A 144179-nucleotide genomic window follows, 5' to 3' on the forward strand; every position below is an offset into this window, starting at 1 on the left:
GAAGCTTATAGGCAAGGGAGGGTCCTGCCAATGAGGTTTATGGTGTACTAGCACAATTTACAAGGCAACAGGTTAGTTGGCCAAAATGAGCTATGTTTGTAGAAATTATTTCAGGCAACAGATTAGTCAGCGAAATAAATTTGTGATTTTGCATATTATTTAAGGTTACTTGTAGGTCAACCAACTGATTAATGGAGATTGAAGTGTGGGGCAATGTGGTTTCCACCACAGATTAATGAAATGTTAGGGAGCAGATACATACATCTGATAAGTGTGAGATACAGAATTGGCAATACAAAGGATGCAAATGAGACAAGAACCTGTACATACAAAATACTGAGAATAATGCCACAATATGCAATGAATATACAAGAGTGTTGCGCACTTAACAAAACTCATGTTTACCTTACACAAACGATTAAGCCAGTGGCAGAATATCAGCATAACCTCATGAGATGCTATACACTTTTCACAATAAAACATCTTATTCCAACTGAGAGATTAACACAGAGAGGACAATTATTTTGAGACGCTGATCTACATGTACACATTAACACACATGACTCACAAAAACTTTGGTTGGTTTGAGAATGGGCATAGCCCACAACTACTCACTGACTAAACAAACATACATTTTTGTTGTAACTCTGGCTTCTCTTTCTGCATCACAGATAGTTAATAGGTTTCTGAGAATGATAAGAGATCACAGGTAAGATTACAGCAACAGAAACGAACATCTAACTGTCAAATGATAGTATATTGTCAGAAATTATTTGACCTACAGGCTACAGTGTTCTCTCAAACCAAATATGAAACACTTGTGTCTGTCTATGCAATTCATAAGGCAAACTGCTGTTGTCCAAGCAAAATATATACATATTATGTGTAAGAAACTGTGTAAAACAAACACATACCTGAATGTGACATTATAAGGTTTATGTAACATGGTACAAATATTAACGTATGAAATGACTGGAGCAGGCAAGTGAAATTGTGTAATGTAAGGCAAGCCATATGGTGGCAGTCATAAGATGAATTTAACACACAGACAATGTGAAGGTAGACTAGTGGACCCACATGACTCATAAGAGGTGTAGGGCATTAGTGTCAGCTGTTTGCTGTCACAGTGACAATCTCACATGAAGCCACATGCTTTAATTCCACAAGTATCACAAACCATTAAACACTATGAATTCAGACTGTACTTTTGAACTAAATAATTTAAAGAGATTATATGGATAACATTACATATTAATGTAAATGTTAAAGAGCAAAGAGCGTTGTTAGGATTTATTGTGATATATTTCAGTTCTGGCTTCAGCTATGTAAATTAAGTTATTAACCAATGCTATTTTTCATGTCTTGCTTGTACATGTTTAAGAGTCCTGTACGCTGATGTTGGAGGTGAAAGAGAACCAGAATAATCACTCTGGCTGCAGCATGGGACAAACTGATGTCACACAATGCAAGATCATGCTACAGATGGCACACCAGACCACAGTAGTTGTTTGAACTAAGGGAATCCTTCTATGTCTACATCTATACTCTGCAAACCACAATGAGGTGCATGGCAAAGGATATGTCCCATTGTACCAGTTATTTGGGTTTATTCCCGTTCCACTCACATATGGAGGGTGGAAAGAATGATTGTTTGAATGTCTCTGTGCATGTAGTTATCTTCATAATCCCAATGTGTGTGATACATAGGGGGTTCTAGTATATTCCTAGAATAATCAGTTAAAGCTGGTTCTTGAAACTTTGTTAATAGACTGTCTTGGGAAAGTTTACATTTACCTTCAAGCATCTTCCAGTTCAGTTCATCCAGTATCTCGCTGACACTCTTCCATGCATTAAACAAACTGTGGCTATTTGTGCTGCCCTTCTCTGTATACATTCAATATTACTTGTTAGTCCTTTCTGGTATGGGTCCCACACACTTGAGCAGCATTCTATAGCTGGTCATATGAGTGATTTGTAAGCAATGTCCTTCGCAGATTGATTGCACTTCCTTAGTATTCTACCAATAAACCAAAGTATAGCACTTGCTTTACCTATGACTGAACTATGCGATCATTCCATTTCTTGTCTGTACAAAGTGTTACACCCAGGTATTTGTATCAGTTGGCCAATTCCAATAGTGACTCATTGATATTATAGTCGTAGGATACTATTTTTTTTCATTTTGTGAAGTGCACAATTTTACATTTCTGTACATTTACAGCAGGATTCCATTTCTGCAACACTTTGAAATCCCATCGGGATCTGACTGAACATTTATGCAGCTTCTTTCAGATTATAGACAACTACATCATTCATAAAAATACTGATGTTACTAATAATATTGTCTGTAAGGTATTCATATACAGCATGAACAGCAAGGGTCCCAATACCCTTACCTGGGGTACATCCGAAGTTACGTCTACAGCTGACAGTCTCTCCATCCAAGATAATATGCTGCATTCTCGCTACCAAAAAGTACTCAGTCCAGTCACAAATTTCTCTTGAACCCCTTGTGATCATACATACTTTTGACAATAGGCATAGGTGTGGTACTGAGTCAAATGCCTTTGGGAAATCAAGAAATACAGCATCTACCTGTCTTGATCCAAAGCTTTCAGTATGTAATGTGAGAAAACTGCCAGCTGGGTTTCATATGGTTGATGTTTTTGAAATCCATGCTGGTTGGCATTGAGGAGGTCATTCTATTCAAGATATTTCATTTTGTTTGAGCTCAGAAATGTCAAGGATATTGCATGGTAGTTTTCTACTTTTCTTGTAGACAGATGTGACCTGTTCCTTTTTCTGAGAATTGGCCACAATTTTTTGTTCGAGGGATCTACAATAAATTATAGTTAGAAAAGGGGTTAACTCAGCTGCAAATTCAGTATAGAATCTGGCAGGTACTCCACTGGGCCCTGGAGCTCTGTTCGGTTTTAATGATATCAGCTGTTTCTCAATATCACTAACACTAGCACTTATTTCATTCACCTTTTCAGTGGTATGAGAATTAAATTGGTGCAATTCTCCTGTGTTTCGCTTTGTAAAGGAACATCTGAAAACAGAGTAAAGCATTTCAGATTTTGCTTTGCTACATTCAATTTCAGTTCCTGTGTCATTCACTAGGGACTGAACACCAACATTGGTGCCACTAACAGCCTTTACACATGGCCAGAATTTTTTGAGTTCTGTCAAAGATCACTTGACAATATTGTGCTACGATAGTCACTGAAGGCATCACACATTGTTCTCTTCACAGACATATGCACTTCATTCATCATCTCTCTATCTACAACCCTACACGTTGTTTTACACTTATTATGCAGTAATCTCTGCTTCTTTAGAAGTCTCTTTACAATGTACCATGGATATTACCTCTCATTATGAACTGTTCAACTGGGCACATATATCTCCAGTTTATGGTAAACTATTCTTTTAAACTTGAGCCAGAGCTACATGCTCCTGCCCTGTGGTGAAAGTTTCAAGTCCCTCATTGAGATATGGCACTACTGATTTTTTGTCTAGTTTACTGAACATATATATCTTTCTGCATGTTTTAGTTGTCCTTTGTATTTTAGTAATCATTATTGCCACACTTGTGTCATGGTCACTGATACCAGTTACGATATAGATATCCTCAAAGAGGTCAGGTCTACTTGTTGCCATTAGATCCAACATATCTTCATCATGAGTGGGGTTCCTAACAGTTACTTCTGTATAGTTTCCAGGGAAGGCATTTAGTAAAGTTTCACAGGATGTTTTTATCGTACCCACCGCTAACAAAACTGTAATTTTCCCTATTCCCTATTCATTTTTGGATGATTAAAGTCTCCACTGACAATTAAAGTATGGTTAGGGAATTTGCGTACTGGTGAACTGAGATTTTCTCTGAGGTTTTCAGTTACATCAGAATCAGAAGATGAGTCTGGGGATTTATAGATGGATCCAATTATCATTTTACGCCCAGCACTGATGCTGAATCTTGCCCAAACAATCTCACAAGCAGCTTCAATGTCTACCTCAGTGGATTTGAGTTTCTTGTCTATTGCAACAAATACACCACCTCAATTTCCCATCTGCCTATCCTTTTGATATAAACTTAAATGTTCCCCAAAAGTCTCACTGCTATCAATTTTGGGTTTCAACCAGGTTTCTGCACCTAGTGTTACATCAACTTCACTGCTTTTCAGGAGCACTCAAACTCTGGCACTTTGTTGTGAATGCTTTAGGATTTTAATACTCTCGTCTGTGGGAGGCATTTCTTCTGATCTTGCACTGATACTTCTAGGTTTCCTTCATCTTCAAGTATATGAAAAGTGCTTGTTTGTTGAAAAAATTACATCAAAGAAATATGTGGAAAGTCCTTATAAATTGTTTAAGTGTAGTGTTTTATAGGAAGAGAATGTATGTCAATGATATTAATTTACAAAATTGTGAAAGATTACACATCTGTGCAGATAAAAAAAGATTACACATAACAAATACATGTGTTACAGTTAAATTTATCAGTGTGATCATAGGACTACTCATGCGCAATTCCATCAGGAAAATGTTAAATAAAATCTTAGTGTTAAGATTTTGTAGTGTATATAAACTAGTTACTGATGTATTATGGTGCTGAAGGTTATTTTTCTGTTTAAAACTAGTGTGTTGAGTTACAAAAATAGACTTAATGAAATGATCACTAAATGATTTACTTCGGTTGTGATAAAATCTCTAATTGTTTATTGTATACTAATTAAATATTTGGTTAGTATTTCCTAATATTGTTCATTGAACTCAAGAACTGTGCAAATTAATATTGGGTTCCTGATAGAAACAGAACCTCAATGTGGTAAAACTGCTACTGAGAGATCCTTGTTTTTTTTCAGTTTTGTTCATAGTTCTGTAAGCACAACTTTTTTCAAAATTGTCTGTTGTTTGTGAGAATATTCCAGATTTCGAACTCTCACAATGCAAGGGGTGTGTGACATGCCTGATTTTAGGAGCCATAATATCCTACCCCAAGTTTCACTTCATATTTTAGATGAGACTGCATTAGCCGATGTGTGCTTTAAAAACTGCAGTGAGCTGCAGACAACAGATGGTACAGTGGGTACCTACTCTGTGAGAAACTGTTCCACAACAGGAGCCAGTGTGCCACATCTTAAAGTATCATTTATTAATATTTTAAAAGTATAACAAAGATTTAATTTCCTATCATGCTATCAGCCCTCACTAGTAAGCTGTCATCCACTTGCTTCAGATGAAACAATTTTCAGTATAATTAGAATAATGATGTTCAGGTGAAGCTCTTCATCATCGACTTCCACCAACAATCATCACTGAGTCAAGTAGTTCATGCTAAATCAGTCAAGTATGAGCAGTCTGATATGGCAGTCTGATAGGAGCAGATCAGTACAGAAGAACTGCACAATTAAGACCTGAGTTACGTGCCATTGATAATGATCTTAAATAATCACTGATCTGTGAGCAATGCAGATAAAAGCAGAGTACAGAACCTACAGACTGATTTGTGAATGTAATTCAACAATGTATTTAGTATACCATGATTACTAGTGTTATATACATGAACTACAATGAGTGTGACTTTGTAGGTGTGTGTTGGTAATTATTGCTGGTAGTTTATGGTTTTATATGTTTCATGTGTTATAAATAAAATAAAAAGCCATTGGCATCCCAGTTAACTTTGGATACTCATTTAATAATGTACAGAGCCTTAACCAACTTAATAGTAAGTTTCTTACAGCCTCACCTCAAAAACAGAGAGCTTGAGACCTAAGTGGTACATCTGCACAGGGACAAGGATGTCTTTGTGAGACACAAGGTTGGTGGACAATCACAGCATCTCAGTATTCCATCTTGTTGCAGCAGAGTACAATCCACTACAAAAGGAAACAGCTACATGTTATCTTTTCTAACACAAACAGTGGAATGAATCAATACGCAGAGTGCATACTGCATTGGACACTAAATGCAGTCATCACATTCAGTTGCTATAAAAGTAGGCTTTCTAACAGCAGTATCTTTCCATTCACTTCACTGCCTTGCCCATCTCACTATCTTCTCAACTGATGCTTTCTGCTCGTATCTTCCATCTCTTATAAGTACAATCTGATTTCTGTACAAGCTGCACATAACCTATTGATCCCTGTATTTTATCCTGCTACATTAAGAATTACAAAGAGGGTATTCCAGCCAACATTGTCAAAGGTTTTCTCTAAGTCTACAAACACTACAAATGTTGGTTTGCCTTTCTTTAACCTATGCTCTAATCTAAGTCGTAGGGTCAGTGTCGCCTTCTGTGTTCCTACATTTCTCCAAAACCCAAACTGATCTTCCCTAAGGTCATCTTCTATCAGTTTTTCCATTCTTCTGCAAATAATCCATTTCTGTTACACATTGTAACAAAATAAAAAAAAAAGATCTGAGATTAAATAAACTGAGAAAGGCACTCCAACTCTCCAGTCCACCTTAAACAAAGGAAACCATGTGTAAATAAAAGATAGGGGGACAGGAAACTGTTCACAAAGAGTTTTAACAAGAAAGACTGTTTTTTGCCAGTTATATTATCATGTATCAAGTAAGAAGCTAAAATTCTTAAGGAGAGACCAACAGTTCCTGTGTTTTCATCACGGTCTACAGTAGAATTACATAGCATGAGTTGATAGTCATTTGTTTGTTTGTTTTGAAAGCTAGTGACTGCTTGTTGGCGTTAGTCGACTAGTCAGGCAGCAGCAGCCTACTCAGACAGATGCAGCAACAGGGAAGTAACCAATTTTATGAGTTTTATGAGTTCTTAACCAGGAGGAAATTGTATAATTTCATCTTTGTGCTTTGATAGTACAGTTTCTTGAGTTTCTGTGTGTTAATTCAAAATCTAATAGCCACAATCACATTTTTGTTTGCATTGGAAAGTAAACTGATTTTGTGACGTATTACAAGCTCCTAAACAGAGGTGAATTATTTAGTTTCACGTGAGTGTTTTGGTAGTTAGGTTTTTGAATCTCTATGTATTAATCTAATTTATTAGATACAGTTCCTGCATTTCTGCCAGTGTCTACAGTAGAGTTCCTCAGCATGTGGTGATAGTCCGTTTATCTGGGTAGTTTAGTTCTCCACGGTCTTTTGTATGGATAGGTACTGTGATTTTGAGCAGATGCGAGCCAAGTTGGTGACACTTCACTCTCACATCTAGGATGTCCAAGTCCTCCGATCGGTCCTCACCAGTGGTAAGCCCTGTTACTGCTCACACTGAGATTGACTCCTCACCTGTGGTCAAGTGGGAGGTCACCCGGGGGCATAGCAGGTGGCAAAAGACTTCCATGGTCAGACTGACAAACAGGTTCCAGGTACTGTCTGTGGTTGAAACTGTTGTTCAGCCAGATGCCATTGCCTGTCCCGTTTCAAAGGAACTGTCTCAGCCTGCAAGATCCGGGCAATCACAGAGGGTGGGATTATTGATAGTTAAGAGCTCCAACATTAGGTGGATTATGGGGCTCCTTAGAGAAATGGCTACCAAGAAGGGAAAGACAGCCAATGTGCAGTTTGTGTGCATACAGGGTGGAGTCATTCCAGATGTGGAATGGGTCCTTCCAGATGCCACGAAGAGCACAGGGTGCAGCCAACTGCAGGTGGTGGCTCAAGTTGGTACAAATGAAGTGTGCCACTTTGGACTGGAAGAGATTCTCACTGGTTTTGAGTGGCTAAAAGATGTGGTAAAGGCTGCCAGTCTTGCTTGCTGGTACAGAGCTGAGTGGAGGGTCTGAATCAGAAGCTCAGATGATTCTGCGCGACCGTGTAGGCTGCAGATTCCTCAACTCGTGCCACAGGGTGGTTGGGTAGCAGGAGCAGTGTGGCATGGACTGGGCAGTTTTTTAGGTAAGAGGGTCTCAGGAAAACACAAAAAGGGCTTCAGTCACAAAGGGTGCAGGCCAAATACAAGAAGAACGTAGACACAGGAACCATCAGTATAACAGTAGTAAATTGTTGTAGTTGTGTTGGGAATGTACCAGGGCTCCAATTGCTGATAGAAAACACTGATGCTCAAATTGTTATAGGCACTGAAAGCTGGTTGAAGCCACAGATAAGCTCAGCTGAATTTTTTGCGAAGAACCTAACGGTGTTCCAAAAGCATAGGCTAAATACAGTTGTCGGTGGCATGTTTGTTACTGATAGAAATAGTTTATCTTGTCCCGAAATTGAAGTAGATAGTTCCTGTGAATTAGTATGGGCAGAGGTCATTGTTGGCAACCAGAATAAAATAATAATTGGATTCTTTTACTGACCTCCCAATTCAGATGGTGCAATTGCTGAAAGGTTCAAAGAAAACTTGAGTTTGATTTCAAACACTTACTTGACTCATACAGTTATAGTTGGTGATGACTTTAATTTACCCTCAATAAGTTGGTGAAAAATGCAGTAAATGAAGCAGGCAGAAAGGAATACAAACGTCTCAAAAATAAGATCGACAAGAAGTGCAAAGTGGCTAATCAGGGATGGCTAGAGGACAAAAGTGAGGATGTAGTGGCATATATTGCTAGGGGTAGGATAGATATTGCCTACAGAAAATTTAGAGAGACCTTTGGAGAAAGGAGAACCACTTGTATGAATATCAAGAGCTCAGATGTAAAACAAGTTCTGAGCAAAGAAGGGAAAGTAGAAAGGTGGAAGGAGTATATAGAGGGTCTATACAAGGGTGATGTTCTTGAGGACAATATTATGAAAATGGAAGAGGATGTAGATGAAGATGAAAAGGGAGATATGGTACTGTGTGAAGAGTTTGAGAGAGCACTGAAAGACCTAAGCTGAAACAAGACTCTGGGAGTATACAACATTCCATTAGAACTACTGATAACCTTGGGAGAGCCAGCCAACACAAAACTTGACCATCTGGTGAGCAAGATGTATGAGACAGGCGAAAAACACTCAGACTTCAAGAAGAGTAGAATAATTCCAATCCCAAAGAAAGTAGGGGTTCACAGGTATGAAAATTACTGAACTATCAGTTTAATAAGTCATGGCTGCAAAATACTAACAAGAACTCTTTGCAGACGAATAGGAAAACTTATAGAAGCCAAACTTGGGGAAGATCAGTTTTGATTCTGTAGAAATGTTAGAACACGTGAGGCAATACTGACCCTACAACTTATCTCAGAAGATAGATTAAGGAAAGGCTAATCTGCATTTCTAGCATTTGTAGACTTGGAGAAAGCTTTTGACAATGTTGACTGGAATACTCTGTTTAAAATGCTGAAGGTAACAGGGGTAAAATACAGGGAGCAAAAGGCTATTTACAATTTGTACAAAAACCAGATGGCAGTTATAAGAGTCGAGGAGCATGAAAGGGAAGCAGTGGTTGAGAAGGGTGTGAGATAGGGTTTTAACCTAACCCCAATTTTATTCAATCTATATATTCAGCAAGTAGTAAAGGAAACAAAAGAAAAATTTGGAGTAAAAATTAAAATTCATGGAGAAGAAATAAAAACTTTGAGGTTTGCCGATGACATTGTAATTCTGTCAAAGACAGCAAAAGACCTGGAAGAGCAGTTGAACAGAATGGAGTGTCTTGCGAGGAGGATATAAGGTGAATATCAACAAAAGCAAAACGAGGATAATGGAATGTAGTCTAATTAAATCAGGTGATGGCGAGGGAATTACATTAGTAAATGAGACACTTAAAGTAGTAAATGAGTTTTGCAATTTAGGAAGCAAAATGACTGACTGACGATGGTCAAAGTAGAGAGGATATAAAATATAGACTGGCAGTGGCAGGGAAAGCATTTCTGAAGAAGAGAAATTTGTTGACATCGAGTATAGATTTGAGTGTAAGGAAATCTTTTCTGAATGTATTTGTATGGAGTGTAGCCATGTATGGAAGTGAAACATGGACCATAAATAGTTTAGACAAGAAGAGAATATAAGCTTTTGAAATGTAGTGCTACAGAAGAATGCTGAAGATTAGATGGGTAGATGAGGAGGTACTGAATATAATTAGGGAGAGCAGGAATTTGTGGCACAACTTCATGAGAAGAAGGGATCGGTTGGTAGAATATGTTCTGAGGCATCAAGGGATCACTAATTTAGTATTGAAGGGCAACATGGAGGGTAAAAATTGTAGAGGGAGAGAAGAGATGAATACACTAAGCAGATTTAGAAGGATGTAGGTTTGCAGTAGTTACTTGGATATGAAGAAGCTTGCACGGGATAGAGTAGCATAGAGAGCTGCATCAAACCAGTCTCTGGACTGAAGACCATAACAAAAACAACATATTGCTGAAAATACATGTTTATTCTGGAGGTACGCATAAAACATCATCCAAAATTGTGCTAAATGCATTCTGTGAAAATTATTTCAAGTAGTTAGTTCATGAGCCCACACGGATAGTAAACAATTGTGAAAACACACTTAACCTCTTAGCAACAGCTAATCCTGAGTTAATAATGAGCATCAAAATTAGCACCAGGATTAGTGAACACAGGGTTGTCATAGCGAGACTAAATATTGTAACCCCCAAATCCTCCAAAAATAAATGAAAAACATAACTATTCAAAAAATCAGATAAAAATTCTCTTGGTGCCTTCCTGAGAGACAATCTCCACTCCTTCCAAATTAAGAATATAAATGTAGACTAGACATAGCTTGAATTCAAAGACATGATATCAACAGCAGTTGAGAGATTTATACCAAATAAATTAACAAATGACGAAGCTGGTCCTCCTTGGTACACAAAATGGGTCAGAACACTGTTATAGAAACAACAAAAAGAACATGCCAAATCTAAACAGATGCAAATTTCCAAAATTGGCAATCTTTCATAGAAGCTCAAAATTTAGTGCAGACTTCAATGTGAAATGCTTATCATAGTTTCCACAATGAAACTTTGTCTTGAAACCTGGCAGAAAATCCAAAGAGATTCTGGTCGTATGTGAAGTATGTTAGTGGCAAGACACAATCAATGCCTTCTCTGCACGACAGCAATGGAGATGTTATGGAAGACAGAGTTACTGAACACAGCCTTCTGAAATGCCTTCACAAAAGAAGATGAAGTAAAATATTCCAGAATTTGAATCAAGAACAGCTGCCAATATGAGTAATGTAGAAGTAGATATCCTTGGAGTAGTGAAGCAACTTAAATCATGTAATAAAAGCAAGTCTCCTGGTCCAGACTGTATACTACTTAGGTTCCTTTCAGAGTATGCTGATGCAATAGCTCCATACTTAACAATCATATACAACAGTTCACTCAATGAAAGATCCGTACACAAAGACTGGGAAGTTGCACAGGTCACACCAATATTCAAGAAAGGTACTAGGAGTAATTCACTGAATTACAGACCCATATCATTAATGTTGATATACAGCATGATTTTGGAACATAAATCGTGTTCGAACATTATGAATTACCTTGAAGAAAATGGTCTATTGACACACAGGGATTGACTTAGAAAACATCATTCTTGTGAAACACAGCTAGCCCTTTAGTCACATGAAGTGCTGAGTGCTATTGGCAAGCAATTTCAGATTGGTTCCGTATTTCTGGATTTCCAGAAGGCTTTTGACACTGTGCCACACAAGCAGCTTGTAGTGAAATTGCATGCTTATGGAATATCATCTCAGTTATGTGACTAGATTTGTGATTTCCTGTCAGAGAGGTCACAGTTCGTAGCAACTGACAAAAAGTCATCCAGTAAAACAGAAGAGATGTCTGACGTTCCACAAGGTAGATTATAAGCCCTTTGCTGTTCCTTATCTACACCAACAATTTGGGAGACAATCTGAGCAGCCATCTTAGGATGTTTGCAGATGCTGCTGTTGTTTATTGACTAGTAAAGTCATCAGAAGATCAAAACAAATTGTAAAATGATTTGCAAAAGATATCTGTATAGTGCAAAAATTGGTCAATTGACCCGAAATAGTGAAAAGTGTGAGGTCATCCACATGAGTGCTTAAAGGAATCCGTTAAACTTCCATTACATGATAAATCATTCAAATCTAGAGGCTGTAAATTCAACAAAACACATACAAATTACAATTACAAACAACTTAAATTGGAAGGAACACTTAGAAAATGTTGTGGCAGGACACTTAGAAAACGTAATAGATCTACTAAGGAGACTGCCTACACTACATTTGTCCATCCTCTTTTAGAATACTGCTGCACAATGTGTGATCCTTTTCAGGTAGGACTGACAGAGTACATCGAAAAAGTTCAAAGAAGAGCAGCACATTTTGTTTTATCGTGAAATAGGGGAGAAGGCGTAACTGGAATGATGCAGGATTTGGGATGGACATCATTTTTCATTGTGGAAATTCCAGTCACTAACTTTCTCCTACAAATGCAAAAATATTTTGACGATTCTGACCTACATAGGGAAAAATTATCACCATGATAAAATAAGGGAAATCAGAGCTCATATGGAAAGATATAGGTGTTCATTCTTTCTGCGCACTACATGAGATTTGAATAATGGAGAATTGTGATGGTGGTTCAATGAACCCTCTGCCAGGCACTTATATGTGATTTGAAGAGTATCCATGCAGATGTAGATGTAGATGTGGGAAATTGGACTGATTATAACAATGTGGTACACAGCACTAATACAAAATGTAATAATTAGTTACGCTAGTTCACCTTCCCAAAAACGAAGGCATGACAAATTTTAAAAAGTACCACAAGCAATGTTATTTGGCACTATATACAGCAATCTTGCTGGTTGGGGTAGAGTTTGGCATGCTCAAAGAGAAGCAGTAGAAATTCTCGCTATGTGCAGGCGGGCATTACCTTGTAGAAATGTAACGCCAGGATGGCTTGATGTGGAAGTCAACAAAATGGGGTGTAGAATTCCGTCGTAAAGTCTCTATGCTGTAAAGGTGCTGCAGATGACAACCAAATGGGTCCTGCTATTAAATAAAATGGTGCCCAAGACCACTGAGTCTGGTTGTCAGGCCGTATGGCAGGTGACAGTCAGGTTTGTATCCCACCACTGTCCGGGGCTTCTCATGATCTTCAGACATGTCTTCACTGGTTATTGGATCTAAGTACAAAGTGGGACTCATTACTGAAGAGAATCCTACTCCAGTCAATGAAACTCCAGGTCAAATGTGCACATTGTACAGAAATGGGCATGTTGGTGCACAGAGGTCAATGGTAGTCAGTGTAAGGGGTTTCATCAGCTCAGCCCCCTTTCTGTAAGCTGCCTATTAATGGCCCTTGTGGTCACGGAAGTACCAAATACATGTCAGTTCAATGATAATGATGAATCCAGGGCTCTGAGTGCCTCTTCAATGATTGCTCAGTCCTCTCATTCTGTCATCTCTCTAGGTCAACCACTTCCTTCTTGACCCTGTGTTTCGCGATGGGTCACCCATTCTTGCCAATGCTGTCAAATAGTAGCATTCCTCCTATTCAAACAATGAGTGACTTGCTGATTACTCCAACTGGCTTCTTTGAGCCCAGTTACACATCCTCTCTCAAACACTGACTTCTGCATATCTTGTTTATGTGACTGTCTATGTGGCATACTTACTGTCCAGCTGAGTACATTAGAATGAAATTCACAAAGATTTTATGCCCTGATACTGATGTGTCCTGTTTACTATCATTGCCAGCTGCACAGTGAAATTGCGCTGCTGCATCACATATTCTCCAATCAGCCACCAATGTTTACAATTTTGCATTCTCTGTTGATACCTGTGTGCATATAAATCTGTAACCACTCCTTCCCAGTTTTTTTTTCCTCCCTCTAAGAGTATAACTTGCACAAAATCACCAAATGGCTTTGTTCAATAAAAGTAATGAGACCCTGTTTTGGTGTAGTGCACAGCCCTTTTAAGGAGAAAGAAACTAAAATAAAAATTTTGTGTACACTTATCTGGACTATCAATAAGCCAGAAATACAGGAAAATATTATGTCATAAACAACACATTATATTTGTTTTCATGTAAATACATAAAATGTGCATTATATTCACATGTTAACAGATACTGAAGAAAAGAAAGTAATCAGTATGTTTCTTTTCATCCAACTTCATATTTTTTTTAATGTGCAGCAGGATCAGGTAGGCATTTCACCAGCATTATTGTGGTTGAACCAGTTTCCAAGAGGCATTCCAAGTACACCAATATTTTCTTGGCCCTTACATGTCATAGTGTCTTCAAGATTGACCACCAGCTTCGTTTTCTAATCTACCATCACTATCTCATTTATCTGTAGATGAACTAACACCAGCAACTGCATCATCAGAAATCACACTATTATTAATACCTCAGTTGCCTGAGACTGCAGTCATGTGTGTGAGTTGCATTTGAGCATGTGTGTGTGTGTGTGTGTGTGTGTGTGTGTGTGTGTGTGTGTGAGCGCACGCACATATTCACGTGCGCATATGTCCGTTCTTATTGACGAAGGCCCTAATGGCCAAAAGCTCTAATTGTGAGAGTCTTTTTGTTGTGCCTATCTGTGACTCAGCAGCTCCACTACATGGTGATTAGCAACTTTTCTTCTCATAATATTAATACCTATGCTTGAGCACCATAGAATGTTTGCAAATGTTTTAACAAATTCCAGTGGGTAAACATTATCACCAGTACTTCCTCCACCCTCTTCTTCCAATGTGCAAACGGTGCCAGTTGACTAACAAATTGCTGGCCATAGTGCCTTTAGGTTCAAGTCAGAAGATAATGAGTGGGTAAGTTGATAGCAACATTGTGGCATACAGCATTTGCCTATCGAGAACTGGCAGTAGATAAACAATGAGCTCTGGTGATTTCATACACGCAGAAAAATGCTCACCAGGGACTAAATATACTGGGACACTGCTATTGTCCTTTTCTCTGATATAATTTTAAACTTGCGACTAATGAGGGATACAGTACTCTATAACTCAATGTTGACTTGTTAACTGACATCAAACCAGGATGAATTTCTGTATAACTTGTATGGCTGATTGTCACTGGTGATCCATTTTCACACATGGCACCTGTCTGCTGTGAGAGACAGGCTTGCACCAAACAGACAACATATCAACTAGCACACACAGCATCACAAACCACACATGTAACATCAAGCAGTAGTATACAAGCTTCTTGCACTTGCCCCTTTGCCAAGCATTGGGTCTTTTGCAAAACACAATAAGGCAGCAGACTTTCTTTTTAGTGGCACTTCCTGCGGTGAAGCCTAGCAACATGCACGATGGAACATGCTCTCCTGAGTTTTGTTAATGATTGTAAACATAAGTTCATCTGTGTGAGATCAGATATTTAACAGTTTGCTGAGTGATTAATTTAGGTTTGAGCTAGAAGATAATGAGTGGGTAAGTTGATAGCAACATTGCAGCACACAGCATTTGCCTATCGAGAACTGGCAGTAGATAAACAATGAGCTCTGGTGATTTCATACATGCAGAAAAATGCTCACCAGGGACTAAATATTATATGCATGGAGCATTTGATTGGTGGAGTCTGCTGAACTGAACTGATGGCTCAAATTGCATTCTAGATCTTGTAACAATTGGCCATTCAATTCTGTCCATTCCTGTATAACATTTTTTTGGAGTAGATTAGTTGGTGGAACATACAAATGTTTCCATATGTGTAACCCTGCCAGGCCACAGAACAGACACCTTACAAATTTAGCATCACAAGCCAAACTGGAAATGAGTCTGAAGCTGGCCAATCACTCCCTTCGAGCTTGGCCCCGGCCGGCACCCTGATCTCCCCAACTTGCCCAAAATAACAGAGCCGGCAGCTGCATTGCACCCATTCCTCAGCCAAAGTGCCTAGCTCACTCAAAATGGTATCACCACTGTACACATCCTGCCTTCCCCTACCCAGGCAGCTCATGTGGCAATCCACCTGCCACCTTTTAATTCTCGGAACCCACAACTGTGGTCTGCCTCTTCAGAAGATACTGTCACAGGCTCTTTGGTGACTAACGAACCTATACAGTTCACAGCTGGAGCCCTTGGTCAAGATACTGTCACAGGCTCTTTGGTGACTAACGAACCTATGCAGTTCATAGCTGGAGCCCTAGGTCAATGTGGAAGTGCTCAATCCCACCTGAATTGGGCAAATTCAGTGTGCTCCAAGACCAACTGACAGACTTGTTGATGTCATCTAAGATGAAGTACACATGCATGTTATTTTCAATAGAGTAATGCACCAATATGCAGCACTCACAGCTCCTGTGACATATATGTGCTCTGGTTGAACCCATGACTATTCCATACAACCTGCTGCTCGCAAATTGGCTTGCATTTATCATAGATTGCTTGAGCAACAAAAGGTATCTAATGACTGGAAAAAAGCACAGGTCATTCTCATTTTTAAGAAAGGTTGTAAAACAGATGCACACACTTATAGACCTATATCATTGATGTCAATCTGTTGTAGAATTATGGAACATGTTTTATGCTCAAGAATTATGGTGTTTTTGGAAAATGAACATCTTCTCTACAAAAATCAACTTGGATTCTGCAAACAGAGATCCTGCAAAACTCAGCTTGCTCTGTTCCTCTATGAGATTCACAGCGCAGTGGACAACTGCGCTCAGTTTGATGCCGTGTTCCTAGATTTCAGTAAGGCATTTGACACCGTTCCACATTGCCATTTAATGAAAAAAGTATGAGCTTATGGAGTATCAGAGCAGACCTGTGATTGGATTCAAGACTTTCTTGCAGATAGAACTCAACACACCACTCTTAACAGAACTAAATCAACAGATGTAAAGGTAATATCCAGATGGAAGTGTGATAGGACCGTTGCTGTTTACAATATATATAAATGATCTAGTAGAAAGCATCAGATGCTCTTTAAGGCTATTCGCAGATGATGCAGTTGTCTATACCAAAGCAGCAACGTGAGAAGATAGTAAGAATTTGCAGAACGACCTGTAGAGAATTGATGACTGGTGCAGACTCTGGCAGTTGACCCTGAATGTAAATAAACATAACATATTGCACATACATAGGAAAAGGAATCCACTATTGTACAGCTACACTATTGATGGCAAACAGCTAGAGACAGCATCTGCCATGAAATGTCAAGGCATAACTATCCGGAGCGACCTCAAGTGGGATGACCACATAAAACAGATAGTGGGAAAGGCAGACACCAGACTCAAATTCATTGGAAGAATCTTAAGGATATGTAACTCATCCACGAAAGAAGTGGCTTACAAGCCGCTTGTTCGTCCTATTCTTGAGTATTGTTCATCTGTCTGGGATCCCTATTAGGAAGGACTGATAGAGGAGACAGAGAAGATCCAATGAAGAGTGGCGCATTTTGTCATGGGGTCATTTAGCTGGCAAGAGTGTGTTACAGAGATGCTAAACAAACTACGCTGGCAGACGTTACAACAGAGGCATTGTGCATTATGGAGAGATTTACTATTAAAATTTCGGGACAGCACTTTTCAGGAAGAGTTGGACAACATAACACTTCCCCCCCCCCCCCCCCCCCCACACACACACACACACACAAACATCTCGAATATTGACCACAAGGAGAAAATTCGAAAAATTAGAGCCAATATAGAGGCTTACCAACAATCATTCTTCCCACGCGCTGTTCACAAGTGTAACAGGGCTGGAGGGATCAGATAATGGTACAAAAGCACCCTCTGTCATACACCATTAGGTGGCCTGTGGAGTATGATGTAGACATAGACGTAGATGCCAACCCCCTGTTGTCTGAATGGTACTGGCCACACGTGAATATATGAACATTGATGCTGCAGCCGTCACTGCCAAGAAGGTATTTGAATCATTCAACACCCGCACTGTGATCACTGCCAACACAGTGGCGCAAACCACCTCTGCAAAGCTGTCCCCACCCACACACAGTACTGGTTTCCTCACCCCCTACCTCCTCTGATGCCCCACACACTTGGTACAGCTCATGAACCACATGATCTTGGAGGTGAACAGCCTCACCTCCACCATGGCAAGCATGCACAAATCCAATCCCACACTGTGCTAACAGCACAAGCATCTGTGTTGTCACATGCCCTCCTGGCAAGATGCACCCCTCCCTCCTCCCAACCCGCAACCACCAGAATGCCTGCCTGCTCACCCTCCCATTGCATCCCCTACCCTCCAACCAACTAGAAGTGACTGGGGTGACCTGGGTGAAAGTGGGTTGTACTGGTATAATAAGTGCTTCAGCGACAATGCTACCAATTATGGGACACCCTGGGCATGGCAGACAAACTTTAACAACAGCCACCAGTAGGTGTGCCTGGCTGCTCTGCAGTGTCGCAACGCCTATCCATGCACTATCATGGTAGCCCACTCATTTCAACTCCATACTTCCTTGAAATTGGCTCAGACATCTCCTTCTACCTCCACTGGTTATTGGCGCCTGCTGGCCACTGTCCACCCTCTCCCCTTCTCCTTCCCACAGCAAACTGTTCACCAATTGTCACTTACTGTTCACACACCCATTCCATCGACCTCAGCATCGGCAGAGATTGCACATGGACCTTTAACATTGCCACCCTTATAGACCCTATCCTTGCTGCAGATTTCATCCCTATTATGGCCTTCTGCTCAATCTGGCAAACTGCATGTCATGAACAGCACTTCCTGCTGGTCCATGCCCTGTGACTCCCATACCACCATCCATTTCACCGTTAGACAGTTATCCTATTCTGACCCCTTTGCTGACCTCCTCTCTGAATTGCCACTCCACACCTACGCTTCCAGTGCTCCCATGAGGTATGCCACGATACGCTGCACTAAAATGCAACAATCCTGGGTCTACCAGTTTTCTGCCACCCCTACCATCTCCCACCTACCAAACACAGGGCCGTGCAGCCCAGAATTGAGGCAGCCATCACCACAGGGATGTTATGTCCATCAAAATGCCCCTGTCTTGCACTTTGTCCCCAAAACTGAAGGGAATTGGCCCCCATGCAGTTACTTCCATGCCCTTAACAAAAAAACAGTTTGTGACCATCACCTAGTCCCACTATTGTCCAGCAACAGGGCTAACCTGTTGTGTGCTACTGTGTTTGGCAAATTATCGTGTGAAAAAGCTGTTATGCAAATTCTGGTTGTCCTGGAATAGATGGAGAAGACAGCAATAACCACACCTTTTGGTCTATTTGAAAGTGTCTTTATGACCTTTTGGCTTCACTGCACCACCCAGACTTGGCAGCATTTCCTCGATAACATACTGCAAAGCACCTCAGGTTGCTTTGCATAGTTGGGTGATGTCCTCATTTATTTGTGCAGTTCAGCAAAGCAAACCTCCAGGAGGTTTTCTCCTGCCTCCAAACGGCAGGAGTGATAATCAAACTGGAAAAGTGTGTTTTCAGTGTCTCAGTGATTGATTTGTTGCGGAATAAAATATCACCTACCAGCTCTCTCCCATTACATGAGAAGCCTCTCACCGTCGCTGAGATCCCACACCTCAAAACATTTAAGGAACTCCACAGATTTCTTGGGATGTTGAATTTTTATTGACACTGCCTAAATAATGCAGCTAGTATCCACACACCACTCATTCCCATACCAAAGACAATAGGCCCAATCCTGATAGTTTTGACCTCACAAAGTAAAGTCGTTCTGATACCATTGTATTAGCTCAGCCACACCCATCTGCCTCTGCAGAGACCAGGCAATCCACCATCGGCACAGTTCCATAGCAACATGTCGAAAGTGCTTAGCAACTGCTGGTATTTTTTTCCATGAAATTGTCTCAGCTGAAATAGTGGTGGGCCACATAAGATTGTGAACTTACTTCCATGTATGAGGCAATAAAGTATTCCCAGCCTTCTGTAGACGGGTGCCTCTTTACAGTATTCACTAACCACTACTCCTCTCCACAGGTTTCTGGCAAAAATACAGCAGCCAACTTTCTGCTGGACAGTTCCGCCAATGAGCAAACATTGCACAATTTGCAACTGACATACAACACATGACAGGCATTGATAATATTGTCATCAACTGTCTTAGTTTCTTCTACCTCACTAAAACCTCTCTCCATTACACTGGCCTGGCAGCCACTTAGGCAGCAGACTCTGAATTACAAAGACTGCACAGCTATCCGGACACTGGACTCAACCTTCATCTGTATGTGATCCCAGGTATGGCATTGTACATTTGGTACAATTTCCATATGAATTCTGACCATATAGACAGTCCTAATGAATGCATACACCCCTACCTACTCTTATGACTCCTGCTGGTTGACTTCAGAACACCTCCGCAGTTTGTCTCTTCCTGCTTTTCAAGCGTCTGTGAATTTTATGCAAGAAAACTTCATACGGCCTAGTGTACTACAGGACTGCACCATCTTGGCGCACTCTTGCCTTCTTTGTCAGCATGCCACATGTTCACACTCCAGTTACCCTTTTTCCTCTGGTTGACCATCATTTCTCCCAAGTCCATACTGACCCTGTTGGGCTCCTCCCATCATCAAATGGCCACAGGTGTATACTCACTGTCATTGATAGGTTCACCCAGTGGCTGGAGACCATACCACTACCAAAAATTATGGCGAATATGTTGGCTACAGCTCTCGTGGAGATTTGGGTCTCACATTTGGTGTGCCCCCAACATGTAGCGGCAAACTGCAGATGACAGTTCACATCAAGCCTATTTAAAACATTAGCCACAACATGTGGCACACTCCTATATTCCATGACCAGTTACCACCCTGCCACAAACGGCATGGTGGAGAGGTTCCACAGATCATTGAAAGCTGCCCTTAGATGCCATAATACAACCTGATCAACTGCTCTGGTGCTAGTTCTCCTATGTTTGCTTGTGGCCCAATAAGCCAATCTGGATGTATCCACCACCAATATCATCTATGGGCAACCAGTCATTCCAGGACGCTTCATCAAGTGCCAGCCAATACCAGCCACCAGATGAGTTCAAGCCTTCTTTCAACAGCTCCATGACTGCTTGGTGTGCCTTTGTCTGGTACTCATGTAGCACCATGGTGAGCAAGAGTCCTTCATGCACAAAGACCTCTGCACGTGCATGTGGTTAGGCTCTGAGTGGATGCAAATCAGGTACCCCTCCACCAAGAGTATTCCAGCCTGCTCTTGGTGCTCAATAGAGGAGAAAAGATTTTTTCCCATGCGCCTCCATGGTAAACCCACTACAGTCTTCATCAACCATCTAAAGCTGGTGCATACACTGGACCTTCCCAGCCCATGCACACTATCCAACACTCAGATCAAGCTACCATTGGTTGCTGCAAGCAATACCCTGGCTGTTCAAATAACTTACGGGTTTGCTGCCGGGTGACGTCGTCGAACACCGGCAGCAAACCCGTAAGTTATTTGAACAGTCACATTGCCGGGAAAAGTTAAGGTCTCACAATACCCTGGCTGCCACCAGCGACCCAGCAGCCAACGTATAGGACTCTGACCTGGGGACTGTGCTGCTGCCCTTATCACCTACTCCTGCAGAGCTACCCACAACATCTACTGCTGCCATGTACCAGACACCAAACCTGCTCACCTCTAACCTACATGACTTGTGGGATGCCTGCACTACACAATCATCACCAAGTGATGGTTCACCAACCCTGTGAGGCCCACACACATGTCAGGGCATGACCTGCACTTTTGCCAGCCTGTGGCAGCGGTACATGACAGCATGTGGTATACCACCCACATGGGATGCATAGTGCATCACCACGTTGTATGACATGCTGAGGCATGCACTCTGGACCATCATGCACTCTGTTGCCCATCTGACATTGCCAGTGGGCTGTGAAACTTCAGTGCCCATCTCCCTGACTGGTAGTTTGACATGTGGCTGCTCCCACACCCAGCACCAGATGATCTTCTGAAGGCTGCCGCATACAATATCACTTGCACCCACTATCGCTCACCTCAAAGTGCTGATCAACACCGGCTGTGTTCACCTTGTTTGTCAGCTGACCATCACCTCTCACAAGGGGGGAACTTTGTGGTGATGACAGATCCATCTTTGTATGCATCACCCATCTTCTGAGAGAGATGGGCGATCACCAAGCAGATGACACATCAACTGGTGCTCACAGCATTGTAGACCATGTGTAGTATCAAGCAGTCATATATCTTGCATTCACCTCTCTGCCAAGAATGGGGTTTCTCCCAAAATGCCATGCTGCAGCAGGCATTCTTCTTGGCAGTGCTTTCAGTGGAGATGCCTAGCAATGCGCATGATGGACGACGCTCTCTAGAGTTTTGTTAGTGATTGTAAAAATAAGTTCATTCATGTGGAACTCAGACATTTAATGGCTTTCTGAGTGATTAGTTCAGGTTCAACCCAGAAGACAATGAGTGGTTAAGTTGGCTTGGTATTGTATGGCAATATAGTGCTGCACATTATTTGCCTGTGGAGAGCTGGCAGTAGATACACAGAGGACTCTAGATGATGTCATGCATGCAGGAATGCTTTCCAGGAACAAAAGATTACACGCGGATCATCTGATTATCAGAGTCTCTGAACTGAACCAATGGCAAAATTGCATTTTAAACCTTGTATCAGATGTCAAAGACGTGCCACGATAACACATGTGCACTTTCTGTAATAAGTAGGGCCTTCTATGAGCATACTGAACAATGATGATATTAGCGACTTATGGACTAGGAATAATCAATAACCAAGTGATCTGATGAACACAATCCACTGAACAATATTATTCTGTGAACAATTTTTAGTAATTTGCACGCTAAGGTCATTTAACTTTATTGATCCTGGAGACAAAGAGATCAGTTACTACAGACATTGTAAGGAATTATTGTCTGACACATTTTGTCCAGAGAAGTATTAATATTTTTTGGTTTAATGTGAGATGTAGCTTTTCCACACCAGTGTTGATTTCAGATCTGATAGGATTTTCATGTTAAGTACTGCTCCATATATGTCATCAAACATTGGCTTATTGAAAATTGGATGCAAATTGTTTTTGTCACCATCAAAATGACCACCGTAACTTGTCAACCTGATTCTTTTAACTGAGAATATTTTCTTGCAATACTTAGTGTTACATACGACATATGTCCTGGATCATTCCTATGTAACATTTATTTGGAGCAGATTAGTTGGTGTACAACCATTCCCAAATTGCTATTACTTCTGGACTACTGCACTTGTGTGTGTGTGTGTGTGTGTGTGTGTGTGTGTGAACATAATGAAGTAAGTGGATAGTTTAACAGATGATACTGTATGATGAAAATGCTAACTTAATGCAAATACAACAGTGTAGTTGCTGACCAGACAGGTCATTCCAACCCGTCTCCAGTTTCCTTGAGGTTTGAAAGTAGTACTTATAACACCAAACAAACATTCTGCCACCGTTAGTCTACTACTCCTCATGTTGCACTGTCTTTCCTTTCTCAACTCACTGCACTAAATATTTCTGAGCCTTGATTATATCTCATTTTTGAATTTACAACTATCTTATAGACATGTGCCTCGTGTATTTTCACTGTTTTCTATTATTTTCTTCTTAATTTGTAGTCTACCTGTGAATGTTTCTTTGGTTCATTGTCATTCACTCTATGCTTAAGCCTGGTCCTCTCATTTCTTCTTGCAATTATCAATGTGTATTTTGTCAGGTGCCTCAAACATGGACACCAAAAAGATAGTCTACCACTGCTGCTCTGAATCAAAAGTTATGGCATAATTTTCCCAGGAAATTCAGCAAATGTCATGAGACTTCTTATATCACAAAAGACAATTATCAGGAACACGCACTATAACATGGATTATCTGTGAGAATGACCTATGTTCCACTGAGGATGCTCACACTGGTGAAAGATGGTCATGTTTCTTACATACATTTCACACAGTGTGAAAAATATACTTTGCACACTCCAATCTGTGATCTGTGCAGACGGGATATGTGCAGTGACATAGCACACCAGAGGCAAGGTGCGGCTTGATGAGTGCACTAGCACTTGCTAGACATGGACATTTATGCATTAATAACACACCTTGAAGGTCTCATGAACACCTCAGAGAAAACAGACATACTACAATGTAAATGCTCAAGACAAATGAAGATTGTAAATCTTAGATCTTAAGTTTGGTGTAGTCCGACATATTTATTGATGTATTAAACAATGGAAAACCCAGGATGGAATGTAACAGTATTATGAGAAGGAAAGTTGCTAATCACCATATAGTGGAGATGCTGAGTCACAGATAAGCACAACAAAAAGACTCTCACAATTATAGCTTTCATCCGTTAAGGCCTTCATCAGCAATAGACACACTGCAGTGTGGTTTCTGTTGCCTGAAACTGCAGTCATGTGTGTGAGTTTCATTTGCATTTTGTGTGTGTGTGTGTGTGTGTGTGTGTGTGTTGTAATTGTGAGTCTTTTTGTTGTGCTTATCTGCGACTCGGCATCTCTGCTTTATTGATGTATCTTGGATCCGCCTTCACAATTGATGTAAATGATTGAAACAATATTGAAGATTATCACTGAAGATGTGTTTGTCATTCAGTAGCTAGAAGTACGAGACATTCTGTCACCCTGGCTCGAACAAAGTCAAGAGGAATGAATTTGCCCTCGACTGTGGTACAGAGTAGCTACACCACAAAAGCAAAATAAAAAGGCAGCCATATTGGAAGAAGAAACTAAGCATATGCTGTGAAATGCCCCAAAAAGGTATTTAACTTGAACAAGCTAATATATTCCAGATAACAAGAAGAAAAGAAGAAATTTTGACAGCCAGAAATTAAATAATCACAGCTGTTCACACTAATTGAGGCCACTGTTGGGCATGTTTATAAAACATTCAAATGACACTCACATATATGTCAGTTATGACTTGGAAGAGTTGCAGTGGGTTTGGTGAGGAAGAGTAATGACAGGATAGGAGCAGGTGGACTGGATGAATGCAGTTCAGCTCGACGCACCGACTACGGCAGTGCACGTCTTCGTGGTACATCATGTCAGCAGCTCATTGACAGCATAGCAGCTGCCCACTGGAGCTCCTCACCACAATGCACAAGCTTTGCCTGCACAGGTGATGGCAGTATCCCCAGCTCACTGCTCTACACATCGGGTGAGCTATGATTTTATCAGTTTAGTATTTTTTTTTATTCTATTGTGTGTGTTAGTTACTGATGTCTGTGACAGAAGAAACTCAGTGAACTCCCAGTTTAACTAATTAGTTGAGAACTTAATTAGTAGTGAATGCCTGAGTGGACTAGACAAATGGCAGCTGGTTTAAGTCATTTGTAGAATAGAACACTAAAGCTATAGAGGAAAACAGTAGAGCATTTAACAAGAAATTAGAAGACGTATTAAGAAACTCACAGGAAGCCATTAAAAACCAAATTGGTAGCTACCATTAACGATCAAGGGGATGCTACTCTTAAGAAGTTAGAAGAAAGTATCAACCAAAAGTTAGAGGCTACCTGTACCGAGTTGACAGCTCAAAAAAAAAAAAAAAAATAAAAAAAAAATCAAGAATTTTGGTCCTGCTACAATGCTTTGGTTACTGGAGTTTATGAACAACTGTATTCAAGAATGCAAGATCGGCTAAAGTATGGTGAAAAGCAAGGGTAATTGCCATACCGAAACCAGGAAAGGATAGGAAAGATCCCAAAAATTATAGACCTATCTCCTTACTCTGTCACCTCTACAAAATACTGGAAAGGCTCATTCTTCAGAGAATGATTAGGAAGGTGGAGCCTTTTCTAATACTACAGCAAGAAGGTTTCAGAGAAGGGAAAAGTTGCACGTCTCAGATATTAAACTTAACACAACATATCGAAGATGGATATGAGAAATGGCTCATTACAGGTGCTGTCTTTATCGATCTATTTGCGGCTTACGATACAATCAACCATCGGCTCCTTCTGAATAAAGTTTATGATATAACTAAAGACTTCACACTCGTGTGCAATATTAGAAACCTTTTCCAGAACTACAGATTTTTTATGGAATTTCAGCGTAAGAAAAGTAGATGGAGAACTCAGAAAAGTGGGCTACCGCAAGGCAGCGTGCTCGCACTGCTATTATTCAACATCTGTACCAACGATCAACCTATCCCTGAAGGAACTCGAAGCTTTATTTATGCTAATGACTGCGCTATCACTACTCAGGCTGACTGTTTTGAAACTGTAGAAGATACGCTGTCAAGATCCTTGGAAGAATTCACTGTTTACTATCATGGGAATTACTTGAAACCTAATCCTGCTAAGACTCAGATCTGTGCTTTCCACCTGAAAAATAAACACGCAAATAGATCCTTAAATATATCCTGGGGAGGCATCATACTCGAACATAATCCTACTCCCAAACATCTTGGAGTAACTCTGGATCGCACGCTAACATATAAAAAGCATTGCCTAAACACCAAACAGAAAGTGGCCGCCAGAAATAACACAGTGCAAAAATTGACATGTACATCATGGGGTGCTAATCCATGCACTGTGCACTCAACTGCGCTTGTTCTATGTTATTCCATTGCTGAATATGCATGTTTGGTATGGTACAAGTCCAGTCATGCCAGGAACGTAGATGTGTCTCTAAATGAGTCTTGCCAGATTATCATGGGTTGCTTAAGACCTACTCCTGTGGACAAACTCCACTGCCTTGCTGGCATAGCTCCTCCTGACATCAGATGTGAGGAAGCTGCAAGGTATGAGAAAAGTAAGGCCACAATGAAGGAAGCCCATCTACTATATGGTTGGCAGCCCACACATCCTAGGCTGAAACCAAGAAAGAGTTTCTTGACAACTACTGAGGCTCTCATTGAGAATCCACGAACGACAAGGATCTCACAATGGCGGGAGAAATGTTGATATTTGGGAGAATGGACAGCTCCAAAGGAAGAACTTCTCCCTGGACATTCGGAGAAGTGGTCAATATGGAGGTCTCTCAATAGATTACGATCAAACACAATGAGATGCAAGACCAATCTGCGGACTTGGGGTTTCTCTGTGGACTCAGCTCTTTGCCAGTGTGGCGTTGAGCAGACTAACAGCCATTTCCTTCAGTGTTCCTCATAACCAACTACCTGCACCATGCAAGACCTTATGAGAGCTACACCAAATGCACTTGAAGCGTCCAATTTTTGGTCTTCTTTTGTGTAAAATTATTAGTTATTTTAGATATTTTTATTAAAATTATTAGTTATTTTATATATTTCTGTACTTATGACACAATAAATAAATAAATCACTTGGAGGATCACAACCGAACTTCAGCCAGAATGCACGTTCACAGTAACTACAGATTCGGTCTTTGCAAACTGCAAAACACAAAATGCTTTCTGTTCACTAGTCACCATCCTCACTACTACCGCTGTCTAGCAGATTGCGGCAGAAACATTGCACTCTGCCCATGCACACTGGTGCCAAACACAACTGTTTGAGTTGCTATTTAATTTGACGTATCATTTATAAGTTTAATGTAATAAATATTATAAAGTGTTAAAACCATGATATTCCAGAACCACTATCTAATAAAAAAGGAACCTTTTCATTAAAAATCATCACTTCAATTATAGGCTGTCCTGTAGTTTTTTCTCTAAATTCAGAATCAGGTTCATCAAACAAATCTTGCACCACATCACATCTATTGAAACCTACGCTGTCTGAGGAAATTACATGCATATCCACTGAGTCCTCTTCCTCTTTAATTGTGGCAGCTTTCATTAGTCTGCCCACTACTGACAACTCGAAGCACTTCTCCAAATATTTCCCTTCTTTAATAATATCACCAGATTCTGCAACCCTTCCCATGGTGTTGTCAGAATTTTCAAAATTACCCCCCTGCTCTCTCCTCTTCTGTTTCTTCTTCCTCACTATTCAAAACTACTCCATTTAATCTATACAAAACTTCCTCTGCCCTATTATACTCTTCCTCCGGTACCTCCAGAACCATTTCCTCTATTATTGTGCTAATTCCACAATTCACTGTAAGCCCCTCAACTGCTTTGCAGTGCTCATTCACCCTCACATCCTGTTCTGAATCGCTACTTTCTACTAATTGTTCCTCATTAACATGGTTCCTGTAAACACTGTTTTTACTGAAACTTCCTGGCAGATTAAAACTGTGTGCCCGACCGAGACTCGAAGGTACTGGCAGAAGTAAAGCTGTGAGTACCGGGCGTGAGTCGTGCTTCGGTAGCTCAGTTGGTAGAGCACTTGCCCGCGTAAGGCAAAGGTCCCGAGTTCGAGTCTCGGTCGGGCACACAGTTTTAATCTGCCAGGAAGTTTCATATCAGCGCACACTCCACTGCAGAGTGAAAATCTAATTCTGGAAACTGTTTTTACTTTTTCTCTCGCAAAATTCCACTACATTTCCCTGCAAAACACAATTTTTTAGTGTCTCTCTCCTCTGCAATATTTATCACAACCACATCACCCACAAGAAGTTCAGCTGGTGTTTTTCTAACAAAAGGTTTTGATAGCAGGTTTAAATTACACTGCTTTAGTCTGCACACATTAGCGCCATTACAGACTGCCATTAGTTTTCCTCCTCTCCTGGTCATTGCTCCTGGCATTCTTTCAACTGGCAGCCTTCGCCCCTCCGCCCCGTCAGGTGCTTGCTTTGTCTCTGTATTAATTGGATCTTTTAACTCTTATTCTCTTTACATTTACTTCAGCTCTGTTTTCACTTTGCCTAACGTGAGTCCTATAATCCCTTCTTGCACCTTTCTCCTCTTTTAAAATATTTTCTACTATCTCCAGATTATGAATAAATTTGGCGATATCATCCCTAGGTGCCAAAATTATTTTATTCTGCCAGTATAAGGGCAACTTATTCTTTATTCCCATAATAATCTGTCCTGTTTCCACTTTTGAGTTCAAATACGATAAAGTTGTTCCCCATTTTTGCACAAATCTTTTAATACTTTCTTTCTTTGGATCATATTTTTCCCCTGACCAAAATTTGTTCAAAATTTCCATCTGCTTTCATTTGCCCCAATATTCCTTGAAAAAGGCCTCCTTAAACTCCTCTAATTTGTCATATTTATCTGATACCCAATTTCCCCAAATTCTAGCTTCCCCATTCAAATTTGATTTAATGAAACCAATTTTCTGTTTGTCTTCCAAGACTTGGGCAAGAGGTCCTCATAATCACTCCAAAATTCCTTTGGATGTACATTTTTACTCAGATTAAACTGTAAAAATTGCCGGTGAGTCACATACACAATTTCGGATGATTCTACTACACCATTAGATATTACACTACCACTACTGTTATTAACACTTTGCTCTACTCTGGTTAGTCTACCTTCATGGTTACACTGTTGTTTATCTACATCTGTACTAAACTGATTGATGTTACTTTCCAGGTTAGTAATTTTAGTAGCCACTTGCACTCCAAATTTCACACAGACATCTTTTCCTTCCTTAATTTGATTTTGCATTACAGTGTGATTATCCTCACATTGTTTTCCCACATTATTGACTTGTTCCTGCATTTTATCTAACTCTGAATTTACTTGTTCTTTTAACTAATTGTTGTCATCAGCAAAGCGCTTAATTTGAGATGTCAATTCACTTTTTACTGTTACAACAGCATGATTACATTCTTGTTTTACCTAACCAATCTCACCACTTATACTATCACTAAATAAAGTCATACCATTTTTCCATTAATCTCTTAATTTTGAAATTTTATTTTCCATTCTGCATTCCATTTTTACTGACAAGTTAGTAAACCCTTTGGAACCCACTCATTCTAGTGTTCATCTCAGCACCCAATCCATTATCTTCAAAAAATGTTCTGCTCATTATCTGTCCCATAATAAACATAGTCTGAATCTGGCAAACCACTATCATTTGCTTGTGATACATCAAAACTAAATTCACCAGTCACTGAATCATCTTCATATTTTACTCTATCTAAATCCACCCCCACTCTCTCGTTTACTATCTCAGGGTTATTATTTTCCGACATCTTCACTAGTTTCTTTGCACACACACACACACACACACACACACACACACACACACCAAATGAAGTAGAGTACTACTTAGCTTTTCTCTGTCGTCATCAGCATGGAGAGATGTTACAGCAGGTCCATTCATCAAGCTCTGCCCCCACAGGTGTAATTTCTGGGTCCACACTCTGGCCACTGCTGCCAACTGCTGCAGACTCCCGGCTGCTGTTGCTCCTTGCCACATGATGTTCAGCTGTTCCCGACGTTGTGAGCCGCTTTCTACACCGGTCATTCTCACCGCTATATTCTCCACTTTGCTACTGCTGTCCTATTAAAGTTCCTTTATGCGCGTGTGGGTCTTTCATTTATCGGATTAGTTACACTGCTGCTTTTGAAGCTCATATACGCTTGAACTTATCATTTCCCAGACACTCATTTTCATTGAACAGTTCACATACCTCTAGGCTGCGTAACTCAAGTTGCAAATCAGTTCCTGCAAGTTAATTTTCACAAATTTTGGACAGTAGGAGAATGCAGTTTATTTGCAGTAAACATTTGAAAATTCTATTAACATCTTCTTATTCATAAGGAAGCACAAGAAAATGGCTATCATATCCATATCTAATGATGCAAATCCTTTATCATTCCAAGTTCACTGTTTATCCAACATATTTCACACATAAAAGCAGATAGGATTCCTGCATGTCCGCCCCAATGAATTTTTGCGATCTAACAGTCATTGACCCACCACTATTAGCGAGTCTAACTTTTGGTCATTTCAATGTCAAAAGTGCTCGCCAAAGTATTCCATCACGAACACAGAATATGCCACAAGGAAGTGTCTATACGACCAAAAGATCACATGTTTATAAAACTTCAACTAATTAGTTCCGAAACATCACACTTTCCTAAAAATGTTTGTAACTTAAACCGCTTTAGTCACGACACATTCTATCTGAAATGATCGCACTAGCTCTTCATTTTACATACTATTTTCGCTGAGACATCTAGCATGGTGTTACTCAGAAGCAGGTTAGTGAGTGACTCTCTCGATGCTCCTCTCCTCTCTGCCTATCTATCTATCCGCATGTGGGAACCGCTTAATTCTGATTGAATATTGATCTGAATGACCAATCAGAATGGTCCTTCCAGACCATTCTCGCGGCAAAACTTGCTTTAGCCAACCACTAATCTGATAGTCCTTGACGTCATTACAATTTCAATTTCTAATATATTGTTTAATAAAATAGAACGAAATGCAAAATATTCTTTAAAGTAATATAGAAACTTTTTCCACTTCAGACTTTTATTCTGGCTGCTCTCTTACAAAAGCAAGCACACATCGACATATGTCATCAGCATTGTGGTTGCAAAACAATTTTCCCACAGTTCAATTTTATAAGGTTTTACATAATATGATGTTAAGTTATAACATATGTCCTGCATACACTCTCTCATTCATTTCCATGTATTCACACCCAAAAATAATAAGCAAATAATAATTTTGAATGATTTTTATACTACAAAACGTAGAGTAACTAGAGTTTTGAAAATAAAGTTCCAATTACAGTATGTGATTTTATATACACTCCTGGAAATTGAAATAAGAACACCGTGAATTCATTGTCCCAGGAAGGGGAAACTTTATTGACACATTTCTGGGGTCAGATACATCACATGATCACACTGACAGAACCACAGGCACATAGACACAGGCAACAGAGCATGCACAATGTCGGCACTAGTACGGTGTATATCCACCTTTCGCAGCAATGCAGGCTGCTATTCTCCCATGGAGACGATCGTAGAGATGCTGGATGTAGTCCTGTGGAACGGCTTGCCATGCCATTTCCACCTGGCACCTCAGTTGGACCAGCGTTCGTGCTGGACGTGCAGACCGCGTGAGACGACGCTTCATCCAGTCCCAAACATGCTCAATGGGGGACAGATCCGGAGATCTTGCTGGCCAGGGCAGTTGACTTACACCTTCTAGAGCACGTTGGGTGGCACGGGATACATGCGGACGTGCATTGTCCTGTTGGAACAGCAAGTTCCCTTGCTGGTCTAGGAATGGTAGAACGATGGGTTCGATGACGGTTTGGATGTACTGTGCACTATTCAGTGTCCCCTCGACGATCACCAGTGGTGTACGGCCAGTGTAGGAGATCGCTCCCCACACCATGATGCCGGGTGTTGGCCCTGTGTGCCTCGGTCGTATGCAGTCCTGATTGTGGCGCTCACCTGCACGGCGCCAAACACGCATACGACCATCATTGGCACCAAGGCAGAAGGGACTCTCATCGCTGAAGACGACACGTCTCCATTCGTCCCTCCATTCACGCCTGTCGCGACACCACTGGAGGCGGGCTGCACGATGTTGGGGCGTGAGCGGAAGACGGCCTAACGGTGTGCGGGACCGTAGCCCAGCTTCATGGAGACGGTTGCGAATGGTCCTCGCCGATACCCCAGGAGCAACAGTGTCCCTAATTTGCTGGGAAGTGGCGGTGCGGTCCCCTACGGCACTGTGTAGGATCCTACGGTCTTGGCGTGCATCCGTGCGTCGCTGCGGTCCGGTCCCAGGTCGACGGGCACGTGCACCTTCCGCCGACCACTGGCGACAACATCGATGTACTGTGGAGACCTCACGCCCCACGTGTAGAGCAATTCGGCGGTACGTCCACCCGGCCTCCCGCATGCCCACTATACGCCCTTGCTCAAAGTCCGTCAACTGCACATACGGTTCACGTCCACGCTGTCGCGGCATGCTACCAGTGTTAAAGACTGCGATGGAGCTCCGTATGCCACGGCAAACTGGCTGACACTGACGGCGGCAGTGCACAAATGCTGCGCAGCTAGCGCCATTCGACGGCCAACACCACGGTTCCTGGTGTGTCCGCTGTGCCGTGCGTGTGATCATTGCTTGTACAGCCCTCTCGCAGTGTCCGGAGCAAGTATGGTGGGTCTGACACACCGGTGTCAATGTGTTCTTTTTTCCATTTCCAGGAGTGTACTTTGAGCTTTGTTATGACTTCAGATGATATGACTTTAGATGATAATAAAAGACATTTGGTTATTGTTCCTGACTGAGTTTTGAAACATAAGTGTCAGTTTTAGGATATTTAAGTAATTTTCTCTGTCTCCATAACTATAATAGATAAAAAATATGAAATTTGGACATGATCCCTTCCTTAGTAACAAAAGATTGTGTACAAAATCAGATGATAATTACTATGGTTTATTTAGATTCGTAGGGGGTATGAATTTGCATATCAACTGAATGTTATTTGAGATCATTCTCACAGCTGGAAACATCAGCTGAACTGTGAGTCAGAGCGAAGAAAAAACATAGCCATCCTGAAGCCACTGTGCTATATGGCTGCATGCCTTATTGCATCGAATGTTATTTCATAATAACTCGCTATGTTACAAACTGCACGTGACCCACACCATTACAGTGCCTCCACCAACTTGAACAGTCCCCTACTGACATGCAGGGTTCATGGATTTATGAAGCTGTTTCCATACTCATCCACTCGATACAATTTGAAACCGGACTCGTCCGACCAGGCAACATGCTTCCAGTCATCGAAAGTCCAATCTTGGTGTTGATAGGACCAACCAAGGCATAAAACATTGTGTGATGTAGTCATCAAAGGTACATGAGTGGGCCTTCGGCTCCAAAAGCCCATATCGATGATGTTGTGTTGAATGGTTCGCACGCTGACACTTGTTGATGGCCTAGCACTGGAATCTGCAGTAATTTGTGGAAGGTTTGCACTTCAGCCACATTGAACAATTTTCTTCATTCATCGTTGGACCCATTCCTGCAGGATCTTTTTCTGGCCGCAGCAACGTCAGAGATTTGATGTTTTACCAGATTCCTGATATTCACAGTACACTCGTGAAATGGTTGTACAGGAAAATCCCCACTTCATCGCTACCTCAGAGATGCTGAGTCCCGTTGTTTATGCATCAACTACAACACCACGTTCAAACTCACTTACATCTTGATAACCTGCCATTGTGGCAACAGTAACCAATCTAACAACTGCGCCAGACACTTGTTGTCTTATATAGGTGTTGCCGACCACAACACCTTATTCTGTGTGTTTACATATCTCTGTATTTGAATACGCATGCCTATACCAGTTTCTTTGGCACTTCAGTGTATGTTACCGTGCATTTAATTGTGAAGAGTGTGTTAAAGGAGTTTTGCATGACGTCTTTTGTCCCAGTGAGGGAATCTGTAGTGTAACATAGGTTATTCGTGGAAATGACTTGTGTTCTAATAAGGATGCTCACACTGGTGAAATATGGTTACATCTCTTATAAATATTTTATGTAGTGTGGAACACTGTGCATGCACCAGTCCTTGACCTGTGCAGGTGGTGCATATGTGGTGACATACACAATAGGGGCAGGATGCAGTGTAGTGAGCATCGTAGGACTTGCTGGACATGGACATTTATGCCTTGGTGATGCCCCTTGGAGGTGTCATGAACACCTCAGAGAAAATGGACATAATACAATATAAACACTCATTACAAATGAAAATTGTAAAGCTTAGGTCTTAAGTTCTGTGTGGTTCAGCATAACTCTTTCCGTTTTAGCTACAACTACAGCAGTCATCACAGAGAGAATTTTAAACTCCCAACAAACCATTTAAAACTATGCTTCCTAACACCAGTGTATGTTGATTTGAAATCTTATGTTAAAATAAAATCCTTAACATGGAGCTTAGCTCACTGAAAAGATAACTCTATACTCCTCTGGTGGAAAAGTGATACTATTCTATAGAAGAATTCATTGAAGACAGTTTCACAGTCTGAGCAAGGTAATCATACATTTTAATGTTTATATTCTGGCAACTGTAGTATTTGCATTGCAGTATCTCATAAATGTATATAAAACAATGTAAACTTTTGTATTTCCTTTAAAAATGTTACTTATTGTATATCTTGGCATGTCTCCTTTACACCAAATCAAAGGATCTGAAAATTGTGTGTTGCAAGATGATTAAATACCATTTCACATTTCCCATCTCCACTTTATTGGCCACTCTGATGCTTTTAGATAATTGAGACTACCATTATCTTCCATTTACCATGACCAGGCTGTTTATATGAATCATTTTTGTTTGTGTTTAAGCCGATGTTGACATTCTGACCACATTTAACACGTACGTCCAACATTTGCAGCCACTGCACCTTCGTCAGTGTCATATTTTCTGCTCTCACTGCTTCTCACTCAAACCCAATGTATCATTTGTAGGTATGAAAACTGAGTATGTTTGTTATGAGTTAGTCTCAACTTTAAATTTTAGTTTGCATACTGATAAATCTTATATTCATCAATGTGAAGCTTTCTTCATTCTTAATTGAATGGTTATTGTGATTTCACATAGCTGTTTTCTTTTCAAAAATTTTTACCTACCTTTAGCCGACTTCACATAAATCACTGTTCTCAGTATTCACTACAGAATAAAGCTATATGGTTGACTGTTAGGTAAGGTTTCATAATTACTGCCTTGCGTAATGTACATTCAATTTCTCATATTTCTAAAGTGCAAAACCACCTCTGACAGCCCTCTTAAACCTGTTTCAAATAAAAGATTTCAGTTAAATTTTCTGTACAAATAAGACCCAGCTTGGCAGTGAAACTTAACCCCATCATGTAACAAAACATGAAGTTAACTACCAATGTAATTCTACTCTGGATAATTACTTGTACATCTAATTGGAGAACATGAACTTATAGAGGAAATTAAGTGACACAGTACTAATGAAAAGTGCGACAGGGCAATGACATATGACTCAATTCTTGACTTCTGCCCACAACTAATTTTTAATCTGTAAAACATAGAAGCTTTTGGTATCATACTTCTTTAGAATGAATGAACCTGTACCAGAAGCCATGTAGTGTAAAAAAATGTTGCTATTACTGAACTCACTTTTTGTAAACAAACCATTTAACTATTGATTCATTGTGTTACATGCTAGACTAATTAATACCATTATTGCCGAATTTTGTAGAACCAATGTTTTTTGTCATGTAAACACTGTTATACTCCTAGTCTTTCCGTAGTTCCAAATACAATGAAACATATGACATAACTCAAAACAATGTCAAGTACAGAACAAATGTCGGTAAAATGATAAAGGAATTATATGTGTAACAAAAATGTGATTGTTAAAAGCAGTTAAAATCTAAAATTTGAAGCTGAGAGAAAGTAAATTACTTAATTATAATTTTTTTCAAGTACTTCATAATGCATTTCAATAACTCTAATAATTTTTTGTGATCATAATTAAGTTAAAATATTACTGTCATAATAGATGTTGTTGTTGTTGTTGTTGTCTTCAGTCCTGAGACTGGTTTGATGCAGCTCTCCATGCTACTCTATCCTGTGCAAGCTTCTTCATCTCCCAGTACCTACAGCAACCTACATCCTTCTGAATCTGTTTAGTGCATTCATCTCTTGGCCTCCCTCTACGATTTTTACCCTCCACGCTTACCTCCAATACTAAACTGGTGATCCCTTGATGCCTCGGAACATGTCCTACCAACCAATCCCTTCTTCTAGTCAAGTTGTGCCACAAACTTCTCTTCTCCCCAATCCTATTCAATACCTCCTCATTAGTTATATGAGCTACCCATCTAATCTTCAACATTCTTCTGTAGCACCACATTTCAAAAGCTTCTATTCTCTTCTTGTCCAAACTAGTTATCGTCCATGTTTCACTTCCACACATGGCTATGCTCCATACAAATACTTTCAGAAACGTCTTCCTGACACTTAAATCTATACTCGATGTTAACAAATTTCTCTTCTTCAGAAACGCTTTCCTTGCCATTGCCAGTCTACATTTTATATCCTCTCTACTTCGACCATCCCCAAATAGCAAAACTCCTTTACTACTTTAAGTGTCTCATTTCCTAGTCTAATTCTCTCAACATCACCCTACTTAATTCGACTACATTCCATTATCCTCATTTTGGTTTTGTTGATGTTCATCTTATACCCTCCTTTCACGACACTGTCCATTCCATTCAACTGCTCTTCTAAGTCCTTTGCTGTCTCTGACAGAACCTCAAAGTTTTTATTTCTTCTCCATGGATTTTAATACCTACTCCGAAATTTTCTTTTGTTTCCTTTACTGCTTGCTCAATATACAGATTGAATAACATCGGGGAGAGGCTACAACCTTGTCTCACTCCCTTCCCAACCACTGTTTCCCTTTCATGTCCCTCGACTCTTATAACTGCCATCTGGTTTCTGTCCAAATTGTAAATAGCCTTTTGCTCCCTGTATTTTACCCCTGCCACCTTCAGAAATTGAAAGAGAGTATTCCAGTCAACATTGTCAAAAGCTTTCTCCAAGTCTACAAATGCTATAAACATAGGTTTGCCTTTCCTTAATCTAGCTTCTAAGTCATAGGGTCAGCATTGCTTCATGTGTTCCAATATTTCTACGGAATACAAACTAATCTTCCTCGAGGTCGGCTTCTACCAGTTTTTCCATTCGTCTGTAAGGAATTCGTGTCCGTATTTTGCAGCCGTGACTTATTAAGCTGATTGTTCGGTAATTTTCACATCTGTCAGCACCTGCTTTCTTTGGGATTGGAATTATTATATTCTTCTTGAAGTCTGAGGGTATTTCGCCTGTCTCATACATCTTGCTCACCAGATGGTAGTTTTGTCAGGACTGGCTCTCCCAAGGCCGTCAGTAGTTCTAATGGAATGTTGTCTATTCCCGGGGGCTTGTTTCGACTAAGGTCTTTCAGTGCTCTGTCAAACTCTTCACGCAGTATCGTATCTCCCATTTCATCTTGATCTACATCCTCTTCCATTTCCATAATATTGTCCTCAAGTACGTCGCCCTTGTATAGACCCTCTATATACTCCTTCCACCTTTCTGCTTTCCCTTCTTTGCTTAGAACTGGGTTTCCATCTGAGCTCTTGATATTCATACAAGTGGTTGTCTTTTCTCCAAAGGTCTCTTTAATTTTCCTGTAGGCAGTATCTATCTTACCCCTAGTGAGATAAGCCTCTACAACTTTACATTTGTCCTCTAGCCATCCCTGCTTAGCCATTTTGCACTTCCTGTCAATCTCATTTTTGAGACGTTTGTACTCCTTTTTGCCTGCTTCATTTACTGCATTTTTATATTTTCTCCTTTCATCAATTAAATTCAATATTTCTTCTGTTACCCAAGGATTTCTACTAGCCCTCGTCTTTTTACCTACTTGATCCTCTGCTGCCTTCACTACTTCATCTCTCAAAGCTACCCATTCTTCTTCTACTGTATTTCTTTCCCCCATTCCTGTCAATTGTTCCCTTATGCTCTCCCTGAAACTCTGTACAACCTCTGAATTAGTCAGTTTATCCAGGTCCCATCTCCTTAAATTCCCACCTTTTTGCAGTTTCTTCAGTTTTAATCTACAGTTCATAACCAATAGATTGTGGTCAGAGTCCACATCTGCCCCTGGAAATGTCTTACAATTTAAAACCTGGTTCCTAAATCTCTGTCTTACCATTATATAATCTATCTGATACCTTTTAGTATCTCTAGGCTTCTTCCATGTATACAACCTTCTTTCATGATTCTTGAACCAAGTGTTAGCTATGATTAAGTTGTGCTCTGTGCAAAATTCTACCAGGAGGCTTCCTCTTTCATTTCTTAGCCCCAATCCATATTCACCTACTATGTTTCCTTCTCTCCCTTTTCCTACTACCGAATTCCAGTCTACATCTACATCTACATCCATACTCCGCAAGCCACCTGACGTTGTGTGGCAGAGGGTACCTTGAGTACCTTTATCGGTTCTCCCTTCTATTCCAGTCTCGTATTGTTCGTGGAAAGAAGGATTGTCGGTATGCCTCTGTGTGGGCTCTAATTTCTCTGATTTTATCCTCATGGTCTCTTCGCGAGATATACGTAGGAGGGAGCAATATACTGCTTGACTCCTCGGTGAAGGTATGTTCCTGAAACTTCAACAAAAGCCCGTACCGAGCTACTGAGTGTCTCTCCTGCAGAGTCTTCCACTGGAGTTTATCTATCATCTCTGTAACGCTTTCGCAATTACTAAATGATCCTGTAACAAAGCGCGCTGCTCTCCGTTGGATCTTCTCTATCTCTTCTATCAACCCTATCTGGTACGGATCCCACACTGCTGAGCAGTATTCAAGCAGTGGTGCTCTGAAAGTAGGTCAAATATTTCCATTTTGATGCATTTCTGATCTTGTCTTAAGAGTTGCTGCACTAATCTTGCAGATAATTTTCTCGTATCCAATTCCACTGTTAAAATGTGATATGCCTGGGCAGATAATATCCCTGCAGCTTCAGAAATTTCTCGTAGTTTCAGTTGGCAATCCTTAATGACCATTTAATACATTTTTACTGTAATTTCTGGCACTGTGACACATATTAGTTGACTACGATGTGGATCATCATCTCAGCTGTCTTGGCAACCAAATTTAAACTTGGTTGTCTATTTGGCAACAGCTGATTGCAACGGAGCAGAGCTGCTAGTGTGTTCCGAAAAGCAATATGAATCATACAATGCTACTGAATTTTGTCCATTGATGATTAACATTGGCAGTGCTGGAGATGCAATTTTCATGTTGAGTTGTAAGGTAATCTGAAATTGTTTCTGGTTGCTCTTGCTAAACAGAAAGATCATCCTACCTTCCTTTGTATTCCTATTTACAGCAGTATTCAGTGACTCTCTAAAGGTCTTATGATTGCCGACTCCCTCTTCGGAGTCGAAAAGTCTGGATGTGTCTGTCACCAGGAGACCTAAGATGCTATTCTCATGAGTCTGTCCTGATTAACTGCTGAATGTAATTTTCATGTAAGACATCGCTATCCCTACCACCTGCTCAAACCATTTGTCTCCCATTCTATAGCTGGCAAGTCAAAATCTCCACCTAAAGCTATAATATTACCAGCAAATTTATGTGAAATATTCTCAAAGTTTCCTGCCATCTGATCCACCACTGCTACTGCTGCTAAGGCAGGGGTCAATACAAAAGTAAACTATTGTTATGTTTGATCCACCTTTAATACTTATCATATAAATTATTTCACATTCCACACCTGTACTAATCTCACTTGATATTACTATATTTTTTAAAGCTATAAACATGCCTCCATCACCAGCAGTTCACCTATCTTTGCAATATACATCCCAGGTGAGTTTAGAATTTCATTGGTATTAATAAAGTTTTCGTCCAGCTTTTTGCTCCTATTATCGGGGCATTGTTACCATTTATACGTGAGATTAGTTCTGGGATCTTTCCATTGATGTTCCTGCCTTCAACTAATACTATATTAACATTTTCTTTCTCTGATCTGCTGTGATGAATGTTACCCTGTCTGAACTCAGAACGTATCTTTTCAGGCCTGCGGAGGGATTTCTCTTTTCTAATAAACCCGCATTGTGCAAGCCACATGTACTCCACTACCCTAGGTTTTAGGGGTCCTAAATTTCTCAGTCCAATAGCAGAGGTTCAGAAATCAGCAAGCAAGACTGTCTCAGAATCGTCTCAACGTATGATTTAAACCTTCCACTCAGCACCAAACTGCCATCAGTTCCGGAAACTATGATACAAAACTGTAGCTCTGCTTCCACCCCATATGCCAAGCTAGCTGTCCCCACCAAATCAGTCAACTGCCTGTACGATTTGAGGATGGCAGCATCTGAACTCAGGCACAGGTATCACTTGTGCTGCCTTGAAACACAATTTACAGCAAAGTGCACCCAGTGCATTCAACTGCTGCTGGAAGATCCTCTCCATATCTCTGGCAAGACCCCAACATGTAAACAGAATACACATGGCAGTCTTTCCCAACTTGCACACTATTTATCTAGGGGGTTCAATCACCTGTTTAACATTGGAGCTCCCAATAACAAGAAATCTCACCCTCTGCACTTGTCTGGACATATCAAGAAGATTGGCCTCTGCCCCAACAGGCAAGGCATCCGATGCTGGCTCAGACATACTTTATGGGCAATACCTGACACCTACTTTTGAGGCATAAGGGGACAGCCGTGCAACTGGTAGCCACTTCCACCTGGAGATTTGCAACCCTGCCATTGGTTCCCAATCCCAGTCAGGTATAAGTTGATCGATCGGTAACACAATTTTGAAGGTGCAAGGGTATCAGGAATTGCAGAGGTGCCAAAGCTTTAGTCTCAGGTACCCAAATGCCATTGCAGCCCTGGGCAGCAGCCTGAAGCCTGTCAACTGTGGCCTACACAGCTTCCATATGTTTACAGACAGTGGCCAATTCTACATCTGCACACAACAGGTGCAGTCCCTATCCATCTTTAATCAGTTTTTGTCTATGCAACAAGTAATGTAACACAAATATGAAAAAGGCACTGGGTGCAGTCTAAATTTTACTGGACACTACCTCTGGTTTCTATTACACTAAAAAAGTTGACTCGCACAAAGATAATGAACTAGAATTTGAGCAAAAATCTTGGAATAAGTTATCAAACATGACCACATACTGAAATACACAGTTATAATTCACATCTTCACAGAAGTAAGTGAAAACAAAAACTAAACTAAATTATTGTGTTGCAGCACAGACTGCTAGTGTTCCAGGCACATTTGTCTGGCAACCTGGCAGATGCCACACTATGAGAGCACTCTGTCCAATGGTCACAAGATTCTAACTGATCAGGTGACTGTAGCACTTATTTTGAGCAGTATTTGTGATAATGATTCAAAGCTAATTTGATGTCATATGTTGTACATAGTAACACTAAGTTGTTACCTGTAGGATAATCAAAGTGTGAAATTGTTTTGCAATAATCATGTATCTCTTCCAGCACTGCTATTATTACTGAAGTGGTTACTTATTAAGTACAACTGTGATATAATTTTTGCAGGAATTTATAATGCTTTGCAGATGATGTATGTAATTTTCTTTGATACTTGCTCATAATTCTTTATACCATAAATGCTACCCACAGTTAACATAATGCGTGTAACTAGTGCATACATTAAGTAATCATCTATTTAAACTAGGATTGCACTAATCAAAAATACAAGATTTATTTTCTTCTATCTAGTACTTGAGTATATTGATAAGTAAATATATAATGTTAAGTGCAAAAACTGATTTTAAAACCAATTTTGTATTTACTAGTGTGAAGCTCTCGTGAGATTCACTGTTTACATTTTATACTGTTTATGATATGTGAGAACTCATCAACTCGTACAATTTTGTACCAAAAAATGAGGAGACTAAATGAACCTGGAGGCTATCAAGAGCTTGAGTGAAGTAGGTGATGACGGGTGAATGATCAAGAGCAAAGAGACAAGAGACAAAAAAGATGATTGGAAAAAATAATTAATGATATTTTTTAAGTTCGCATCATATGTATTATACACAACACAAATTTGAGAAGACAACTCATACAGTGGAAGAATCTCATCTACGCAATAAATTCTGGTGTGTGTGTGTGTGTGTGTGTGTAAAATGTACAGACTGAGACGAACTAATTGTAGAATACAATAAACCCTTTCAGTAAACAAGTTGATGCACCTTGTACTTTGTTCATAAATGATTTTGCAATTTTTACCTTCTTCACATTGTAACTACTGATTCATTATGTTATATGTAAGCATAATTAAAATCATTATCATCAGATTTCGTAGACCCAGTGTTTGTCTGTCACATAAACACTGATATATTCTTAGTCTTTTCATATTCCACATAGAGTTAAAGATACAACATGACTCAATACAATGCACTTTCAGACTCAAATGTTAGTAAAATTATAGGTAAAGTAATTGTGTACTTAGTTAAAATCTGATAATATGACTGTTAAAAACACTCACAACTGAAATTTGGAGCTGAAAGAATGTAAATTACTTAATTCTAGCAACAAAATCCATATATTTCTTGAAGTAGTCCGTGGTGCATTCAGTAACTCGGTAACCATTTTCTGTAATTATAGTTAAAATACTCCTGCAAACAATGGGTGAACTGATCCTGACTGTTAAAAATTTACTTATACTTGGGTGGCTGTGCCTGCCGAACCAGGTAAGTTCATTTTAGCAAATGCTGAAGGCATGGGATCATGCCAAAGTTGACTTTTTTTTTTACTGAAAATTCTGTCAGAAAAGTTTAAGAGTATGAAGATATATCTGACGTGTACATGTTTCAATCTGATATACCAACAATATCAAATAATACGAGTCAGCACTACATCATCACTGCATCAAGCAGGGGTTCATCTGGTCATCTTCAACAACTGGACTTACGATACAGGTAATTCAAACAATGCTGTAAATAACTTAGTACTAAAGGAGTCCATTCAAAAAAAAAACACACACACACACACACACACACACACACACGTTAGCTGGACACACAATGCACTGTCAAAGGACTCCTTCTGAATGCTACCAAAGTTTTCATTCTCTTTTTATGTGTGCCTGTTGATGACTCAGTGTTTCTGCTGGTCAGTGGGCGGTCTCCTTTACTCCTAAATTATTTACAATATTCAGAAAGTACTGTTTCCTTTTCAAGCTGCAATATACTATCACAAGTCACACTCCATAGTTTTGCAGAGGCACATGCACATATTTTATCTGAATTAAGAGTAAAAGGATGTTAAAATTGAAATCTACAGTAGAAAAAAATTATATCGCTCACAGAAGAATTTTATTAGTACATTAAACTAAAATACAATAAATGAAACAGCCAAGATTGTGCTTGTATTAATACAAATTCTGCAGAAAAAGTTAACAATTTATCAAGACAAAACTAGCACACAAAACTGTGTATAATGCATACCACCAGGTGGATTCTCACAAATAACTTACTTTATGTGACTTCTAGGATGAAATACTTTTGGATATGAATACTGTTTTTGCCCGCAAACAAAATTTTGTGTTTTATTTGTATCTTCAACTTGCTTTGGAAGCAAACATTAAAATACACTTTTCTCAATTGCTGACTAGTTTTTATTTGTTATAGAGACCAAAAATAGAGTGCAACACAGCACAATACTCATGAGCACATTAATAACACTATTTTTTTATTTTAATTTGGTAAACTTCTACAATTCATGTGCTCAATGCTATGTGAGTAAAACAATGCAACAGGAAGAGATTTTTGCAATACTTTTTTCTACAACTATGCAATGTGTCTGGTGGATTTATCAAAGTCTGCCTCTTCAGTTCACTTGTGTAAGTGAGCATTGACTGTGCCTTGGAGAAAATAGTTATGAAGCCTAGTCTACTTCACGCACAGTAACATTTTCATTGCATAATTAATGGAAGTACATGAGCTTTCATAAAAAACAATAATCCTTGACAGAAACTCTTTTTAATTAATGCTGAACAGTATTCAAATTTTAGACACCTTATGAATAATATGCATATGTTTCTTGATTAAATATCAGTAAATATTTTTTTCATTCAAGTGATATTTTAAAGAAAAAAGTCATAATTGTTAACAAGACAAGAAACTTCAGATAATACAGAATGATTATATATATGGAACAGTGTAAAGAACTTAAATAACATTTATATTCACCAAAACTGCTGCACCGATTTTAAATAAAACAATATATGTCCATCTGCTATCAACTTCTGTCCACTACTGGAATGGGGCATAAATTTCATATTTACTCTACTAACATTGTAACCTTACTAACTTCAGAAATTTATTTTTCTGTAGTGTTGATAACACTGTATTTTGGACAGTGAACTTAAAAATGTTATCAACTTCTGAAATTTTAGGAGCTTAAGAAGGTTAACAAAAGATCATTATGGTTAATGAACAAAGATATTTACATAAAGGTAATCAGTACAAATACTAGCTGCTTATACAAGAAAAAGTGATATCATTCAGTCAACAACACCGAAGGACAATCATTATGAAGACAATACATTAAGTTTTAAGTTTTCTCCTAGTCTTCCCTATTACTTGGCTCACAAGTTACACAATATTTTCTTATATTTATTCAATCTACATGATTATTTCACAATTGTCATGTAAACTCCAGTCATAGTAAAAAACCCAACATAAATGTTGGACTGTAAGAGAATGAGCTGAGCAAACTCTAGAGAACTACAATAAAATACTCAAGAATAAGCACCAAAAATAATACAGAAGTGCCTTCTGAATGAAGTTTGGTTGCCCCTTTAGTGAACCGAACACCTACAAAACAAATGTAGAAACTAGAATTTCATTGGTGTGTATACTATTATTAACAAGGAAATTAATCAAACTGCAATCATTTTTAAGGAAAAGAAAACATTGTAAATGTTTATTCTGAACATCTGACACAATTACATATGGATGAAAGAAAACCATACCAAGTCTTGCTAGTCATCCATGTGCAACAAGACTCTGACAAGAGAAAGGAATACTCAATGCTCTAGCCATATTTTAATATGCTAGTGACCAACAGTTACATTCTGTTCACACATAAGACACTTATATTGCTAATACCTAATATATACAAAATAGCAAAACAAAATTCCTTGTTATTAGCTATGGAATGGTATTCTAGCAGCAGGTTGCCCACCAGAGATAAACATTTCAACTGATTTTTTGACCTGTATTGGCCATTGGCCAATGATTCAAATTACTTTGTGCAACATATCACTGCAAATCATTATTACACTTACTTCTTACAGAAGGACAGCCGTAAAAAGGGAACTGATAGTGAAATCACTGATATATATAATGTTTAGGTATAAGTAAGCAATCTGCATGACAGTATTTTGCACGATGTGGTAAGTGCGCAGAAGAAATGAGACACCATCATCCAAAATGGTATACACACCTGGTTGCATACCAAGCACAAGGAGCTGGAATGCAAAAATTAACTATGCCACCAGGTTAATTATTCCCAGCAATTATTTCATTGGCAGTCATGTAATTCATTGTTTGTGGGAGCATACATGAGTAATAAACCTGCTGCAAGTATACCTACATACAAACATGTATCAGAGATAAAAATTTAACATCTAACTTGGGAACTGAATACCACTTCTTGTGGCAATAACACAATCAAAATCTGCCACTACTGTTTTGACATATTACTGCTTCTTCAGGAAACAAAACTCGTTCAAGTAAACATCAATGGACACAAATCAGTTCCCACAGTTTTTAAAAATGAAGAAAGGATTTTTTAAGCAAAGGATGTCAGTATCATGCTACACATTAAACCACTCTCTGCAGTTAAGTAAACGCAAACAACATTGGTAGTAAGACAGTCATGAGCAGTGTGGGGATTTGCCAATGGGGCTGCACCGCCATGCCGCTCCCCGCATGTCCCTGCCCGCCGGCGCCCAACTGGGCACTGCTGCCACCATCCTTGGACCTGGGTGACCAAATTTGTGGGGTCACGCACGCATCATCACAGCTCTTTTCTGGAATAACAATGGATGGGGGTGATGGAAGGGGTATGGAGGAGTCATAAAACAAACGAAAAAATGAGGACAGGAATAGTCTTGAAGGAAATTTTGTAATAACCTAACATACACGGCGCTGACTCATGGTAGCAAATCTTAGTGTCAAATATTCCTTTCGAAACTGCATTTCCCTTGCACACTTTCATCAAAATACAATGTGCAGCACCTTTACAATGTCAATAAAGAGTTTGTTGTGATCGCTACATGCAGGAACTTCCGCTGTGTACTCGTGTACGATTTGTTGCATTTTATATGATGATGCTTCACAGTTTTAAGCATACACTACTGAAACAGTCAAGTAGTATGGAAACTGGAATAATACCTGTTTCATTATTAAAATCTATGCACATGCTGTAACAGTCAACTGCAGAAACATCAATCTGATAGTAAGGAATTCAATAAACTTCTTTTAATTAATTGATTATCCTACAGCTCTGTTAAATACTTATATAGTCCAATCAGATGCTGAACAGTAAGCAGTTCTTTGAGACATATCTTCTCAAACAAATCTGGAAGAATAAAACCTTCATTACATATGTTTCTTAGGGACTATATAACTTAAAACAAAACTTGTGCCTGAGAATTTATCTTTTCTTGTTGCAAGTAAACAGCAAAATGATGCAGATAAATGCTCTGGTACTAGCATTTTCTACAACTACAATTCTGATACCAGTATATTTTTATTTAGGTTCCACTCATGAAGAGCTACGCAGTACCTTATGTAACTGAACATGGAAACTAAAATCCTCAACACATACGACATATTACAAGTTTATATTAGGAACCACAAACTAAACAACAGCACATGAAAAATTAATACAAAGGAATTGGTGGAAAAATTAAAGCATTTCTACAAAATTTATTAGGAGTAAAAACAAATACAAAATGTTCACGAATAATACAGAGAATAATTACAAAATTAACGTAAAGAACTCCACAGTAGATGCATCTTCCTCACAGCCTAAGAATTGAAGAACAAAAGAAAATAATATGGGGCGAGCGAGGAGGAGAAGGAAGGAAAGAGGAAAGAGGGAGGGAGGGAGGGAGGGAGGGAGGGAGAGAGAGAGAGAGAGAGAGAGAGAGAGAGAGAGAGAATGAATGCTGTGCTGGCATATATCAACTGGCCTCGGATTGTACATATTGCAAGTCATGTATCAAAACCCTGTCGCATTATTCTCAATATCACGACCTCTGCTTCCTATCTTCACTTATTTTTCAGTTTTTACTTAGGAGAGAACATTCCTTTTGAAATATCCAGTTAGACAAACTTTCTGTATTCCGACCATAACGCTGATCACTGTAAATTACATTTATCTCTGTGATCAATGCATTTATTCTTCAGCTTATATGATTTTAGGAATGAGAAACTATCGTGACAAGCCTTTCTTCTTCAGTTCTACTGGTGCAATACAAAACAAGACAGATGGCTTATTTCACATAAGTCTTCAACAAAATAACTTACTTGAATATTAACTAATAAATAAATCTTGAGCCTAACATTTGATACTGATGTGGCATAATATAGCAGCATTTAAAAGTTGTTCTGTTGCTATCACATACAAAATTTATTTTCGTAACTCAGAAAATTTTTGCAACGAGTCACGCCAGCCATCAAAGATTTCTGTGTTACTATGTTGAAAACGGCAAACAACAGAAAAAAAACTTGAAATTAACATGGCAATATTCTTACGAAAATTACTGCCATTTAGTGATACTTAAAAAATATATAGCATTGTTTACAGACATATAAATTAAATGACAGGTAACAAAGCTTCCAAGCTACTAAAACGTTCACTACTGAATTTTCAAAAGAAAAAAATCAGATCTTCACAGATTTTTAAAAATTTACTACAACACAACATAATTATGGATGATGGTCAGATGCAAACAGTGCAACTAATGCAGACTTATATTAACGGGAGGACAATTAAAGATTACAATGGCTCCGTTTTTGGCACTTGCTGCCAATATTAACTTTGAGTCCTGTTTCAACACTGATCTTTCCACTATCACATTATCTGGGAAGTGACACATAATGAAGAACCAAAACTTCTGTAAATAAAATGCAAAGCTAAAAGCAATCACATATTTTAACAACAAACATTCCCCATAACTTTACGGTTTTCAAAATCAGAAACTGAATGAAATACAATGGTGCCCATCACACACAAATTATGAATAACCATAGTTTTTTGGTATTATGAACATGCAACAGCGCAATGTTACGTTGTCAAGATCACACGGAAAACTTATGTAAACACCAACATACAACAACTGCAACCACACTATAACCTGCTGTTAGAAATGTAACACATAAAGCACTTTCGGTGAATAACTGACTTATCATACGCTTACACTGTGAGTAGAACCGTCTATATGAAATCTCCAAAAAAGAACAGTAGGTCATACTGAAAGAAAAGAGCACACCATTACAGTACTTTCTTTAGACAGGAGTCAGTTGTGTGCTTATGAAATTTTGTCTTTAATTTAGTTAAGCAAAACACAGTATTACGATTTATTACTCTGAAAGTTATTTATTCAAATAAACTCCAAAACAGTGGCCTATCATGAGAATAATGAACACACATTTCCAACACCAGTAAACAAGAGATGTGCATCAAGTGCAGATAAATGTCACTAGCTACTAATTCCACTTCATGAGAAATTGCACTTTTGGAAAATTTTTATCAAAATAGGAATATTAACTTTCCAGGCTTAGCAACACTTGCAAACAGGTATTGATCAATGGATGACATTAGATTAACACTTGAAATGAGATAATGAAAGCGGTATTCTTGGGATTAATCCTGTCAACATTGCTTCATCATCAACTGATAGTTTTTGTCTATGGATTTGTACTGAAGTACAACATGTCTTAGAAAAGGAAACACATTTTTACTGTAGTTCCTAACTGGTAAAAACACCAGCAGGGAAGAAAAGAGAGGAAAATGTACCATTATCTACATACATATTAGTTCACATTTCACACCATCCACATTTTTCACAATACAACAGCAATGAAAACTGGCACGCATGAAAGCCATGTTCCCTTTGTCTGACAGCACTGATAACTGCACATGCAATGCTACACACAGCAAGGAAGCAATGTTAAGTGCGGCTTTGTTAGAATGAATTCCAAGTGGAGAACAGCATAGATTCCTACACAACTCTCAGAATAAGACTAGATGATCATATGCGTGTAGTACTCAGTCATCAGCCCTTTTCTGTCGGCTGGAATGTAGGAGCATTTCTGCTATGACCTATGTAGAAATGAAAATGAAATTAATATTGTGGAAACTATAACAAACATGATTATTGCAAATTAAAATACTAAGTACACAAACCAATAAGATCCTATGTTTTGAACAGTAAATTATGTCTAAGAAGTTTATGTTTTTCCTTTTCTAGTCTTTCTTTCCTGTTTTGTTACAAACTACATAAACATTTTTAACACGAAAAACAGGTATTTCACAAACAAATTTTGAACTGAATGAAGGTGCAGCTAATGAACCCCTGTCTCAAATAAGAACACCGAATATTGACTTTCACTAAGCACAGTATACACTAAATTAGCATACAGCTCAACTGTAAAATAGAAATCCAAAGAAGTGTGCAGAAACTGAAACAATTCTCCAATATGCTTTGGAAAAAATTACTGTCTCTATGCAATACAATGACAAATCTATTTATTCCAATTCACAAAAGTTTCTGAAAGTAATCAGAATAAATTTCAAGTAGTACAACAGAATACTGAATCAACATTTTTAATTTAGTCATCTACTAAACACAGTATCCCTACGTGTAAATCTTATTCTTACCAGATAACCTCTGTCTCATTATTGCCTATTATGGAGGGCTAGACCAGTGCTGACACAAAATTGCATAAATACATGCAAGAAAACGCAAAGCGAGAATAACATCTACTAAATTTCCAGAACATTAACAATTGGAATTGAAGCAACTGGTACTTCAACATGAAATATAAAAGTAAACATTTGCCCCCTATATTCCTGAGCCTTTTCAGATATGGGACCAGTGCTGTAAGAGCACAAGAGAATGTGAACACCCTAACTTTCGACAACTTGCAGATTTAGTGGTTATTTTTCTTTGAATGCTGTTAAACGTGACATAGATGCTGCAATCTGAAAGATACAGCACTTAAATCTACCGTGCTACTGCTTCTCTAGATCCCATGAAACTTGGCAACAAGGTTGTGAGCACACCTTCAGTTTTGCACATTTTAAGGAAGTTTTGCTCATGCCTAACTTGCATGACATAATTGCCTTATGGGCCAAATATATACAGATTTGATAAACAAAGTGCATGGTTCACGATGTGCCACCAGGTGGTAGCACACTGTGGAAAACTTATCCCTGTTCGCTCAACATAAATCCTGCTAGATGATGGCACACTCCTCAGATATGCTAATTCACTCACTATATAGTGAGAAGGCAAGTCCCATCCCGGGATGTAGTGCCAATGGAAGACAACAACACTCTATATAGTATAGTAAAATTAGATCAGACGCCAGTATATGTTAAAGGTGTATTGACAGTAAACCAATTTTGTAGGTTTCTGAGTGAGTTATAGTGCATTAAGTTATGAATTTTATCACACAGTAACCCATTTGAGACACTGAGAATCATAAGGTCCAAACACACATCACCGTCTATTGTGAGATTGTTGAAGTTACTCATGCTTCTGGAATCGGTTGATCTTAAAGTGAATCAGGTTTTCTGTGCTGTAGGCCACATTGTACACATGAACATTGGTGAAAAGTTTTAACACTGGTTTCTCTGATATTCCCTTGAATGTGGGATCGACAGTGGTGTGCTTTAGGCCCTTATGAATCTCAGTGCCACAGTTGTATTCTACTCAAGTGACCTTGTTGGTTGACATTACTATTTCGACAACTTGCAGATTTAGTGGTATATAAATAACCATAATCTTCTCCTCGTACTACGGCTACAGTCAACCATGAATTACCAGTTACAACCTCATTGTTGAGCAACTTCATTAGGAGTGAAACTGAAGCTGTCTACGGTTTTATAAACTGGCATCCTACTTCTCCTACTATATCTCCTGCGACGGTAAGGCAAGGCTGTGTGTCGTGCGGCTGCTTCGAGTCGAATGAACATGCTGTTGCCTCACGAGCGAGACTGGGCCCCCAGCGCATGTGGCCCCTGATAAGCGCGCGCCGTCAGGCGCGTGCACGAGCAACCGGATGGGCGTCACCAGGAGTACGCTTTTTAGCAGTGGATTGCGCTCTGTTAAAACTAGACCGCGATCCTGCGCGGCTCTGGTGGCGGCGAGCGAAAACTCATTCAAGGTCACCCGCCTTACGTAGCCTTGCGCAACACTAACACACAGCCATTATAAAAGTTATGGAACCTGTGTTGTTATTTATATACCACTAACTCTGCAAGTTGTCGAAATAGTAATGTCAACCAACAAGGTCACTTGAGTAGAATACAACTGTGGCACTGAGATCCATAAGGGCCTAAAGCACGCCACTGTCGATCCCACATTCAAGGGAATATCAGAGAAACCAGTGTTAAAACTTTTCATCAATTTTCATGTGTACAATGTGGCCTACAGCACATTACTATTAATCACTTCCACAAATGGCACTTTGTCTTTGGAGTTGCTTGTTTACTAAGTGGGAATTGGCTTTCGTGTGCAGTGTTAACATAACTATGTTGAATCTCTTTTAAATGCTAACAGAAAAGTAAAGCTGTGAGAATGAGTCTTAAGACATGCTTGGATAGCTCAGTCAGTAGAGCACTTGCCCACAAAAGGCAAAGGTCCCGAGTTCGAGTTTCAGTCTGGCACAAAGCTTTAATCTATCAGGAAGTTTCATATCAGTGCACACTCTGCTACAGGGCGAAAATCTCATTCTGGTTGGTTGGTTGATTTGGGGGAGAGAACAGAAAAGTAAATTACCAGGAAAAGATAGCCACAAAGGAACTAGGGCCTCCGACAACAGATTCTTGGACCGGGAGAGTGACGAAATCAAATAAGCGTGACTACAAGCACACATTTAACAAGGAAGTCTACAGTTAGCACAAGTTGCTGTTTGAGTGCAGTGTAAAAAATATCTGATTTTCAATGAACATAAATTTGTGAACTAATACATCTGTTGGGGATCTCTTACACTTGTCCAAAAAAATGGAAAAGCACGAAAACTCCCACTTAAACAAAAATGAGAAATGGAGAGTTTTGAAAGCTTACATATCATTTCATTATTTCCCTGAACTGTATATAATTATTCACAAAACAACAAAATTCCAGAAAACAATTCTTTATTTTGTCAGATAAGTTACGCACCTTATTACTACTATTATTATTATTGGTAGTGGCTGCAGTTGTATAAACTTGTTGTAAGCATTACTGCTATACAGCAGACGCTATTAATCCACACTCTCACATTTATCTGAACCTAAAGATTTGGGAACACCCAGAATGTACGCTCACGACATGCCACTGTACAAGATTCCAATGGCACACTTAGCCTACATCTCCCCCCCCCCCCCCCCCCTCCATCCCATACACACAAGCACGTTTTAGGAAAAGTGCCAAGTGTAATAACAATTTTTTACAAGCTGTCACAAAACAATTTCACTGATGCCGGTGGCAAGTAACAGTTTCTTTAAACCAATTATAGCATTGATATTTTTTTGGAAACAGGCCTTTTTGTTAGGACATGAGCTAATCATGCTAACTGAATTGTACCATTATTTGTGAGTGAGCACATATACACTACTTGAACACTCAAACAAACAAAGCATATGTCAAATAACCTGAGGTGGTATATGCAACTTATATGTAAAGATTTCAGGAAGTAAATTACACATGCTGTCCCATGTTATGAACACTGCACAACAAAAAACCATATGTTCTGTGTGTCCTGCAGACGCAGTTCTGCTGCAGTACCGGCAACAGATGCATCAAAGTGTGGAAGTGAAATGGTGTGGCAATTGGATATGTGCATCTAAGCTGAAGTGCGTGAGGCAGTAAAATCCTTGTGAGTGAAAATCTAATTTACACACAGATTCATCGTTGAATTCTGATGATATACTGACTAAATGCAATGTCATGTCCAGCCATAGTGAAATTGTGCTGACAATTTGACCAAGGATACACAGACACGGGTGATGCTGATCAGTAAGTCCAGTTCTGCACTATGTGATTTTCATTTTTTTCGGCAAGCTGAAGGAACATCTGGCAGGAAAGTGAGTCCAACAATGAGGACGCCGATACAGCAGTTCTCGAATGGCTCCATGACCAAGAAATGGGTACCTATCATGAGGAAGTGATGTGGTAGAACGTTCTGACTGTTGTTTATGGAGACTTTGTGACTACAATGAAAAATAGATCATGTATCTGTGTCACTTTGAAATGTAATGCAACATTCAATAAAAGTTACTTGGCCTGCCACAGTAATGTGTAACTTACTTTTTGAAGTCCCCATACATGTGGCTTCTCGATCATTGTGGACACCTCCAATATTAGCCACATGACATATCCAAAAAATTGTTCACTGTTACACATACAACTGCTTGAGATGTGGGCGTAATGCTGCCTCGAAGATGCAACCAGTGATACAAAATTGCCTTGCAAATACATAGGTGAGACTGCACCCTCAAAAGAATTAATAGCTACTTTATAAGCATCACAACAGCTACTGACAGAAATTTCACATGAATAGGCAACTGAAACTAGGAACACAAATCCAAACTTTGACAGAAACACAACTGCAGACTGGAACTGCCAGCACGTCCCAAACAGGTAAAAACTGTTTCACTATGAAGCAGTATGTCACAGCTGATCCTTACTGCGTAATTCCCAAATAGCCAGTCTTCCTGAACCATTCCTGAGTTGGTGCTTTGAAGGAAAAAATATTGTGAGGCCATTTAGAGTGAAGTTCCACAGAAGAGGAGGAGGAGGAGGAGGAAGAGGAAGGTATTAGTATTTCAGATCATGTCGACATAAACATCATTAGAGATGGATTAGGGACGGATGGGAAGGAGATCGGCCATGCCCTTGTCAAGAGAACCACCATTTGCCTTAACTCAATTCAGGGAAATCATGGAAAACTTAAATCGGGATGGCTAGATGCTGATGTGAGCTGTCATCCTCCCAAATGAGAGTCCAGTGTGCTACCAGCTGTGTTACCTCACTTAGTGAGTTCCACAGAAGAGACTATCATTTACTTCCACAAAGCTGCCTCATTACAAATGACAAGAAACACTAACAGTAGGGCATGAAAGGATGGAAGTGAGTTACTAGCATTGCCCAGAAAGTAATGTACCACATTTTTTTCCTTCAACAATTCTTTATTGAACAAAATGAGAATTACACACATGAAAGAATGGTGTTTTATCTATACACCCAATTTTTCCACGTTATCTCCATCCCTTTCTATGGCCTTTCTCCAGCGTGAAACAAGGGCGTGTGCAACCTGTCGGTACCAATCCTTGTCCTGGTGGCGAAGCCAGTGCTTCACTGTGCGAATCAACTCCTTATTGTCTTGAAAATGTCTTCTATGAATTGCATCCTTTAATGGTGAATGACAACATCAGCTCACTGCAACATGTCAGGTGTGACAGCCACGAATGGTCTCCCCAGCCATTGCAAATTGTGGAGCTCCGCTGAACCGCCTTCTGATGACCTTGCCCTCTGTGCCCAGTGACTGACTGTACTTCTGTCAACAGCAGATGCTGCATAGACTTTGCAGAATCGTTTATGAATATTCCCCAGTTTCTTTCTCTGCAGTGAGAAATTCAATGTTGGCATGTTGCTTGTAACGTACATCACCTACAGACACCATTTTGAAACTGTCCTGCAGCTACACTATCTGTCAGAAGTGATGGAAACTTGGCGAGTTCACTCTGGAGACTTCCAGTAATACATATACAATGTTTCATATTCGTAGCATTGTTTTCAGCTGAGAAAAAAAGAATGTAGAGCATTACTTTCTGGACAACCTTCATACATACTTGACAAGTCACATTTTGCTTGAACATGAATAATACAAGGTGGTTATAATTAAACGTTCGCTACATGAGAGATCCTGTTGTAGTACAATGAAACTATGTTGAAACATATGTAGCAACTTGCTGTAGAGAAATAACGAATAAACCATTGACAGAAACACATCTTAATTTCCACCTGAGAGAGTAACATATGTTAACTGTGCACCATTTTTATCTTCCATGTTACAAACAGTGCGCAATGTGAGGACTATCTGCATCCACGACAGCCTGGAACCACGCTCCAGACTGCTTTATTGCTACCTAAAACATCTCAGGTGGGATGCTGGCTGTCACGACAAAGCTTGTGTACTGCTTGAAGACCGCACATTGTGTCCAACAATCTCAGCCATGGCAACAGTAACTTTTACAGCAGTCTGTACTGCAATTGGTCTTCAGCCTCTCCAGAGAGCAATTCCCAAATAACAATTTAATTCCAACTTCCGAATCGTATTCTTCAACCCCAGTATGGAAAGAGGAACTCTCCGTATTCCTTTAATGTGTTGATACTCATAAAGAGCAGCAGCACTATTATCATTATTACTATTGTTTTAACACAACAGCTTTACGAGTAAAGCCCTGCTCACCTTGCCCAGACCCACGTTAACTGTCAGCAGCTGTAATGTGGACCGATGCTTGTGTTTCAAACCTACATCGCCATACCAGTACTGGTACCAAATGGCAAGTCATGACACTTAACACTATAACAACGCAAATCCTGCAGCCCACAGGCTGAATATCATTCCTATAAGTTGGGTACCTACGTTGTAAATAGTTTTTCATCTACACTGGATCGAGTAGCAAAAGTTTACTTATAATCATCCTGTAGACTGGCAGATGTTCATCACAGCAAAATGCTTTGAAGGTCTGGGGCATGCTATAGATGGCTCTGTGAAGTTATGGGTATATTTCAATCCCTGGAACAGTGTTACAAATGTATACAGAATTCAAGTATACAGCCAGCATGTATCGCATTTTGTGGCAGTAGTAGTCGAAACGTCCTAGACTTTCATTTGGATGCTGTCCTGCTCATGCCATAGCAAACCAAAGTTTTACCAAGGGTCATTCCTGTATTAATGTGTTCCCCACAATTCAAATCAGGGAGAAAACTTTTTATCCACTGAAATTACTTCAGCATATACAGTACTACATCAGTTTCATGAAAAAAGGTCACAGCTGCCTCTATCAATGAGTGTAGACAGAATCCCTGACAGGACACATCATTAATGATGATTAACAACTATGCTACAAGCTACATTAACAAATTCCACTTTGTCCTTTTGCCACATAATAAGCTACAGATTAGGCCCACAACATATCCCACATCACTGACAGAGCGACTTCCTTATGTTAAAAATAGCCACATGATGTGTTTAACATGCTCCTTCCGACAGCCACTAGATTCACCCATATGTGGAATTTGGATACCGTGTGGTGTGACACGAGACTGGACAGAATAGGTCACCTGTGTCTACTCTGTATCATGCAAAGCAGCTAAGTGTAGAGTTCTCTGAAGTCATACTAACCATCTGTCAGCATTCAGGATACCAACTCTCTGACAGGACCTTTGAGATGGATCAGAAGTGGTACTGGGGGCATAGTCCGTATAAATTCAAGCAGGCTAGGAAAAAAACTTACCTTCATAGTCTCGGATGTTATTGAATTTAGCATATGTTAAAATGAAGGAACACTTATTTTTTTGTTTTCTCCAAAATAATTTCTGCTCTGAGATACAGTCCTCCAAAGATGACACTGTACATGCCATTTGAAGATGTGAATTTTGGGAAAAAATTTAAAGTGCTGTATCTCTGGAACAGTTCTAGATATTTTGTTGTTCTTTTCTTTATTTGGAAGATAATTGCTTTATGATTACAAAGAAATCCTCCATTTGGGCTTATCTGTCAAAGTTCTTTTACTAAAGCATTCTGAACTTTTTTTTTAATTTATGAAAATTTTTTTTTTTTCAAAAATGCTAATCTATAAAATTTTGACTTTTTTCTGTTGATTAGTAACATATAGTTCTACATTTTCTAAAAAGGAGAGCTTCCCCTTTTAAGTCAAACAGGTTTTATAAACAATTGAAATTTATGCCATACACAAAACCTGTTTTATTACCACATTATTGCAAAACAGGCTCATAAAAATCAAAACCTAGCTTTTTTCAACATAATTTTAGTTTTAAAAGATGAGTAAGAGACTCATTTTTCAAGCATTTTAAATGGTTCCAAAATGTATATGAAAGGTCCAAAGACTTAAACGTTTCAATGTATACAACTTCTGCGCACTCTGTTTTGTACTGAAATTAACCAGACAATGAACTAAAAATGTGCTCCACTGCTTCAGTATCTTCCTTTGATGTAGAGTGATGCCTCCCTGTTGAAACAATAGGAACTGGAGCACTTACAATCTTCAAAACATATTGAACAGGAAGTGAGCACTGACGGCATTGTTGCTGTCCTTCAGCTGAAAACCTATATCCAGCAACTGGTCCACGTGGTAGCATAAAGTTCACTACAATTTTGTTTAACTCATAACTGGTGTCTATAATCTCTGCAATCCACCAGTCACGGTCATACACACACGCCACAAACATACCCCTTCTCAGGTTGTGAATCTGAATGTTATCCTGCTGTTTTTGAGGTGTTGGCCGAACGAACAAAATTTCTTCTTTCTTACTCTTTAAAGTCTTACAATATGAGTTCACCCATCACTTTGACTCCAAAAATGTGTCTTCTGAATTCCTTTCACAGGAGTTTTTTGTTTGGACCATTCTCCTTTTCCTGCTCATGGAATTATTCTATTTCCTCTTTGGACAAAAGAATGAGAGTTGTGGATGTGTAAGATTTCATGACTCGTGTAAAATCCTCAGCATTCTGAATCGCAGCTGCTTTTGGTCTGGAAAGATTATGTTTTGTAGCATGGTGCTTCAGCAGGCCATCTACACCATCACAAGGCCCCTCCCCATGACCAGTAGCACTGTATACCTACTCAGTGGGCACAAGCAACTTACTCAATTCAAACAGCTGGTAACAATTTTTTAAATGACTAGAAGAACCACCAGAAATAATGAAGATTTCTCTGCCCCTGTTTGCAGTTAAAGAATTTTGTACATTGCTAGCAAAGCACATGCTGAGTCATGTCCTGTGTCATCACTTGTGGTCTTGTTTTGAAAATATGTCACTCCTGTAAAAATTGACACATGGTCATTATTCCAATGATACCCTTGTACTTCTTGTGGGAGAATCAACAGACCAGTTCTCAGCTAAATCACAGTGAAGTACTAAACACAGTTCTTCAGTCTGTACACACCCTTTCACTTCTGCAATGTGTAGTTGCAATTTCTTCAGATGCTGGTGAGTTACTGCTTTCACTGACCATTTACCAAGTTCATCAATGAAATTGTCAATGGCAACAATCTTATTAATTCGTTTATTTTCCTCCAACATTGCATATGTTATTTCTGCAGAGTCTTCCAGGCCATGTGTCTGTAAAGACAGTCCTGCCTTTCTACGGCAGTCACCACATTCTTGAAACAAACAAGTCTCTCGCTTTACGTCACAGACCACTAATGACTTCACACACCCAACCAAGGTGTCATATGTCATGTGCTCCAGTAAGTTCTTCAAAGTTACCACACAAAGTTCAAAATTCGCACAGTACACACACAAATGGTTTCTTAACAGGACTAACACCCACCTCTGTAGGTGACTGATTCAGGGTACTTAATTCTTCCTCTATTGATGTAAAATCTGCATCACCTGCATTGTAGGAGGCTTCACCTTGTTCAGATACTATCATTGTTATTCTGTCAAACATTTAGAACACAAAAAGTCATCACTGGAAACATCTTCACTTTGAAACAGTTTTCAAATGAGAAAACTTATTCCCAACCTGAACAAAGCCTGTTTTTTTTTTTGTTTGTCTTATATATCATTCTTTTATGAATATGCAAATAGTCAGCACACTTCACTCTCCTGTACCCCAGCCAGAAGACATTTCAAACAGTCCTTTTCACAAAACACACTGTAACTGTGTCAACTGGCAAATTCCTCACGAAAACATAGAACTCACTGGATGCTCTCAGATTTCTTAGAAGCCTCTTCAGTAAACAAATTAGCACTGAACAACTACAATACAGAAACCTGCAATGAACAACCACAACAAAGAAACTGACAAGAAACTACAACAAAGTGTAAGAAATATATGCAACAATGAAAGTGAAAAGAAATAACTGCAACAAAGAAAGTGATAAGAAATAACTGCAACAAAGACAATAGAAATAAACATTGTAACAAAGAAATTAGTAAGAAACAACTTTAGTGAAGACATACATTGCCCTTTGAAGCTAAACAAAAAAATATTTTTTTAAATAAAACCTGTCCAACTTACAAGTGGAAGTTCTCTTTTTCAGGGAACGTATATTAATATGGTACCATCCCACAGAAAAAAATCAAAATTGTATGGACTGGTATTTTTGGAAAAATAAAATGCATAAATTATAAAAAAAAAGTTCAGAATGCTATAGTAAAAGGGCTTTGACAGATAAGCCCAAGTGGAGGATCTCTCTGTAATCATAAAGCAATTATCTTTCAAATAATAATAATAATAATAATAAAACAACAAAATATCTAGAACTGTTCCAGAGATACAGCATTTTTAAATTTTTTCCAAAATTCACATCTTCGAAATGGTGTTCGCAGTGTCATCTTAGGAGGCCAGTATCTCAGGGCAGGAATTTTTTTGGAGAAAACAAAGGAATACGTGTTTCTTACTTACTCCTGAATTGTAACATATGCTATATTCAATAACATCCGGGACTATGAAGGTAACCCCCCTGCCTGAAGTGATGTGGATCATGCCTGGACAAAGCCTGAGGAAGGACAAGCTGGAAGCTTCTTGGGGGAACTATTCATACATTTGTCCAGAATGGTTCATAAAAATGATGGCCAAAAGTGAAATGCGCTTCTCCTAAAATCCTTCCAAGGTGTTAACAACATTTAAATGCTTGATGGTAACTACTGGAATCCAGGAAATGCCATCATAACGTGATTTTACTCTTCTGAAGAATGTTAATTATGACCGTGTGTGTGTGTGTGGGGGGGGGGGGGGGGGGCGGCAGCACACTTGATGGGGTCGCCCCCCCCCCCCCCCCCCTCCCTGGTGGTTTGAACACAAGTGCTCGAGATTATAACCACACTCTTCATTTAAAAAATGCCGAATGTTACTTTTAATAAGTTGACCAGAAGACTTGCAAACAATTCTTTTATCTGGTATTGTGAATCATCACACAAAGTGCACTTTTAATTTTTTATTTATTTTTTTAAATAACTCCAGTTTCAAATAATGTTCTGCCTGAAAAATCTGAAAATCGACAAAAGTATGGCCACACATTGTTACTCTCGACACGAAAGAAAACAGGGAGGAATGGGGGAGGAGGAGGAATTCATGTTTCGGTGTAGAAATATGTCATCTATCCTGCGTTTAGAAGTTGGGTTCTTTCAATATCCAAGATTTCTAAATATTGCACACTGAGAGATGGAAAAGTGTTGCTCTATGGTGCACAGACCATGCCACAAGATATTCCAGTCAGAACTATTAACAAATTATGAAACAGATCGAACACAATAGCAATGTAAGTGCATCACAATCTGAACAGGACATAAGTCGGGGAGTAATGAAATCCCTAACATAGGTAATGATGTTTATGATTTGTGAGATGTATATCACTTGTGTAATTTACTTGATCTGAAGACTAACCACTGGCTCATACTCTGGTGCTGTGTGTCACGACCCTACCCCCTACAGGCCAGGTGACATCTCGTATACTCCACTGTCACTTCTCTTTCTAGCTCACCTTAACCCCACATTTCCTGAAAGTCTGATATTCATTTCATACTGTTCCAAGATCTGATCCTTTGCTAAAATTGAAGCCTGACAATCAACATAAGGGAAATTTTATCCTACAATTCACGCACAAGTTATTCATCAGCTGTGTTTCCGAAAATTTAACTGTTTAATGCACAATATATTGCAGTTATTGAGTCAAATTAAAGCTCTTCGTATTGTTATGATTACAATACTGCCCTTTTGTTCACATATATACCCGTATCTGAATTTGATCAGTCACCTAAAGACTTCATTGGTTATTTCACACCTGTAAATAGGAACAAGTACGATGTTTTCGGATCTATATGGATCAAAATTTCTTTCCCTGGATTCCACTTTTTACAGAAACTGGTGGGCAGTGCAGATGCAACACTACAATGTGATTCTCATCCAACAGTTGCTACGACATAGCCTGTCAGATTTTCTGTTACTGGGTGTAGTGACAGCATTAAGCACACTGATTTTGTGCACCTAATGTTTTACTGTTCTGCGCATTCCAGTTTGTTTGAATGCAGTATAGGTCAAATGTGGCCTAAACTCATTCCTCTCTGAGAACTCACCAACTGTGTTGCAGTTTTTAGCCTTATGTCAAAACTAGTTACTGAAGAGTAATCTCCTCAGGTAGGTACGCCTACTGTATTCTGCGCAAATATGACTGATAAGAAACTGAAGTATTTAACTAAGTATTTGAACTGAATATAACCCCCATCCATAATAAAATCAGTACAAGGCACTAAACCAAAAGTATTGTAAAAGTTCATTACATAAAGGCAAAAACAGAACATCTCAATAATGGATCGCTAAAGTTTAATGATAAATTTACTTTGGAATATCATAATCATTGAAACATTTAATATTTGATGTGAGTGTTAATTTCAATACTATTCGTGAGTGTAGTGTTCTGTTCTTGTTTTGTACTAAAAAAGCTTATGTATGCAAAGATAAATCAATTTTAGATTTCTGACTGATTTCACGAACACCAACTGAGAATAAAAACACACACACACCCAAATATGCTCACCAGTGCTTTTTCCAGCCTGACACGTCCTGCAGTAACTGGACGTCTGCTTGTGGCCAGTAATTTTGAGCCCAAAAGCAAAAGAAAGAGTGCTTGTGTTAAATACTTACACAGCTAAAATAAGCACAGTATGTACAGATAACAAGGATTAAAGAGATGGAACACAGATAGAATCGAATCACAGGAGACTAAATCTTCAACAGTGTGTGTGAGTGTGTGTGTGTGTGTGTGTGTGTGTGTGTGTAAGCACGTGCGTGCGCTGTGTGCAGAAAAATGCAGATTAATTTCTTCTACTCTCTTAATAATTTTTTGTACACCATTTTCTACCGTTCACAGTTCGTTACACATGTTCTACCACTCACAGTTCACTATAACAAAATTAACACCAATTGCAGGTTTGATGAGAACAAGGTGAAGAAGGAACATTAATTATCACAGCTCTGATGATTTTGTTAAGACATCATTATGACTGGAATGTGTTACAGAAATAAGCCATTATGAGGGTGGTGGAGGAACAGAAAGGGTTATTGCAATATATTTTACACAAAAACTGGAGAAACAGCAATGACATGTTTCACACTCAAGGATATACGCATATATGAGATAAGTCTTTCCTACCTGCCAGGCCACTGATGGTCCTTGTCCGTGAGTGGCACATAGACAACACCCATGAGTGGTGTCCTCCGTACTGATCCATCTGGCAGCTTGTCAACCTGCTCCAACTGTTGGTTTCCTCCTTCTGGCCCAACAGGAACTACCAGTCGACCACCTGGCTTCAGCTGGTCTATTAGCTGCCAAACAAATTTCTTTTACACAATGTCAACATGCCAGTGAATTCTATGTGTCACATGCTAGCATCTCTAATTAAAAATTTTATCTGTAGCATCACGAGTAGTTCTCTGGGGGTATAAAAATTTGTATTTTTCCTGTTTAGTCAAATTTTATATTGCTGCATAAATGAGCCCTTTTTGTGTCCACATAATGCAATCATTACCGAGTTACAAACAACTCTAACAAAGAGTAATACTATATTTATGAATATCACTTATTTCCAAATTGCGATGGAAGTTTTATGTTATATTTCAATAGTTAACAAATGAGATATGAAGCTGTTGTTTCAATGTCCCCCATTATTTCCAGCGAAGTTAAGGGAGAACTTATTTGCATTTACTTCCTTTTAAGGAAGGTGAAACCAGGTATCTGCAGCATTATCTATCCCAAGTAATTTATGAATATAATAGAGGGAAACATTCCACGTGGGAAAAATATATCCAAAAACAAAAATGATGTGACTTACCAAACGAAAGTGCTGGCAGGTCGATAGACACACAAACATACACACAAAATTCAAGCTTCCGCAACCAACGGTTGCTTCATCAGGAAAGAGGGAAGGAGAGGGAAAGACGAAAGGATGTGGGTTTTAAGGGAAAGGGTAAGGAGTCATTCCAATCCCGGGAGCGAAAGACTTACCTTAGGGGGAAAAAAGGACAGGTATACACTCGCGAACACACACACACACACACACACACACACACACACACACACACACACACACACACACATATCCATCCGCACATACACAGACACAAGCAGACATTTTGTGTATGTTTGTGTGTCTATCGACCTGCCAGCACTCTCGTTTGGTAAGTCACATCATCTTTGTTTTTAGATACATTCTTCCCAAGCAATTTATGATTTTATAAAAGAATGCAATGATTTGAAGAACAAAAGCTTTTGCACAGACTACAATAAACAAGTCATACCATCAAAAAACAAACATAAATAAAAAAATACAAGGGCCATAAGAAATAATAGTCTTTTATCTTATTTGGTGTACAGAAAAGCTTCTAATTTAAAGAATAGGAAACCACATATTACCATAATGTAAAATCTAGGTTGAAGATAAGAAAAACAACTCACTTCACAATTGTGAATTATGCATAACAGGGTGGCTACTCAAACTTGGGCAAAAATTTCCTGAGAAATCCAGGCGTTGATGAGGAAGAATGTGTCAAGAAGCTTCTGATAAAATAATGGAAATCAATGGCGAGTAGGGGAATGGGCAGCATACCACAATAATGACTTCTCTTTCCTCTCAACTGAGCTATATATCAGCCATAAGCAGCAGTTTAACTGTAGTTTTTGAACATCGGTAATTTATATGGAATAATATTCATATAATGAAAACACGCTGAAATATTAAGTACTTTAAAATGTGTGTTTTATAAAATTCAATTTCAATGCTAGGTTAAAAATACAGAAGTCCCTCAGTTTTTACGAAATTCCTAAAATTCCCCCCCCCCCTTTTTTTTTTTTTACAGGTAAAATGTTATTCCCTGAGAATTCCTGCATAAGCACACTTGCACCTATGCGCCATCCACTGAAAAGAAAGAAAGAGAGGAAAAAAGCTTCTTTTCAAATAGCACCACTGCTGATCGACAGCAAACTAGGGGAGTACTTGGGTATTTAGCTACACTTGACAACTAAAAAACAAGTTGTTCCAGAACTGTCACATCTTATTTCATGGATAACATTTTTCTTAATAGAACTATTAGGGCCATATTTATATAGACTAGGCACCCATGAAGCTTATGTCCTGGTTTGCTTACCCTCTAATGGTAAAATACAGAGCTGCTTTTGTTCAAATAGCTCTGAGCACTATGGGACTCAACTGCTGAGGTTATTAGTCCCCTAGAACTTAGAACTAGTTAAACCTAACTAACCTAAGGACATCACAAACATCCATGCCCGAGGCAGGATTCGAACCTGCGACCGTAGTGGTCTTGCGGTTCCAGACTGCAGCGCCTTTAACCGCACGGCAGCTGCTTTTGTATTCTCGTGGAGTCTTACAGTAATGTCTCCAAGAATTATAGGCCACAAGTACATTGACATTTAGATGAAAAAGTACACCACCCTATGCACCCCGGTCAGCTCAAACAACAACACTGCCTTTTTAAGTGACAGACGCACAGATTTGTTCAGCTGTATTTTAAAAACATGAAGGCTAAATTTAGAACTTGCCTTTTACCTGGTGTGAGCGTCAGTGAGCATCTATAGCTAGCGAGAAAACAATTTGCTGCAGGGTTTGTCCCCTATTATTACTTACACAATTAACTGACATACTTCCTCTTAAAGCACATTTTTGTATTGTTTGTGGTATCAGACTAGGGCACTTTGCTGAAGTAGGCAAGAATACTCATTAGCAGACAAACAACATATCTTCTGTGCAGTTCCTCTTTCTCCCTTTCTTCTGTTATCTCATGCAGGCAGCTGGTTTACCACTGGATCATGCCCACACGCTAATTCACACAAATAGACCAATGAAGGGGTTGCTATGTGCCACAGGAAACATTAAAACCTACACACACACACACACACACACACACACACACAATGCTTTATACACTCTGATACCACTTTATCTAAGTGCTAAATTTATACTGAGTCAATGTACACTTCACCAACATACGAGGAAATAATGCACTTATAGGATATATGATAGCTCCAAACATAACAGAGACAAAAATAAGGAAAATCCAAACTTACAGCCTGTGGCAATGTTGCAGCAGCAGCACCAACATGGATAGCATTGTATGGAGCATCCTCCGGCCATCCCAAACGCCCATCACCAACTGTAATATTAAGATACATTCATATCAAAGACAAACTTCAGAATACAGTTAAAAAGTAGAAATGCTTCCTGCAGCAAAAATAATTCCCAGTACATCTGTTTCACAGAATTCTGAACAATGAATAGTGCAGGATAAATTTTTACTACGCAACTTCCACAAGTATAACTTTTTAAATGCGATACAGACAACATACAAAATATATTATCTACATGCCTACCATATGATATTTCAGATGCCATTAATGAGCAAATTTATGTCTCCATTTTAATTTTGCCGATAAGATATATTGAAACAACATAACCTCTCATAAAAAGTGGTGTTCATGGGGACCGAATGGTTTCTTACATATACAATGATAGCCAACCTTTTATGTCTATGTGCAAGGTACATTTAAAACAACTTGATTTAGAAGTCTATCAGTGGAGCCAAACTGTCATCAGATCACAGCTCTTTGCCAATGTTTGAGTGCTTGCTGTTCTGGTAACACAGAGCAATAAAAAAAATTTTTTCTGTAGCATAAGTTTACGGAGTCTATTTAGATACATATGATGATGAAGTACTTAGCCTATAAATTACTTTGTTTGAATAGACTCTGGTTCTCATGATAAACTGTTCTATAAAAAATACATGTTGTTTACTAATCTACCCTCATTAATGTGCCTTTTTTGAAGTAAGGTAACTGAACTCAAGTGGCCTAGTGCCTTTGTCTTGGTGACTATGATAGGAATCCATCAGATGGCACGCATTTGACAAACTACGTTAACTATTTCTGCTTCTCACAGATAATGCCGCGACAATCAGCCATTTCACAGGTGAGCTTTTGTTGTTTGCCATTCAGTTGTTATTTTGTGCAGGTAAGCTTCTCACATTAGTCGTTCTTTACAATTTTTCTTCAAACATGATACTGTGTCAGTTACTTCATGCAACTGTCCTGTTTGGGCGTTTTTGTTACAGAAAGTATGAGTTATTCACAGAGGTCATGTGTTAATAATCCTGACCATTTCTGCTACGTATGTGGTAAATATTGTCAAGAAAAGCAACAACAGAATATAAATGAATTTTGTAAAACAATTTTGACAACAAGATAAATGTTGGGTCCCACACAACATTTGTAAAACTTAAGTGAAGTCACTTTGATATTGAAGATAGAGGATGAAAAGGGCTTCTGTTTGGAATACCAATGACATGGACAGAGCCAAGAAACCACCTTGACGATTGCCACTTTTGTGGTATGAATGTAAAAGGTATAAATTGATAAAAAAAAAAAAAAGCACTCTTGGATTTACCCAAACGTACAATCCGCTAAGCCACCAATCTTGCAAAGTAAAGATTTGAAACTTCCGGGCAGGTTAAAACTACGTACCGGACCGAGACCCGAACTCGGGATCTTTGCCTTTCGTGGGCAAGTGCTCTACCACCTGAGCTACCAAAGCACGACTCACGCCCTGTCCCGAGTTCAAGTCTCGGTCCGGCACATAGTTTTAATCTGCCAGGAAGTTTCATATCAGCGCACACTCCGCTGCAGAGTGAAAATCTCATTCTGGATAGTAAAGATTTGCCAATACTGGTATTTACTTCCTTATCAGACAATTACTGTGATGATGTTGGAATGTTAAACAGTCAGAGTAAACATAATGGTTAAAGGGAATTTGAAGAATGCAGTCCTACACTGCAAGGCTTTACTCAGGGCAAACTAAACAACTTTATTCGAGTTTTAAATTTATGTAAGAAATTAGCTGAGCTTCTGGCATCAAGACTAAAAGAAAAACATTGCCATCAGCCTGGCATATCAATAACAGCCTATCAAACTAGAGATCGTGATATTCTTCCATATTCTAATGAGACGAATGATATCGTATAATGTAGTGATATTTCTGGACTTTTAAATTAAATGTGTCTTATAATATACCAACCAAAGACTGGTCACTTTTCCTAGATAGCTTTAAAAAAGGTTTATATGTATGTTACTGCATAATGAAAATAAATTAGCTTCGATCCCGATAGCTCGGCCAACTAATTTTAAGGAAGAATATCAAAATGTTAATCTTGTTTTAGTAACAATTTCATTTTACCAACAGCAGTGGTCAGTGTGTATAGATTTAAAAATGGTGAATTTTTTATTGGCTCAGTAATGTGGATACACTAGATAACCCCATTTTATTTGTCTGTGGGACAGTCGTGCAAAAAATGAACATTGGAGCACTACAGATTGGCAGCCAGGAACCTGACTATAGGAAAAGGTAACACTTCACGAACTGTTGATCAGTCGAGGGAGAAATCATTCTTTCACCATTACATATTAAACTTGGGCTTATAAAACAGTTTGTTATAGCTTTAGACAGGAATGGCGATTGCTTCAAATATATTTGTCAATCATTTCCTGGTCTCAGTGTAGAAAAGTAAAAATCAGGATTTTATTGTGGGCCACAAGTCTGTACTTTTATAAACAATGATGATTTCACAAACTACATGATTCACGGTGGATTGGAAGCATGGACAAACTTTATAACAGTTCTAAAATTTTTTTTGGGGAATTACAAATCGAAGAATACTCTGAAATGTAAACAAAACACTCCAGAATTTCCAAAAACTAGGAGCTAATGAGTATAAAATTGCATTTTTTGCACAGTCACTTAGATAAATATCCTGACAACTTGGGCGATTACAGCCATGAACAAAGGGTATGGTTCAACAAGGACATCAAGATAATGGAGAAAAGATCATTGGGATCGCCTTATGATGGCAGACTACTCCTGGAACTTGCACAGAGACTGCCCAGACCAAAAACGCCGAAAAAAAAAATCCCATAGAAAATGGTTTTCTTACTTCTTATTGATTTGTTTCTTGTTATGATTAATTTTATTATTCTTTGTATCATTTATAGCACTTCGCTTCTTTGAAATCATTTGATAACTTTTATTTTAAAGTTTTAAAAAGTCTTCTCTTTCCAGTATAAATCTATGCCTTTACCTCACGAATTAGAGTCAATTCAACAAAAAAATTATTATTTTCATATTCAGCAGACCAAATTTCCTGGCATGGATTAATAAATTCCATGTCACAGAATCAGTATTACCCTGCGTAATCCCATTATGACACGAAGTGAAAATGTTGCACCAACAGCTCAATTCACAAAATCTTCATAAAGGCTGAAGTCATATATTTTGGTCCAGAAAGTTGTCAGCTTATAGGAATACACACTTTCAGTAGCTTCACCAGCAACCATAAAAGGTTTAGCTACTAGTAAAATACAGTTTACAGGAGCCTAAGTGATTTACTGGAGGCCAATTTGTTCTACTCCAATGAGAATGTTTCAGTAGAACCTATTGATACACTTACTATATCACATGGATTCTATACTGACTTAGGCACAGCTACACAGCAATGTGATGTGTGTAAATCAGCTTTTCATACTATAGTTGTTTTGTGATGCTTGGTTAAATTAGCATAAGAATTAGCACATGCACATTGTATGTATAGATTTAAGTGTTTGAGGCCAGAACTTTAACTAATGTGTAAATGACAAAGTGAACTTTCGTTTTGTTTTAGTTTTTCCACACTCTTTAAGACCATCTCACTTAGCTCTGTGGAAGGAATACATTATTCACATGAGTACGTATTGCGTGTTTCTGTTTTTCTGTCATCTTCCACCTCCTTGGCCATCATCACCTCACTATGGGTCTTTAGAACAAACAGTTTACGTCATCTAATCAACAGCACTGGCATACAGTACATCATCTGTTTACTGTTACTGATCTGCATTCCCATTCTTCCATATTAAAATTGTTTAATTTGAATAATGGTCACAGTTTGGTGGGGGCCAACCAATCTCTTGGACAGTTGGTTGGTGTCCTACAGTTATTCCACTCCGGGGTCATACTGGGTGACAAAGGAAGCACTCATTTGTAGCTGGCTCTGATGGCTGGTGGCAGAATTGAGGGTGTGTGGAGAAATGGCATGGGAAATCTTTTTGCACATTAAGTCCAGGGGACGGTACATGACCGTGAAGATCTTGGTGAGACCTTCAGGATCCTGGGTAAAGGGGCAAGGCAGTATGAGAGGAATTTTTTGATGCAGAAGGATGGCAGCTGTCAAAATTTGGGTACTGTTAGTTGGTGGGTTTTGTGTACAGAAGTGAGGATGACGCCATCAGAGAGGAGGAGGTCAACATCTAGGAAGGTGGCACAATGGATTGAGGAGGACAAGGTGAAGCGGATGGGAGAGAATGTGTTGAGGTTGTGAAGGAGTAAGGATAAAATGTCTTTGACTTGAGCCCAGATCATGAAGATATCATCAATTAACCTGAACCAGACCAGAGGTCTGGGGTTTTGGGAGGCTAGGACGGTTTCCTCTTGGAGACTCATAAACAGGCTGTCACAAGAGGGTGCCTTAAGGGTGCCGACTGCTATACCACAGCTTTGTTTGTATACTTTCTCTTCAATGGAATTGTAGTTACATGTTAGGATAAAGTTTGTTAGGTGAATGAGGACTGAGGTAGTGGGTTTGGAGTCTGAAGGATGTCTGCAAGGCCACGGGCATGAGGGATGTTGGCATATAGAGAACTGGCATCAACAGTGACCAGTACGGGAACAGGAGGTAAAGGGGTGGGGATGATGGAGAGTTGGTGAAGGACATGGTTGGTATCTTTGACATGGGAGGTTAGATTATGTGCAACTGGTGGGAGGTGTTGGTCAATGAGAGCTGAAATCCTTTCAGTGAGAGCACAGTAACAAGCTACAATGGGGCATCCAAGATTGTTGGGTTTGTGAATTTTGGGGAGCATGTGGAAGGTGGGTCTGCAGGGCAGTGCAGGATTGAAGATGGAAATGGATTCAGTGGACAGATTCTGGGAAGATCCTATGGCTTTAAACATAGACTGGAAGTTATGTTGGACTTCTGGGATGGGATCACTCTGGCAGAGTTTGTAAGTGGACAAGTCAGACAATTGGAAGATGCCTTCTGCTTGGTAGTCACTGCAACTTATTCCAACAGTGGTGGAGCCTTTGCCTGCAGGGAGGTTGAATAGGTCAGTATATGTTTTGAGACTGTGTGGCTGTCCTTTACTTTGCTGAAGGTTGGTGTTACTAGGAAGGGAACTGGGGAAGGATGGTGAGGCCAAATTGGAGGCAAGGAATTCTTGGAAAGTGACCAGGGGGTTGGTTAGGTGGGAGTGGGGGAGGATTACAGTTGGATTGTGGTATGAGCTGGGAAAGGAAGGTTTCAGTGCTGGAATTGGGTTGGCTTTGGTTGGAGGGATGGTAGCAAAGAAGTGTTTCAATTGAGGAATTGGGAGGAGGAGAGTAGGTCTTTGACAAGTCCAGAATGGCTGAAACTGGGTGTAGGATTAAAGGTGAGGCCTTTGGATGGAACTGAAACTTCTGTGGGGCTGAGAATTTTGGTGCAAAGGTTAGGAACAGTGTTGCGGGATTGTTTGTGCTCTGGATTTGGAGTGTTGGCAAAGAGTTTTGGGGGATGTGGCAAGTTGAAAAGGTCCATTACGCAGAGTCTGGTGCTATGAGGGGTTCGACAAGGAGGTACACTGCAGGTAGGATACCAGCCATGTTGTATATCAGTAATACTGCACCCATTTCACAGATTTTTGTATTGGTGTGACTACCACCAATTGGCTGTCCACCAGGACGCACTGCCACCATTAAACTGTGGCAAAGAGCAAAGCAGATCAACCTGTGGGACAACATGCAGCTTTTAATATGCTTGATTCCAATGGCCACTACGCAACCTGTGCCATCTGGATCCTTCCCTCCACCATCAGCTTTTCTGAAATGCACAGATGAGAGTTCCAACACGTTCTCTGCTCCTGAAACTATCCCGGCCACAACCTATGGTAACCAACTGCCCCCACACCCTTTACCGAATAGTTTCCACGCCCTCATGCTATCACCTCCTCCCTTTTCACATTCCCTTGCCCTCTGTGTGTGCTGCCCTCTGACAATGCACCTGCCCATTCTTTCCCCTTCTGTGCCCCTCTCCTTTTCTGTTCCCCATTTTTTCTGCCACACTCCACTTCCCAACTGTGCACCTGGCAGTTTCTAGTTCCTGCACACCCCACCAGAAGGCAGTACTCTCTCACACCCCCAGCCCCCTCTCCCCCACACCCGCACCTTGCTATCCCTCCCCCTTCCTCGTTCAACTCCAAATGGCCATTTACGCGAGAGCTGTATTCCGGTTGGAGCTTCCAGTGGTAATGGTCGTGTGTGCATGAGGTGTCCTTGTTTGTGTGAAAGTGTATGTGTTTCCTTTGGTGAAGAAGACACTGACCACAAGCTGTAATGTGCAACAGTCATTTCGTTGTGTCTGACTTTATGGTGAGTAGCAATCTAGCCTCCCATCCTTTTCATTCATGAAGTATGAATGATTGGACAAAGGAAAGTATCATGCTGCAATTCATGTGCCACTTACAGTAACAAATACTCATAGCTCAGAAATCACCTTCTCAGAATTCACGTTGGGCTATTTACTTATTTTCTGACTGAATCCCATTCATGTCTATTTGACATTTCCTTTATTTCTCCTTGTCCTGTTTTCGTTACCCTGTGAAAGCCCTTTCAAGCCAAATGGTGCTCTAGCTACTGTAAATCTCTCTTATATATTTTATTGCCTTATGACTAAGCAATTCACTTCACACTTTCTTGGGGAGGGGGAAGGGGGGAGAAAGAAAAACGCAGCCCCCTCTCAAATTCAAATAATTTCCTAGTCTCATAAATTTTGTTCTTTCTCTCATGCACCAATCATACATCAAAGTAGGAACTGCATTTCAGCAGACCTACACAATTTATCATGTGTGTCCATTCACTATCCAGATTTTCACATAGAGAAAAGTACAAATCATCTACACTACACTAAAAAACAGACTGCTAATAAGGAATTGCCAGTTGCCCCATTTTCCCAGTTCAACAGTGATTCAACACTGTCAGATCGGCCTCACTGAACCAGAATTTTATAAGAACAACAGCACTTTCAGATCAAACATTTCATTAAGTGATACTTATGAGGGTCAAATATTAATAGTTAGAGTATACCCGAAGGGCCAACAAATGAAAGGAAAATATGAGAAACTTACCAACCAGTTTGACTCTTCCAGAATCTAACAGCTCTGGCTTGTCAGAGCGAACATTATTTCGTGAAAATTCAACTAACTCCGGGATGTGATCTATGCCAACAGCTCGTCCTGTTTCACCCACCATGAGTGCCATGCAGACAGTAAGATAACCACTGCCTGATCCAACATCCAATGCTCTCTCACCTTCTTTCAGGTGATCTTTCAAGAGTTCCAGGGCATGAGCATGCTAAATTAAAGAAATATTGTAAGATAATGCACACTTTTGTTACATTCTTGCATAGATAAATAACTACTACAAATTTATTATTTCCTTTATTTACAGTAGGTGTTTCCAAGTGAATTAGTCTCATTTCAATGATAATAGTACAAAACAAGTAATATGAAACAAAAGTTACTATCACATAACAATATATCATAATTTTAAACAAATAATTATCATAATCATGTTAATTTTTATCACAGCACAAAGTACAATTTCATGTTCCAACCGACTTTGTAAGGTGGGTGAAAAAAGAAACACGTTTCTAGGATATTTCCAACCTTTCAGTTCTGTACAACACACTTCATAGTTATAATAACATAGACACAACCTTTCAGCTGAGAGCACAAACACCATTTGCGTAGCATAGCCAGTGTAGACCCTGTTACAATTCTTTCAACATGAAGCAAAGATGAATGAATCAACTGGGTGTAGTATTTGTCATTATTCTGGGAGAGATGTCCTAAAACTTTACAAGTCAAAAGCATTCATACAAAGCTTCTCCCCAGCCCAGATCGGTAAGCTTCAGGTCCTGAGTCTCTTAACTAACAGCCGCACCTATATCCACATGTACTGACAGCAGTTATGGAATATTGGTAACAAAGCTTCTTGTCTTTTAAGTAGGCAAAGCAATATAGCTGACAGTTGGTACGTTAGAGGTACTGGAAGGTGGACTGTAGCTGACAGTTCAGTCAGATGTGAAGTCTCTAGTATATTTAAGTGCTTTTTAGCCATTGATAACTCAGCTATGATATACATAAGAGTTAAAGGCTGACTGTGTCAGGGTGTTGCTTGAAGGCTCGGGTATTACCCAAAGTAACACTTACAATATTTTAGGAGAGTGTTGTGTGTAGGCAAGCTATTGTTAAAACACATTTTCAATTGGTGGTTGATCTGTGTTGTTATGATGAAAGCAGGTTCACACAAGTTGAATGTTGGTCTACATTTAAAATAATGCATCCCTGGAGTTCTACTTTCACTAATTATAATGTGTTCCATTGCTGCTACAGAAGTTCCTCTCATTACTAGGACCACAATGTCAGCAGAAGTTTAAAAAATACGGATTCTAGCATTCTGTTGGCTCAAATCTTAAATATGTTACACAAGACTGTGACTAGGATGGTCTTGAGGCAGTTTCTTTTGTAGATGCCCCATGTTACTGATCTGGTCACCCATGACCAATTGAAATAGCCTGGTTCTTAGCATATTTTTCAGGAACTAGATCAATTTTTGATTAGATGAAACACTTAAAAATCAGCAGACTAATCCATGCATTACCTGTGCTATATACAGTCACCATGTCTATGAATGCTGCTAATATTTTGAGGCCTGCTTGGAAATCTACTCCTGTGAAGTTGTAGGAGGTGTAGCTCAGTATTTGTTCAGGGCAATTGGGCAGTAGCTGTTTGGTTGGTCAAACCAGGTAAACCGAATGACCAACCAAACAGCTACCGCCCAATTGCCCTTCTTAGCATGATCTACAAACTACTGGAGAGACTTACAGGGTGTTTCAAAAATGACCGGTATATTTGAAACGGCAATACAAACTAAACGAGCAGCGATAGAAATACACCGTTTGTTGCAATATGCTTGGGACAACAGTACATTTTCAGGCAGACAAACTTTCGAAATTACAGTAGTTACAATTGTCAACAACAGATGGCGCTGCTGTCTGGGAAACTCTATAGTACGATATTTTCCACATATCCACCATGCGTAGCAATAATATGGCGTAGTCTCTGAATGAAATTACCCGAAACCTTCGACAACGTGTCTGGCGGAATGGCTTCACATGCAGATGAGATGTACTGCTTCAGCTGTTCAATTGTTTCTGGATTCTGGGGGTACACCTGGTCTTTCAAGTGTCCCCACAGAAAGAAGTCACAGGGGTTCATGTCTGGCGAATAGGGAGGCCAATCCACGCCGCCTCCTGTATGTTTCGGATAGCTCAAAGCAATCACACGATCATTGAAATATTCATTCAGGAAATTAAAGACGTCGGCCGTGCGATGTGGCCGGGCACCATCTTGCATAAGCCACGAGGTGTTCGCAGTGTCGTCTAAGGCAGTTTGTACCGCCACAAATTCACAAAGAATGTCCAGATAGCGTGATGCAGTAATCGTTTCGGATCTGAAAAATGGGCCAATGATTCCTTTGGAAGAAATGGCGGCCCAGACCAGTACTTTTTGAGGATGCAGGGACGATGGGACTGCAACATGGGGCTTTTCGGTTCCCCATATGCGCCAGTTCTGTTTATTGACGAAGCCGTCCAGGTAAAAATAAGCTTCGTCAGTAAACCAAATGCTGCCCACATGCATATCGCCGTCATCAATCCTGTGCACTATATCGTTAGCGAATATCTCTCGTGCAGCAATGGTAGCGGCGCTGAGGGGTTGCCGCGTTTGAATTTTGTATGGATAGAGGTGTAAACTCTGGCGCATGAGACGATACGTGGACGTTGGCGTCATTTGGACTGCAGTTGCAACACGGCGAACGGAAACCCGTGGCCGCTGTTGGATCACCTGCTGCACTAGCTGCGCGTTGCCCTCTGTGGTTGCCGTAACCGGTCGCCCTACCTTTCCAGCACGTTCATCCGTCACGTTCCCAGTCCGTTGAAATTTTTCAAACAGATCCTTAATTGTATCGCTTTTCGGTCCTTTGGTTACATTAAACCTCCGTTGAAAACTTTGTCTTGTTGCAACAACACTGTGTTCTAGGCGGTGGAATTCCAACACCAGAAAAATCCTCTGTTCTAAGGAATAAACCATGTTGTCCACAGCACACTTGCACGTTGTGAACAGCACACGCTTACAGCAGAAAGACGACGTACAGAATGGCGCACCCACAGACTGCGTTGTCTTCTATATCTTTCACATCACTTGCAGCGCCATCTGTTGTTGAAAATTGTAACTACTGTAATTTCGAAAGTTTGTCCGCCTGAAAATGTACTGTTGTCCCAAGCATATTGCAACAAACGGTGTATTTCTATCGCTGCTCGTTTAGTTTTTATTGCCGTTTCAAATATACCGGTCATTTTTGAAACACCCTGTATATGTAACAGAATAAATCCAGATATCCTAAAGTGTATCCCTGTGGAACAAACAGGCTTCCGGCCAAACAGGAGCAGCACAGATCAAGTCCTCTCACTAACTTCCTACATCGAGGCAGGCTTCCAAAGACAAGAAAAAACATCTGTGGTATTTATAGACCTGACAGCGGCTTATGATACTGTTTGGAGGCAAGACCTGATTTACAAACTACTCCGCATCGTGCCATGTTTGAAAATGGCTAACCTTACCAACGAGATGCTCTGCAACAGACCATTCCAGGTGATACTTGGAAATTATAGGAGCAAAACAATGAAGCTCAATAATCGCTTGCCCCAAGAATCAGTCCTGGCACTGTTACTTTTCAGCATGTATATAGCCGATATGTCAAATACTAAATCTGAAAAGTTGGGATATGCAGATGACTGGGCCATAGCTACACAACATCGAGATATGGAGCATACTGAGACTGTCCTGACAAGCGACTTGTCCTTGCTGGGAACGTACTTTCGTGAATGGAGACTACAACCTAGTCCAACTAAAACTGAGGCTATGTGTTTCCACCTGAATAATAAATTGGCTAACAGATGCCTTAAGATATATTTTGATAACAATATCCTGCCTTATAATAAAAATCCAAAATACCTGGGAGTGACATCAGATAGAACCCTGAGCTACAAACAACACCTCATCAACACTGCTGCAAAAATCCGTACTAGGAACAATATCATTCAGAAACTATGTGGTACCAGCTGGGGCTCCTCTGCCTCTACCTTGCGATGCTCTGCTTTGGGACTTGTCTACTCTGCGGCAGAGTACTGTTCCCCTATTTGGCTAAAGAGCGCTCACACCAAGATGGTGGACACAGTACTGAACCAAACTATGAGGATTATTTCAGGTACAATAAAATCATCCCCCATTCACTGGCTACCTGTACTGAGCCACATACCGCCACCTCACTCACGAAGAGAACTTGCGCTTCTCAGAGAATTTAAAAAAAATACAAGACAACCCGCAACTTCCGATTCACGCTTTGAGCAATGGCATTGACAGAGATAGATTGCGCTGTAGACATCCACCTCTTATAAGGGCCAAAGATCTGGAGGAAAATGGTTTCTGTCTTGAAGAACGCTGGAAAGTGGAATAGGAAGAATCAGCACCACCACAGGTAGGCACCTTACTGAAACTGTCGAACAGACCTCCAGGCTTTGGCTTACCACGTAAAACCTGGACCATCCTCAACAGGATCAGGACAGGCCATGGTCGATGTGCGGACTCTCTACACAAATGGGAAAGAGCACCACCCCCAAAGTGCGACTGCGGCACTGAGAAACAGACGATCCGGCACATCATTGCAGAGTGCCCTCTGAGAGCCTACTCAGGTCAAACAACGGACTTCCTGGATGCAACTCAAAGTGCACTTCAATACATTAAAAACCTAAATGTTAATTTGTAATTATATATATGTTGTTCATGACATAACTGTATTTAATTCTTGAGGTCTTGTTTTTTTAGTGCCAAAGTTATAAAGTTATTGTAGCAGCTTATTTCTCTATAAAGGTGATTTGTACTTGCCATACGCTAAATAAATAAATGTTCAGTGCAGCAACATCTAACAAGGAAACTGGCTTGATATGAAGGGATGTATCCACTGATCTTGCCCTTAATTCTTTCTAGAATTATTCTTCCCAAGATCAGGCCCCAAGAGGTACACAGAAACAGGAAGAGAACACAGAGGCAAGAGAAATTGAAAGAGATGAGACACAACCCAACAATGCTGGAAGTGGAAACTGTGATAAATAAACTAAAAAATAAGCATGCACTCAGTGAAAATGGGATCATGTCACAACCAATAAAATTGGTTGGTGGTGTGTGTGTGTGTGTGTGTGTGTGTGTGTGTGTGTGTGTGTGAGGGGGGGGGCCTTTAAGACGTGAAATATTTAAACTAATAACGAACATATGAGTAAATGAAAGCATGCCGGAGGAGTGGAATACTGGAATAATATGCCCAATATATAAGAAAGGAGGAAAGCTCAATTGTGAGAACCATAGAGGCATAACACTACTGAGTGCAGTATATAAGACTTTCTCTGGACTGCCCAATGAAAGAATAAAGAAGTGCACCAAAAAGATACTCTGAGAATACCAATGTGGGTTCTGGCCAAACAGAGGTAAATCTGACCAGCTGTTTGTTGTTAGACATATAATGGAAAAATTTGATGAATATGATATAGATCTCCACTTCCTGTTCATTGACTTTAAACAAGCTTTCGATAGTATTAATAGACCTTATGAATGTGATATAGATCTCCACTTCCTGTTCATTGACTTTAAACAAGCTTTCAATAGTATTAATAGACCAGGACTGAAAGAACTGGGTATCTGTGATAAACTAAGAAGGTTAATCGAGCTAACAATGAAGGACACAAAAGTAAAAGTGAATAACAGAATGACCACGCAGTTTGACTTTGAGGACAGAGTGAAACAGGGTGATAGCCTCTCTGCAGTCCTGTTTAACTTAGCACTGCATAGTATCATACAAAAAGTAGATAAAAAAGGAACAATAATGATAAAGTCCAGCCAGATAGGTGCATATGTAGATGACACTGTCATAGTGGCAAGGGATGTAACATCGCTTAAAGAAATATATGGAGAAATGGAAGCAGAAGGAACAAGAATTCGACTTACTGTAAATGACAAAATACATGGTTTTGTCCAATTCTGAAGCTAGAAGAACACCACAGGACCTGAAGATCTCTGATAAATGTTTCAAAGCTGTTAGATGCTTCCATTATTTAACAAGCAGGAAACAAAGCCTATTATGCAAACCTAAAGATATTCTAGAACACTAATTAAAAGAACAACTAAATTGAGAGTATATTATTCCCTTGTGTGACCTGTTGCCACATATGGATCAGAAATGTGGACAATGACAGAAGCAGACAGTAACAGCCTAAGGGCATTTGAAAGGAAAATCTTACAAAAACAATCTATGGGTCTGTGAGAGGCAGAAGGTTGGAGAGTGAGATACAACCATGAAATACAAGAGCTTATACAAGGGAAAGATACGGTGAAATTTATCAAATCTCAAAGAATACGTTGGTTAGGACATATGGAAAGGATGACAGAGAACAGGATACCCAAACGAATAATGAATGCCATACTGTATTCCACCACAAAGAAGGGCAGACCAAGAGCTAGATGGATGGACAACATGCTGGCTGACCTTGCCAAGATGGAGATCCTTGAACGGAAGAAAAAGGCTGAGAACAGAGATATATATGTAGGAAGATTGTTGAGGATACCAAGGCCCACCAAGGGCTGTAGTGGCAAAGAAGAAGAAGAAGAAGAAGAACAAGAACAAGAAGAAGTGAGAAGGACAGGAATAAGACAGCCTAGGATGAAGTGTATTTCGAAGACACTGAGAAAGGATAAGATCAGACAATAAAAGGGAACTAAAAAAACAGCCAATGACAGACGAGAGTCATTGCATTGACGAAGAATTAGCCTTTAGAATATGTATGTATGTAAAAAGATTTGACTAAAGGCATTATCTGTTCGCTGCTCTCTCATTGGCTGTGTGGACCCAGCAGCTGTCCCACCCTCTTTCCTTCTCACCATATCTCACAGAAAGTATTGATAGGATTCCCGCACAAACACAGTAAGTACAAAACTAGCCCTGACCTAGACCTTTATTCTAGAGTACACTCCGTAAATTTCATTGTACAATCAAAATGTCATGCTTTAATGCATCAAACAGCTGAATTAATAAATAAATTAATTAATTATAAAAGCAGATTACATTTAATGTAAATAAATGTTACTTATGTAAACAAGCTATGTATTTCTTCTCTTGCAAAATCAGTTGTCTCCCATAACAGTGAAATATCCAAAACACAGTCTATGAAAATGAAATAACTACGATGAATTTCAAGGACTACTGAACTACATAGCATATCTGAAATGAATACATATGGCAGGGAAAAATAAATATTATATGTTTCATGCCTGCCAGTTGCTTACTGTAAATTACAGTTGTGCACTATGATACGTTCAATAGGTTATGGACCTAGAGCGTATCAGATAAGATGGCTTGCTGATTTATGAGGTAAAATCTAACCTGCATGACAAACCAGCACATCACTGTGTTTGTCTTGGAGACGTAAATATGCCCTTTATTAACTACTGGCCACTTAACAGTGCAAAAGCTTTAATCATCCTATACACAACTGATAATCTTACTTTTACACAGATGTTCTTTCAATTTAATTCCATTTCTTTCTCTGATGAAGACTGTGGTGGAAAGCTTATTTGTAAGTGTCTTAATTGTGCCTATATGCAACTTAACGTGTCATCTTTATGGTAAGTATCAATCTATCATTTACAAAGGAGTTCATTAGAATAAAACCACTTCACTGCTAGTTTTAATTTTTCTTTAATTGCCTGCTGCAATTTTATGGTGGCGCAGCATGTGTAAAGCAGTGTGTCATCTGCTTATCATACTACTGTATTGGCTCCTATGTGGGAAGGTAAATTGTTACGGCAATAATGGAAAGAAATGAACCAAGAGCCAAAAGCTAGGTGGCATGCCAGTCTGAACCTCCTTCAGCAACTAGCATCTATTCTCAATAAAGATAAACTGTCTCCTGTTGTTTAAACAGGACTTAATTACAGTTAAAGTTGGGTTGTGTGTGTCATAAACTTCGTGTTTTGCAAGTAGGGTGTAGTGCTAAATGGTATACAGGCTTTAGTGAGATCACAAAGTATGACAAACAGGTCCTTATTTTCAAAATGCAGTTAACACCTAGTTGTTAACTTCAAAAACAGATTTGCTGTTGGAGAGAACATGCTTATAAAATATTTATTAAGCTGGCTGTACATTAGAAACTGGAATACTGGAACAACAAAAACTGGTCAGTAGTTGGACACCTGCTTATCTTTCTTTCTGAAGATTTGTATCACCATAAAAATTTTGAGTTTACCAGGAAAAATACCAGATTTCAAACATTAATTAAAAATGAAATTAAGTGGTTGACAGAAACTTCTTTTAAAAAATTACAAAATTTGAGAACCAGAAGAAATAGTAAACAATGTTTTGGAAAGTATGAGTGACTGGTTTTGTGCAAATGATCTCACTCGCAGTTTTATTAAGTCAACATATTCAGTTCTGCACATCTAGATGTACTAGAGCCATGTAGCACATGGTAAATGAATAATTTAGGGCAAAAAACTTCAAAATTATTGGGTTTCCATATTGATGAGATTTTAAACAGGAAAAAACATATTTCAGACTACTAAAATAACTTAGTTCAGCAACATTTGCACTTAGAATCATTGCAAATCTTGGGAAGATGCAAATCATTAATTGACATATTTTCATTTAATAATGTCACACAGAATAATGTTGTGGAGTAACTCATCTTTAACAAAGAAAGTCTTCATTGCCCACAAACGCACTGTAAGAATAAAATGTGGTGCTCACCCATGATCATCTCGTAGAAATCTGTTTAAGGAGTTACGCGTTTTGTCTACTGCTTTACAGTACTTATTTTCTCGTGAAGTTTATGTAAACAATTAACTGCGGTTCAAAAGGAACAATGTTGTTTATAACTACAATATCAGAAGAAAAAAATAACATTCATTATGCCATATTAAGGTTGTCTTAAGCACAAAAAAGGTGCACAATGCTGCAACCACAATTTTTGATCACAGAGCCAAGAGAGTAAAATAGCCTATTATGCCTACTTTCATATGGCATCATATTTTGGGACAATTCATCAGTAAGAGAAAAAGTATTCATTGCACAGAAGTGTGAAATCAGAATGATAGCTGGAGCCCACCAAAAACCACCTTGCAGACATTTATGTAAGAAACTCATTCACAATACATATATTCACTTACGAAGTTTGTTATAAATAACCCATCCCAATTCAAAAATAATAGTGAAGTGCATAGCTACATCACTAGAGGAAAGGATGATCTTCGCTATTCTGGGTTAAATCTGACTTTGGCACAGAAAGGGGTGAAACTGTGCTGCCATAAAAATCTTTGGTCATTTGAGAAAAATAGCATTAAAAGTCTGACAGGTAGCCAACCAACATTTAAAAACAAATTAAAAGAATTTCAGAATGACAACTCCTCTTATCCAACAGATGAATTAAACCGACATGTTCATTACAGAATGTCATATTCATGGTCTATGGAAGAAGTACAGGGTGCAGCAGAACCGACTACGCTGTTTCTATCGATTACCGCTGGGGCTGTGGTGGGGATAGGCAGTTGCACGTGGTCTGCCTTTGTTCAGTCACTGACCCCCTTTCAGTAGCCAACATGGTCTGCACCAGTGCACACTGTGGTTTTGCCGTTCGCGCTTGTTATGGAAACAACATATCTGTGATCGCTACACAATGAGCTTTTCAGCGACAGTTCAACATTCCACTCAAAACTTTCGCTGAAAATAACCCCCGAATTATTCATGGAAGACCACAACATTCGCCTAGAGTGACAGTGTGGCGTGCCGTATCACAATCTGGTCTAGTAGGCCCTTACTTTTTTGAGGAGGAAGGAGTGAGGGTGACAGTTAATTCCACATGTTATGCTTCAATGCTGTAAAATTTTATGCAACCCAGAATGGACTAGATTGTTGAAGAACATGGACTGGGGGACTTGTGGTTCCAACAGGATGGAGCTACTGCTCACATATCTTGAATTTCACTTGATGTTTTGAGAGGAATGTTTGAGGGATGCTTTGTCTCTTTGAGGGGTGATGTCGGGTGGCCTGTGCTGTCACCAGATTTGAGCATTTGTGACTGCTTTCTTTGGGGATATAGGAAGGAAAAGGTTTTCAAAAGCCGCCCTCACACCCTACCAGAGTTAAAAGAGCAGATTATTGACAGAGTGAATGCCATACTCCGCACTGTGTGTGCAAGAGCTGCTCGAAACTTCAGGGATCACCCACAACAAAGTATTAATGCTAATAGCCACCATCTTGAGGACATTATTTTCAAAACTAAATGAATGTAAAATGTTATATAGTACCAATTTAAAAATAAAACATTTTTTCTCTATATAATCAGATTTACTTTTTATAGCTCCTTAAAACTGCTTAGTCGGTTCTGCCGCACCCTGTATTAATGAAATATAATGTAGAGAGAGACTTGTGAATGATCAACATGTAGCCACACTGACAAAGTAATTTGCGATGTGATAAAATGATTTGTTCCACATTACAATTTGTCATGCAAATGATCAATAGAACATGAAATCACCCAACCAACCAACACTCTACAGTTCTGGAGTTCGAAACCTTTCTAGGAGTTCAGCAGCAAACACGTCTGATGCATATATGCCATTTTCCTTAAGGGGGGTAGGGCGTCAAACGGGCCGACTTGGAGCAGGAGAGGCACCACAGGACATTTTATTTTCTACTGTCTATACTTTTACAAATAAATTCATAAAACTTTGTCAGCATGACCAGGAAGAATTCAGGATTCACTCATAGCAAAAACATATCAAAATAATTTTTTTTTTTTTTAGATATGAAATTTCATCATTTTTTTCACTTACTATTGGCTGCATTTGTTGCTATAGGTACATTTTTCTTCACAAGTAAGAGAGATTCTTTGATGAATTTTGCACAGCATACAAACCATACTTACAGGTGTATGAACCTCTAGAATTTTCCAAATCTATTAAAAACTGTGGTAAAAATTGAGATAATTAACTACAAAATTTGATTTTTTTTCTAAACATAAAGTTAAAAACGTAACAGCTCATTCATTTTTTCATAAATTAAATAGATTCTAGAGTTTCAGACACCTGTAAGTATGGTTTGTATGCTGTGCAAAATTCATCGAACATTCTCTCTTACTTATGAAGAAAAGTGTACCGATAGCAACAAATGCAGCTAATAGTAAGTGAAAAAATGATGAAATTTCACATGTAAAAAATATTATTTTGTTATGTTTCTGAACTTCCGCTGCTACGAGTGTGAATCCTGAATCTTTCCTGGTCATGCTGACAAAGTTTTATGAATTTACTTGTAAAAGTATAGACAGTGGAAATTAAAATGTCCTCTGGTGCCTCTCCTGCTCCAAGTCAGCCCGTTGTCCTACCTCCCTTAATTTTGTTTCTCAGTTCACTTACTGAGGATGGTATGTAATCATTCATGACTTCTGGGTCAAGAAGTATATCCTATGTGAGGGTTTGAGAATCTCCCATCCTGTTTCATAGTTTTAGGGAACACCACCTACGTAACATTCAGGTGACTTCAACATCAGCCATAGTTACAGTCCCACATAAGAACTACTGATTCAGGAACATGTGCAGAGGATAGGTACTTGGTAAAGTGGATGTTAAACATAACTCAATTTAAATGTAACACAAATATGAAGAACAAACTTCTCTGTGTCATAGTGTATACCTTCAGCAATAAGTAGGACTGCCTTACTAAAGACCATCAGTCCCATTGGATTATGGAAGGACCGGGTAGGAAGTCAGCCATGCCGTTTCAAAGGAACTATCCTGGCATTTACGTGAAGTGATTTAGGGAAATCATGGAAAACCTAAATCAGGATGGTCGGGTGGAGGTTTGAACCGTTGTCCTCCTGAACATGAGTCAAGTATGATGATACCATAAAGAGAGTCTATTCATGTAGGTATGTGCCATACTTTGGTCTGCTGTGAAAATTTAGGCGAGGAGATGATTCTCTATGAAGTAAACAGCCCCTAAGTAAAACATTCCATAGTATATTATGACAAAAAAAACTCAGAAGTTATTGGGCAAGCAGGTCGATTGGTTGGTTTAAAAGATGGGGGGTGGGGGGTGAGGGGGGTGGGGGGTGAGGGGGGTGGGGGTGGGGGAGGAAGGGGACCAAAATACAATTACTGAGGGGGGGGGGGGGGGTGGAGGAAGGGGACCAAACTACAATTACACAAGGAAAGAAAGAAGAAAGGAGACATACAGCATAACAACAGGAGAAAGGAAGAACGACAGGACAACCAACACTACTATGGAGAAAAAAACAGAGAGAGAACATTTAGAAGGGGTAAAAACAAAAGAGCAGATGACTGGCTGACCACGAGAATAAAAATGAAAAGCCAGCCACTCTGTGACACAGTAAAACATCCACCCCAAAAGCACTAGGGTGGAGAACACAGAGAGACAAAGGAAATGCACTAAAACTTAGATCAAATGATAAAACTCACCCTCACAAATAAAACGCAAAACTAAATCAGCCAATGAGGTGTTGTCAGGTAAAATTGGCAGCAACGAGTCCAGCAACCCAAGATTCCGTCACTGGGCAGTCAAAGTGGGACAGTGCACCAGAAGATGGGCCACTGTCAACCGGGTGCCGCACCAACACTGAGGCAGGTCTTCAAGGTGCAGGAGGTAACCGTGGTCGCCCAAGCACGGCCAATGCGGAGCCGGCAGAGGACAAGTGTACTGTTGTGCCATTCTGTCTCCCAAAGCCGAAAAACCCTGCGGCATAAGTCAGAACGTAGGTCAGGTTCAGAGATGCCCATCTCCAGAAGCGGTTTCTGTGTAGCCTGTTTTGCCAGCCTGTCAGCAAGTTCGTTGCCCGGCATTCCGACGTGACCTCGGGTCCAGACAAACACCACTGAATGACTGGACCGTTCTAGGGCATAGATGGACTCCTCGATGGTCGCTACCAAAGGATGACAAGGGTACCACTGGTCGATAGCTTGCAGGCTGCTCAAGGAGTCAGTACGCAGGAGAAATGACTCACATGGGCTTGAGCAGATGTGCTGAAGAGCACGAAATATGGCCGCCAGCTCTGCAGTGAAAACACTGTAGCCATCGGCCAAGGAGTGCTATTCTATATGTCCTCCATGAGCATAGGCAAAGCGAACGCGACCATCAGCCATCGAACCATCAGTGCAAACCACGTCATGGCCCTGCTACATGTCGAGAATCGAGAGGAAGTGACAGCGGAGAGTCGCAGGGTTAACTGAGTCTTTAGCACCACATGAAAGGTCCTGGCGAAGCCACGGCCTAGGTGTACACCACAGAGGTGTACGTGAATGGACCTCAAGTATAGGTGGTAAAGGGAAGGACTCCAGTTCAGACACAAGGGATCACATGCAAACCGCTATCATTAGCCCTGACCTGGGCTGCCGATGGGGGGAGACGGGCTGCCACGGGTGGGAAAAGGAGACTGTAATTCGGATGTGCAGGAGATCTACGAACATGTGCAACATAACTGGCGAGCAGTTGTGCATGTCTAACCTTCATCAGAGGGACTCCGGCCTCCATAAGGACAGCGGTCACCAGATTCGTTATAAAAGAACCTGTCACTAGGCGAATGCCACAGTGGTGCATTGGGACAAGTAAATGCAATGCTGAGGGTGCCACCGAACCATAAACCACACTCCCATAGTCGAGGTGGGGTTGAACAAGTGCTCTGTAGAGCTGCAGCAGCATAGAGTGATCTGCACCCCAGTTGGTGTTGCTCAGGCAGTGGAGGGCATTGAGGTGCTGCCAGTATTTCCACTTAAGCTGACGAAGGTGAGGTAGCCAAGTCAATTGGGCATCAAAAACCAGTCCTAAGAATCGATATGCTTCCACGACAGTGAGTGGATCATCAGTAGGATAAAGTTCTGGTTCTGGATGAACAATACGATGCATAACACACAACTTTGCGGCCAAAAACTGGAAACCGTGAGCTAGAGCCCATGACTGCACCTTGTGGATGGCTCCCTGTAGGTGCTGCTCAGCAACATGAGTACTGGTGGAGCAGTACAAAATGCAGAAGTCCTCTGCATACAGAGAAGGTGAGACAGATGGCCCTATAGCTGCTGCTACACCATTAATGCCCAATAAAAATAGAGAGACCTGCGAGACCCCAATCTCCTGGATATGGGGAGAATTATGGGAAGCTCCAACTTGGACGTGGGAAGTACGAAGCGACACGAAATTCTGGATAAAAATCGGAAGCGGGTCTTGGAGACCCCACTCGTACAATGTGGCAAGGATATGATGTCGCCAGATGGTGTCATACACTTTTCGTAAATCAAAAAAAGGCGGCAACCATGTGTTGGCATCTTCAAAAAGCCATTTGGATGGCAGACTCGACAGACACAAGATTATCAGTGGTACAGCGACCCTGACAGAAGACGGCCTGACATGGAGCCAGTAGGCCATGTGACTCCAGGACCCAACCCAAGCGCCGACACACAATATGTTCCAGCAGCTTACAAAGAACATTGGTGAGGCTGATGGGCAGTCAGTTATCCACATCAAGCGGGTTTTAACCAGGTTTGAACACCGGAACGATGATGCTCTCCCGCCATTACGATGGAAAGATGCCATCGCACCAGATCCGGTTGAAGATGTCGAGGAAATGTCGCTTGCAGTCAGATGAGAGATGCTTAATCATCTGACTGTGGATCCGATCTGGCCCAGGAGCTGTGTCAGGGCAATGTGCAAGGGCACTGAGGAGCTCCCACTCTGTAAATGAGGTGTTACAGGATTCAATGAAGCATGTAGTGAATGAGAGCACTTTCCCTTCCAGCCGCCGTTTGAGAGTCGAAAGGCTGGGGGGTAATTCTTTGAGGCAGAGGCTCGAGCAAAGTGCTCGGCAATCATGTTTGCAGTTTGCATAGGTAGATAACACACCATTTATGTTAACACCAGGAACACCTGTTGGGGTCTGGTACCCGAAAACACGTTTCATCTTTGCCCAGACTTGGGAAGGTGACGTGTGGCACCCAATGGTGGAGACATCACTCCCGACACTTCTGCTTCTGTCGTGTGACAAGTCGGCAAATGCGGGCATGGAGCCGTTTAAAGGCTATGAGGTGCTCCAGGGAAGGATGCCACTTATGTCGCTGTAGAGCTCGTTGACACTCCTTAATTGCTTCAGCAACTTCCGGCTGCCACCAAGGGACTGCCTTTCGCCAGGGACATCCTAAAGAGCGAGGAATCGCGTTTTCTGCCACAGAACAATTGCTGTAGTCACCTGCTCAACCATCACATCGATGTTACCATGTGGGAGAGATTCAACAGTGACAGCAGACATGAAAGTTTCCCAGTCTGCCTTGTTTAAAGCCCATCTGGGCAGGCTTCCATGGGCCTGACGCCGGGGCAGTGGCAGGAAGATGGGGAAATGGTCACTATCACACAGGTTGTCACTGAACTCAAGGGACCCCTTCCTAGTGAGACGAGCTGAAGAAGACTCATGCTTCTCCGGCTCAGAAGTGGGGACTGATGTCCCCAATGGTTGGAGGGGGTGGGGGAGAGGGGTGTTGCTCCAGAAGTAGGTGGTGCGGGAGCAACAGGGAGGGAAGTACCCCCTACCATCAAGGAGGCAGGTGTAGTCTTCTGGTTCTGAGACGCGACAGGAATGCGAGGAACTGATGGGGCAACAATTGTTCTCACAGCGGCGGTGTAAGAGGAGATCAAAGCCAGAGGTTCTAGGTGCTGAAATTTCCTCTTAGTCTCAGTGTAGGTCAGTCGGTCCAGGGTCTTATATTCCATGATCTTCCTCTCTTTCTGTAAAATTCTGCAGTCTGGCAAGCAAGTTGAATGAGGCTCTTTGCAGGTCACACAGATGGGAGGTGGGGCACGTGGAGTATTGGGATGTGATGGACATCCACAATCTTGACATGTGATGCTGGAAGTACAGCGGGAAGACATATGGCTGAACTTCCAGCACTGCATCGGGGAAGGGATATATGTCTTGACGTCACAGCCTTCGACCATCACCTTGACCTTCTCAGGCAACGTGTCACCCTCGGAAGCCAATATGAAGGCACCAGTGGCAACCTGATTATCCCTCGGACTTGATGGACATGCCAGACAAAATGAACACCTCGCCCCTATAAATTGGCGCATAGCTCGTTGTCAGACAGCAAAAGAAGGTCCCAGTGGAATGTAATACCCTGGACCATATTTAAGCTCTTATGGGGCATGATGGTAACAGAAACATCCCTCAACTTGTCACAAGCGAGTAATGCCCCTGACCGAGCAGAGGATGCTGTTTTTATCAAGACTGATCCAGAGTGCATTTTGGACAAGCCCTCCACCTCCCCAAACTTGTCCTCCAAATGTTCCATAAAAAACTGAGGCTTCATGGACATGAAAGATTCCCCATCAACTCTCGTACATATGAGGTACCGGGGCGAATAATCTTCGCTGCCATCCTTAGCCTGGCATTCCTCCCATGGTGTGGCCACGGAAGGGAACAATTTGGGGTAATATTTCTTAGCATTAAAGTTAAGACTTTGCGCGCTTAGAGACTGCTGGCGGCGGACCACCAGCAAGAGATGACGTACTATGCTTCATGGCATGTCATCCGCCCTGATGCCAGCCACTCCAACCAGGGGCCCACCACACAGGTGCCACCCAGCCTCAGCAAGGGCCACCTGGCAGGATGGCCATTGCCGGGAGTTCCGATGCCCCTTGGATATGGGCATCTAGGTACTCCATGGCATACGTGGGGAGTTAACGGCACAGGCATCAAAAGAGCGATCACTGTGTTGTAAGGGGCTACAACCAACAGGGTACATGGTGGCCCCACAACAATGGACTGGCTACCGTGCTGGATGAGATGCTAAAAAGTCCATGGTCATCGTCGGCACAGAAAGCGACACTGCATAGTGCATGGTGGAAAATACACCCAGGAAGCTGTCCTCGTCCAAGAGATGGAGAATGAGGGGGACTGCAATGCAATGACGAGAAAGTGGGCTAAAGATCTCAATGCACAATAGACACAATGCACCATGTAAGGCGCCCATCACCAATTGGCTCGCTCTTCAGGAAAATTTAAAAAGATGGAGGTCAAACCCGACAGGGGACCACCACTTAAAGGCCGACATGTGTGAGACTCTTTTTAGTAGTCTCTTACGATAGGCAGGAATACCTCAGGCCTATTCTAACCCCTGGACCTGCAGGGGGGAAGCAGGTTGATTTATGATCTTCTTATGTGATTGTCAAGACATTGTTGGATAGATGCCTAATAAACGTAATTAGAAAATGCAGTCAGGCAATTTAATCTCAAATCATATAGGGCATGTCAATTTCTCCCAAAAAAAAAAAAAGTTAGACCTCTGTACAAAGTGTGTTAAGAAACAGGATATTTTCATTTTATCTTTGTTTTTGTAAATGGTATAGTTCTTCGAAAAATGTATATTTTGTAAATAACTCTTAAAACAGTACAGAACTAAAAAGAAATATAACTAATTAACCAAGGTTGATAGTATAGAGACCTGGCAGATGTTTTGTTTCAAAGCTCCCTCTTTAAATGTTCGAATTGACACAAATACACACTTATGCATTTTCTTTTTACTTACAAACCTAAGTAGTAAACACAAAAAAATTTAATTTTTTTTACTAATTTGGAAAGTCACAGAACTTCCTTATTCTGTTACCAGGGACAACTGATATAAGCAAAACTTCTCTGTTATAGCTATCTATATTATGTAAATATTTATTACAAAAAATTAAAAAAGTGCATTTCTATGTTTTTTTTTTTAATTATTTACTCTAAAACCTCTCTCACAAAATGTATATTGTTTGGTTAATGTGTTAGTAGTTACTCACTCCAACAAGAAACTTAGTGATAACCCACCTGAACAATCACAGTCACTGGAATGTGAAACTGAAGAAGACAGTGCAGATGTTTATATTCCTGGGAAGTTATTGATGCATTGAATGTTAGCATTTCTGTTTCAGTCCCTCATATGACCCCCCCCCCCCCCCTCCCCCCTTAAACACCCATACAAGGTAAGACGCAAAAGAAGAAAATAGTTTGTACAAAAAAAAGTAGAAGAAACTGAAATAAGTTTTACACAAGCAACATCTTCAAAACTTTGTGAAATGTATAATGTAGATGCACTTAGTGCAGAAACCGAAGGTAGTCATATATGCACTGAAAAACCTAAACACTGCTATCTTGGCACCCACCTATACTGAGAAGGTACAGTTACCGACACTGTTCTGATACCAGATAGTTACGCAAAACAGCAGATACAGAAATACATACCCACTTCCTCACATTATTTACTTCAAAAGTTCATAAAATGAAGACTAAAAAAGGTATCTGGGCATGTCAGATTCCTACTGTGACCATCCATTGCAATATGATATGGTTAACGTTGCTCTGGAATATTACCCAAGTGATGCCAAATCAGGCTGATATTTACTCTGTTAATGAAAATTGTGAAAAAGTTAAAAATGCAAAATGATACACAACAAGATCAGTAAAAGCAGCATATCTCCTAATGGGAAAGGAGAACCCAAATTTATAAAGTGGTCTCACAAAATAATTCTCCTTACAACCAAAATGTGTAAAATGCCAGCTAGTGAAGGAAGTATGCACATGTATTTACTACACTAATCTGAAACTTATTTTTTCCACCAAAAGCAGTGCCACAGGACAGAAGTACACAGAGATGGCGACCCGATGCGTTTGTTTGGATGTCTTTGCGTAGGTGTCAAGAGCCACAAGAGAAATGGTTGAAGAGTGTGCAGTGTGTCTTGGTGTTTAAGGGATGACCACTGAAGTGTTATACCTTCAGGATACAGACAGTGACATAACCTATGCACTGTGGGAGGGAGAGGAGTTGATGATGAAGACAGTGGAGCTAGGCAAGTTTGTTACATGGATTAGGCATTGGGTCATGAAAGGAATAGCTCAGCATTATATCCACAGGATTCTGAGCCAGGCCATAGCAGAAATAAAATTAGCCACTTCCCAGAATACTGAAACATTAGTTATTCATTTAGACTTTGATGAGAACTGGTCTGATGCTTTGCAGAATGAAGTTCCATGTTTCCATTGGCACACATCACAAATGTCAATATTCACAGATGTTTCTCACTTTTTTGGAACATCACACAGTTTTATTATTGTCAGTGGCCTCATTCATGACAGTGCACATGCATGCTATGCTGGCAGCATGATAATTGACAATACAGCATCTAGAGGTCACATATTTCCTAAACATGTGTATGTGACTGAAGGTGTAGCATCAAATTTTAAAAACCGCTTTCAGCTTTATGAGCTGTACAGGAATTAAGACAAAAAAAAAAAAGCATATTTTCTACAAGAGGTCATCGGAAAAGTGCATGTGATGGGGCACGGGGTCTCTGTAACGTTTGTTTGTTGGTTACATGTTCCATGGATCATTCTGCACAATAGATTGTAATGATGTGGAATGAGTCATTTAACATTCACATACTGTTACATTCTGAACATTTCTAAGACTTTATTTTTACAAAAGGACATACATATGTGAGTTAGTAATTCCTACCCACCACCTTTTACACGTAACAACAATGGAAATTCTTCAACAGATTCTACAGAATGGAAGGTGCTGCCACGGAGAAACTTTACCAGTTAGTTATCAAATTTTATTTCATATCACTGGGTAAGTTATCAAAAATTTTTGTTGCAGCACTTTTTGCTAAAGAAACCTTAATGTGGAGTAATGAATGGAGTTTTTCCTTCTGGTGTTGTAATTATGTCCCTCATTGTTCCTTTTGAACTGTAGTGGATTATTAACAACAAACCTCATGAGGGAATAAATATAGAGTGAAGCCTTACAGCTTTGAAAATGGCTGTTATACAACAACCACATACAAAAGTTTCAATGTAAGATTAAACAGTCAACTGGTTGCACATAAACTTTAAGAACACTGTCTTGATGTTCCCAGCTGGGTACACGTGGCAAATGCTACAATGTTTTGTTTTATTTTTGACTTGAGCATTGCTGCTCCAAATTCTGACTACTGATTTTTAGCAATGTAATGCTGATAACCCCAGTAGTTGTTGAAACCAAGGTCAATATACATAATGTTTATGTGCAACAGGTTTGCTGTTTAATCTTATATTGATACTGTGAAGCAGTAGTCAGAATGCACAACTCCTTAAACAGATGCCTATAAGATGATTATACTTTTATTCTTATTCTTACAGCACTCTTGTGCTATGGGGGCTTTCTTAAAGAAGAGCTACCCCAGAACATTATTCCATATGACATTATCGAATGAAAATATGCAAAATTTGTTAACTTACTGATTTGTCTCTCCCCAAGATTTGCAACGACTCCAAGCACAAATGTGGCTGAACGAAGTTGCCTTAGGGATTCCAAAATGTGTTTTTCCCTCAATTTAAATTCTCATCAATATACCCCTAAGAATTTTGAAGTTTCTATGCTATTGATTATTTCCTCACCATGTGTTACACTCATCACTGATGAAATACCTCTTGATATGCAAAAATGAATATGATGCGTCGCTTTAAAATTGAGGGTGAGACCATTTGCAAGAAACTAGTACTTTGAAGAACTTTTTTGCCGTTTCTTCCGTTTCTGTATGTATGCTTGGATTGATTCCAATACTAGTGTCATCTGCCAAAAGAACTGAATTCTTGCTTGTCGTATCCTACACAGAAGATAGTTTAATACATGGGAAACAGTAGTGGACCTAAGATTGAACCACAGTATATTTTAGAAGACTTTGTTGTGAGTAACTATTTCTTGACAAGCAGTGGTGGGTGGGACAAATAATTAGTATCTCGCATGTGCTACAAGGTGAAACCGTCTCCTTTATGATATCTCATGGTTCCGGCAAATTCTTTCAAATGGCCACCATCAACAGTTCAGCCTGCAGCTTCCACTTCCCGAGCATTGATCTTGCTGAATCACCCTTGTCCATGTGCAAATTCAGCTCGGCTATACAAGATCAATGTGGAACAGATGGAAAAACATATGAACTCTTTTCAACAGTGTAACATTGATTGTTACAGTGTAGGCAATTTTAATTCAAGTAATGTCATAAATTATGACCAAAAAAAGTGAATAATATAGGAACCAGAAAAGTGTATACACAAAGCTATTTTCTACATCTATTTCTTTAACATAATGTTTGAACAAAATGAACCATTGTTTTCCCACTCACTTCTAATGATGTAAAGTACTTATTCTGACTATGATATAGAAGTTTTGCATTACATTTACTCGATTTCAGCAATCAACTAAAATTTTTAAGTTCCAGGACTTTATCTTGAAAGTAGTTAGGTTTAACAAATTATGCACCACAAAATATTGCCCAATCTAAATGTACCTTCCATTAGTACAATGACCAACATAGCGCAATTTTGGGAATATTCAGGATGTGGGTTTCAGAGTAAATAATTTATCAAACAAAATAAATTAATTAATTAAAAAAAATAAATAAATAAATAAAAAAAAACTTCTCTAGTCTTCATATAAAAATACTTTTGGCAGTTTAAGAATTTCCAACATTAATACTATAGCTCACAGTTAGCAGTCTTTCCACTTTATAACTTTTCATGACAATTAACATAATTAACATCCAGTGACTGTTCATCTTTTCAAAACATACTTGTGAAGTTTGCTGAGAGTTACAGAATTTCGTAGCTCATTTTTCCAGACGAAATACGGAAAAAAGCTCAAAAGTGTGTATGGGTTAACTACATCTGACAGTATTGAACAAAGTTTTTACCAAAAATAATTTCAAATCTCTATCACTTGTAATTTTTTTATAATCATCTTTTGTTTTTTTACTCCTGTTTTGACATATTTACAAATACTCTCATGTAGAGGGGTCTATAAATTTTTAGCAAAGCATCACAAAATCAAAATATTTTAATTTTGGAAAGGTGTCTTCGGGAATTTCAACCCTTATGTCTTTCAGAAAACTTTAAAGATGTGACACATTTGCTGTTGACATGTATGATCTGAGATGAAACAGCCCTTGAAGAATAATAGCATTATGTTAAATTCGGAAGTTATTACTTACCTTGTAGCTAATGTAGAATGATAAAATCTCATATTGTAACACACTGGCAGGTGATACCTCTGAACTGCAGTAATAAAGGAAGAGGGTGGCAACAAAATACAGATACTACTTTCTCTCAACCAATGTTGCCTTACGAACACAAAATAGCGACACAAACGTATTGTTACTGCTGAATCACGACATTTCAATAATAAATGGAATGTCGCTGCTTACCGATCGAATTTTAACAGTAAAAAGGTACATATTGTTTGCACAAACCTTTATGCTTAGTAATTTCTTAAAAGTACGTAAATTTTAATATTATTCTAGACAGATAGGTTGCCCTTTGAGTAGGAATATAATGTACCAAATTACCATGTGAGGGGCGCTGATAGTTACGCCATAACCAATCCCTTGAGGTGCATCCATGTAGGGGTTAAATTTCGCGTATTTTCCACGGTCCACTTGCTCCATAACTTCTTCCACAATCTTACTACGAATTATTCCATTAGCTGCACAGACAAACAATATACAATAAAATATTCTAGAAACACATTATTGAATGCCGGTGCGCAACTGCCAAGCTGAAATAATTACCGCGTAAATTGCGGACCATGTCACTGTTATTTTTTCCGTGAGACCTCCAAGCCATCGCGAACTGCCGGTTGAAGCTCAAGTAAAAAACACAACCTACAGCAACAAGAGCGAAGAAGTGAGTCATAGGAGCTGCTAACCTGCAAGATTTTGAAACCATTATATATGGTTTTATGAAGAAAAACATAGCAAGTTTCATATAACTACACTGCATATTTTACACAGTGACGGCTCTAATTCATAACATTTCTTACCATAACAGTCGCACTAACCTGCTATTGTACGTAAACTGTGTAAGGGCAACTGACGACTTAAAATTTGTCCGACCATGACAGCAGCCTATCAAGCATATTGCGACGACGTATTTAGCACACAAAACAACTGAAATACGCAAAAATGTTGTAAATGTTTACCAACCAGCAGCTTCTAATGCTAACAATACGATTGTGAATTTCCGCAGAACTACAATTTCAACTGCAGCAGCAGAACCGAAATTTCGCCAAAGATAGTATTGTGAGAATAATAACGGACGTCTCCAGTAATGTCACTTGCGGCCAAGGCATTAAAAATCTCCCAGCTTTACTAGTTCTTTGGATTTCCTGTATCGTCAGGCCCGTCCACACGCAACGATCTGTCTGCGCAAATGTCTGCGCACATCACATCTGCGCAGACAGATCGTTGCGTGTGAACAGAAGATTTGCACCAACCTGAGGTGTGTGCAAACCTGGAAGTTGGAGTTGGAGGTTTGAGCGAAACCTCTCAAATCTGTCGGTTCAAACCACATCTGCGCAGACAAGTTGGAGCGTGTGGACAGGAGATCGTCGCAAATCTGGCGCGAAACAGCTGTTTGCTCAGTCTAGTGTTTGTATTTGTGTGCACAGGGCATTAAAATGGCTGATACTCGTCAGTGTTCTCGAGAGTTTGTAAGTGAATTCATTGAAATATACAGAAACCACCCATGTTTGTGGAAGATTAAAAGTAAAGAATATAGTGACCGAGACAAAAAGACAGCAGCATACAATGCTCTAATTGAAAAATTGCGGGCAGTTGGCGCCTCGGCAAACAGGGAAACGGTAATAAAAAAATAATTTCGTTACGAACTGACGAAATTATTTGCGGATGAATGTCGAAACTTATAATTATCTCTTAAAGCATGTAACCCCTCATATTATGAAAAAAATACTTGTATGAGAAGGGAAATTTCTCCTCATGAACGCCTGGCAGTAACATTAAGATTCCTAGCAACAGGAAGGAGCTACAATGATTTGGAATTTTCATCTGCAATATCGAAACAAGCATTGAGTGAAATAATACCCAACACATGTGAAGCTATTTACGCTTTCCTGAAAGATGAGTTCATGAAGGCAAGTCAAGTAAATTAGTCTGTCAGCGAACTGTTTACCGAAAAGAGTTATCCAAAGTTCAGAAATCTAGAAGATCTGGTGTAGGAGTAGATCAAGTATACCAGCCAACGTTATGGTATTTTGATCTACTTGGCTTTCTTAGTGATCAAGAAACGCCAAGACCAAGCAGGATTACAATTGAAGATGAAATTGGAGTGCCAATGTGCGAGGAAATGGAACACGAGGTTATGTAAAACAAAACAGGTTCGCCCTGCAACTCTCGCAGTAAATTTACGTGACAAAACTGCTTTCGCTTTAGCAGCCACTGTCTGCACCATTTTGACCGCTATCTCTGTTTCCTGCGGTTGGTCTGAATGTTTTTTGCAACACAAGTTGCGAACACAGACCACAACAGAACTTCCTCCATTTCTATTTTTCAAAATAACTGAATTAAATTTTGACGTTTTCGGGGAGCGTAGTCGCTTGCCACTGATATTTCTTTTCTACACCGACAGATGGCGGGCGAGTAGTAGATTGGGGTTTGTGTCGTGTGAACACACCACATTTGCAGCGATCTTTTGCATGTACAGACATCTGCGCCGATGTCTGCGCAGACAGATCGTTGCGTGTGGACCGGGCTGTCCGTAACAGTAAATAACGGAAGTGTGTATACTTTGAATTTCTCTGTGGAAGAAATCTCTCCAGACAGAAAAAATAAAGTTTGAAATCTCTCAGTCGCCTGTCCAGTCCCCTCAATAGGGAAAATTAAAATGTGGAAAAAGTTGGTTCGTGGCAGGCCGACAACGTAACAGTACCTGAAAGGTAGAATACCTTATTTAAAAGAATTGTAAACTCTCTTTTAAATGCAGTGACCTCAATTTTCTTTTGTAAACAGCGTTTTCACGATAGTAGGAGAGATTTCCGCCAACTATAATCACATGATTTTTTTTTATATAATCAAAATGCTCCGTCAGTTTTTAGGGTATACAAAGCTGTTCAGTATGACCAAGATTTACCGACATAAAGCAACTCTGAGAATGTGGGATACTAGGTTAAATCTGTAACGTCTCAAGAAAATATTAATTTTTGTCTTGTTGGAATTTCAATGTCTGTTTTCGAAATTCTTGATTCAAGAGTTCGTAAACTATATGTCAAAATGTGGTACCCGAATTATTGCTTCTATAATAATAAGATTGAGGAATTTATATCATGGCATGCGAAACGAGAGTTTGGGTAGACTATCGATCTGATCATATGTGTGCTGTAAACTTGCTTGTGAAAACTGTTTACTGATGACACAACAATCAAGGCACAGCACTCGATCTTTTTCCCGGGTACAGTTCAGATGATAACACGGCAGACAGGATCGTACAACGTCTTTGGGCCGTGTCGAGAGCGTGGCCAGATAGGACCACGCCAAGGGCGCAGGCAAAGAGGGGGCGCAAAACTGCCCGGAAAATAGTTCAAGAAAGAAAACTGGCTTAACAATCAGGAGAGGTACATTTAGGTTACATGTCCTTCGTGTTCCTACATTCTGCCTACGAGAAGGAGCCTTACCTCAGACCGCAATAATATTCTCGCACCTACAGCCAGTGCTTTTGCTCTGAAACATGAGCTTCTTCCGTGACAAATGTTCAGATAACTTACAGGATTGCATTCAGATAACGTCGTCGACAAACAGCAGCATTTCGACCCATGACTTTCAAAGCACAAGTGAAACGACAGATTGCTGTTCATGGGAACTGATTCCAGTTACATTTTTCAATAAAGCTGCATTCTCGTTAAATCCATTAACAAATTCACAAAATTTGCTAAATCTGTAGGGAAAACTACGGAAAGAAATTATTTTAATTTTACAAGAGTGGGGGCGGGCAACTTCGGCAGATCTGCCAATGATGTAGAACTGTTTCGGTACAGTTCTGACTGCTGGAGAGTCCTAAAACTGGAGTACATTAAACACTTCATGCCCTAGTCTCACAAAGACCTATATATGTGATTTAAAACAAGCAACAATGATCTGCTAACACCAGAAGTAATGTTTGTGCATACTAGATTGACACTCACCGTGGTGGTGGAAGCATTTCCCATTGTGTATGAGTTGGTATATTTTGCATATTTTCGCTTTGTTTATTGTTGAGCAGTAAGGAAAGTCTAATTATTGTTTGCTGCCAGATAAGCTAAATCAATACGTTAGATAGTTGTGCCCGTAAAGAAGCTCAGGTATAGCACTGTAATATATCTGTTTCTAGCATACAATGCAGCACATTTCTTGCCGAGGAAATACATTGTGAGGATGTAGTCCAAGAAACCTAAGCATACGTTTTTGAGAATATTAGTATGTTCTTCTTTTATCAGTCTTTGAGGTAGACCTACGCTACATCAGTCACTTTTTAATGATCTTTGCGTTACTTTTAGCCCAGTATTGTTTCATTCTTTCTGATCTGGCTTTACTTTCTTCTACAGATATTTGGAGTATTCTTTGGTTTTGATTTTCACTAGAATATTCTCTCTCTTATCTTGGGTTACTTTTTTTTCGCTTTCATTTGTGAGCATATTTTCTATGACATGGAGTTCTTTTACGTCTGTGGGTAGATCGTAGTATGGCCTGATATTTACAACTACCATAAATAAATAATGCAGTAGATACATCTGCATAAACTTTATCAGCCACCAAGAACACACGCAACTGACTCAGACCAAGACTCAGGTCGTACTACCCACTCTCTTCACAGCCCAAAGATCTTTTTCTTCTCGTGGCCCAGGGTCTCTGGCAACTGTGTGGAGACTGATGCTTCCACAGAACCCTCCGCCGGGAGTGTGGAGCTCTGTGGGCTAGTTGCGTCCTCATGTGTGGTCGGCACAGCTGCGCTTGAGCAGTCATGTCGTTGCTGACACATTGGGAGACATGGCAGGACGGTTTTTTGTGGGGGCCGCACCTTGCGTATGTTGTGGTGCGACGTCGGGTATAGCGGTAGGTGAGGATGTGAAGGTGAAGGTGTGGTTGACTGGTTGTGTTGCGGCTGGCGCTTGAGTAGCCATGGCCAGCGCGTTTCCTGAGTGATTGTCGTAATTGATGAATAGATTGTAGATGTGGTACGGCACCAGGTGCTGCAGGGGATGTTGTGGGTGGCCGTAATGTGACCTGGACAGCAAAGTTGGGTGTGGTGGTAGATCATTAGATCAGTCATTAAGAGATGACTGTGCTGGTGGCAAACAGAGCTTGAATGTGCTTTGGCTGACAATAGTGTCGCCCTTGGGATGCGATGCATCCAGAGTGTCTTGTAGGACCCAGTCATAATTGAGACTGGAGAGGGAGATTATCTTGGACTTACCGTGAAGCAAGATAACAAATGTCTGCAGTCCTTTTTGGAGTATCCAATAGTGGCTAGTGCACTATTTACTAACACTGCAGGTAATGGCATACCGACCTTGAGGTGTGCGTTGTTGTCAGGCAATGCCAATGGCTGTGGCATGAGTTGAATGCTGTATTGAGACTGATGATGTGGTAGGTAGCGAGGAAGAAGTAGGCACCTTGTATGCTGTGACCATTTTGAAGTGATTGTTGACATCCGGCATTTGCACATGGCATGCCTATGAAATCTGGCTGTAGGTGTGAGGTGGGTGTGTGGCATGGGGTTGCGTCCCATTTGTCACAGCTGGCCTTTGTGAAGAAAGCTCAAGTATATGTGTGTGTGTTGTTGCAAGTTCAGCTTCTGATGCATTGATGTGGTGGTAGAGGTCAGAATTTTCATTGAGAATTAGTCATGCTTCTGTGAAGCAGTCATTGTATTGCTGCTGAGTGGAGATAATGCTTTGAATCGTAGAGATGCACTGGCAATTTGTTTGTGTCATAGACTTGTGTGTAGAAACATGTCCTGCAGAATGATGTGTAATAGGTGAAGTCTTAGAGAACCATCCTCAAACCCAAGCCATGGTAGTGTGGTGTGTTAATGTCATATGCACTACACTGGGTGGAAGTTTGCAATGGCATAGGAAGTCCATGCTGATAATAGGCTTGCACACATCCATGACACAAACTGTGCATTGTAAATCCAATGTAAGCTGAACAGTGTATGCGGTGGTGGAGATATCCGAGTCATCTGTGGAGTGTAGACTAATAGTCAATGATGGATCAAAACTGGGTGTGCTGTCATGGGGTAAGGAACTGAGACCAGAGACCATATCCACAAGGAAGAATTGTTTCATAGTTAGGTTTCGAATGAAGAGGCATTCATTCAGGCGTGCCATAGAAGTGTCATGAGACTGTGCAACATGCGAGGGTGATAGGCAACTATGTTTTGCTGAGCTGTCTGCCTAAAGGCAGTATGAAACCATCAGAATAGCAGTTGTGAAGAGGTTGTGTCACTGCGCATTTCCTTGTCCTGTGGTAGGGGCAGGGTGTTCTTGCTGTGGCATATTGGTGCTGGATGTGGAGATATAATGTCACCTTCAGGTTGTGTTGAGCTGGCTCTGATGGCAGTGGTTGGAATTGAAGACGATAACATCTGAGTGCTGCCTGTCATGTCATTATTCTCATTTATTAATTGATGGTAATGGATGATGGGGAACGTAAGGTTGGCTACCATGAGTTGTTTGTCAAGAGGTTCAGACTCATTCATAATCATGACTAGTTGTAGTCCAAATGGTAGTTTAACCGTCGTTAGATTCCATAATACCAAGCCCAGCGTGAGGACACAGTCTATGGTTGCTTGGAGATGTCGCAAGATGTGTAGCTTTTGATCGGACATAGGTTTCTGTATTTGTTGTTCAGGGGTACATAGACACATTGTAGGATTGCGAACTTTACTGTGTTGTACTTGTTCATTTGGGGTAGTGACATTATGACATCACTAACGATTTCTGCTTGACCCACTAGATGGCAGAGTTAAGTAATGCATCTAGCATCGTTATCAAGGACTCCTCGTCCCACAAAATAATTGTCAGTCTTGATGAACCACAAGATGGAACTGGCGACATCAAAAGGTGGCAATTTGAGGTGTGTACTAAGCTCCAGACGCAAAGCGAAGGCTGAATTTTCAACATTGCCTCTTGCGACAGGCAAGGAGGCCACCGATTATGCATAGAGCCTGGTTTGTTGCAGCAGAATGGTAAGTATCTAGATGCTTGTGATTCATGATGGGGAAGATGTGGGAGACATACATTTTATGTCACATATATGTTGCACTAAGTTTTGAACAGGAACACTGCCCATAAATGCACTGTCTTCCAAATCTAAAAGCAGGTCCTTAGTTTGAGGCAACATGCCTGCCATTGTTTGTGACACACAAATGGTTGTTGCGGGGTGCTGTGGAAATGTTCCCATTGTATACACAATGCAGAAGGCACAGATGGTGTGAAAATGTTCCTACAAACATTCTGGGATCATTGTCCACTGGTAACGCTATTAATAATGGAGTTTTACTCACAGTGTGAGAATGGATTCATAAATGGTAGGCACTGCTGATGTATCGAAGGTTTGATGATGTTGGTAGGGGCAAGTCTTGAGTTCTCGGTGCACTTGGTTTTCAACACTTTTTATGTACACTGAGAATACTTCACATTCTGCACTGCAATCCAGATGCAGTGCACTGGTCAGAATGTTTTGTGATAGTGATAGCCGTATTGTCATGATGAAAAGTGGCAAAAATTCGAAGAACTGTGCATTTCATGACTGACATGGAGCATCAATGTGGATAGATCACAGTATGAGCTGGTACTTATGACCACCATGAATAAAAAATGCAGTGTATACATTTACATAAACTTTATTAGCCAACACAAATATATGCAACTGCCCCGGATCAAGACTCTCTGTACAGTTCAAGGATCATTCTCTTCTTGTGGCAGAAGGTCTCTGGAGAGTGCATCATGATTGATACTCCCACAAGTCCTTCTCTGTTTCCTTAAATGAATTTAGTTTGGTTTTTCTGCTGTGGAAGCAGTCAAAAATTTTGGGGTAGTCAATTTGGGTTCATTCTGAGGATATATCCATAAAAATCAATTCTTCTTTTCCTCATTGTGTCAGAATTTTTTGGTATGGGGTTTCCATTCCTGATGTGGTTTAGTTTGTCGTTGTGGAGTGTGGGCTTAGGATTTTTCTTAATATCTTCCTTTGTTAGATCTCCAGCCGCAGAATTTGGCCATGATCGGTGATAGACAGTGTTTCATCTCCAGAACAAAATTTTCATTCTGCAGCAGAGTGTGCACTGATATAAAACTTCCTGGTAGATTAAAACTGTGTGCCGGACTGAGACTTGAACTTGGTACCTTTGCCTTTTGCAGGCATGTGCTCTAACACTGAGGTACCCAAGCACGACTCATGACCCGTCCTCACAGGAGATGAGGTACTGCTGGAAGTAAAGCTGTGAGGATGGGTCATGAGTCATGCTTGGGTAACTCAGTGGTAGAGCACTTGCCCCCGAAAGGCAAAGGTCCCAAGTTTGAGTCTTGGTCTGGCACACAGTTTTAATCTGCCAGGAAGTTTCAGTGTTTCATCTGTATACAGGGCTTCTGGTTAGATCTAGACAGCTGTTTCACTCCCCCATCCCCACCGCCCTCCCGACACACACACACCTATCTCTGTATTTTTCATCAGCCTTATGAGTGTTTGATGCAACTCACCATGAACTCCTGCCCTGTGCAACCACTTCATCTTAGAGTAGCACTTGCACCCTAAATCCTCAATTAGTTGTTGTTGATGTGTGTTTCGATCTCTGTCTTCCTCTACAGTTTTTACCCTCTACAGCTCCCTCTAGTACCATGGAAGTTATTCCCTGATGTGTTAACACACGTCCTATCATCCTGTCCCTTCTTCCTCTCAGTATTTTCCATATGTTTCTCTCTTCAGCAATTTTGAGGAGAACTTCTTCGTTTCTTAGCTTATCAGTCCACCCCATCCCCGGCATCCTTCTGTAGCACCACATCTCATATACTTTAACTCTATTTTGTTCTGGTTTTCCTGCAGTCCACAATTCACTACCATACAATACTGTGTTCCAAACATACATTCTCAGATGTTCCAGTATTCAGCATCCTTCTGTAGCACCACATCTCACGTGCTTTGACTCTCTTCTGTTCTGGTTCTCCTACAGTGTCTGCCCCCATTAGCTGAATGGTCAGCACGGCGGAATGCCACGCCAAGGGGCCTGGGTTCGAACCCTGGCTGGGGCAGGAGATTTTCTCTGCTCAGGGGCTGGGTGTTGTGTCGTCCTCATCATCATTACATCACCATCTTTGATCTCTGACATGCAAGTCGCTCAATGTGGCATCAACTGCAATAAGTACTTGCCCTTGGCCAAACTTCCCCGAACGGGGGACTCACAGCCCACAATGCCATACGCTCATTTCCATTTCTCCTGTTAATGTCTCCTTTCTTACTATGCAGAAATTTCTTCCTCAAATTAAGGCCTTTGTTTGACGTTAGCAGAGTTCTTTTGGCCAGGGATGCCCTTCTAGTGACTTATGTCAGCTAACACTCGAATTGCAAATACAGATTTGTTAAGGCATTTCTGCAGTTCTGTGGTGTGCTCCTCCCAACTGGAAAAATAAATAAATAAAATAATATAAAAAAAAGAAAAAAAAATTGACATGTTCTACATTCACGAGGATATCTTCAGCATGGATCAATGGAACAAAAAACTAATCTAATCTAGAACTCAATGATCGACCTATCAGTCATGGACAATGAAGCATACTTGGTGTGTAATATCTTTAAGATTACTTTCTTTTTTTCTAGCAGCTTGAAACACAGTTCTCAGTTATGACATGCTTTTGTCAATGTTTAATTATTGTGAGATGAAGGTGGATTATTCAAGATAGTGTTTTATTTAGTTAGAGTAGGTGTCCACATACCTTACAAGCAAAAGTCCCGCAGTGGCGAGCCAATAAAACGAATGCAAGTGTATTCAGAAGTGCTACTCAATGACTAATGTCAATACCAAAAATTATGTCAAGCAAGAGGTAATATAGCAGAGCTCACCAACCATACAGCACTCTGACGTAAATTTATCAACTGTTCAGCACTTTTGGGTGTATGACTCTTACCCACTTCAAATTGCCACCATTATGGTGAACAAGACCAGAATTATGGTTCAACAACCAAAGAGCATTTTCCAACAGCATAGCGTCAAGGATAGTGTGTATTCATTTGACTTTACTGTGGCATACTTAAATGAAACACATATAGTTCAAGTGAAAGAACTCTTGCAAACTCAGTGATATATTGAATTAAAAACTGTCTCATCAAAGATTTCTCACTGATGGTGCAGATAGGGCTCCAGAGACTACTTGGAGATGAACAATTAGGAGACAAATATCCCAAACAGTTATTGAAGGAACTTGAGTTGTTGGCACAGACTGATTTATTGCCAGAAAATTGCATCCGCATGTTGTGACTCAAATGACTTCTGCCTAACATTCAGATTATTAAACCACCTAACATGGAGTTGTATTTCAGCATTCTGGCAGATAAAGCATAAGCCATAGCAAACAGCTTGCAATATAATGTTTTCAGCATGGAGGTAAATGACAACATGATGGATAGTCCCAGACTGTACGTGCTAGGGATGGGGCTGCCCATTACCTCCAGCGTGTGTGTGCTAACAACTGATTAGCTGGTGGTCAGCATGCAAGAGCTGAGCATCCAAATAGCAGCACTTGAACACACACAGATGCCAGACTACATCCCATGTGCCATACCAAAACTGTTCTTCAAGAACAGGAAGACAAGGAATGGGTAGAGGGAAGTAACTGGTGCCAGTATCATCAAAGATTTGGAAGCAAGATGAAAAATGTGTGACATCCAGCAGTCACTCAAGTGCATCTGCTAAGTGGCCATCACTGTGAGCTCCCTGCCGCCGTTGGATAAGCAGCAGCCAACAGCAAGTCATACTCCTAGCTCACTTAGTTGTTTCATAGTTTAATTCTTAATTTCTTTGCGTGATTTTGGGTACTTCCATAGTTTAATTCACAAATTTGGGTGTATTATAGTATTTGAGAGTTTTAGCATCACTTTTTAGTACCAGTATAGTGTAAATTCACATAGTTGTCAGTCATCTGTTTGTTTTGAGTGACTTGTGAGATAAAAGAGAGGAAAAAAAATAATTGTTAGGGATGGATGGGGACTACGCCTATTGTGTATGTATTCAGGGGGAATTGGCCACCATTCGTAAGCAGCTGGAAGCCGTGTTAACCATGGTTGACAGGCTCCAGGCAGTTACCCAGGGCCATGGTGACATTGGGACATCTGAGGCGAGTGCTTAGGCACCTTGGGAACCTGTAGCATCACCTGGGATCTCTGATGCCACTGCGCCCTCGGATTCAGATGTCTCTGCTGGTCGACACTTTCCTGATGGTGATTGGCGAACCATGGGGGGTCGCGAATCCCTGGGCAGAAGGTGAAAGTTGGTGCTGGTTGCAAGGCTGAACCCCTTACGCCTCCGCAACAGGTTTGAGGTACTGCCCACTGCTGAAAGTACTTCTGAGCCAGCAAGGGTGGCCTCGCCTGTTGCGGCAGTGGCTGGTCTTCCTGAGAGGTCCGGACAAGCGCAGAGCGTGGGATTGCTTGTCATTGTGAACTCCAGTGTTAGGCGGGTGATGGAGCCCCTTAGGGATATGGCAGCTAAGGAAGGATGGGAAGAAAGCCAATGTGCACTCCGTGTGCATACTGGGGAAGTCATCCCAGATGCAAGATGAAGGCAGAGCTCACCATCTGCAGCACTGTCGACAGGACTGATTGTGGACCTTTGGTATAGAGCCGAGTGGAGCATCTGAATCAGAGGCTCAGATTGTTCTGCGATTGTGTAGGCTGCAGATTCCATGACTTGCGCCATAGGGTGGTGGGGCTTCAGGTTCCACTAAATAGGTCAGGTGTGCACTACACACAGGAGGTGGCTACACAGGTAGCAGGGACTGTGTGGTGTGGACTGGGTGGTTTTTTAGATTAGACAGTCTCGGGAAAGATGAAAAAGGGCTCCAGTTTCAAAGGGTACAGGGCAAAGAAACAATGAGAACTGGCCAAGCCACAGTCAGTACTGTAGTTGTAAATTGTTGTAGCTTTGTTGGAAAAGTACCAGAGCTTCAAGCTCTGATAGGAAGCATTGAAGCTGAAATCATTATAGGAACAGAAAGCTGGCTAAAGCCGGAGATAAATTCTGCCAAAATTTTTACAGAGGTGCAAACTGTGTTCAAAAAGAATAGATTAAATAAAGTTGGTGGTGGTGTGTTTGTGTCTGTTGGTAGTAGTTTATTTTGTAGTGAAGTTGAAATCGACAGTTCCTGTGAATTACTATGGGTAGAGGTTATACTCAACAGCCATACCACAATAATAATTGGCTCCTTCTACCGACCCCCTGACTCAGATGATATAATAGCTGAATGGTTCAAAGAAAACTTGAATCTCATTACAAATAAGTACCCCATTCATACAGTTATAATTGGTGGAGACTTCAATCTACCCTTGATTTGTTAACGAAAATACATGTTCAAATCCGGTGATAGGCAGAAAACATCTTCCGAAATTGTACTAAATGCTTTCTCTGAGAGTTACTTTGAACAATTAGTTCATGAGCCCACACAAATTGTAAATGGGTGTGAAAACACATTTGACAAATAATCCTGATCTAATAGAGAGCGTCATGACGGATACAAGGATTAGTGAACACAAGGTCATTGTGGCGAGGCTCAAAACCATATCAACTAAAACCACTAAAAATAAATGCAAAATATATCTATTTAAAACAGCAGATAAAAATTCGCTGATGCCTTCCTAAGAGAGAGTCTCAATTCCTTCCAAGCTAATTATTTAAGTGTAGACCAGATATGGCTCAAAGTCAGAGATACAGTATTGACAGCAACAGATAGATTCATACCACATAAGTTAATAAGAGATGGGACTGATCCACCATGTTACACAAAACACGTCAGAACACTGTTGCAGAAGTAAATAAAAAAAAAAAAAAGCATGCCAAATTCAGAAGAATGCAAAATCCCCAAGACAGTCTGAGTTTCATGGAAGCTCAAATGAAACATAGTCTCAAAATATGGTAGAAAACCTAAACAGATTCTTCGTATGTATAAAGTACACCAGTGGCAAGAAACAGTCAATACCGTCACCGTGCAATAGTGATGGAAATGTTACCAATGATGGTGCCACTAAAGCAGAGTTACTAAATACGGTTTTCCAAAATTCCTTCATGAAAGAAGACAAAGTAAGTATTCCAGAATTCGAAACCAAAACAGCTGTTAGCATAAGCAACATAAAAGTAGATATCTTAGGTGTTGCAAAACAACTCAAATCACTTAAGAAATGCAAGTCTTCTGGTCCAGATGGTATACCAATTAGGTTCCTTTCAGAGTATGCAGACACAACAGCACCTTTCTTAGCAATCATATACAACCGCTCACTTGACGGAAAGTCTGTTCCTAAAGACTGGAAAGTAGCACAGGTCACACCAATATTCAAGAAAGGAAATTGGAGTAACCCATTGAATTACAGACCCATATCACTGACCTCAATTTGCAGTAGGGTTTTGGAGCATATACTGTACTCGAACATTATGAATCACCTTGAGGAAAATGACTTATTGATACATAACCAACATGGATTCGGAAAATATCATTCTTGTGCAACACAGCTAGCTCTTTATTCCCGTGAAGTAATAAGTGCTGATGACAAGGGATCTCAGATCGATTCCATATTCCTAGAGTTCCAGAAGGCTTTTGATACTTTTCCTCACTAGCGACTACTAATTTAATTGCGTGCATATGGAGTATCATCTCAGTTGTGTGACTGGATTCGTGATTTCCTCTCAGAGAGGTCACAGTGCGTAGTGATAGATGGTAAATCATCAAGTAGAGCGGAAGTGATATCTGGCATTCAGCAAGGTAGTGTCATAAGTCCTCTGCTGTTCCTGATTTACATAAATGATCTAGGTGATGATCTGAGCAGCCCCCTTATATTGTTTGCAGATGGCACTGTAATTTACCATCTAGTAAAATCATCAGACAATCAATTCCAGTTTCAAAATGATCTAGAGAGAATTTCTGTATTGTGCAAAAAGTGGCAATTGGCACTAAACAAAGAAAAGTGCAAGGTCATCCACATGGGTACTAAAAGAAATCTGATAAATTTTGGGTACACAATAAATCACACAAATCTAACAGCTGTCAATTCAACTAAATACCTAGGAATTACAATTACAAGCAACTTAAATTGGAAAGACCATATAGATAATATTGTGGGGGTGGCAAAACAAAGACTGCACTTTGTTGGCAGAACACTTAGAAGATGCGACAGGATATCGAAAAAGTGCAATAAAGGGCATCTTGTTTCATGTTATCGTGCAATAGGGGTGAAAGTGTCACTGGTATGATACACGAGTTGGGGTGGCAGCCACTGAAACAAAGGCAGTTTTCTTTGCGGCAATATCTATTTATGAAATTCCAGTCACCAATTTTCTCTTCCAAATGCAAAAATATTTTGTTGACACCCACCTATGCAGGGAGAAATGATTATCATAATAAAATTAGAGAAATCAGAGCTTGAACAGAAAGATTAAGGTGTTCCTTTTTCCCATGTGCCAATCGAGAGTGGAATGGTAGAGAAGTAGTATGAAAATGGTTCAATGAACCCTCTGCCAGGCACTTAAGTGTGAATTGCAGAGTAACCATGTAGACATAGATGTAGAAGTAGACTAACACTGGATTAGTCACTCTCCCTCCTAGCCTTCACTCATGGCTACTGTGTCAGGTTTTCAGGAGATGTACATTTCTGCTCACACCCATGGAGCCCAACCATTTGCAGCATGCAAGAAGATGTCAAATGATTCATCTCAGTGACACCCCATCTGCACTCATGCCAAGGGGTCAGAAGACAAGACAGCTATACCAGAATGAGATTTTCACTCTGCAGAGCACTTGCCCGCGAAAGGCAAAGGTCCCGTGTTCGAGTCTCGGTATGGCACACAGTTTTAATCTGCCAGGAAGTTTCAAGACAGCTATAGTTTTGATTGTTTCAGGAAATGAAATTACAATGAAATCCAGACCATTAGCTGCTTACAAGCATTGATAAATATCAACGAGGACAGTTGAAAACATGTGCCTCGACCAGGACTCAAACCTTGTATCTCCTGCTTACATGCCAGATGCTCTATCTGACTCAGTATTTGAGGACACAGAGGATAGTGCGACTGCAGGACTTATCTTTGACACAATCCCCATGAGACCCACATTTCCAACTTATTAGAATTATGTGTCAATACCTTCAGCTGCTGACGGGTGTTGATATATATCAACGGGGACAGGTGAAAATGTGTGCCTCGACCGGGACTCGAACCCGGGATCTCCTGCTTACAGGGCAGATGCTCTGTCCATCTGAGCCACCGAGGGCACAGGGGATAGTGTGACTGCAGGGACTATCTCACGCATGCTTCTCGTGAGACCTACATTCTCACCATATATGTCCACACATTACATTCGTAGTGTCCCTACCCAACACACTCATAATTCATGGAAGACATTCTTACCAAGTCCCATAAGAGTTCGGGTAATATGCGTGCATCCACACAGAAGAAGGTCATAGCCAGTGTTGCCAGAAATATATACTTATATGGATATGGTGTCTGTTCTTTCAGACATGTCTGAACGAAATTAGAATTATATATTAATACCTTCAGCTGCTGAGGGGTGTTGATATATATATCAACGGGGACAGGTGAAAATGTTTTCAACTGTCCCCATTGAGATTTATCAACACCTGCAAACAGCTAATGGTCTGTATTTCATTGTAATTTCATTCTTTGGGAGCAGCAAGATTACCAATGGCATCTGTTCTTTCAGACATGTCCGAAACAACAGATACCATCTTCATATAGACAAGGCTTAGCACCCAATGATCTTCTTCAGTACGGATGCACTCACATTGCTCAAACTCTTACGAGAATTGGTAGATTGACTGCCATGAGTAATGAGTATAGTGGGCAGGGGCACTACAAATATAGTGTGTGGACAGTAAGATGGAAATATGGGTCTCATGGGGAGCATGCCAGAGATAACTCCCTGCAGTTGCACTATCCTCTGTGTCCTCGATGGCCCAGGTGGATAGAGCATCTGCCACATAAGCAGGAATCCTGGGTTCGAATCCTGGTGGGGGCACACATTTTCAACTGTCCCTGTTGATATTCATCAGTGCCTGTAAGCAGCTAATGGTCTGGATTTCATTGTAATTTCATTCTTCGAGAGCTGCAAGGTTACCAATGGTATGTGTTCTTTTGGAGATGTCTGAAACAATAGATACCAAGTTAATGTGTTTCAGGAAAGATTCAACAACAATATGTTGGAAGCATTGGTTCATCAACAAGCACTGTAAGGATGATGTTGATTGAACATTCTCTGCACAGTAGTTCTTCGCAAGCTGTAGAGATGAATGGCACAACCTTCTTTCAAGTATTGACAGCTCTATGACTTCAGCGGGAGTTTCCAAGTGAAGTTCACACTAGTACTGGACTCTGATACCACTTTAAAGGACGAAATAACCAAAATGATCAACATGAGGCCCCACTGCCTCACATTCAAGGACAAATTTGACAACAGAAGCTTCTAGGAATTGTGTTTTGGAGACATGAGGACTTGGTAAACCTCCAGCACAAGTCAGTAGATAGTTGCTGACAACTGGTTTCACACAAACCTCTGGGGATGGGAGTTTCAAAATGACTGGATTTTAAGGCTAAATTGTCAGGTGCCCACATTCCTAGTGAACACGGCATTGGGGCTCTGTGTTCTCCTGTGCCACAAGAATACTTCTAAAACACCATTATTGCAGCTGATAACAACTCACATATTCTGATTTATGGTAAAAAGTCTCTAGAATTGGATCTCAGTATGAAGAGGAAGCTTCAATGGAGCTTCATGGTGGCTGACGTCACAGTACCTATCATTGGGAGGGATTTCCTCCACAACTTTCTAGTGTCTGCTGATCTCTACAATGGAAGGCTCTAGTTATTAGCAGAAGTAGATTAAATGCACATCAACCTTCCTTTTATACAGGAATCTCCAGAAATCATACCTCCTGATAAGCCAGGTATGTGCAAACATGATGCGTTGCATTATATTCAGACATAGTCTGAACCACCAGTTGTTGCTGCTAAGCATCACCAACTAACACCAGGGAAATTTTTTGCAGCACAGGAGAGCATCCAGAAGCAAAATAGACATACATAATTACACCCTTAGTCAACCTTGCCACTCCATATGGTTTTGAAGAAAAACAATACATGGCATTTGTGGAGCAACCACAGAGTTCTAAACGCAAGGACAGTGCCTGATAGATATCCCATCCCGCTTGTTATGGACTTCAACAATTTGTTTGCTAAAGCATCATTGATTGCAAGAAAGTTTAGCCACAAATAGGAATATCACTACATGCCTTACAGTTTAAAGAACATATTGCAAATCTGGCACACAGGTGAGGACTATTGTATTTGCAGCACGCAGGTGGACACAGCTGACCGGGATAAGCAACATGCATCACTGAGAAAATTACATCTTGCAGCAACTGTGCAGATGACGAATTGATTTGACATTCACAGCAGCAGCAGTATGAATAAAAGTAAGGCAATTGATAGCAAAAACCGTTTTATATTAAGCGATACATAATGAGTGGCCTTAACGAACAAGGCAGTGTGATGGGGGAGAATGGACTACAGGGGAGTGATGTGATCGATAACAAAGGTATAGAGGTTAAGTTTTTAAATGAACCAAAAGACTTAATGGGGTCTGATTCGGTAAACAATTGTAGTTATAAACCAGACATGCACGTAACTTTGAATGAGGGGAACGAAAGTCCTGTTGTAGATGAGATGATAAGGATGTCATCTACATTGTGTGATGATGTGAGCAAAATTGATGAAAACAGTGCTGAAGTGGATGAAATAGTTAAGGCTAAGGAGGAAGAATCTCATAGCAAAAGTCAGCAAAGGCAAATGTTTATGGCAGACAGAAAATTAGAAGTGATGTTAAGACAAATTATGAGTAATATGAGTACGAAAGAAGACATTAGTAGTATGAAAAAGGACATTAGTAGTATGAAAAAAGACATTAGTAGGGTGGAAAATGGTATGAAAGAAGACATTAACAGGGTGGTAAAGAAGACTGATACCATAGCATTAGAACTGATATGGTTAGCTTAAAGGATGAACTGAAGAAAGAAATTAAAAAGGACATTCAGGTAGTCAGCTCTAATCTTTCAGAATTAAATAAGAAGGTTGAGGCAGTAACTAAAGACTGGGATGAAAAGATGAAGAAAGTAGTACATAACACTAATGAGAAACTAACATTGATGAGTAGTAAAAGTACAGAAGAAAGAAACTTTGTGATGATTATAGTAGGCAGGTGAAGGCTTCCGAGAAACAGTGTAAAGATGAAGTCAAAGCAGCCAGGAAATTTTGTGCTGGAAATAGGATTAAACTTGACAACCAAATTGGTCAGATTAAAAATGATTTAGAAACGGAGGTAGAAACTAAGTGTGCAGTTGTGGTAGAGGAAAAACTGGTAAAAGTAAATAAAAATGTAGATTTAAAGTTGACTGAAATGGAGAAAAAGATGGAAGAGGTACATAATCTAAAGCATAGAGTATGTAGTGTCCCAAACAGTCCATCATTTATTAGTTGTAAGGGATTTAATAATTTTGAACCATATGAGGAAGTGCATCCACTGGATTTCATTAGTGAATTCAACGATTTCCCTGGAACATGGAATGACGAAGAGAAAAAGATCATTTGTGAGAGATTTTTTGAAAGGGGACGCTTATGGATGGGCAGCTGATGGCTGTACTGTGTGGAAAACCTTTGAGGCAGCATTTTTAGGTGAACATTGGTCCAAAGAGAAGCAGCAGAGAATTTTGAGTTAATTTTGGGGAGGAGAGAGATTTAACTCTAGGAAGGGTGCTGTGAAAGGTTTATGTCAGCTTTGGATAAACAAATTGAAATATTTGGACAAAGAGCTAGGTAGTGAATCACTAATTATGGGTTTAGAAACTAAGTTGCTTCAGAAAGTTAGAGAATTGCTTGTACCTGCCCCTAGGGGTAATATTAGTAATTTCTTGTATTATGTTGATAAAGTGGAGAGGATGAAGCCCTCAGTGGAAGACTGTAAGAGGAATTTTGATGGCAATAATTAGTCAGGGAGAGAATTTGAGATAAATAGAATTAACAGGACTAATTATAGTAGAAATTCAAGGAATGGCTGGGTGAAGGATAGCCAGAATGAGCACAGAAATAGTAGGAGAAATTCAAGTAACAGAAATGGAGAAGATGATTTTAGATCAACTAATTAGCCAAGTATTTGAGGACAGTGAAAGTTACAGTGAGTCTGGTTCTGACAGTAGTTGTAATGATGATAGCAGTGACAAATCCAGTAGTGATGAGGACGAGGTATTTGAATTTATAATTGATAATGATGGCAATGTGTTAAGTAAAGAAGAATTGACAAAGATAATTTATGCCTAATGAAGAGTTAGAGTTTACTGAGAGTGGTAATGAGGAGTGTCATTTGGCTGTGTCTGATAATTAGTTTGGTAAACAGGATGATAGTTATTCCAAGGAAAGGATTAATGAGGATTTGTTGTATGAAGAAGATCATGTGGTAAGTAAAAAGGAAGTGTGGCACCCTATAATAACAGCAAGTGTACAAGGTGTACATATTAAGTGTTACAGTGGTAATGATTTGAATGGCATTTCACAGGCATTTTTTGAATCTACTAAGAACACAGAGGGTATAGTTGTGATGCATGTTATGGAATAAAAATTATTGGTGCTAGTGGTAAGCTATCAAATAATGTGAAGCAAGAGGTACTATTAACTGTGGAATTGGCAGGACAACTGTTGGGGTGAAATTTCTTGGTGATTCAAAATCTCAGCATTGATGTAATATTTAGGACTAATATCTTGTGCAATTAACAAGTAGGTGGTTCATCATTCTTTGTTGGATTCATTATGTGGTGACAATGCTTACCCCAGCTGTCTGTCTCATTTTTCGTGTTTCCTGAGATAGTCAAACTCTTCCCTTATCCTGTCTGTAGTATACACGCTGAGTCAGGAGGAAAGGTACATGCTTTGAGGGTGAGACCGATTCGAGGTAGTTTCCCGACTTGGTAGACCACAAGTGTCCAGTATCCAACTGTTCGTCTCAACTTGCTCTCTCAGTATGCTGCCTCAAATTGGCCTACAAAAACAATGTAAGCTACAGTGCATGCATGTCGAGCGAGTTTTTCAACATTCTCATGCTCTCTGCACAAAAACCGTTAATTCTAGAGAAAAAATGAATAGGACCTTCTTTTTATAGGAAATTTAATATAGTTTAATTTTGCACTGTGACATTTTTTCCATGGAAGGTGCAGTTTTTGAGTTATTCAAGGAAAACATACAAAAGTGATGTTAAATGCATTCTGTCCCGGAAACCATTCTGAATTGGACATACATCCATATGAAGTTTTTTGTTCAGAATCACTAATACTATCACCCCTCAAAGCATGTACCTTTCCTCCTGACTCATACTGTATAAGTGAATCGACTTTCATGAGATTTTGTACAGCATAATACTTTAGTATAGGAATATTTTAGAAAAGGTTTCTCCAGTGAGTCATAAGAGGATGGAAGAAACGATAACAAAAAATGGAAGCGGTATTTGGTAAAAATCTATGAGATACTGTGTTTATTCTGATTTTATAAGATATAATGGAAGTAAATTAGTGTCACAATTAAAGAATTTCTGTCAATGAAAGAGGTAAGGTATACAGAAAATAAAAAGGTGTCAGCATACATGGAGCAAAAGGTGCAGATTATCTGAAAACTATAATTAGCATCTGAAGTAATCAGCTCATGTGTGAAATTAGTATAATTTGGTGCAGCAGCAGAGGCAATGTGCAATAAAAACCATCTTGAATATTAGATCTTGATATTATTTATGGTACAATGGAAGTGTTTGTGTTCAGTGCAATCAGTGTATGAAGATAACTGTCTACTTATAGAAGTGTGTGATGGTACAGCCTCTTCTAACATTAAGGGAATAAAACTTCAAACATAGTTGTCTGGAGTAATGTATGGAAAGAATAAGCAAAACTTGTATGTATATTGCCCTTCAGGCCAGAATCTCAAGCAATTTGATCGAATACAGTGAAATAATAGTTTTTTAAGTGATAATTTTGTCTGATCATTAATGAGAGTTAAGTTTGCCCTAGCATAAGGATCTGTTACTGTGGAATATTTTTTAGTAGAATCAGTTTTGCATTGAATAATCAGAGCAGGTGTTTATTTATTAGATAATGAAGAAATAATGAAATAATGAATAAAGTTAGGGTCTTAATGGTTAGGGAGCCTGTATCTGCAGTAGGGATATTTTTTGAGAAGGCACTCCACTAGCTAACAAGGTACAAAATGTAAATAAAATAATAAAGCTGACAGACATGATTGAGTAATGAAAAAGATAACTGTATACAAACAAATGTGGTGTAACAATATTATTTTGAACGTGGCAACATTAGGTACTGTGTATATTGTGCAATTCATGACACTGCAACAGTGTGCTCCCTGCCGCCGTTGGATAAGCAGCAGCAGCAGCAAGTCGTATACTCCTAGCTCTCTCATTTGTTACATAGTTTAATTCTTAATTTCTTTGCGTGTTTTTGGTACTTGCATTGTCTAATTCATAAATTTCTGGCGTATTATAGTATTTGAGAGTTGTAGCATCGCGTTTTAGTACCTGAATAGTGTAAATTCGCGTAGTCGTTTGTCTTCTGTTTTTGTTTTGAACGGCCAGTGTCGGTTGGTCACAGTCAGTGTGCTCCCTGCTGTCGTTGGATAAGCAGCTGCAGCAGCAAGTCATATACTCCTAGCTCACTCATTTGTTACATAGTTTAATTCTTAATTTCATTGTGTGTTTTTGGTACTTGCATTGTCTAATTCATAAATTTCGGGCGTATTATAGTATTTGAGAGTTGTAGCATCGCGTTTTAGTACCTGAATAGTGTAAAATCACGTAGTCTCCTTCCGCTGCCGAGCAGTGTGTCAGCAGTGCGCAAGTAGCAGCATTACTGCATTTATTGGCAATCTTGTATTTTAATAACCGTTTAAATTTTGTGTCGATTTGTTTGCACTCTCTGTAGATTAGTTCAGACGTTCTTTGCACAACAGTTTTTAGCATGGATAGGGACTGCAACTGCTGTGTTCCGATGCAGGCTGAGTTGGCATCCCTTTGCTCCCAGCTTCAGGCAGTGTTGGCTTCAGTCACACAGCTTGAGGCTGTTGCCAATGGACATCACTGTGGGGTTCCGGATGGGGGTTTGTCGGGGACGGCCAGCTCGTCCCACGCATCCCCCGATCGGACTACGACTGTGGTTGTCCGGGATACTGCCCGCATTGAGGCTGATCCCTCACCTGTGGTAGAGTGGGAGGTCATCTCAAGGTGTGGCAGGGGGCAAAAGACATTCCGGAGGGCTGAACAGAAGGCCTCTCCAGTTTGTCTGACGAACCGGTTTCAGGCTCTGTCTCAGGCTGATACTGATCTTCGGCCTGACATGGCTGCTTGTCCTGTTCCAGAGGTTGCCCCTCAGTCTGCAAGATCCAGGCGGTCGCAGAGGGTGGGCTTACTGGTAGTTGGGAGCTCCAACGTCAGGCACGTAATGGGACCCCTTAGGGATATGGCAGCAAGAGAGGGGAAGAAAAACAATGTGCACTCCGTGTGCATACCGGGGGGAGTCATTCCAGATGTGGAAAGGGTCCTTCCAGATGCCATGAAGGGCACAGGGTGCACCCATCTGCAGGTGGTCGCTCATGTCGGCACCAATGATGTGTGTCGCCATGGATCCGAGGAAATCCTCTCTGGCTTCCGGCGGCTATCTGATTTGGTGAAGACTGCCAGTCTCGCTAGCGGGATGAAAGCAGAGCTCACCATCTGCAGCATCGTCGACAGGACTGATGCGGACCTTTGGTACAGAGCCGAGTGGAGGGTCTGAATCAGAGGGTGAGACGGTTCTGCGACCGTGTGGGCTGCAGATTCCTCGACTTGCGCCATAGGGTGTGTGGGGTTTCGGGTTCCGCTGGATAGGTCAGGAGTCCACTACACGCAACAAGCAGCTACATGGGTAGCAGGGGTTGTGTGGCGTGGGCTGGGTAGTTTTTTAGGTTAGATGGCCTTGGGCAAGTACAGAAAGGGCAACAGCCTCAATGGGTGCAGGGCAAAGTCAGGACATGCGGGGACCAAGCAGCAATCGGTATTGTAATTGTCAACTGTCGAAGCTGCGTTGGTAAAGTACCGGAACTTCAAGCGCTGATAGAAAGCACCGAAGCTGACATCGTTATAGGTACAGAAAGCTGGCTTAAGCCAGAGATAAATTCTGCCGAAATTTTTACAAAGGTACAGACGGTGTTTAGAAAGGATAGATTGCATGCAACCGGTGGTGGAGTGTTCGTCGCTGTTAGTAGTAGTTTATCCTGTAGTGAAGTAGAAGTGGATAGTTCCTGTGAATTATTATGGGTGGAGGTTACACTAAACAACCGAACTAGGTTAATAATTGGCTCCTTTTACCGACCTCCCGACTCAGCAGCATTAGTGGCAGAACAACTGAGAGAAAATTTGGAATACATTTCACATAAATTTTCCCAGCATGTTATAGTCTTAGGTGGAGATTTCAATTTACCAGATATAGACTGGGACACTCAGATGTTTAGGACGGGTGGTAGGGACAGAGCATCGAGTGACATTATACTGAGTGCACTATCCGAAAATTACCTCGAGCAATTAAATAGAGAACCGACTCGTGGAGATAACATCTTGGACCTACTGATAACAAACAGACCCGAACTTTTCGACTCTGTATGTACAGAAGAGGGAATCAGTGATCGTAAGGCCGTTGCAGCATCCCTGAATATGGAAGTTAGTAGGAATATAAAAAAAGGGAGGAAGGTTTATCTGTTTAGCAAGAGTAATAGAAGGCAGATTTCAGACTACCTAACAGATCAAAACGAAAATTTCTGTTCCGACACTGACAATGTTGAGTGTTTATGGAAAAAGTTCAAGGCAATTGTAAAATGCATTTTAGACAGGTACGTGCCGAGTAAAACTGTGAGGGACGGGAAAAACCCACCGTGGTACAACAACAAAGTTAGGAAACTACTGCGAAAGCAAAGAGAGCTTCACTCTAAGTTTAAACGCAGCCAAAACCTCTCAGACAAATAGAAGCTAAACGATGTCAAAGTTAGCGTAAGGAGGGCTATGCGTGAAGCGTTCAGTGAATTTGAAAGTAAAATTCTATGTACCGACTTGACAGAAAATCCTAGGAAGTTCTGGTCTTACGTTAAATCAGTAAGTGGCTCGAAACAGCATATCCAGACACTCCGGGATGATGATGGCATTGAAACAGAGGATGACACGCGTAAAGCTGAAATACTAAACACCTTTTTCCAAAGCTGTTTCACAGAGGAAGACCGCACTGCAGTTCCTTCTCTAAATCCTCGCACAAACGAAAAAATGGCTGACATCGAAATAAGTGTCCAAGGAATAGAAAAGCAACTGGAATCACTCAACAGAGGAAAGTCCACTGGACCTGATGGGATACCAATTCGATTCTACACAGAGTACGCGAAAGAACTTGCCCCCCTTCTAACAGCCGTGTACCGCAAGTCTCTAGAGGAACGGAAGGTTCCAAATGATTGGAAAAGAGCACAGGTAGTCCCAGTCTTCAAGAAGGGTCGTCGAGCAGATGCGCAAAACTATAGACCTATATCTCTGACGTCGATCTGTTGTAGAATTTTAGAACATATTTTTTGCTCGAGTATCATGTCGTTTTTGGAAACCCAGAATCTACTATGTAGGAATCAACATGGATTCCGGAAACAGTGATCGTGTGAGACCCAACTCGCTTGATTTGTTCATGAGACCCAGAAAATATTAGATACAGGCTCCCAGGTAGATGCTATTTTTCTTGACTTCCGGAAGGCGTTCAATACAGTTCCGCACTGTCGCCTGATAAACAAAGTAAGAGCCTACAGAATATCAGACCAGCTGTGTGGCTGGATTGAAGAGTTTTTATCAAACAGAACACAGCATGTTGTTATCAATGGAGAGATGTCTACAGACGTTAAAGTAACCTCTGGCGTGCCACAGGGGAGTGTTATGGGACCATTGCTTTTCACAATATATATAAATGACCTAGTAGATAGTGTCGGAAGTCCCATGCGGCTTTTCGCGGATGATGCTGTAGTATACAGAGAAGTTGCAGCATTAGAAAATTGTAGCGAAATGCAGGAAGATCTGCAGCGGATAGGCACTTGGTGCAGGGAGTGGCAACTGACCCTTAACATAGACAAATGTAATGTATTGCGAATACATAGAAAGAAGGATCCTTTATTGTATGATTATATGATAGCAGAACAAACACTGGTAGCAGTTACTTCTGTAAAATATCTGGGAGTATGCGTGCGGAACGATTTGAAGTGGAATGATCATATAAAATTAATTGTTGGTAAGGCGGGTACCAGGTTGAGATTCATTGGGAGAGTCCTTAGAAAATGTAGTCCATCAACAAAGGAGGTGGCTTACAAAACACTCGTTTGACCTATACTTGAGTATTGCTCATCAGTGTGGGATCCATACCAGATCGGGTTGATGGAGGAGATAGAGAAGATTCAAAGAAGAGCAGCGCGTTTCATCACAGGGTTATTTGGTAACCGTGATAGTGTTACGGTGATGTTTAACAAACTCAAGTGGCAGACTCTGCAAGAGAGGCGCTCTGCATCGCGGTGTAGCTTGCTCGCCAGGTTTCGAGAGGGTGCGTTTCTGCATGAGGTATCGAATATATTGCTTCTCCCTACGTATGCCTCCCAAAGAGATCACGAATGTAAAATTAGAGAGATTAGAGTGCGCATGGAGGCTTTCAGACAGTTGTTCTTCCCGCGAACCATATGCGACTGGAACAGGAAAGGGAGGTAATGACAGTGGCACGTAAAGTGCCCTCCGCCACACACCGTTGGGTGGCTTGCGGAGTATAAATGTAGATGTAGATGTAGATGTAGAATGAGACCTTAACAGAAAGAGCAATATTTTAGTGAGGTACAAGTCATATAATGCTGTATTATCGGATTTGTAAGGTATTGGAAGAACTTCTGTTTGGATTCTGAGGAATTATGAGCTTAAACTGCTAATACGGGAATGAAGAAAAGTAATTTTGTGGGTTAATTGATAACTGTGGTGCTAGTGTGATGTGAATAATCTGACAGGTCAACTATTTGGTAACATTCTGTGTTTTTGTGAGGATTTAATTTTCTGCTAGAGCTAAGAGTTGAGTGGAGAAATAGAGCAATGATTTGGTACAACTTCCATCCCCTTAATTTTGATTTGAGTAATTAAATTATGTGATGGTAACTCTATTTTTTCATAATGTAATGATTACTAAATATATGCTACTGCACAGCTTGAGTTTATGCTAGAGGCAATGTACATATTTTGGACATTAAGATGATGACTTCATAGATGGTGTGAATTGCAAACCAGGATTTGGCATTTTAGTGATTTTGAAAATGGGAAAGAAACCCAAATATTTCAAGTTTCATCAGTTTGAGACAGAATTATGATATAGTGCAAAGTTTTGTAGTGTAATGTGCACTTTATTTTAAATTTTTTCTAGTCCCCACCTTTCGTACTATAGTCAATTTTAGTGCTGATTATTATGATGTTAAGAGAACTGTGTAACGTATCTAGTTATGAAGTAATGACTATTATTTGCCATTAGTGTGAAACATTTTTTCCTTATTATTAGTGAGAAGTAAAAGTTAGTGTACTAAAGTAGGGCATTTTGTGTAATTTTTTCATGTACTCTGGCAGAGGAGAACCACCTCCAAGGAAACTGATAGCAGTGTATTTCCATACTAAGTGCCACTTGGACCTGTTGAAGGCACGGACGACTTGGTGAGAAAATGTGTTAAAACTCATTAAAAGAGTGAAAGTGCTTGTGCAAATTACTGAACATTGAAAAAGTGAAATTTTCTGTCTAAAAATGAACTGTCTGAAAATGAACTGCGAGGCGCAGCACAATTTAACTTTATGCAACCCATGATCATTTATTCTTTGAAGCAAGACAGGACTTGCATAAAGTGATATGTATCTTAGAATATAATCTTTGTCTGTCCAAGAAGAACATCACTTATGATGAAGATTTTTATTAAAAACATAATTTGAGTATATTTTGTGCTAATGTACAATACACTATATGTAAGTAATTTGTATGGGGATTTTCATATGGCCAGTTCATACAGGAAGAAATTTGAAAATCATATGTACTGTAGTTTTTGATAAAGAGATTTCTTATGTAATATTCTTTTGTCTGTAGAATGTTAAGCCCACTTTCTGGGGTCACTTGTGGTCATTGAATTGCCCAATTAGCTGTTTGCAATATCTATCTAGTCAGTCCAATGAGGGGGTAGTGTTTAGATTAGATTAGATTAGATTTACTTTCATTCCAATTGATCCGTAGCGAGGAGGTCCTCCAGGATGTGGAACATGTCAGAAAAACAACAATACATGACAAATATTTACAACTAAAACAAATAAGCTAATGTACCATTCCACAGGTCCCAAGTGGAATGATCATCATTTTTTAATGAACACTAAGAGTCATTTTACAAATACTAATGCACTGAATTTAAAATAAAAAAGTTTTTTATTTATTTATAAGGTAATAAACATGTAATACAACTACTGTAATACTTATTTACAATGAACACATTACTGCACTGAAATGGTGCAGAAGTTAGATTATACTTACACACACACACACACACACACACACACACAAATTTTCAATGAACACATTACTGCACTGAAATTGTGCAGAAGTTATGTTGTACTTATATACAAATCAGTTGGTTTTACTAAGAAATTCATCTATGGAGTAGAAGGAGTTGGCCACCAATAAATCCTTTAGGCTTCTCTTAAACTGAATTTCATTGGTTGTTAAGCTTTTTATGGCTGCTGGCAAGTTATTGAAAATGTGTGTTCCTGAATAATGCACATCTTTTTGTACAAGACTAAGTGACTTTAAATCCTTGTGAAGATTATTTTTATTTCTAGTATTGATTCCATGAATTGCGCTGTTGGTTTGAAAAAGTGATATATTTTTAATGACAAATTTCATTAAGGAATAAATATATTGGGAAGCAGTAGTTAGTACCCCTAGTTCCCTAAACAGGCTTCTGCAGGATGTTCTTGAATTCACACCAAATATAACTCTTACTGCACGTTTTTGTCCCCGGAAAACTTTAGCTTGGCTTGATGAATTACCCCAGAAAACAATCCCATATGACATTATGGAATGAAAGTAAGCATAGTATGCCAGCTTTTTCATTTTTATATCCCCTATGTCTGACAAAATTTTCATTGCAAACAGAGATTTGTTAAGATGCTTCAGCAGTTCTGTGGTGTGCTGCTCCCAGTTGAATTTATTATCAAGCTGTAATCCCAAGAATTTAACACTGTCCACTTCTTCTATCTTCTTGTCATTGTATGTTAGACATATACTCTTGGGACACCCCTTACAAGTTCTGAACTGCATGTAGTGTGTTTTTTCAAAGTGTAGTGACAAAGAATTGGCTAGGAACCAGTGATTAATGTTCACAAATATTTTATTGGCTGATCTTTCTAAGACTACACTTGATTTGCTATTTATTGCCATGTTTGTGTCATCGGCAAACAAAACAAACTTGGCATCTGCTAATGTTACTGATGAAAGGTCATTGATATACACAAGAAAAAGTAAGGGCCCCAAAATGGAACCTTGTGGGACCCCACATGTAATTAGTTCCCAGTTGGATGATGCCTGACAGCTTGATACATGTCTCTTTCCTAATAACACCCTTTGTTTCCTGCCAGAGATATAAGATTTGAACCATTTTGCAGCATTTCCTGTTACACTATAATATTCTAGTTTACTTAAAAGGATATTGTGATTTACACAGTCAAATGCCTTTGACAGATCACAAAATACACCAGCTGCCTGCAATTTTTTGTCTAATGAATTAAGCACATTTTCACTGTAAGTGTAGATAGCCTTCTCAATATCAGAACCTTTTAGAAATCCAAACTGTGACTTTGACAGTATGTTATTTGAGATAAGATGGTTATAAAGACGACTGTACATTACTTTTTCAAAAATTTTTGAGAATGCTGACAACAGTGAAATTGGATGGAAATTTGATGCTATTTCTTTATCTCCCTTCTTAAACAGTGGCTTAACTTCAGCATATTTCAGCCATTCAGGAAATATTCCACTGATAAATGACTGGTTACACAGATAGCTTAATATGTTACTTAGCTCAGAATCACATTCTTTAATTAACTTTGTTGATATTTCATCATACCCACTAGATGTTTTTGATTTTAAAGATTTTATGATGGACATTATTTCTGTTGGGGTAGTGAGGGTCAAATTCATATTATGGAAGTTACATGAAATGTCTGGTCTAAGGTAATCCATAGCAGCATCTACCGAACCTGACAACCCCATCTTTTCAATAACAGTTATAAAATGTTTGTTAAAAAGTTCTGCAACACTATACACATCTGTCATCAATGTATCATTTACTCTTAATGCTATTTGTTCCTCTTCATGTCTGGTTCTACCAGTCTCCTCCTTCACTATATCCCATATTGTCTTTATTTTGTTATCTGATATGACTATCTTTTCCTTGTAATATATTTGCTTTGACATCCGTATTACAGTCTTTAATATTTTACAGTTTTCGTATAATGTGCTATAGCATCAACATTGGAAATGTTTCGGATTGATAGATACAGTTTTCTTTTTGTTTTACAAGATACCCCTATTCCTCGAGTAATCCATGGCTTCTTTGTAGACTTTGCTCTAACCTTGGTAAGTTTTGGGGGAAAGCAGTGTTCGAATAAGGTAAGCACTTTATTAGCAAAAATGTTATATTTTTCATTCATGCCATGAGCACTGTAAGCATCAGTCCAGTGAATGTCTCTCAGGAATGTCCTAAAATAATCAATTTTTGGCTTACTGATTACCCTCTTGAGCTCAGATTTAGCAGATTTTATATCCTGTTCATAATTAACATTTAACAGAAGGAACTGCATGTCATGGTCTGAGAGGCCATTGACGAAGCAAACTGGTATTTCTTTAATTCCTCTCTTGTTTTGTCATCTGCCTCCTGAAATTCAGTTTTTCATTTTTGACTAATTACCATTAACATACATGAGTATAACCTGCATTTTCACAAGAGAGAAAAGTTGGCCCTTAGTCTTAAGAAACATACCACCAGATCTAATTTTATGCTTAGTTTTGTGTATGTCATCGATTTCCTAATTTATTTTGACTATTTCTAGTTAATATCTGTTGTTATAGGGTGAACTCAGCAATTGTTTCAATCAGTAATTGTTTTATGACATAGATTCTATTGTTGACTTACAAACAGATATAAATTCTATACTAGTTATAAACATTTGGAAGAAGGACTACTAGGATTCTTAAAGTATTTATTTGACCCCATTCAAAAACATATTACCAAAGCCAGCCCTTAATTAATTCCAAAATAATTACCAGGTTTGTCAAAAGTATTGTTTGCATAACTATATCTGTTAATTTCATTATTTAAATAAATAGTTTGACATAATCTTTGTGGTAGAAGAAACTGTTCAAAAGAAAGAATTTTTTTGATAGATTTAGTTAATTGAATGAGTTATGTTTTAATTGTAATTTCTGTAAATTAAACATCAAACAATGTATAGTTTCAGTGCCTATTATTGTGAGGATATATAAAGGCTGCATTTTTTATCGCAAGACAGTCAGCCCAAGGCTGATTTTCAGATGGAAAATCTGTGTCAGTTGGAGTAACAATAACACAATGGAATTAGTGTAATACCAACAGACAGTGTGTTAAAACAATAACAGTGTCTGTTCAATTTACTTGAGAAGATGTATCACACGTACCGTATTGATCTGAAGAAACTGTGAACTGTGTGTTTAGGTTTTTACTGCTCATTGATGTTCAACAGCAAACTATTGTAACAGTATGCTGATGTTTGCCTGCAAGCTATTAATGAGGCTTACCTAAATTTACCAATAGTGAACTGGCCATATAACTGTGTAATAATGGGGGTTGTGAACTGAAAGTAAAGGACTGTTAAACGCAACTGGGCAACTGTTGGCTACATCATTTACAGTAGTCAGCGTTGAACTTCCACCCCCCCCCCCCCCTTTTTCAGCCAGTATAAAAATGCAGTACGTCAACACCAAGGACTATCAATGAAGAAATATAGCAAGCGAATGTCACAAGCTTTTCTAATATGGTATAGTCATCAACAAGAACAAATGCATCTTGAGTAGAGACAACATGAACTTTCTCAGCTTTAACATATCTGCAGTGGTCATAGTGCCTATGTTAGAGAAAGCATAGAACATATTTCACATGCTGGTGCTGCAAACTTACAGAGATCTGAGACATTTTTTAGGGATACTTAATTACTATAGATGTAATATGCCCAAAGCTGCAGAACTACAAGCACTACTCATTGATATTTTAAAAGGCAAATATACATCATGCAGATGGAGAGTAAAGTGAGCTCAAAAGCAATCGGTAACATCCATAAGATCAAGGAATAGGCAGCTTGCACTGTGCTTCTGCCTCTGCTACTTGATGCACCACTAACATTCATGGTGGATGCCAGCCAGATAACCATAGGAGCAGCATTGCCACAGTTTTTAAATGGAGCCTGGCAATCTCAGGCATTTTGTTTCACAAATGCTCACATCAGTGCAACAAAAGTGGGTGTGATAGAAAGAGAATTGTACTCTGTCTATGCTGCGATATGACTCTCCATGGAATCAAGCATTTCAGTGTCCACAAGGATCATGCTCCTTTAACCTTTTTTTTTTATGTCATGCTCATGGCTTGCCTAGACTATGTCCAGAGGCATCTCTCAATCCACCACTGACGAGAGATATATCATTGGTAGTAAAAACTTAGTGGCTGACTTTTTCTCATGCTGCTATACAAGTGTGAAGGCTATTCGTTGGACACACAGTAACAATAGGATGACAGTGACTTACACCTGCTACTTGCAGCTAGCAAACATCCAACCTCAGTCTGTTGCAGGTTTACATGATAGAGCTACAAACTTCATTGTGGTGTGATACATCCCACAGCCTATAGTGTGCATATATACCCAGACGGCTCCTATACAAGGTTTTTGAGGCTTATTTTATTTTGTATATTTATTTCTCTAACCCTAGACAATAAATATTGTATGGATGTTGTCCAAAACTACATGTAAATTTATGGGAAACACTCTGTGCAAAAGGAACATACAAAATTTTACATTAAGTAGTACAAATAAATGTAGAAAGAATAATACTTGGTCATAAAAAACACAGTAATACAACTTTTTATACATGTATACTAAGAGTATTGTAACTGCATAGTCTGTTTGCCCTAAGGCTTTACTTTTGTCTTCCCTAAAAAGGAAGCATTTATATTCACTACAATAATTCAGTAAAGATTTTACCACACTCAACAGCTGTCCATCAGATTCAAAAAATGAACAGAAATTTTAGGGGATGAAAGACAGGGTTTCAGTTTTGCCTTAATATAAACATTTCAGAATTATTTATTTGCCTAAACAGTCATTTACCAAGTAAAAACATTGTTCAAGTAAAAATTCTGTAAATTCTGCTTTAAATCTGTTTTCATCTTTTGACTTTCTGATGTTGGCTGGCAGTATGTTGTTGAGTTTTGTACCCACATGGCTCACATGCCTTTGTGTGTGTGTTCTTTTTGTTCACTGAGTATGGAGTGCTGTGTTATTTTGAGTATTGTAGCTATGCAAGTCGGCATTTGTCTGAAAATCTGCATGGTGGGCCCTGCCATATAAAACACATTTGTATATATATAAGGAAGGTATTGTTAGTACTTTAAGTTTGTTGAGTAAGGTTTTGTATATTTTCTGTGGATGACTGTATGTTATTATTTGGATAGCCTTCTTCTGCAACAGAAAGATTTGTTTTAGACGGCAAGTGGTGGAACCCCAAAATATGTTGCAAGAGACTGAAAATAGCCAAATATCCCATCCTGACACCCTCTGCAGTACAAACATTTGCAATAATTCTAAGAGCAAAACAAGCTGAGTTAAGTTTCTGCTCAAGTTTCATTACATGATCATTAAAATTAAGATTTTCATCTACATGAATCCCCAGAAATTTTGTTGATGCCACTCTGTCTATGGCCTTGTCACGCAACAACAGATCAAGATTTATATTTTGACATATTTTCCCAAACTGCATATAATTTCTTTTATTTGCATTTAATGTCAACCACTTTGCATTGAACCAAGTGTGGACATTCTTCATTACTTGATCAGTAGTTGTTTGCTGCATTTGCTTTGGTGCACCTATTATCACTCTAGCGTCATCTGCAAACAGTATGGCCTTTGCTGCTCCATCTGAGGTGTGAAAGTCATTTATATAGACGGAGAACAATAAAGGACCTAGAATACTGCCTTATGGCACTCATATTTCCTCTTTTTCTTTTTTGCTTCTGATACTAAATTTATTTTGTGGTTGGAGTAATCTGACATCAGTCCTACAATCTGTGTTCTGTTTTGTAAGTATGATTCAAACCACTTTTTCCCTGTCCTATGAATACCTAATGCTTCCAGTTTTTCTGAAAGAATGCCATGATTGACAGTGTCAAATGCTTTGGAGTGATCTAAATTTATTCCTACTACACTGTTGTCTTTTTTTAGACTTTTGATTATTTGTTCAGTGTAGCACTTTAGTGCTGTTTCTGTGTTTTTACCTGCCTGGAAGCCATACTGATTTCTATTTAGTAACTTATGATCATTTAGATATTTGTTAATTCTGTGCTTCATTAATTTTTCTATTATTTTGGAAAATGCTGGAAGGAGGGATATTGGCCGAGAGTTTTCTACCTTATGCTTGTCTCCATTATTTAATAATGGCTTCACTTTTGACATTTTCATCCTTTCTGGAAATACTCCTTCACTAAATCATAAGTTGGCTATGTATGCCAAGGGCCTTGCGATTTGTGCAGCTGTCATTGTTATGATATAAACAGGACCTCATCTACTCTTGCTGACATTTTAAGTTTCAAGCTTTTTATTACTTTGAACACTTGATGTTCATCTGTTGGATCTATCCTCATGCCGCAAGCAGCTTTTCGAAATTCAGGTTTTTCTTGGTTTGTAAATTTCAAGCTTAATGAAGTTGTTGCATTTATTAAATAATTTGTTGATGTAATTTGGCAAATCTTGTTTTTTAATATTAACATTTTCTGTGTTTTTGAGAATGATATCCAGGTCTTCACATCTCTTTCCTGTTCCTACTACACTAGGACCTTTTTTTTGTAGGAAATTTAATATAGTTTAATTTTGTACTGTGACATGTTTTCCATGGAAGGTGCAGTTTTTGAGTTATTCAAGGAAAACATACAAAAGTGATGTTAAATGCATTCTGTCCCGGAAACCATTCTGAATTGGACATACATCCATATGAAGTTTTTTGTTCAGAATCACTAATACTATCACCCCTCAAAGCATGTACCTTTCCTCCTGACTCATACTGTATAAGTGAATCGACTTTCATGAGATTTTGTACAGCATAATACTTTAGTATAGGAATATTTTAGAAAAGGTTTCTCCAGTGAGTCATAAGAGGATGGAAGAAACGATAACAAAAAATGGAAGCGGTATTTGGTAAAAATCTATGAGATACTGTGTTTATTCTGGTTTTATAAGATATAATGGAAGTAAATTAGTGTCACAATTAAAGAATTTCTGTCAATGAAAGAGGTAAGGTATACAGAAAATAAAAAGGTGTCAGCATACATGGAGCAAAAGGTGCAGATTATCTGAAAACTATAATTAGCATCTGAAGTAATCAGCTCATGTGTGAAATTAGTATAATTTGGTGCAGCAGCAAAGGCAATGTGCAATAAAAACCATCTTGAATATTAGATCTTGATATTATTTATGGTACAATGGAAGTGTTTGTGTTCAGTGCAATCAGTGTATGAAGATAACTATCTACTTATAGAAATGTGTCATGGTACAGCCTCTTCTAACATTAGGGAAATAAAACTTCAAACATAGTTGTCTGGAGTAATGTATGGAAAGAATAAGCAATATTTGTATGTATATTGCCCTTCAGGCTAGAATCTCAAGCAATTTGATGGAATACAGTGAAATAATAGTTTTTTGAGTGATAATTTTGTCTGATCATTAATGAGAGTTAAGTTTGCCCTAGCATAAGGATCTGTTACTGTGGAATATTTTTTAGTAGATTCAGTTTTGCATTGCATAATCAGAGCAGGTGTTTATTTATTAGATAATGAAGAAATAATGAAATAATGAATAAAGTTAGGGTCTTAATGGTTAGGGAGCCTGTATCTGCAGTAGGGATATTTTTTGAGAAGGCACTCCACTAGCTAACAAGGTACAAAATGTAAATAAAATAATAGAGCTGACAGACATGATTGAGTAATGAAAAAGATAACTGTATACAAACAAATGTGGTGTAACAATATTATTTTGAACGTGGCAACATTAGGTACTGTGTATATTGTGCAATTCATGACACTGCAACAGGGAATGAGACCTTAACAGAAAGAGCAATATTTTAGTGACGTACAAGTAATATAATGCTGTATTATCGGATTTGTAAGGTATTGGAAAAACTTCTGTTTGGATTCTAAGGAATTATGAGCTTAAACTGCTAATACGGGAAATAAGAAAAGTAATTTTGTGGGTTAATTGATAACTGTGGTGCTAGTGTGATGTGAATAATCTGACAGGTCAACTATTTGGTAACATTCTGTGATTTTGTGAGGATTTAATTTTCTGCTAGTGCTAAGAGTTGAGTGGAGAAATAGAGCAATGATTTGGTACAGCTTCCATCCCCTTAATTTTGATTTGAGTAATTAAATTATGTGATGGTAACTCTATTTTTTCATAGTGTAATGATTACTAAATATATGCTACTGCACAGCTTGAGTTTATGCTAGAGGCAATGTACATATTTTGGACATTAAGATGATGACTTCATAGATGGTGTGAATTGCAAACCAGGATTTGGCATTTTAGTGATTTTGAAAATGGGAAACAAACTCAAATGTTTCAAGCAGAGCTGTCATCATCAGCAACAGCATCCAGAACAGCAGACCCCATAATACTACCTCAAGGCAATGAAAATGCATGTGAGGGAAACATACAAGGGTCATTAGCTGCAGCAGCTAACAAAGAAGGGCAGTCACCAAGTCGGGGAGCACAGGAGCCACCTGCAACAGCAACCACACAGAAGAGGTACCTGAGGCCTGGGAGATCAACAACAGAAGCAGCTTCCAATCAAGACAGATGCCTGAGAACTAGGAGACCTGCTACACTAAGTGAGGATTTTTTATGGTACTGAGTAAGCAGGAAGAGAACATGGAAAAAGATGTAAGTAAAACTGTCCATCTTAAATACCAGTGTGACAATAGTGAGAGGAACATAAACACCGGACAAAGATACGATCCAGGTTTAATGACACAAACTGAAAAAAAAAAGCATTGCATAGTACCAGAAGCAAAGGCAGCAAGTGAAGTGCTTAGTACATTACAGGAAGGGGAACTATTACATTTAAAGCCAACTGTTAGAATACTTCACCAAAATGTTCAATACATAAACAATAAAACAGAGGAACTAGAGGTAATATTACAGGAGTATAGGCCAAACATTCTAGTAGTTACAGAACATGGGCTAAAAGAAAATCACATAGGAATGTACAACTTGAAGAATTATGTGAGAGTAGCCAGTTTTTCCAGAACTTCCTATAAAGGTGGTGGGGTTGCCATTTTTTCTAACTATAAATCAACTAAAGCCATAAATATAACAAAATATGCTATAGAATTGAGCTTTGAAGCTACAGCACTGGAAACTAAAATTGCTGGGAATTTATGTTGTGTATTAGGTTTGTATCGATCACCAAATGGTATAATCAAAACCTTCTTTGAACAGCTGGAAGATATAATCCAACACCTCTCAAAAACATATGCTTATTTGATAATTATAGGAGATCTGAACATAGACACAAGTAAAAATACAGACAATACTAAGACCCTATTGGACTTATTGTGCATATACAACCTAAAAATAAAAATAGATAAACCAACCAGAGTAACAAAGCATAGTGAAATTATCATTGATCATGTAATAACAAATATTCCTACATGCTATTGTGACACACAGGTAATAAACTCCACATTAGCAGACCATTTTGCAATCATGATAGACATAAATATAAAGACTAGTGATTCAGTGCAGAAGATATGGGAGATGAGAAGACAGAACTACCCACATAACATAAATCTGCTAAACAAGATGTTAGAGGCAGAAAACTGGGAAACAATATATGCAGCTAAAGATGCAAACACCAAATGGAACCAGTTTTTTTCTTTATTCAATTATTATTATGATGTTACATGTCCTGTTCGTAAAAGGCTTGTCAAACAGCAACAAAAAAAGAAAAGCTGGGTGACTGGAGAAGTAATCCATGCCATATATAATCTGAGAGTGTATTATGACCTATCCAAACAAAAAAATACTGAGGCCTACAACACACTGTACAAAATAAAAAAGAAAGAGTACTGTAGTTTTATCAGAAAAACTAAAGCATCATTCATCAGGATGTCTATAGATAAGGGAAAGAACCGCTCAATAGGTTTATGGTCGTTCATTAATGAAGAGAGAGGAAAAGTAACAAATCGGACGGAGGACATCTGCCCACTGACGAGTGGGAAAAGCAGCGCAAACCCACTAGAAGTAGCCAATACTTTTAACAGATATTGTATTACTGTAGCAGACGAATTAATAAGTCAAAATAAAACAAATGCAGTAAGTAAATTGTTAAACCCCCCACATACAAATCATACTATGGTTTTCATACCTACAACGGATGCAGAAGTGTCAAACCTAATAAAACAACTTAAAATTAAACATTCATCTGGCTTGGATGGTGTCACATCACATCTCGTAAAGGAATGCAGAGAATGTATATTAAAACCATTGACACACATGCTGAATGCTGCGATAGAAGAAGGTATATTTCCAGATTCACTGAAAGTAAGTAAAGTGAAGCCAATATTTAAGAAAGGGAACAGGGATGAATTAGGAAATTACAGGCCAATATCATTGATCTCAACATTTACTAAAATCTATGAAATGATAATATAGAATAGAATTGTAAGTTTTATAACAAAGTACAGTATACTGCATTCATCACAACATGGTTTCAGAGAAGGGAAGTCAACAAAAACAGCATCAACAGATATAATTGAGCACATTCTTAATTTACTTGACAGGCAACAAAAGACTTGTGGGATCTTTATGGACCTATCTAAGGCATTTGATTGTGTGAACCACTCAAAATTAATGATGAAATTATATCGGTATGGAATTAGAGGAAAATGCTATGACATACTTAAATCATACATTACAAATAGGAAACAATGCACAGAAATCAGACATACTAGTGGGGGAAACATAACAAACTACAGATCAGAATTACAAACAGTTAAACACGGTGTGCCTCAAGGGTCTGTGCTTGGGCCAATACTATTTATACTCTACGTAAATGACTTCCCTAGCTATATAAATCAGAAACTTATAATGTATGCTGATGACACAACAATCATTTGCACAACTGACACAAAGGAGGAGCTTGAGAAGGAAGCTCTCCTGACTATCGAAAATGCAAATAAATATTTAACACAAAACAACCTGTTTATGAATCAGTCTAAAACAATGAATGTAGTATTTCAGACCAAGCATAGTGAAAATTATAATATAAATGTTAATGTAAATGGAAAGACTATTAAAGAAGTAACCAGCACAAATTTTTTAGGAACTATAATAGACAAACATTTGGGATGGGGGGAGCACATAGATGCACTGTGTAAAAAGATAAACAAACAGATCTTCATCATGCATAAAACAGCTAAGACTGTGGATGATAAAGTCCTCAGATCAATGTATTATGGACTTGTCTTCCCACATTTGTCTTATTCAGTTCATGTATGGGGAAGTGCACAAGCTGGCTACCTAAAAAGAATATTCACAATTCAGAAAAGGGCAGTGAGATGCATTGCAAAAATACCACCAAGACAGACCTGTAGGGAAGCTTTTGTACACTATAATATTATGACAGTATATTCACTGTACATATACCCAAGCATAATGGCGGTAAGGTCAAGTGATAAACACCTCCTAAATAAAGATATACACAAACACGGTACAAGAGGAAATGAAAATTACTAAATGATAAACAGAAATCTAAAACTGTCTATGACTGCCCCAGAAGAAGCAGGCAAAAGGTTTTTTAATAAACTCCCCAAGATCATTAAAAAGAAGCAGACCTAAAATGTTTTAAAAATCATTTGAAACTATATCTCACAGAGAAATGTATATACAGTTTGAGTGAATACTAAGATGGTGTTTAATATGTTATATCATTACTGAAATGTACGTTTAAAAATTATCATGTATGTTGCTTGGATTTGTGTGTACATATAATGTGAAACATGCAATACATTTCTATGATTATGGACTATTTCTGTTTAATCATTTGTTTCATTTATATATAATGAAATCAAGTTTGATGTTAATAGCCTATTGTATGACACACCCAATACTCTCAGCTGAATTTTCAGCTGGAGTCCATGGGCAAAGAATAAATAAATTAATAAATAAAAAAGTTAATCAGTTTGAGACAGAATTATGATATAGTGCAAAGTTTTGTAGTGTAATGTGCACTTTATTTCAAATTTTTGCTAGTCCCCACCTTTCTTGCTATAGTCAATTTTAGTGCTGATTATTATGATGTTAAGAGAACTGTGTAACGTATCTAGTTATGAAGTAATGACTATTATTTGCCATACAGGCACCTCATCTACTCTTGCTGACATTTTAGGTTTCAAGCTTTTTATTACTTTGAACACTTGATGTTCATCTGTTGGATCTATCCTCATGCCGCAAGCAGCTTTTCGAAATTCAGGTTTTTCTTGGTTTGTAAATTTCAAGCTTAATGAAGTTGTTGCATTTATTAAATAATTTGTTGATGTAATTTGGCAAATCTTGTTTTTTAATATTAACATTTTCTGTGTTTTTGAGAATGATATCCAGGTCTTCACATCTCTTTCCTGTTTCACTCTTCACAATATCCCATATGACTTTTGATTTGTTATCAGACTGTCTTATAAGTTGTCATTACTCATAAATTTTGCCTTGGCAATTACTTTTCAATATACCCTCTTGCAATTCTTAACATGTTCTGTGAACTGTGGATCTGCAGATGTCTTCAATTTAGAATTCAGTCTCTTTAGAGTTCCACAAGAAGTTTTGAAGCCAATTGTGACCCAAGAACTTGGCTTTGTATTGTGATGTGATGTGATGTGATTCTTGACAGCTTCTTTGGAAGGCATATTTCAAAATATCCCATGAAAACTGAAGAAAAATTGTTATATGCATCATTCGTATTTGTTAGGGACAGCACTTCTGCCCAGGACTCACTAGTTAGGATATTTGTAAATTTTACACAGTTTTCAGTGGAAAATTTTCTTTTATACATGAAGAACACTTTTTTCTCTTGCAGTGGCATTGAAGGAATTTTGACAATACTACAGTGGCTCTTTCAGAAAAAATAGTGTTAAGCAGTGTTTCTAATTTATTAATGAATATGTCTGTGTTCCCATTAGGTGGTCTGTATATTGCTACTACTATGACTTTTCCCTGTATATCATACAACTGTATAGCTGCTGCTTCAAAATGATTTTCCACACTCAATAATGCAACTTTGCACTTTCTTTTGTACCTGATACTTGATTTAGTAAAGATACATACACCTCCATTTTTAGCAATTTTTCTACAATACTGACTTGTCAACTTATGGGGATGAATATTAATGATACTTAATTCAAAAGTTCTGCACCAATGTTCCATGATGCACATGCAGTCAACGTTTGCACCATTCATTGCTCCATCAAGTTCTAGTGATTCATTTCTAAGGCACTGCATATTTAGACTTAAAATCTGCAGGTGACTAGGGTGAGAACTGGTTACAGTTTTATTTACATTTTGTGCTGTCATATTTGTCCCCGTGTCCTGGTGAGATACCAAAAACCTGTGAGAAGGACAGGTTTCCTGCACCTCTCGGGATGTACCTGTGCATTTGGATGTGGTGAGTCACTTGTTGCTGCAATTGGTGCTGCTGTTAACGTACTTAATACTGCCATTTCTGTTGTTGTTGTTGTTGTTGATGATGATAACGATGCTGTTTCTGACACTTTAAATGTTGGTTCTGCCACTACTGCTGTGTTTTCTTGTGAACTTGGAGTCATCTCATTTTTTCTTGTTTTCATCTAAAATAATATGTGGATGATGAGGAACTATAGTTCTCTTGTCATTGAAATTCCTGTCCACTGTTCTTTCTGTTAACACTTCATCTTTTTTTATGTGCTTTGTTGGTACTGATGGTTCTGATGCTTTTACCTTTTTTTTTTTTTTTTGAAGTGTTTTCATTATGGAGTCAGGTGATGGCAATGCAATTATCATTTTGGTTTTCAATTTATTTTGGTGGTTTTTTTATTTCCTTGGATATCAGGTTTGCCAGATATTCTTTCCCCAAGTCATTCAGGTGAAGTCCGTGTTGTATGTGGAATCTATGCCCAATATTGCTTATATCAACACATTTCACGTTTTTAAAATGTATACAGATTTTTGCAAACTGTTTGTTGGTACTTCTTATTTCCATACTAACACATGACCATCTTACAAGGTCAATAGCGATGCGGAATATTGACCATTACTACGTTTGTGTGAGTGAGGTTTCTCAGACACTGTTTAAGATCGCGCATTGCCCTCGCTGTTTTCATTTTTGTAGACATCGTTTGCGCCTCCCAGAAGTACAAAAAAGTCTTTATCATGCAAATTTTTTACCTCTGTGGATGCAGTCTTTTTTTTTTTTAATTTTGCGAAGTGGGACTCTCAGTTTCACTATACTACACAAATATGTTTTAGTTGTTTCTTTTATCTTACTCGCAAGTAAACGACCATGGTTGTCTGAAAGCACAAACAGTTTGCTGTTATTGGAGTTCACAATGTGGGAATCATTTTGTATTGTTTTACTAAACAATTCAGCACAATATTTGGTCAGCACATTTACATTGACCTCATTCACACTTGTTTGCGTCAATAAATTTTCTTCTCCTAACTTATTCAGCATGCCCTTTTGCTTTTCTCATCATTCATTCGAACTGTATGTTGCATTTTTACTATCGGCAGTTGAAAGTACTTGAAATGTGTTTTCATGCACTAAGCTTGTGTTACTTTCACAGGCTTTCCAATTTTGAACTTTGATCTTTCTGTTATTGTACTTCACATTTGACCACTTTTCCATAATGGACGAACTATCTCGTGCAAGTTTTAGCGCATTCAGCTCACTATTTTCTTGTTGTATTTTCGAAATATCCATTTTCATACTGCTGATTATGAAATGTAAGCTTGTTATATGTTCCTTCAGTTTCGTAATTTTGTCCTTACCATTTTCACACAATTTCTTTTTTATGGCAAAATTTACATTTTTTTGGAAGGACACTTGCTCAACTTCTACTCTAGCCACCATCTTAGGGCAACCAAAAGTGAGAGCTGCTGTCAGATTGCTCACAAAGAAAGTTATTTAGCTGAGCATAAAAGAAGACTGCCAAAAATGAGCACAATCATGTGAGAGATGTCAACAGTGCAAGACTGGCAGGTATGTGTAGGTGCCGTTAGGCAACACCAACACTCCAACAGTGCATTTTGTGCATGTACATTTGAACCTCATGAGTCCATTTCTAAGCTCTGGACAATATAACTGGTTGATTCTTCAGTTTCTCCCAGGGTATTTCTTGCTCGAACAGTCCACAGGTGTACTGCCGGTCCATAGCGTCGAACGGCCACAATATTTTGGTGATCAGACATGTCGCCATCATCAGGTGCACTGACGAATTGAGCTCCTGAGGTGGGTGACCATCTTAAGTCTCCCCCTTCAAGGCATTCTCTCCATGGTCCATGCGCGGCCCCACGTTGGCGCTTGCTGAGACGTTGGCGTCAGCGTCTTTGGTGGCGTTGGTGTAATTGCCTCATCCGCCCTGGTTGCCCGTTCATTTTCTTTGCTGTGTGTCTTTTTAATTAGACTCAATGCTGGTTCCCATGCCTGACACCAGCGTCTCAGCGACTGCTGATGCGCAGCTGTGGGTGCGGACTGTGAAGAGAAGGCCTTGCAGGGTGAGGGGATTTAATACAGCCACTTGTCCTCAGGATCTCAGTTCGTCAGTGTACCTGATGATGGTGACATGTCTGATCACCAAAAAATTGTGCCTGTTAGGCACTGTGGACCGGCAGTATACCTGTGGACTGTCTGAGTAAATATAACTAGTTGTTGACAGTTGATAGGTAGATTTACTCACTGGCCAGAATCAGTCCCCATCACAGACATGACAGCAGAGACAGTGGCCAGGGCTTTTGTCCATGGCTGGATGACAAGATTTGGGGTGCCTCAGACTATAACAATATATTGTGGGAGGCAGTTTGAGTCAATTTAGCTTCATGAGCCTCTATGCCTATGTGGCTGAACACATACCAAAACCACTAGCTACCATCCCACAAGCAGTGGGGTGGTAGAAATGTTCTACAGAATTTTGAAGGCAGCTATACATAATGTGCAGAGGAGAGCAGTGGATGGATTCATTAGAGTTGGTTCTGTAAGGACTGCTAACAGCTGTTAAAGAGGATTTGGACTGTTGTGCAGCACGTCTGGTATATGAAGAACAACTATGACTTCCAGCTGAGCTCATTTCTCACAAACTAAGACATCTTCCTAACAAAGAAACCACAATGAACTTCAACCAATGCCTACAGAGAGGAATGGCTCAAATTCAGTCAACAAAATCAAAAATATGTGGGAACAAATCAATCTTCATCCAAAAGGACCTGCTAACAGTGACACATGTCTGACGCAACCTCCATACACAGGACCTTGCAAAGTTCTCCAGTGAGGTGTCAGCAGCTTCAAAATAAAGTGGAATGGTAAGGATGAGACTGTTTCCATTGAATGACCTAAACTAGCCCACTTAGAAGAGGACAATGGCCCACAACCACCAATCATGGCATCTACATAAATAATAATAATAGAGATCCTCTATGCCTCACAAGCTGGCAGCCAACGAAGATGTGCAAGGTTCTTTGACCACTACTCTGCCAGTGGATAAAGATACCATCCCTACCATGTCCATTGGGGTTCACAAGGGCTGGAAGAACTGTGAATACCAGTTTCCTGGCATCCCTGGTGCATGCAGTTTTTTTTTAATTTTTTTATTTTTTTAAGGGGCTGGGGGAGGGGGGGTTGGTGTAGAGACCTCAACAATGGATCAGTCAGGGACAATCTACATCATATAGGGTATGAGAAAGGCCCCTCCTGCTGCTGGATCTGTCAGGACAGTAGCTTCAATGACAATATTTCACATACTTTTAATTTGAAAACCAGTTGAATTACAAAGTAGCGTGTGAGATCATTTTCCAGCAGCTTGATGCATGGTTGTTTATTAAGACATGTTCTTGTAGATTTTAAATTAGTGTGGAATAATCATAGGTTATTCAAGAGAGTGTTTGATTTAGTTAGATTGGGTGTCTACATACTTGCAAGCAAAAACTCCTGCACCATCTTTGCCTATGCTGGTTGATTTTTATGTCCTCCTTGCTTCATCTGTCATTAGCTATTTTGCTTCAAGGGTAGCAGGATTGCTTAACTTTGTCTATTTTGTGATCACCAATTTTGATGTTAAGTTTCTCACTATTTCCTTTTCAGTTTCTTCTCCTTACTTTCATCTTTATCTTTTTTTTTCAGTTTACTTTCAATCCATATCCTCTACTCATTAGACTTTTCATTCCATTCAGTAGATCTTATAATGATTCTTCACCTTTAGTGACAATAGCAATGTCATCAGCAAGTTTTATCATTAATATCATTTCATCCTGAATTATAATCCAATCTTGAACCTTTCTTTTATTTCCATTATTGCTTCTTTGATGTATAGATTGAACAGTAGAGGTGAAAGACTGCATTCCCGTCCCCATCTCTTTTTAATTCTAGCACTTCATTCTTGGTTTTCCACTCTTATTTTTCTATCTTGGGTGATGTACCTCTTGTATATTACTCATCTAACCCTTTAGGTTACTCCCATTTTTCTCAGAATTGTGAACATTTGCACCGTTTTGCATTGTTGAATGATTTTTCTTGGTCAATAAATTCAATGAATATGTCTTGATTTTTTCCCCAATGTTGCTTCCATTATCAAGCACTGCATCAGGACTGCCTCTGAGGTGCCTTTACCTTTCTGAAAGCCAAACTTATTGTCATCCAAATGATCCTCAATTTTCCTATTTATTGTTTTCTATTTTACATGTCTAGTTCTGTAGAACCTAATTGAGGTGCAAATCTCCAAGGTTGTGCAATGTGTCAGTGCATGAAATTACAACATAATAGTAATACAGATAAAATAAAATGTTTATGAAACCAAAAAAGACAAGTCAGAAGTTTGCGTAAATGCAATCTATAATACAATACAGGAATCAGCTTAAATGTTCAAGGAATTCCTCAACAGAATAGGAGTGACCCATGAGGAATCTCTCCAGTTTCAGTTTGATAGTTCATGGATTACTGCTAAAATTTTTGAATTTTTGTGGTAGCTTATTGAAAATGGATGCAGAAGTATACTCCTTACCTTTCTGCACAAGTGACAAGGAAGTGTAATTCAAATACAGACTGGACTTCTAACAAGAAATGATGGGGAAATAATATATATACTGAGAGGCCAATGTCTGAATGCCCAGAATAATAAACAGGGGTCGACAAGAGGTTCACAAACTGTGGGAAGAGTTACCCCAAAATATAATACCATATGTCGTAAGTGAATGAAAATAAGCAAAGTAGACTACTCTTCATGTCAAACTATTTCTTCAGAACCATTCAAATAGTAAAAATGGCAACATTAAGTCTTTGAACAATATCCTGAATGTGGGCTTTCCATGACAGTTTATTATCTATTTGAACACCTGCAAATTTAAACTGTTCAATGTCACTAATCATATACCCATTCTGTGAAATGAAAATGTTGAGTTTTGCTGAATTGTGTGTTAGAAATGGTAAAAACTGAGTCTTATTGTGATTTAGCTTTAGTTTATTGTCTATAAACTATGAACTTATGTCTTCTACTGTGCTATCTGAAACACCTCCAACATTGCACACAATGTCCTTCACTACCAAACTAGTGTCATCAGCAAACAGAAATATTTTGAAATCACCTTTAATACTAGAGGGCTTATTTTTTTTATATAAATAAGGAACAGGAGCGGCCCCAGCACTGATCCCTGGGCCACCCCACATTGAACCGTGCCCCACTCAGACCTCACATCATAGCCATTCTCAATACTGTGGTGTATGACCTTTTTCTGTCTGTTGTTAAAGTAAGAGGTGAACCAATTGTGAGCTATTCCCTGTATTCCATAATGGTCCAATTCCTGGAGCAATATTTAAATAAAAAAGATGCCTAGCATTTAAACCTTTTGTTTAATCCATCCAGTAGCTCTCAGAGAAAAGAAAATAGAGGATTTTCAGTCATTAAACCACTTCTAAAACCAAACTGTACACTTGATAACAAATTATATGATGGCATAGAAATAAGTCTAAAATTGTCTCAATCATCCCTTCCTCCATTTTTATACAGTAGCTATTGTGCTGAGTACTTTAATTGTTCAGAAAACTGACCATTCTTAAAGGAATTTTAGGGCTAACATATCTAGCACAATACTTTAATACTCTGCTAGGTACTCCATCATATCCACGAGAGCCCTTAGTCATCAGTGATTTAATTACTGAATCAGTCTCCCACTTCTCAGTATCATAGAGGAGTATTTCAGACATCAGTCTCGGAAAGGCATTTTCCTGCAGAAACTAAGTTTTTATTAAATACACCAGCAATGCTCAGAAAATGATTGTTAAATGCTGTATATATATGTGAGTTATCAGTAACAGAAACGTTTTTGTTATGAACTGACTTTATATCATTGTCCTTGAGCTGCTGACCAGACACTTAAACTTTGTGACTGACCATATGGTTTTAATTTTATTCTTGGAATTAGCTATTCTGTTTGCATACAACGTACTCTTTGCCTTCCTAATAATATTTTAAGTACCTTACGATACTGTATGCAATGGGCTACTGTAATTCGATTTTGATTACTTAACATTTTGATATAATTCCCACTTTGCCCTTATCCCATTAGTCAGCCACCTAGGCTGTCTTTTACTGTTAGTACCATGTTTAGGATATTCTAATGGAAAGCAGCTTTCAAAGAGCATGAGAAATGTGTTAAGTAAAACATTATATTTGTCATCTATGTTGCGGGCACTATAAACATTCTGCCCCTCTTATTCCTTAACGAGTTTAAAAAAATGCTTTATTGCCATTGGATTAAACTTTCTACACAGATTGTAATTACATGTAACATTTGTTTGAGTACAAAAACCTTTCAATGTTAAAATTTGTGCATCATAGTGAAAGGCCATTCAATCTATTATAACAGAATAACCATCTAGTGATGAAGAATGAATAAAAATATGGTCTCTGGCTGTGCTACTGTTCCACTGCACCCTGGTTGGAAAAAACACAGCCTGCATCAGATCATATGAATTTAGGATATCTTCCAACATCCTTTTTCTTGCACAATCACATACAAAATTAAAATTGAAGTCACCACCTATAACTAATTTTTGGTACATTTATTATTCTTCTGAGCAACTTGGATGCATGAGCTGTTAAGTTGATTATGAAATGATTCTCACACATTTTAGCTCTTGCTATATTCAGAGTTGTGTGGTTGTCACTTGCCCCAATGATTTTATAAATTCTGATGGAATGTTTTCCATCCCTTCTGCCTTTTAATCTCATCTTCCAACAATCCTGACTCTAATACTGAGTCCTCTATCTCTTCCACATTGACTTTTCCATACTGGTTCCAATTTCTTCTCCTATCTTATCATCAAGCAATTCCTCCCCTTCACAGAGGACTTCATTGTGTTCATTCCACCCATCCTCTCTCTCCTCTGCATTTAACAGTGGAACTCTGATTGCACTGTTAATGTTTCTGCCCCTGCTTTTGATTTCACTGAAGTTTGTTTTGACTTTTCTGTATGTCAAGTCATTCCTCCCCCCTACTCCTTGTTCCCCCCCCCCCCCCTCCCCCACCCCACCTCTTCACTCTTCACTTTCTTTGATTTCTTCGCATTTTTCCTGCAGCCATTTCATCTTGACTTCCCTGCACTTCATTTTTATTTAATTCCTGAGTGATTTATGTGCCTGTATTCCAGTCTTTCCCTAAAAAGTTTGTACTTCCTTCTTTCATCATTGAATTGGAGTTTGTCATGTGTTACCCAAGGTTTCTTCCCAGTTACCTTTCCGGCACCTATGTTTGTCTTTCCAACATTTGTAATTGCTCTTTTTACAGATGTTCACTCCTCTTCAGCTGAACTGCCAACTGGTATTCCTTATAACAGTATCCACATTTTTCTGTGAACATCAGATGTGTCTCATCGTTCCTCAATATTTCAGTATTCCGCTTTCTTCCACACTGATTCTGTCATATAGTTCCCTTGAACTTCAATCTACTCTTCATAATTACTAAATTGTCACCTGAGTCTGTATATGCTCCTGCCTACACTTTATCTGATTTTGGAATGTCTGTCTGACTATGATGTAGTCCAGGTGGAATCTTCCCATATCTCCAGTCCTTTTCCAAGTGTATCTCCTCCTCTTGTGACTTTTTTGTGTAGTGTATTTGCTCTTACTAACTGAAATTTATTGCAGAACCCAATTAGTCTTTCTACTCTCTCATTCCTGCTATGAAGCCCATATTTTCCCATAACTCTTCCCGTTCTAATGTTTATGTGTGCAGCGAGTACTGACATATGGACATAGTCAGGTAGTTGAATTTAAATACATACATCATCACTGTTGATAAATGCTTTACAGAAAGCATACACATACAGTATACAGAATGGCACTACCATCACA

The 144179-nt window shown here is 39.4% G+C and overlaps 2 protein-coding genes and 2 non-coding genes across 14 annotated transcripts; 2 read left to right on the plus strand and 2 right to left on the minus strand.

Moving 5' to 3' along the window:
* Window positions 1-28083: 28083 nt before the first annotated feature.
* Window positions 28084-28158, plus strand: Trnat-cgu. Its single transcript has one exon. It is a non-coding gene; the product is annotated as a tRNA-Thr (tRNA).
* Window positions 28159-43561: 15403 nt separating this feature from the next.
* On the minus strand, window positions 43562-96199 carry LOC124803120 (protein-L-isoaspartate(D-aspartate) O-methyltransferase). 11 transcript variants are annotated; one of them, XM_047264287.1, is made up of 9 exons: window positions 95896-96198; window positions 95627-95719; window positions 95405-95541; window positions 72958-73183; window positions 65791-65876; window positions 62863-63035; window positions 62248-62290; window positions 49472-49568; window positions 44995-45046 (listed from the first exon to the last, which is right to left on the minus strand). In XM_047264287.1, the coding sequence occupies exons 1-8, from the start codon at window positions 95951-95953 to the stop codon at window positions 49515-49517; spliced, it is 870 nt and encodes a 289-aa protein (XP_047120243.1). In that variant the 5' UTR covers window positions 95954-96198; the 3' UTR covers window positions 44995-45046; window positions 49472-49514. The 11 variants fall into 11 exon arrangements, with proteins under 11 accessions (XP_047120238.1, XP_047120241.1, XP_047120245.1 ...); XM_047264282.1 differs by lacking the exons at window positions 49472-49568; window positions 62248-62290 and adding an exon at window positions 48664-48716 and having other exon boundaries at window positions 43562-45046; window positions 95896-96197; XM_047264285.1 differs by lacking the exons at window positions 49472-49568; window positions 62248-62290 and adding an exon at window positions 48664-48716 and having other exon boundaries at window positions 43562-45046; window positions 95627-95763; window positions 95896-96194.
* A 14079-nt stretch (window positions 96200-110278) lies between these two features.
* Window positions 110279-110353, minus strand: Trnat-ugu. The gene has a single exon. It is a non-coding gene; the product is annotated as a tRNA-Thr (tRNA).
* Window positions 110354-131463: 21110 nt separating this feature from the next.
* LOC124803146 lies at window positions 131464-133248 on the plus strand. The gene has a single exon (XM_047264326.1). It carries the CDS (start codon window positions 131464-131466, stop codon window positions 133246-133248), a length of 1785 nt encoding a protein of 594 aa, XP_047120282.1.
* Window positions 133249-144179: the final 10931 nt, after the last annotated feature.

This window comes from Schistocerca piceifrons, chromosome 6 (genome assembly GCF_021461385.2).
Source record: "Schistocerca piceifrons isolate TAMUIC-IGC-003096 chromosome 6, iqSchPice1.1, whole genome shotgun sequence".
Classification (NCBI taxonomy): Eukaryota; Metazoa; Arthropoda; class Insecta; order Orthoptera; family Acrididae; genus Schistocerca; species Schistocerca piceifrons.

What these genes read in the sequence shown, in the direction of transcription:
- LOC124803146 (XM_047264326.1), top strand. Translation starts at nt 131,464, where the DNA reads ATGGAAAAAGATGTAAGTAAAACTGTCCATCTTAAATACCAGTGTGAC.
- LOC124803120 (XM_047264282.1), bottom strand. Translation starts at nt 95,953, where the DNA reads ATGGTCGGACAAATTTTAAGTCGTCAGTTGCCCTTACACAGTTTACGT. An exon ending in CAGTTTACGTACAATAGCAG is followed by an intron (nt 95,720 to 95,895) that starts GTTAGTGCGACT and finishes TTGTTGCTGTAG; the next exon opens with GTTGTGTTTTTTACTTGAGC. An exon ending in TAGACGGTTCTACTCACAGT is followed by an intron (nt 45,047 to 48,663) that starts GTAAGCGTATGA and finishes TTTGTTTTGTAG; the next exon opens with GTGTTCGGTTCACTAAAGGG.